The following is a 144179-nucleotide window of genomic DNA, read 5'->3' on the forward strand; positions in this document are numbered from 1 at the left end:
AGCTAATATTTTTAAAGCCAGGGTTAGTTACATATACTCTACCTCTAGGCAAAGAAGTACATTTATTTGACTACATAGTTTCTTTATGCAGCTATGAAAACAAGAGCTCTACCTCCCATCTATTTTTAGGTAAGCCAGTATGTACTTCCCTGGCAGGGCCATGTGCCTGGGAAGGAAAGCATGCTGAGAGATTGCAGAAACTTGGCTGGTTGGTCAGGGAACGCCTGGCCAAAAAAGACAGCGTTTGAACTGGGCTTTGCAGGGCTGGTAGGATTTCACTGAGGCAAGGACTGAAGGAAGAAATGCCGGGCAAAATGGCAGAGACAAGGATAACAAGAGAAAATTTAAAAGAGCAAGCTTTGGGTCAGACCACCAAAAACTGGTCTCCTCTCCTCTGCCAAATTCTGGAAACAGAAACAAACCCCACATGGCCCATACTCTCAAAGCTCCCACAGGACAACCCAGCCGGAGTGTGTCTGCATTTTCTACCTGTGGGATGCTCTGAGCAGCCGGAGGAGGAAAGCTGGGTCTGTGGCAACTGGTGGAGCTTCTCGTGTTGAGAGGACTGGAAGCACGCCCTCCCAGCCGAAGCAGCAGCATGTGCAAAGGCACCGAGATATTTTTCCTGAGGAGTTTCTTTTTTCTTATTATAGAACTATGAGAATAACAATAATAGTCACGTGGCTAACATTTATTAAGTTCTTAGCTATTTGTCAGGCACAGGTACTGAAACCTCACCAAGTCCTCAGATATCCCTCTGAAATAGGTACTGCCTCCATTTCACAGATGAGCAAGTTGAGACCCAGGGGGTTAAGGGGCTTGCCGAAAGCCACGCTGGGTGGATTTGAGCTCAGGGAGTCTGGCTTCAGAGCCCCCCCTCCTTCAAGGCCGTTTCGCCCCAGGTAACCGACATGGGGAGGTCAAGGAAATATGACATTTCATCTCACCAGTTCTAGAGTTGGAGAAGAGTTCTATTACTCAGGCCCTACAACTTATCTGGAAGGCAGTCCATCTTAAATAAGTATTGAGCATTCAAGCCTTTCTACTTGACATGCTACCCCTCTGTTCCTGGCATACTTACCTTTCTAGTTGGAAATTGTGGTGGACTGTTGCTGTCATGTTTTCTGCTCCAATCCTCCCTTCTCTTGAGAACTTCTCACCCCAGCCCCCTTCTTTTCAACCACGGGATCCCAGTGGGGACTGCATGAACTCCTTGGCCATGGTTGTTGGCCCTAGAGGTATGCCTGTCTGGGCTTGATTGAGCTAGATCTGGACAATGACAGCTGGCAAACCTAGCGGCCATCATTGGCCGTGCGTTTTCTGCCCCATAGCGAACATTGTTGTACAATGGTTCAGGGTGAAAAAAAAAAAAAAGAGCTGAGTGAAATACACTTGAGGATGACATAGAGCAGGAGTTCCCAGGGCCTTTGAATGTCTAGAGCCTGTTGTCCCTAAGGTCTAGGCACATGCCTCCTTTGCCTGTATTTAGGTTGTATAAGATAAACCTGTAAACTTCTAAAATACTCCCCTCTTGCTTAAACTAGTTGGAGTTCTGCCACTTGCAGTCAAAAAGGATCTCACTAACATGAGCATAAAGAATGAATGCACTAAAAATACCCCCCCAAAAACTCTCAGAGAACAACTTGAGAATAAGGACTGCTGTATCCCTATATGAGCACACAAATAATTACACAGCCATCCAAAAGGGTGAGATCTTGCTATTTGTGGCAACATGGACAGACCTAGTGGGGATAATGCTGAATGAAATAAGTCAGACTGAGAGAGACAATACCATATGATTCCCCCCCAAAAAAAAAAAAATTCAGACCTATAAATACAGAGAATGCATTGGTGGTTTCCAGAGGGAAGGGGGGCAGTGAAGGGGTAGGCAAATGGGTGAAGGGGAGTACTCCTACTTCCTACAGGCTTGCAGTTATGGAATGTGTAAGTCATGGGGATAGAAGGCACAGCACAGGGAATATAGTCAATGATATCATAATCGTGTAGTATGGTGACAAATGCTAGCTCCACCCATGGAAAATGTAATATAGCATATAGAGGTGGTGAGTCACTATTGTTCTGTACCTGAAACTAATGCAACTTGGGTGTCAACTCTACTCAAATAAATATTTTAAAATATATATTCTAATTATTTTATACTTTGCTATGTTTTCTAAATAAACACATATTTTTTCTAATAGCACATACATATACCTAGAGGTCAGGGAACCCCTTCTAGAAGGAATGATCAGTAACCAACAGCTGAGTTAACATCACCAAGTGACTCAACTTCGCCTACAGTTCTTGAGATCATCCCTCTTCTTTGATCCCCAAACTTCGAGGGCTAAGTGATCCTGTGTGCTTTCAAACACGGCAGCTCCTAACGGTGTCCTGCATTCTTAAGGAATCTGGAAGAGATGTACTTGAGCCGAATAGTAAACAAGATAGGACTCCGCAGTAAAGCAACTGATTTTTAAATAAATATGCCAGATAGGTGCTTTTCCTTAAAAGTCATTAGCCCAGGACTGTGAGGCTGCCAATGTGTCAGGGTAGCATTGGAACTCCATTTCGGGGTGCCTTCACAGCCTCTGAATAATCTATTATTGATATATATCTTTATCAATACTATCTTTATCATTGGAGACAAGTCTAGGCTTTTGGAGTGAGCCAAACTGTTTGGAGCCAAGGTTGTTGATTAAAGTGAGTAATCAAACTTAGAAAATCACTTGGCATCAGAAATAACATTTGAATATAAATATGAAGATAATTTTTATTTCATTATTTACAAACTGCCTCTGACAGGTGATTTTTTGCTCAGCTATGTACTGTTACAATTTTAGAACATAGCTTACCTGCAAAGGAAAATTTTTAAATCTTGTTTATATGATCTGCTTAATTAGCTTCATGAATGGGGAGAAGGAAAATCTCTTCTCCCGGAGTCCACAGCCATGAATGGGGAGAAGGAAAATCTCTTCTCCCGGAGTCCACAGCCTTACAAAAAGAGCAAGAGATGCGCCACCAAGCGTGCTTCACTGTGTTATGTCAACTTGTAAAAATAAAATGTTACTTCGGATTTTACAGAATCTTACATTTCAACTTCAACAGGACTGAATTATCTGGACTATCATCTAACACAGGAGGGATATTTATTACCCTGACGGATGAGAAGTGACAAAATCCAGAAACATTTACTTTAAATGTGATCATCTTCCTTTGAAAAACACAGCCGTTCAAACACAAACAATGTTTTTCATTTATTTCCTTTTAGAAAGTTTCCTTCCTCCGTAAGGTATTCTTCTACTTACCCTATGAAGCCAAAGAGACTACTGAGGACTCAGGAGACAAAGACGTCAAAGATTCCTTTCCCATTTTCAGAAATGTCATCACTATAGAGAACTTCCCAAATCTTCTCCATTTTACATATGTTCTGTAAAGTTATAGAACACAAGAGTTATCAAGCAATCTTTCACATTTCCCAGAAAATAAATACATCTGGTTTGGAAACTCTTGTATCAGGGAGATTGTGCAAATATTATTTGTTCCAGTTATGTCCTAAATAAATAAATAAAACCCCAGGGAAATCTTCAGACATCATTTCGAACGATACAAAGAGAAATGTGACATGCATGGCATGGAGGTTTGCTTTACTTGGACTCTTTGACTGTTTCCTGTTCTGAGCAAACAGAGAGGCTGTTTTCCCCCAAGGGTTCAGGAGGGCACACGATTTCATTTCTTCAGAAAATTGTTTCTCAGGATTTCAATCTTCTTAGCTGGAGATGACAAAACATAATATCAGAAACACTTATGCTTTTTATCTACTATATTTTCAAAGCATAAATAAAGTCTCAGTATACATTGAAGACAGGTAGATTCCAAGTCGGGGATAAATCACGGACATATTGTAAAATAGTTTTATAACATAAGAACATTTTAATTGTAAGATGGGTACGAGAAGATCAATAGAAAAAAACAAGTCTTTTCCAAGTATTTTGCGTTGTCACTCTTATTTGACTCAGATGGCACTCAATTTTCTAAATCTGAGGGTTAATGAGACAAGTAATAAAAAATTAAATTGGATTTTTAGAAATAGGGATTCAAATGGGCAGCATTCAGCTAACGCTTCTCTTTTTTCCATTTCCAGGCACAGTGGTGAGCACTATTTTGGTTTTCAACCTCATTACACTTCTATTCATAAAGCACGGTATAAAAACTTTAAACCTCAAATGTTTTAAGAATAAAACAAATCATGCATCTATGAAAAGATGAGCATAATGGCTTTTTTGGTAGCGTGTCTAGCGCACTTCTCAGCTGGCCTTGCACAACATTAGCAGGGCAATTCCCATTAACATTAATATGCTCTTAAGTTTCTACTGTTCTATCATTTAAGCAATAATTTGAGGATCAATTCAATTTCATGGGAATTTCACTATTCCAGGCAAGCTTCATGGCCTTGTGACGGAGAAACTGAATTGTGGAGGCACTTAAGGTTTCAAGATCTTTTGTGGAGTAATTTGAACACACACATGTACACACCCATACACACGTCATTAAACGAATGCCACAGATGAAACCTGTTACAAAATAAGGTAGCTTCTGAGGCATAAATGCCCATCAGCCTCCAAATTTCCTTCTCTTGACACCCAGCTCGCCTGCGGACACTGGAACCAATAAGTCATCCGGCAAATTATCAGTATTAGTCCCTTAAGAGATTTAAGAGGCACTTCAAGAATACTTGAGTCCTTATTCCGTTCTGGCTGCTGTCTTGGTTGAAGACAGTGTCCCTAGAAGTTCTCTGGTAAGACACCGATTTCTGATCTGGAGAGTTAACAGAAACTCGTTAGCAGTTCCCCCCACAGAGTAGGTGTTCAATACATACTTACTGAATTGAAATAGCACCCTTAAGATCATGTGATTTCTCCAGTTAGAATAAGCAGAAGCATCAGAGGACAGAACAAGAGTTCTGAGTGCTGGTGAGGGGCTGAGGAGAGAGCAGAAAATAAACACCCCATCTGAAAATTCAGAACTCTGATGCAACTAAATAAGGTTTAGAAAGGGACTTCATTGTGTGCTGAGCAAACTATATTCTTTATATTCGTTTCTACTGGTTACCAGAAAGTTCAGAGAAGTCATCAGGCTAGGCAGCATTTTATATGTTCATGCTCACTGAAAGTAGAAGCTTAAGGAATAGGAACATTGCAGTAAGACTGATAGATTGTCAGCTTTCTGAACCTTGACACTAATGAGCCTAAAAAATTTCAACAAGTCTCCTGATCTCTTTTTTTTTTTTTTATTGTGGTAAAGGTAAAAATTCCTGTGTTAATAGTAGTTCTTTCCAGTCAGGAAGTTAACTTGACTTTTCTTTTTTTTAACTGTGAGAACATTTTTATAAGATTTGTGATTCTTTTGTTGGTGTTTTTGTTACAAAGTTGCTTAAGTTCTGAGAGGTCTGCTTCTAACTCTATTTTTCCTTTAAATCTTGTGATTTTGGAATGAAAAGATCACTTGAACCTCTTATTGGCTCTTTATAGATAGTCCTACCCCAACCTGAGCTCAGCTTCCTAGGACAAGCCTTGAAGATGATCAGTTACATCAGCCATATAATATGCAGTAAGAAAATGCAATAGAGGGGCACCTGGGTGGCTCAGTCATTAAGCGTCTGCCTTCAGCTCAGGTCATGATCTCAGGGTCCTGGGATTGAGCCCCACATCAGGATCCTTGCTCAGCGGGAAGCCTGCTTCATCCTATCCCACTCCCCCTGCTTGTGTTCCCTCTCTCACTGTATCTCTCCATCAAATAAATAAATAAAATCTTAACAAAAAAGAAAAGAAAAGAAAATGCAATAGAGGCTCTTCTGCTCTAAGAGATATAACTATTTCGAAAAATACTTGCATTCTGCAAAACCACAGGACTTAAAGGAAAAATAGAGTTAGAAGCAGACCACTCAGAACTTAAGCAACTTTGTAACAAAAAACACCCAAAAAAGAATAACAAATCTAATAAAAATATTCTCAGTTAAAAAAAAAAAAAAGTCAAGTTAACTTCCTGACTGGGAAGAACTATTAACAAAGGAATTTTTACCTTTAAAAAAATGTACATTTTTACCACAATAAAAAAAAAAAACCAGAGAGAGAGAAGATAGCTTGACAGAGGGATAAAATGAAGGACCAAGGCTGTTGATTAGTGGAAACAAAACCAAAATACCAAAATGTCAGCAAGAACCACACAGTAAGCCCTTCTAGGACAAAACACATAGTCAACTATTCACAGCATGATATTTTCCTTAAGTGAGTTTGACTGTAGGTTCTATATTCTGTGTTCTTCCACAACTTGCTATATTCAGCTGCTGTTTGGTGACGCAAAGCATTAATGATCTGAGAAAAATCATGTCTGATTGACATGACTTCTGAGTCCTACTGACCTCACTCTCTTAAGAGCAAGTTGCATAAGAGCTAACTCCTGTTCTAGAAACATAGCACAAACCCTGCTGGTGAAGTTGTTGTCCACATGTTGACATGGTATTTTTCTGAGAAAATAGAAGGCATCAGAGTGTTCTATATCCATTACTCCTTTAACAATCTATGGGCAGAAGCCGGACCCAAACAACCTCCAAGACCTGTCCACTCTCCCATTTTAAGAATATATAATTCTGGAGGCTCAAGAGCAATTTAACTTTCTTGATGATAGGTAAATGCCGTAACTGTAGATGATATAGATGTAAATGACAATAAGTGTAGACACTAAGTGGCAGGAGACCATAGCTCAGGACCTCAAGTACAAGAGGAATTTTTCAGAGAGAGGTAATTATTTTGATATTCCAGCATTACAAGAGAGTTCAGTCAAACAAGAGGAGAGTTAATCAAGCCAGCAATCAGAAGACACCTAGTGTCTTCAACTAGTGCCCAAGGTCTATCATGGTTTTTAGATCCAGAAGATTCTCTTTATTTATAGCCCTCACAGTAGTCAACATTTTCCACCCTCTGGGATTCTTCACTTAATCAATGACTAGCAAGCTTTTCACCAAAAGAATTGACCCAGCCCTCTTTCCTTTGGGCCCTTCTCAGTGCTAAGCAGCTTGCCCTTGTAATCTGCTTTATTCAGCACAAAATATGAAATACAAAATAAAAGCAGTGGTTGACTTCCATAACTGCCTTTTGTTTTACCTTGTTGGCCCCCCTTTGCCCTATTTGAATAAGTCCTGCATCTCCTTCATATCCCATTCTTAATGAGGTTATTTACCTCGCATACCCAATGAGATTGTACCTTTTATAACAAATTCTCTTCTTGGAGATCTGTCTGAGAGGGCAACCTACTCAACTGTTAGAAGGATTAACCTTTTAACTGAGAGTGGTCTTAAGGCTGGACACAACTTTCATGCTGAGCTTTCAATTACTTAAAGATGTCACCATCGCGCACAGAAGGGTGTTTGCATTTACATATACTGGCAGATTAAAAAAAAGGCAGTCACTAACTTTGCAAAACGGCTAGTCAAGAAAAATCATTTGTTACCACATGTGTATTGCTCTTGCTTATGTGTGTTAACGAAATATATGTGTGGTAATAATGCAAACTGGGAAGTAAAGAACATCATTTCTAATGCATTGGTATTGCTGTCAATTATGTGTCCTCATGGAATACATGGAGGTCCAATCCATATAGACTCTTCAAATCTCCTTTATACCCAATAATTGTTCTTTTCTCCCAACCCAACTTTTTACCCCTTAATTGCATCTTCTTATATTGTCATCCCAGGGAGGAAACAATAACAGAGAAATGGCCAAAAGTCTAGAAATAAAATAAGAACAAGGGAAAAGCAAATAAATGGCTTGAATAATCTCATTTGGACAATAAATTTTGCTTTTCCTTCCTGGGAGGTGGTGGTAGAGGTGGAGGGGGGAGGTGGTCGGTGGTTGAAAGATAGGAACAATGGGGAAAAATTTTAAGTTACTTATTTATGCTTATACAGGTCATTGCATTTAAAGGTAATAGTAAAAAGAATTTTCATAAATCTTTTGTCAACCAAAATCCTTTCGCATTATGATATATCTCACTCTGAGGTTCTCATGAACATTATTACCTAGTTCGTTTGAATACATGTTGTACTAACCTAAAAAGGACCTGTTTATCAGAGGTATCCAAGGCACTAGGAGAACAGATCTCTTAAGTCAAAATACTGACAGGAGAAAGTAGCTGAAAGGAGAATCACCTCTTGAATGAAAACCTTCTTGTCCATCCCTCCTGCAAACGTCCCAGGAAAATCTAGCCTATTTACTAACGTTCTGAGGCTCGTGGATTATTTCAAGAGAATTCAAATATTTACTGACAATCTTACTGAGAAATCAAATATTTACTGACCAGCTGTCACATACTGAGACTAGAGCAGGGAACAAAGTATTCAGAAATTTCTGGCAACATTGTTGCTTTCTACTGGAGTTAAGGGTATAATAAACAAAGATACAAAATATACAGTGTTAGTGATAACGTTGCTATTGAGTATTAGTGATAATAGAAAACTTATAGAAAATCTTAGTGGAGGAAAAAAAGCAAGAAAGGAAAATGGAGGGATATTTTAGGGGGGTGTTGTTAGGTCAGGGGAGACAAGCCCATATTTCAGTAAAAACCTGGGGGCGGTAGTCAAGCCAAACAAAAGTATTTAGGTCATTCTTCTGTTACCTAGACGTTGGCTCATCAAGAGAAAGAGCTCTGAAGCAGGAGTATAGCTGGCATGTTGGAGGAATGCAAAGAAAGCCAGTGAGGCCAAAGAGAGTTGGGATTATAAGAACAGAAGCATCAAGCAAGGAAAAGGTGAGGGTGGCTAGTATAGGACTTTTGTAGACCATTGAAATGACTTGGGCTTTTACTCTAAATAAGATGGGGAACTATGGATCTCAGCTGTGAACCTAAGTGCCTGTTAGCAGATGAATAGATAAAGAAGATGTCATATATGTGTGTGTGTGTGTGTGTGTGTGTGTGTACACACACACACACACACACACACACACATATGCACATACAGTGGAATATTATTCAGCAACGAGGAAGAAGGAAATCCTGCCATTTGCAACAACCTGGATGAAACTCAAGGGCCTTATGCTAAGTGAAATTTCAGAGAAAGACAAATACTGTATATCTTTACATATAATGTGTAAAAGACATTATACTTTTATGTAAAGACATACATTTACAGATAATGTATGTCTTTCCATAAAAAGACAAACTCAGGGAAACAGAGTAGGGTGGGAAGTGGGGGGAAAGGGGAAATACTGGTCAAAGGGTACAAACTTGCAGTTATAAGATTAAAAGTTTGGATCTAATATACAGCATGGTGATTATTGCCAATAACAATATCATAGGGGCGCCTGCGTGGCTTAGTCAGTTCAAACGGCTGCCTTCAACTCAAATCATGATCTCAGGGTTCTGGGATCAAGCCCCACATCCGGCTCTCATCTCAGCAGGGAGCCTGCTTCCTCCTCTCTCTCTCTCTCTCTCTGCCTGCCTCTCTGCCTACTTGTGATCTCTGTCTGTCAGATAAATAAATAAAATCTTTAAAAAAAAAATAAAGGAATTAATGAGCTGTGTATGTCTATATGTGTGCATGTAAAGGTAGGTGGAGGAAATATATAAATGTGGGGGGGGTGGCTTTCATGCCACTCTACCAGCTTAGTGTGTTTTATTGAAGCTGCTAGAAGAAAAAGAAAATTATTCAAGCTTCTCAGATTCCTTCCTCATTTTTAAGTCTGTATCATTCATAAAGCATTCATTTCTCTCCTTTATTCCAAGGTAATCAAGGTCTCTATATTTTTCTGCTCAAAAATCTCATTTTTCTCTTCCTTTGGAAGTTGAACTAAAATCAACTCTTTCCTATGACTTTCACATGTGAAAATGTTCTGAGTTTGAGAATAACTGAATTATCAACTTAAATTTAAATATCTTTGTGTAATACAGTGCTTTGTTGTAGATGATTCAGATTTTTTAATTTTTTTACTTGAAAAATCAGAAATATTAAAAGTAATACACAGTCTTTATATTCAATTTGGAAAATATAAGAAAAGAAGGTAAAGAAGAAAAAGTAAGCCATGTATTATAACCCAAACAATGAAAATGTGTTTTCTTTCCAGTCTCTTTGCATTGGTATATCCTTGCATATAGTATCAGGCTACAATACTGTGCAAACTGTATTTTTTTACTTTTCTCTCAAATCATGAATATTTTCTCACATTATTAAAAATACTTCAAAAATATTTAAGTGCATTAAACACTCCCCCATCCTGCACATTTTGATAACTTTTTTTTTTCCACTAAAATAAAAATAATTCTGTGCTGAGCCTCATTTTACAATGCAGTATGTTTAGTCCTACAAAGCAATGCACAAACTTGAACACTATTCCAAAGGAGAAATGGAAGAAGAGAGAATACGGGAAGGAGTAAGGCCAGACATCCGAGCCCTCAGTCCGTGTTTGCCTGAGTACAGGGGGAAAATCTCACCACTTAAGAGTTGCGCTGTGGTCTGTAGACAGTGCAGGGTTCAAGCCTCATAATTATCAGATGTCTGTACCTTCAGGTGCTTCAGAATGGATGGTGACTGACTCCAGTCTGACAACAGCCCATGGGAAGGAAGTTACAAGAGGCCAGTGGGAAGCCACATGGAGCACCTCACTCAGTTTGGTGTAAGAATACAACTGTGCATGCATCAATTTGTAAAGCGTATAAGCTAAAAGGACTAAAGACTAAAAGGAAACCTAAGGAAGAAAAACAGTTGATGCATTACAACGATAGGATGTAATAAACAGCTTTTTAAATTTACCACTGGGCTTTAGATGTCTTATATTAAAAACCAAGGGGGGCGCCTGGTGGGGTGCAGTCGGTTAAGCAGCCAGCTCTTGGTTTCAGCTCAACTCGTGATCTCAGGGTTGTGGGGTGGAGTCCACCTGGGGCTCTGAGCGTAGCACAGAGTCTGCTTAAGACCCCACCCCTCCCCATCCCCACCCACTCTCTCTCTCTAAAATAAACAAGTCTTTAAAAAAAGGAACATTTAAAAACACAAGACAGAAAAAAAAAATCAGGTTTTGGTGGGAAAACCCTCGCTTTATGACATCAATGCAAGAGCAGGAGGTTCGGGGCGGGGCCAGGGACAACTGAACCATTAGAGGGTGGAACTATAACATGCTTAGTATCAAAACCCAGTAGGTTACCTTGTGATCCCTTACAATATCCCCATCTTATTTTCAAAATTCGATGTCACCAATGGCAAGTTTTAAGCAGTTCTCATGTCTATACGTGATCCCTGATAAAGCTCTCAGCAGTCTAAAAGCACGCAAAGTTCCATTTTTACACTTATTTTGCCACTGACATGGCATGGCTGTTTGGTAGCTGGCATGTAGCTTCTGGCCATGGGGATCATTTGAAAGGTTCTTTAATGCCCAGAGAAAAGGTACTTGAGATTCAATTGGCTTTTTTACATCATTAATCCAAATATTGCAGTAATGATAAGTAATCTCTTTGATTAGTTCGCTGTTCCTCCAGAAGAGAGCGGCAACCTGCCTGCTCTGTTGGCTCATGGTCCAACTTTGGGAAAATGAGATAAGGGCTATGGATTCTCTCCCTGGAAAACTGTGCATGCACACATACAAAATGGTGTAGGCAATTTCTGGAGGCCCATGGACCCTGTTACCACCTTTGTACAGAAAAAAACAAATGTATAAAGAAACAGTAAACCGGCTGATTGAAAAGTGTAGGGGGGTGACGAAAGAGTGGGAAGTAGAAAAGGAAGATTCTGTTCTGGGCCACACTTGGCCTAGACTTCCTGTTCTTAACTTTTCACAGCAGCTCTGTGCACTAGATATGATTTTTCTATAGCCAAGGAAACTGAGGTTCGAAGAGGTTATGGAACTTCCCCCAACGTCATAGTGTTGGAAAGTGGCAGAATACAAATGTTAGCCTGATCTCCTGCCTTTGTAAGTACAGCATATATTTCACGGAGCAATTACTGGGTCGATGTACTGCTTTCCCTTCTTGGGACTTCTTAAGAGAGAACTGAGCTATTGGCCTAAACACATCTGCTGGACTGGGAACTCCCTGAGAGTAGGGACCGCGTCTCATTCATTTTCCATCTCCTGTGCCTGGCCGGTAGAAGGCACTCATGAAAGGAGAAATGGATGTATACATTAGCATGCTGGGGCAAAAGTCCTGTGAAGATCAGCAGAAGCCATATGCAGCTGCGTGTTGCAAAAACATGAAGGTCCCCGTCATCACTAAATATTCCTCGAGATGACCACTGGGAGCAGACTTCAATAGCTTTGAAAACACACATGGTGAAACTTTTGTAAAGGAGCAGCATTTAATCCTTTTGAAAAATAAACTACCTCTAAAACACAAAATAGCTTTACCACAATCTGCCTAAAATGATCAGGTCAGCAATTAACGTCTTCTGGCAGTGAACTACTGCATCGTATAAAAACCAAACTCATGCTGAAAATAAGTGCATAAATTAGGACTATTTCTAAAGATACTTAATTTTACAAAATTCATAGTAAGAACTCCAATGCATTTTTTTTTTTGTTTTCGCAATAATTTCTCTAAGGATGAAAACTAAAGGCCCCATTTCAATGTAGTAAAGGTAATTGCAGCATTTACTGCTCGTCATGTTGATGTATGACTATGTATCAAAGGTCATCCTTCTGTACTCATACATTATCAAATTTGAAAGCGCAGTATTTGATTCTGACCAGCCTTTAAACTGCCCACAATGTATGTGAAAAATAGATGGAGGCCTACCTTGAGTTTTTGTGTTTTTTTTTTAAATGAACCCATGTTTCGGAAGCAGAGGGGTCAAGAAGCCAGTGGCAAGGTTAGATGTCAGCACTATGAATCTCATACTGTCTTAGCTTATCAATGAGGTCTAGCACAATGATCACAAGCTAAAATTGCTGTACTAATGAAGACAAAGGTCTAAAAAATTAGATAGCACAGGCCCTCTGACAGAGGGCAGTACCTTGTGGACGATAATGCCGAAATAAGGACATAAATCACTCTTTAGAGACAATAAAACCTATAATGCACAAATTGTTTACATGTGTATTGGAGCACTGCTAAAAACGGTTAAGTGTCAACTGCCGTACCTCTTGTTACTCATCTGGAACACAGCAGCCCTGAATCCAGCTTCCTCATTAAGACAAGTCATCTGCTCCCTGCTTCTCCAACTCCAAATACATAAAGCTCCTGTCTCAACATGCAATTTAGTAGTTTCGTGCCGTCCTGTCCTGAAAGGAGTGCTGGACATTCACAGTTGCTTCAAACTATTGCTTACAGTTATTTGCTTGGAGGGTAGACTGCTTGTATCTGAATCTACTAAAACTTGCTGCTCTCTCCTTTGGTGGTTGGGGTGTGAGTGGAAGGGTGGGGAGAGGTGGAGAACAGCAGGAAAGAGAGTATGCCCAGTCTTCAGTAATGATTGTGGCTGTCTTTAAATAAATAAAATACTATTTAATTTCTACTATTTCATTTCATCAAGCCTGACTACAGGAGATTACCTATTGAAAAGAAGAAGAGGGAGACAAACCATAAATGACTCTTAATCTCACAAAACAAACTGGGGGTTGCTGGGGGGAGGTGGGATTGGGAGAGGGGGAGCGGGCTATGGACATTGGGGAGGGGAGGCGAACCATAAGAGACTATGGACTCTGAAAAACAACCTGAGGGTTTTGAAGGGTCAGGGGTGGGAGGTTGGGGGAACAGGTGGTGGGTAATGGGGAGGGCACGTTTTGCATGGAGCACTGGGTGTTGTGCAAAAAGAATGAATACTGTTACGCTGAAAAAATAAATAAAATGGAAAAAAAAAAAAAAAAAAAAAAAGAAGAACAATTACACAAACACATAAAAAAAATCCACGTCTTCAAAAACCAAAAGAAAAAAAAAATGTTCTGAAATGAATCCACAACATCTACCCAACATATGTTTCAAGCATATCAATTTTATTTCAGCCTGTACTCAGTTTATAAAATTCACAGCATCCTATTTGAAATATTCATGTATTATTTGGTTGCGTGAACACTCATAATCAAAAATTCAAGTTCATTCCAAAATTTGATTCCTTTTGGTTCCTAGGAAAAAAATATTTTTAAAGAAGCAAACCACCATAATTTAATAAAATGTGTTAACTCTTGACAGGTAATGCAAACCCCTTAGCATTCTTGCTGTAGACAAGGCACAAAATGCCCATTTCATTTTTAGAAAAAAGAAATAACTTAGCTGACTATAATTCATAAAATATGTATTCGTGCACATTTTAATTACATCTGCCATGTGCAGTATAAAATACCTTTTTTTTCCATTTTATTTATTTTTTCAGCGTAACAGTATTCATTCTTTTTTGCACAACACCCAGTGCTCCATGCAAAACGTACCCTCCCCATTACCCACCACCTTTTGATATTTTTTGAGGCAAGTACTCAGCTTTAAGGTCTGAATTCCAATGGCCTATATACTGAAAGAGGAAATATTCCTAAATTGTATTTCATGTGTGTGTGTATCCAGGCTCCACCAGATACAATCTGGTTAATCCAGATACAATCTACTTAATCCAGAAAATTCCCATGTTAACATCAGATAGGAATTTTCTGGATTAAGTAATGAAAATATACAGAAATGATATTTCTGTGAAATGAAAATATACAGAACTGATGAAGTAATAAAAATATACAGAAAAACAAAAATATTTAAAAATACCCCATTCTATGGGTGAGTAAAAATATGGGGTCAGAGGGTGTGGAATGCAGACATCATCAAGAATGGGAGTTTATATCAAACCAAATTATTTTATATACAATTTAGAAACCTTGCCCAAATAATAGATTCACGTGAGTGAGAGAAGAGTTTTCGCCTGAATCCCGCCTACTGCATCAGCCCTTAGATCATTCCAGCTCAGCTCATCCAGTTACTAAACATCTATGCTGGGCACTAAGAATACAAAAACAAATGAATCCTCCCCACTCTGTGTGCTCACCATATTTCCATATGCTCAAATCTTGAGCTAGTCCTTCTCACGTTCTAGCCATAATTCCTTTACTGATAGGCATTTCAGAGAGAAGTAGCACGGAGAAACCAGGGCTGACCAAGTCGGGTCTATCACTTATTTCTACGAACCCACTCTCTAAATATACATGTAGTAGACACCGTACCAGGTGTGAGTTTTGTTTTGTGTTGTTTTGTTGGAGGAGAGCAAGAGTGAGAACATTAAAATTGAGAAACCCAGCCAGTCTTAGTGCTCACGATCAACGAGGGAGGCAGAGAATTACAAGAGATCAAGGGACAAGCTACACATGATGTAAAATGGACAAGGAGAACAAAAAGCAAGTGACTGCTTGGGAAAGCTGAGGAAGAGGTCACTGAGAAGATGATAGATAAAGCTGGGTCTTAAAGAAACGAGATGTTACAAGAAAAGCACCACGTAAACTCGGCACAGAGCATGTCTCAAAAGCATCAAATACTCCTCTGGTCACAATGTGAGGGAGAGTAGCAGAAGAAAAAGGGGATCCTTACAAGCCCCCTAATGAGTCAGCCATATACAACTGAACCTTAGAATATTTTTCTTAACTTGTGTTTTTTCTCTTTATTTAAATTCAATTAACATACGGTGTATTATTAGTTTCAGAGGTAGAATTTAGTGAGTCATCAGTTGCATATAATAACCATTGCCCTTTACATGGTGCGCTCCTAATGCCCATCACCCACTTACCCCTTTCCCTCCCCCTCCTCCCTCCACCCCCAGCTTGTGTCTTAGAAAGCTCCTACAGCAAAATCGATGCTGGATTTAAAAAAAAAAAAAAAAAGACAAAGGAAGCAATTGGAGTTTGCCTAAATTGTGAGGATCAAATTATCTGGCCCTCTCCCTACTCAGTAATTCAAATTTGAGATTTACAAAACTGCTCACACTACAAAATCTGCACTAAGACTACAGCAGTGTTTTCCTTTCTGGGTGTGTGTGTGCGCACATAACTATTCAGCAGCTAATTTATTGTGTCTTCCACATGCCAGACTCTAGGAATACATTGATAAGTAAAAATAGATATGGCCCTGCCTTCAAGGAGTTCACAGTCTAGTGTAGGAGATAAATTATGAAAGAATTTCAAGGGGAGGGTGAGTAGAGAGTCTGACAAGCATTCAACTGAGAAGACAGCCCCTAAGCAATACTTGGCATTATCACAAAAATATGAGAAATCCAAAAGAGGATTAGTCTGTTCTTCCAGCTACCAAAAGAGGAGAGGGCTCACAGACAGCAAATAGGACAGGGACTTAAAGACCCTCGGTTCTGATTCCATTTTACAACATCCATAAACTAAGTGGTCTTGGGGAATTAATTCCCACTTGACAGGATTCCACCTCCTTACATATGTGAAAGTATCTAGAGCACAGTGGCTGACCAGGATCAGGTATTCAAACAATGTTCATTTAATTCCATACTTTTTTCACCTTTCAAAATCAGACAAAGATAAAAATATTTATTTTCACAAAAATGAATGATTTTCCCCGGTTTTCCTAAGTCAAATGCCAGGGATCTGGTAAAAGTCTTTGGCAGCTGAGTATTTGGCCTGTTTTCATATAATCCTGGAATAAGAACTTTAAAAAACTAATTTATGAAGGAGATTTTTGAGAACACTTTTTAATCTCCTCCAACTGCTTCCAACTTCTACCATTACTGCTGCCAAAGAAAAAGGAGGGTATAAATATTAGAAAAAAAAAAACCTACAGAAAAATGCATAAAGCAGAAAATCTAGGTTGTAAAAGACATCAAAGAATATAGAGCTATGTAAGTGGACAGTGTTTCCTCTGAAGTCCACAAGTAGTGTAAGTTAAGCCACATAACAGGACCTCTGGAGGAGAGAGAGAATGGAAAAGTAAACAGAATAAGGCAAACCAAAGGGTACTTGGGGGGACATTTACTGTCGAATAAATTTAACAATTTTTAAAAAGACATTTTTAAATAGTATTGAAGTAGAAAATACACACTTGTTTCTGAGAAGGAAAGAAATTAAATTGAGGCAAATTAATAGTTTATGGACCAATACATTTAATGAGGCTTCTATTCTGTATTTTTAAATTTTAAATTTTTATTCTTATGTCCATATTCTAATGACTGTGTTTTGCTTTTTTTCTTTTTTTTGGTCTAAATTCAGAGCCTGAATACATTTACTTATTAGCTAGGTGGAGTTAATATATTTAGGTCTTCAATAACTTGGAAACAAGTCAAATTACAAACGGTAATATTTAGCAGATCATCAATTCACAATCATCTTTATCTTGATTCATCTTTATGTAAGTACTTGAATTATTTATAATAGCTCTTTGGGAGTCCATAAACTATATCTAAGTCTCTTCTACAATTTTTTTCCAATGAATTGAGGTTATACCATGTAATAACTTACATTATTTTCTTCTGATTTTTTAAAACAGCTGTTCTCCATGATTGTTTCAAAATAGCTATTCATAATTGCGTCAATTATCCCCATTCTTTGCTTTGACTGATTTGCACGAAAAAAAAAATAAGAAAACATATCACATTTTTACAGTAACCAAACTCCAACACCAGTATGGATTGGCAGTGTAAAGTTGGTGGTTCAATATAAAGCATCTGCATTAAGAGCTGAGATCTGAGTTTTGGCTTGGTACGGATGCTAGCTATCCCTATGACCTGTGTAAGTCATTCAGCTTTTCTGACATGCAGCATACAATATAAAATTAGAGTATCTCTCCCATTCACCTTTTCTCTCTCACACACGCACACACACAAAGCTATAACTCTCCTGACTCAATCAGGTTCTCCATAACAATACTGTGTACCTAATGCATAAAGCAAGAAAGATCAATTTCAAGAATAAAAGGTATAGGTTAACAACAATTAGCAACATTTCCAGACTTGGGGGTTCTAACTGCTATTATTTGAGTGCAATCCGGCAACTATTTATTACAACCCCCGTGTCTTTGTGAGTGGGATGATATCCCAGGCAGAGGAAGTGCAAGCAGGGGGATTAGAAAAAACTTTGCATATACAAACCACGGAACACATTAAGATAGCTATGTTAAAAGTGGGGCGGGAATGGTGGCAATAGTTGTGTTCAGAAATGCCAGAGGTAACTAGAAGTAGAATTACACAGGCTCCATAGGCCCTACCAGTCAGTTTGGACCTCATCCCAAGAACAATGAGGAATCATTGAAGGGTTTAAGAAATGCTGTAGCAGGATTCCTTTCCCAATTTTTAGAACTGGGAAAGGCTCACACTATAGTGCACAAAATAGATAGCAAGTGAGCAAGATTGGAGACAGAAACCAGTGGAGAGACAGTGTGGAGATACTGGATGCCTCAATGAGAAGGAAGTAGGTCAGTAATTAAAAGCAAGACTTCTAAAGTTATTTGTCTGCATTCAAATCACAGAATTTCCACTGACCAAACTGCTTATTCTCTCTACAGCTCGGTTTTCTCCTCTATAATCCAGAAATAAAAATCCTCATAGAGTTACGCCAAAGAGCAAATAAGGCACATGTGACAGTTAGCATGTTGCCTGGCACAGAGTAAGAATGCAAACGTTTATTATCATTATTAATGTTAATGGGATGGAGAAATGAAAAAATAACTGGAAGATGTTTTGGAGACAGAAATTGACAGTGAAGATGTAGGAAAAAGGGGAAAGGGGATGAGGGGTCAGTTCAAATACATCATATTGTTTTTTAAGTTTTGAAGGTCTGAAGGAGAAAATAGTGTTCATTTTTTAATATACTGATACATATATTTAGAAAGACATTTAGAAGGCAGGGGATTGTATCTGTCTGAAGTAAAGCAAACAGATCAAGACTGGAGATTTGAGAATCAGAGGGACGGGTGTTAATTAAATCCATGGGGTTGATGAGATCCTCCAGAGAGAGAATAAGCAAATGAAGAAATGCTGGCACTAGGAAGAAACTATGGAACACTAGTATTTAATGGATGGGTAGGGGAAGAGAAGCCTGCAAAGGACACTTGAGAGGCAGGTGCCAGAGTGTGAGAGCTCCAAAGCCAAAAGAAAAAGTGTTTCGAACCAAAGGGAGTGCTCAATAGTGTCAATACTTCCAACCAGTGAGATAAGCTAAGAACTAAGAGTTTTCACTGGATTTAGCAACTAAATTATTCATTTACATGCGTCAAGCTAGACCTGTAGATACAGCTAACAAGACAAAAAGAGCCTTGCACACACACTGTGTGTTGTGAAGATAGACAGTAAACTAGTAAACAAATAAAATACTAATATTGCGACAAGGACCATTAGTAGAGATAAAGTGACATGACAGAGAGTACTAGGCAGAGGCCAGCTTTAGATAGGGAATTCAAGAGCATCCCTCTCTGAGCAGAAAACTTTTAAGTGTAGACGTAGTGAAGGACTGGGTTTAGCATGGTCACAGAACTGGGAGAGGCCTGGAAGGTACAGCATCGCACTGGAGGAGGGATGGAGACGAAGAAGCCAGACTGTGTTTGTAAATCACGCTCAGAACACTGTGAGAAGAGTTTGAAAATATCTGTGGAGCATTTCTAAGTAGGGAAGTCAAGATCACTCTAGCTAATAGCACTTAGCAGTTTATTTTTCCTTATTTACACTAGTCCTAATAATCAGAAATAGAACATTTAACCATTCTTCAAAACCACTATTTATTACAATATCAGAATAACCTTTTCTATTTTAAAGGGTGCTATACAATTACAGCCTATTACCTGTTGCAGTGATCTCACTAATCCTTTTAACCTGCTTCCATTATCCTTTCAAAGATGTTTCTCATAATATTTGCTTGATTCTGTCGTTCAATTATATTTCTCTGAAGTACCCCTCATTTTCAAGCAATGTACACCAGAATTTGAGTGTTCTAAAACAAGAAGACTCGGGGCACGTGGGTGGCTCATCCTGCTAAGCATCCGAATCTAGATTTTGACTCAGATCATGATCTCAGGGTGGTGAGATTGAGCCTCACATCAGGCTCCGCACTCATCAGGGAATCTGCTTGAGATCCTCTCTCTTCCTCTGCCCTTCTACCCACTCCAAAAATAAATACATAAATACATAAATAAAAAAACAAGACGACTCAGCATGATGTCACTAAAATGTTTATAGGTCAATAATGTACAAAACCTGAGATCCACCTTCCCCCAAAAAGATTATAGTCAGAGATTATATTCCATAATCTCAGGTTCCTATTTCTGTCATCTATGTATTTATTTATATACATGTATATGAGAGAGAAAAGTTGATGCAGAAAACTGGCTTGATTCTGAGCAGCTAAATTATATGTCCATATTATTTTTTCATTTCCTTATTTACAAAAGGAAGAATTTATAGCCCTTCCATATTTCACAAGGATATCAATATAAAATGTTGTCATTTACTTAATTATTAATTATCAGGCAGTGAGCTAGGCATATTATATAAATTATTTTTAATCATCCATATACCCCCAAAAGTAGGTATTATACCTCCCAGTTGAAAAACAGTTGAAAAAAACAGTCTCAAAGAGGTTGGGTGACTTGCCCAAGACTGCAGAGCTAGAATTTAAACTCAGTTCTGTGATTCAAAAACTCTGATCCCTATACCATAATGCCTCAGACTATTAACAGATTGGACTCATTAAAATACCTATCAGATATAAGATATTAAATCATAAAGATGAGCTTTTAAATAATAAATGTTATTTTATTAAATGTTTAATAAACTGTATTTAGTTTATTAAACTTGGAAATATTTGCCATATATACCATTCATATATATATTTATATATATAACTACCTACCTCGATTTCTATTTTCTTAATAATGGAGAAGAAAGACAAAAGGAAGATAAAAAATGATAACCACACTGTATTTAAGGTCCTAGAATTACCATTCCGGGTGACATTTTTCCCCAGTTAATAATACATAGATTAAATCCAATGAACTATTAGTAACTAATTGCTTATTCTCAATACTTATTTATTTCTCAAAATTAGAAATTAAAAATGGCTTCAGGTTTTCCTGAATCAGAAAACCCTAATCTCTGATTAGAACCTCTAAATGCCCCTATTTCTCTGAATTGAAAAGCAATTAGTCTGAACTGAAGCATCATAATTTACTCTCAGGAGAGTCCATAGATTAATTATATTGTGAGTTCCTCCTACTAAGATTTTTTTAGGTAGCCAAGTCATCCACCAAGACACTGTCTGAAGAAGTCTAGATATTTAACAAAAAGAAACTGCTGCCAGATCATCTTTATTTTCCTTAACAAAATACACAGAAGAGCACAAAATTCACTTATATATCACCATTATTTTACAAGTATAAATAATGCTCAGAATTCAAGTACAGTCAAGTGCAGAGATATTTCCCATATGTTAATATGTAAACATAAGCTAATTATATACATCATGTGCCTTTGGCCCAGCTGCAAAATAAGAAACATCAAAAAAGAAACACTGCACTTGACTGTTCAATTGCATTCTTACTGAGAATTCGTACCAATGCCTATATAGATACAGTTATAACTTTCCTACCACTTAATGTAAATGCCTAAGTAGACATCACCCCTGCAAATCTCAAGAATTAAAATTCCATCCATTTTTGATGAATGATTAAAAATCTTAATTGAGTTTCATTCCTTAAAATAAACACCATGAGAACTTATTCATAACCAAAGTTCTTCCTATGTCAAAATGGTATTATTTATAGGTCACACACAGAGAAAACAAGAATGCTATTTTGTTTACTTTTAGAATGGAAGAAAACATCTAATACCTGGCTAAACAGTGTGGGTCTTTATACATTCCAAAGGTTCTTACTTTACTGATAACACTTGCCTTTAATTTAACACCCAGGAGCGACAACTTTGACATATTGAAATAGCCAAGCAATCTAAATTCAAATGATATCAAGCATATATCCTTACGAGGGAAAAAAAAGAAAGCACCACCTAGAAAGCAATAACTGACATCAACAAGACTATAAATATCCAGTTGAAGGCACGTGGAAGCATTTACTACATGGCCATCAAAGATTCTCCACTGAGTTCAGGATTAGGAGTAGAATCAGCTCTAGGGACTGCTGATTTGGCTTCATCCATTGAGGTGTCCTCATTTTCAGCCTCTTGTTTCTCCTCTGGTTCCTCTGTGCCAGATACTTTTTCAGTCCCTTGGTCTGTCTCCTCTGTATCTGATATTTTCTCATCTGTCTGCTCTGTACTGTTATCAAGAACATCTTGTTCTTCTACAGATTCTGAAAAGATAAAGAGTCAAGACTTTAGGATTTCCAAAGTTAAAATGCTAACTAAGATAAAAGATAAGCACACACACATGGACAAAGAAACAGGAGAATGGTCTAACATTATCCTTAAAATCTTTTAAAATACGCACTTAACTCCCTATTACATACAAGAATTGGTATGAATGAAGGAAAAAACAATTTAGAGAAAACAAACCTATAAACATACTTTTATCTAAAACCGTATATTTCCCTAAAATTTGGGAAAATTTTCACAGAATTTAGGAACCTTCCTAAAGATGCATTTAAAAGTTAAATGTCCAAATATATCAAATGAAGTCCCAACAGATTTATAAGACAACAGCCCAGTAAAACAAAGCCAATGTATTAAGGCGTTGTCTCCCTTGCACACAGACAACTCTGTAAACAGTAAATGTATACGCCTGTGTGTGTGCGTGTGCGTGTGCAGGCAGTGCCATCTCCCACACTGATTTACCTCTCTATTATCCAAAGACTGGGATGGTCTGAATCCACCTTTTCCAAAGGCATGACAAGTCTCCCCCCATCCCTCTACAACACAAATTCTCAGGATTTAAATCTCTGGGTCACAATATGCTACATACCTACAATACAAGGAAGAGAAAGGGAAGGGTCTTTTGCCTACCTCCATAGCGGAAGCTAAGTGAGGATCTTGATTCCTATCTAAAAATTTACTCCCTTTAGATTCGCCTTTGAGTTTCATTAAATTCAAATCCCTTAATAATAATAATCTTATTCAGTAAAGTCCCTTCAGTTTTTTAAAGTTTGAAGAATAAAATGAGGGAAGGAATGTCAGAAGCACGAAGATTTGGGCCTCCCAATTTCCAAGTCAAAAATAAAAATCTAGCTTTTGTTTTTATAATAAATAGTAACAAACATCCTTGCTAGGAGAAATATGGTTAAACCACATCAGCCAAACAAATAAGCAATTTTTACTACACTCCTAGAAGATCCCTTATGATATACTACAAATGTTATTACTTCAAAAAATCTGGAGGAAAAGCCAAGCTACACTAGTAAAAAGTTCAAGTTGAGTTCATTTACAGTACAGGTCAGAGTCTTGCTAAACAAAAACAGATTTGCAAAGAAATTATGTGCTATATGCACACACAGAAGTGGACATCTTACAAATTCATGGTTTTACCATTATCAGTTTAAATAGATACAAATTATCTAAATCTCACACACTCATGCCAAGCCTTTAAAAATACTAAAAAATCGGGGCACCTGGGTGGCTCAGTGGGTTAAAGCCTCTGCCTTTGGCTCAGGTCATGATCCCAGGGTCCTGGGATCGAACCCCACATCGGGCTCTCTGCTTGGCGGGGAGCCTGCTTCCTCCTCTTTCTCTCTCTCTGACTGCCTCTCTGCCTACTTGTGATCCCTATCTGTCAAATAAATAAATAAAACCTTTAAAAAAAAAAGTGTAAAAAAAAGACAATTGGAGAGCGAAGTAGCTCTTTAAAAATTTTTTTTAAAAATACTAAAAAATCATTATTACTTTAAACAGACATCTTAGACGCTAGTTTACAGAATTAATTACAACCTCCTTCCGTCTTTCATATATAAAACGAAAGGCCAAAATTCCAGGTAGGGACATCTAATTTAGTGAGGTCTTAATGTATGAAAATTCATATGATCACAAAAAAGTAGTGAGGAATGTTCACAAATCCTACTTGTGTCAAATGTCACAAAAATGCTATTTTTAAGTTGAACTGAAAATGGCATTGCAGTACCACTTGGAATCTTATAAAAATCAAGGTAGAAAAGCAGTAGGTCATTTGAGTTTTGTTATTTGAATGTTCCAGTGCACAAAGGAAAAGCAGAAAGTACAAATGAAATTCTCTGGACATATACGGATCATTTCTGCCACAAGGGCAAGCAAATTTCTTCAGTGGAAAGCTTCAGGAGTTGCCAACCATTTGTAATTCTACCCTCCCAGAATTTATGCAGGGTAGAATGGTAAGAGTCACAGTTTTCCACAACTCTCTGGCCATTGAGCAATACTTACTTGCCCAGAACTTTACAATTTGTTATATTTTAGAAAGCCTTCTGAGACAAACCAATAAAGCCATACGAAATGAAAAGAAAAAAGCTCAGAATCTGGGACTCAACTCACCAATAAATGTGTTTAGGTGAATAGAGACTCAGATAATTAGCTATATTCTGTCTGACCAAATGCCTCAGTACTGAACAGGAGAAGTACTCAAGTTCATAGATTAGTAAAACTCTGTGATGTAACTATTTTCAGAAACAGATGTATCATTGGTCAAATCCAATTAAATTAAAAAACTCTGGTTTCTTTTTTTTTTTACATTTTTTATTTATTTCTTTTTTTTTATATTCATATAATGTATTTTTATCCCCAGGTTTCTTGAGGCAGATAATACAAAAAGAAGTACTATAACACTTAAATTTTTAAATGTATAAAGATGAATTCTAAGAAATACTATGGGCTATCATAATTAGAAAATGACACACACAAAGCTTGCTTGTCAATAATTTATTGTATGTCAAAGAACATACACAAGACTAAAAACTGGTGAAATGATGCATAGGGCTTGAAAATAATGAAAAAGCCTATTAATGACTACTTTTCTACCCCCAGGTTAATTTGCAGAAAAGTCATTTTAAAAACAGTAATACTACAGAAAAACTGGTATGTGTTATGATGCCTATGAAGCAGACATCAGTCTAAAGGACACAGATATTCGATTTTTTTTCCCATTTTATTTATTTTTTTCAGCGTAACAGTATTCATTGTTTTTGCACCAGATATTCGATTTTTGGATGTCAGTTCCATTTTGTTCAAGTCATCCAAATAAGATTTAAGTGAATTAGGTGTGCAAGATTAACAGAGAATTACATGTTTAAGAACTAAACTACAGAGCTTTATAATAAGATTATTAAATGTATTCCAATAGTATTTACTTGTTTTCTATGGGAGAATATCATTTGCCTATTATAAAAACAGCTAATTTTTTCTGTGAAGTTATAGTTTAAAATAGCTTGACGGTATAAGATAACGTAACAGAAGATGTCAATATTTGGGCATAAAATAGTAAGAAAGAAACCAGCACTTGTGTTCGCACTAATTAAAGGGGCCTCTTCTCCCCCATGCAACATCAGTTTAAGACTAAAATTAAAACAAAGTTACCCGAATGACGTAATACCATCAGTAAGAAAATTTTTAAAATCAACTTTGGCATCCATCATGTCAAGAAAACAATATATCACAATGTTAAAAAACAAAAATGACCTATGGAATTTGTTCCTTTCCCCACCGCTGCCCCCTTCCCCTCTCCCCAATGTTCTAGAGAGAGAAAGCTTTTTGTACCAAATTGTTAACAACTGACTTACAGTTGTTTGGAACTGAAACTCATAAAACTGAGTATTAACTGTATAATGAATACCACTGCCTCATCTATAAACCACACACATGCAAAAACATGTATGAACATCACATTACCTTTTGGTTTTTATTCTATCTCTTAAAAAAATAATTTTCTAAGAAAATTCAAGAACGGTCTAGCAAAACAAATTCATATATTTCCTTTAAAAATAAATAATTTCCAAGGGGGAAAAAAACTATTCTATTTAGTTTATGCCTTTGAAAATCCTTCATATTTTGGTGAATTCATTTAGATTCTTACTTTTTATTCCTTTTTACAACAACATAAATTTGTCTTGCTTATGCATCAAACTTTTGCCTTGCTAAGACATCGGTACCCACTATATGTGTAGATTATAAAACTTACTCAAAGGAAAATTTGTTCAATTAAAATTGACAGTCTGTCTTTGAACTCACAGGTCTCAAGCAAAGCAGTTTTTATGTGACTTTCTGGCTTAAGGAAAATGGCCAACTTACATTAAGGAACAAAGACATGAATCTCATCTCAAAACTTAACCCAATATGGCTCAATAAATAAAATTAATTAAATAAAAACCACCTATGAGAGAATAACTCATTCTAAGCACACAGAATACTGTTTAAGAGTGATACTGTTATTTACCACTGGAGAACAAATGCATTAGATAAGAAAGAAATGTCATTATCAGGCCATAATGTAAAACTATTAGGTGAAGGTGCTTCAGCAAAGAGAATCAAAAGACCAAAATCTCTAGGTCTAAAACAAACAAGCAAAAAGATACTATAGGTATGTTTGTATCCTGACGAAGCTATACATAATTAAATATCAATAAAAGTGTAAGCTTTTTGGATCTGGTAAATACATAATTCAACAAAATTTACATTATCAAATAGTTCAATTTCCTAGAGCATCATAACAAACAATAGTAAAAACAGTACTTTCTCTTTTTCAATATAACCTAACAGTAATGATACATTGCTTAAAAGAAAGAAAAAAGCAGAAATCAGATTACCAAAATAAACTTCACCTTATATAATTTTTCCTTGCTATTTTTGGAATTTTTTATTTTTTCATTTTTATTTAAATTTAATTAGCCAGCATATAGTACATCATGAGTTTCATCATTAGTTCAATAACTCACCAGTTGCATATAATACCCAGTGCTCATAACAGTACATGCCCTCCTTAATGCCTATCACTTAATTACCACATATTTTTTATAGTATTGATTAAATGTCATAGGTTTTATTATTAGAAAATTATTTCCAATTGAATAAAAGCTATCCTTTATTAAAATAATTATATAAGATCTAGACAAATACAACTGAATAATTAAAACAATACTAACATTTTTCAAACATGGTAGCCTAAAATTACTCTACACGTATGCTAACAATGTAGAAACCTCCTATTCTAAGTATTTATCATAGTTAACAAAAAAGAATGCTACATATCAATTATTTTGGAAAGCATATTTTAGGAAAGCAAAACTGATAAAGCACTTTATTGTGGCTTAGCAGAGATTTAATACTCAGCCATAAAAAATCCAAATAACTTAAAAGTAGTTCATTACTTTGGCATACCGTATCTAGTATGCTCTTACATAAAAAGAGAATCCATAATCCTAATTTCTTGTGTTTCTTTTTTTTTTTTTGGATCTTATTTATTTATTTGACAGAGAGAGAGAGAGCACAAGTAGGCAGAGAGACAGGCAGAGGGAGAGGGAGAAGCAGGCTCTCTGCTGAGCAGGGAGCCGGATGTGGGGAGTCAATCCCAGGACCCTGGGATCATGAGGAGCTGAAGGCGGATGCTTAACTGATTAAACCACCCAAGTGTCCCTTGTGTTTCTAGAAGAAAATTACAGGAATCCAAATGAGTAATTAACGGGAGAAATTTCTTCTAGGTCTCCCTCTTTGATGAAAACTCCAATATTTCTTAAGTTGTTCTAAAGAGTGATCCAAAAGCCTTGTGTCTCATCCTAAATGCAAAATCTTCCACTAGCAGAATCAAGACAAAACTCAAAGTCTTGCATCATAGTTTTTTAAAAAGGTTGCTTCTAATGATCCAGATTATTCATATAAGCAGTTACAGAATATCTGTTGAAAATTCAGATGGAAGAGAGCTATCTTTTTGGTTTCCTCTGTGACTTCAATAACCTAATATCTACAGTTTCTGCCACTATCAAGGAGCTATTTCACTACTTTAAAAAATATAAAAATTGGGTGCCTTGGTGGCTCAGTCAGCTAAGTATCTGCCTTCAGCCCAGATCATGATCACAGGATCCTGGGATCCAGTCCCACATCGGGCTCCCTGCTCAGCAGGGATCTGCTTCTCCCTCTGTCCCACCCCCTGCTTGTGTTTGCTTTCTCTCTCTCTCTTGCAAAAATAAATAAAATCTTTAATTTTATTATATAAATTTATATTTATTTTTTATTTTTTATTTTATAAATTTATTTTATTTTTATTTTATAAATCATATAAATTTTTATATTAAATATATAATATATATTAATAATGTATTATATATAAAATATGTAATTGATAACAATACATATATAAAACTTCCCGGCATTTATATATTTATATATTTTATTATTTATTATTCATGGAAAATACATTTATTATATATTATGTAATATATATATAAAAAATACATAAATGCCAGGAAGTTTTTTTTAGAACTCAAGTTTTCACATCACGAACGCAGAAATCAGAAATCTAAGACCTTGCTTACACTGGCTGTCAGTACAGAGAGATGACTGAGATGATATGGTCTTACTTAATAGTTCAATATAATAATCATAAAGCTATGCCACCAGCGTTCAGAACAAATGCAGCTTCATCTTTCACGAGAATACTTGCTAATTACTTGGAAATGGTAACTATATAATATAATATAATATAATATAATATAATATAATATAATGGTAACTCATAGTGGTGAGACAGTAGTCTTGGAGGAAAGTTTCAATCTTCTGGAAGCGAAAGAAGTAAAAGGTTCTCAGCCTTTTTGATGAATCCAAGGAGAACTATGAAAAAGTTACTACTCCAAAGACTATTTTAGCCAAATGGAATTGTTTCTTCAGTTCCTAGCCCTACAGAGTTGTTAGACCCTGCCTCTGATTTTGTCTTCATCTATTAATATTACCTTATTAGGGCTGAGATTGAGCCAGTTAGACTTCGTTCTGGAGATTTCATATAGAAAATGAGACATCGGGGGTATTGTTCCTCCTAGATTTGATGAGAAGGAAAGGTATAGCTAGGTGCTGTTTGCTAACTATCCATCTCAATCTTAGCAGAAGATACTAAAGCATGGGACTCTTTACCAAGATTGTTACTTTGTTGGCTGTTTTCTTTGCTTCCTTCCTTCCTTCCTTCCTCCCTCCCTCCCTCCCTGTTTTCTTTTCTTCTCTTTTCTTTTCCTTTTTCTTTTTCCATCCCCTTTCCTTTCCTTTCTTCCTTCCTTCTTATTAGCTTTCAAATATTCACTTTAGCTTTTAATAAGCAAGGTTACTCATGGAAAGGACTTCAGTTTTTCCTCTAGGAATCTTCACTATGAAATTCTTTAGTTTTCTGTCCCAAGAGGCAGCAATAGCAAGGCAGGTGATTTGCATGTGACAGCATGCAGCTCAGAGCATGACTTAAGCAGAAGAAAAATTGTGATTATGTTTGGAGTTGATGTTGCAGACTTGGAGAAGGTAAAGGTATTGATTCCATGTTGAAAGTACAAGGGCTTTTTGTCATGACTATCTGTGTTCAAATTCATTTTGATATATGCTAGTAAGCCAAAAGCCAAGCCCAAATCAACACACATATTTAAGGTTCACTCTTCAAGTTAAAAAAAAAAGAAAAAAGGTTCTCAAATTTTCATACTAAACTTCTCATATCTGAAAATTCACTGTCTCATGTCATTCTCAGTTAAAGCAATTTTTTCACTACTCAGCACTTGTATAAAGAACTCAAATATATGTAAATGAGAATTCCTAGAAATTAAACGAATGAATACTGACTGCTAAATAAACTATGTGAACTAAACTTCTAATATGGATTTTTTTCTTTATCAGGCATAGCACCAAAATATCATGGCCTGAGCCATAATTTTAGCATCTTCATCATTCAGAGCTGCTCAACAAACATCTCCCCACCTAAGATTAACAGAAATAGTTGGCAATTAAGTCAGATCTTCCATCTCTTCCCCATTTTTTCATGACACTTCCTCAAGAAGTCATAAAACAGAATTACAAGACGAGTTCTAAAAACCAATGAATTCTGATAAATTTTATTTCTTTAAAATAAAGTTGTTTTACATCAAAGGTATCCATTATCAACATTAATCTTGCAGAACCCAAAAAACTGTTTCAAAGGACTACCAGTCCTATCAACATAGTTATCCAATGAATATAAGGATGACTTTCCGATTCCAAAGTTTCCTGCTTCCAGTAACCTTACCAATTCCAGTGGTAGGCACAAACCTATTTCACTAATGTTAATTATAAAGCTTATCAGAATTTTACTCTTATAAGTAGTTACATAATTCTTATAATCTGCTTCACTTAATAAATTGAAAAGATGATTCCATGAAAACATTACTAGTCAAATCTCCCAATAGTAACACGAAGATGCCACTCCAAAAACAAAGTTTACCTAGCTGTTACTAGATGCTGCTTAGCACAGTATAACCTACATTTTAAAACTGAAGCACATCAATCACACAGGAGGCTAGAGTATCAGAGCCAGAGCTGATACGTGCATGCTGCAAAATCTCATAAATTAATCCATTCTTACCTAAAAGCATTATGCTTTTATTGTTAAATAGCAAACATTATTAAGAGGTAAAACTTTTTAATTAACATATTCATACCTTCACTGATCTGGTTCTCTGATGAAATCACACTTCTTGAGGCCAAAGGACCAACTGAACTTGAGCTTTCCACTGCCTGCCTCTTCTCAAAACTAAATTCTGGAAGTCTTGGAGCCTGAGGTCTGGTTTTTCTTGCAGGATTCAAGAAAAAACAGTAGGCACATCTAAAAGCTGCACAGAAAAAAAAAAAAAAAACAACCCAAAATACATTCAAGGATTAATGAGATAATTTTCAAGATTACTTTTTTTTTTTCAAGATTACTTTTGCAAAGTAGTCTAAGAACCCTTCAAAATTATTTATCCCTTGAGAAATTACTTCTGGTTTTAATAATATGGCAGGTGCTTTCCAAAAGCTAATTTTCTTTTCTAATTATTATTAGAATTAGAATATTAATTTTAAAACAGAAAAGATCCTAAGTTACATGGCAGGTTATCTAATAGCAAAACAATCTATACTAATCTAAAATGTATTACAGAAATTCCATTTCCAGTCACTAGAATCATTAGGTATTTTAAAATCCAGAACCCTGCTCACTTGCCCAAGAAAATGTAGCATAATTAATTAAGTGCAATATTTTTTCAATAGTAGCTGCACATGAGAATCATCTGAGGTACTTAAAAAAAAAAAAAAAAGCCTGTCCCCCTCCCCTCAGACCAATTAAAATAGACCCTTTGTAGGTGGGTCCTAGGCATGATAATCTTTTTTTTTTTAATTTGACGAGAGAGAGAGAGAGAGAGAGAGATCACAAGTAGGCAGGCAAAGAGAGCGGGGGAAGCAGGCTCCCCACTGAGCTGAGAGCCCAATGCAGGGCTCAGTCCTAGGACCCTGAGATCATGACCTGAGCCAAAGGCAGAGGCTTAACCCACTGAGCCACCCAGGCATCCCTAGGCATGATAATCTTTAAAAGCACTTCAGGTGATTCTGATACACAGTGAAGTTTGAGAAAACTGACCTAGAAGTTGTACACTGTATGAGGAAAACAACTGCATTGTTTTTCCTGCTTTGTTCTGTGTTCTAAAATAAGAACAATATGCCTGAAAAATACATACAGGGATAGCACCTTAAACAATGTGACATTACATAGGAACTGGCATAGAATGAAATATTTAAGAGTAAAATATTTAAATCTAACTGCCCAATAATTCTTACCAATGTATTCAAATTCTTCTTTCAAAGCCATGCCATTATGAGAAAAACACTGCTGACATATAAGGGCATACCTATACGAAAAGGAAAAATGAACGTATCAGTTACAAATGCAAACAAAGCCCATGGAAAGGCTACTTTAGCCATCACAGCTAACTTATATTTTAGCATAGCAGAATATGTCGTAACAGTTTAGCTGTTACTTAGTAAACAATGAACAATACTCTTTAAATGTAACAGTCAAAATTTCAGCCCTTTTAAAATATAATTTATACACCAAATTAAGAACAAACTAAGCAAAGTTAAATGAATATATCCTTACTAAGTTAAAAGAAATATATCCAATGACAGAACACTTAAATTTGAGTTACTTCCTAACATATATTTCTGGGGATGACAGACCCCGAACCTGTGGCCAGATACGACTGGAAAAGAGAGAACCCCTTAGAGATTCACAATGAATGTTACTAAAACCTCTGAGAAGTCTGTATAAAGAAATGAATTTAATTTGCTTAGTCGAATCCAAAGGTTAACTTCACATATATCATGATTTCTATACCTATCCCAGTTATACGTCTTCCTCATTTTCTATTTATATACTCTCTCTGTTCTCTGTGTACACGCTTAACAAATACTTGGCCCTATCAAACAACAACTTGTCTGTTTTGAATAATATACAATTTATAATTGTATATTATATATACATATAATATATAATATGTATATATAATTTATAATACTAACATTAAATATATATAATATATATAATTTATAATACTAACATTAAATTCAGTCCTTTTATTAAAATGATAATATTCACCGTAACCTTGTCAGTATCTACTCTACTATCCCAAGTATTTTTAGAAGTCTACACTATGACAGTTGCTCTGCTCACATCATCCCTATCTTCCTCGGGTTATTATAAAAATCAAATAAGACAATAAGTGGAAAAGCATTTTGAGAACTAAAAGTGTCAAACATATGTAAATTGCCTTCATCGTTATTAAAATCATCACCATCACCAATTTCAGTACTGATATCTATAAAACTCCATTTCTTACAGTCTACCAAGTTTTAACTATTTGTTTGCTCTTCAAGCTTAAAAGTTTCATGAAATGACACAGTTTCTCTAAAAATAATGTCATACACAGTGAAAAAAATAAAATAAAATTTTTAAAATAAAAAAATAATAAAAAATAAAATGTCATACAATATTACTTGTTTTCTCTATATATTTTGCTGTATTTTATCTAGATACTTTATCTAAATTCTCACTGAAAAATTACTGAATTTGCAGGGCTATAAAATATTTTATTATGTTCTAAAATCAGGAAATAGGAGCCACAGAACTGTAGAACATCTACTGCATTCGCACACACACACACACACACACACGTCCTGACCAATAAACTTTTCCCTCATTTTTATTTACCTACCACTTTAATAAACATTACCTGTTCTGTGGACCATCACCAACTAAATATTCAACAATTCTATCCAGAGCACCTCTTTCTCGTGGGAGAATGGGCCTTGCTAAAGGCGGACCCGGAGGATGAAGACCTAGTAAATAAAGAAATATTTATGCATTTGTATAAAATACATTTAAATTTTAATTCAGTTACCAAGTACTACCCATGCTTGTCAGAACTTTTGAAAAATTTTAACAAAAGAAAAATACATCTCTTCAGAGCATTCAAGTTTTCATTAAAAATATTACACTACAAAAAAATGTTAAATTAAGTTCTAAGTCAAAACCATCAACATAAACTATTAAGAAATGAAACTATGTTGGGCTCTGTACAAATTAATTTTTTTTTATTTTATTTCTTTTCAGTGTTCCAGAATTCATTGTTTATGCACCACACCCAGTGTTCCATGCAATATGTGCCCTCCTTAATACCCACCACCAGGCTCACCCACCCGCCTCCCAAACTAACTTTTTTAAGTGCCCACACTCTTATTAAGAGGGCATTTCTTGTGAAAGTACCGGGTGGTGTATATAAGTGACGAATCACTGAATTTGATTCCTGAATTCTACTGAATTGCACTGTATGTTAACTGGCTCAGTGGGTTGGGCCGCTGCCTTCGGCTCGGGTCATGATCTCGGGGTCCTGGGATCGAGTCCCGCATCGGGCTCTCTGCTCCGTGGGGAGCCTGCTTCCCTCTCACTCTCTCTGCCTGCCTCTCTGCCTACTTGTGATCTCTCTCTGTCGAATAAATAGATAAAAAAATCTTTAAAAAAAAAAAATAAATAAAAAAATAAAAATACTCAACACCCAAAGAACAAACAATCCAATCAAGAAATGGGCAGAGGACATGAACAGACATTTCTGCAAAGAAGACATCCAGATGGCCAACAGACACATGAAAAAGTGCTCCACGTCACTCGGCATCAGGGAAATACAAATCAAAACCACAATGAGATATCACCTCACACCAGTCAGAATGGCTAAAATTAACAAGTCAGGAAATGACAGATGCTGGAGAGGATGTGGAGAAAGGGGAACCCTCCTCCACTGTTGGTGGGAATGCAAGCTGGTCCAACCACTCTGGAAAACAGCATGGAGGTTCCTCAAAATGTTGAAAATAGAACTACCCTATGACCCAGCAATTGCACTACTGGGTATTTACCCTAAAGATACAAACATAGTGATCCGAAGGGGCACATGTACCCGAATGTTTATAGCAGCAATGTCTACAATAGCCAGACTATGGAAAGAACCTAGATGTCCATCAACAGATGAATGGATCAAGAAGATGTGGTATATATACACAATGGAATACTATGCAGCCATCAAAAGAAATGAAATCTTGCCATTTGCGACGACGTGGATGGAACTAGAGCGTATCATGCTTAGTGAAATAAGTCAATCGGAGAAAGACAACTATCATATGATCTCCCTGATATGAGGACATGGAGAAGCAACATGGGGGGGTAGGGGGATAGGAGAAGAATAAATGAAACAAGATGGGATTGGGAGGGAGACAAACCATAAAGGACTCTTAATCTCACAAAACAAACTGGGGGTTGCTGGGGGGAGGTGGGATTGGGAGAGGGGGAGCGGGCTATGGACATTGGGGAGGGGAGGCGAACCATAAGAGACTATGGACTCTGAAAAACAACCTGAGGGTTTTGAAGGGTCAGGGGTGGGAGGTTGGGGGAACAGGTGGTGGGTGATGGGGAGGGCACGTTTTGCATGGAGCACTGGGTGTTGTGCAAAAAGAATGAATACTGTTACGCTGAAAAAATAAATAAATAAATAAAAAGGGAAAAAAAATAAATAAATAAAAATAATTTAAAAATAAATTAAAAATTTAAAAACATGATATACATGTATGGATAGATAAAACTAAATACATTTTTGTAGGATTATACAAGTAATAAAACATTTTAAAAGATAGATAAATAAATAAATAAATAAAATGCCCAGACTCTTAAAATCTTATGTAATAACAAATTAGAAGATTGGGAGACTTCTATTTGGGGCAATAATAGAGTCACGGGGTCAAATTTACCTTCCCACCTAAATTAACTAAAATACTGTGCAAAATATGCCATGAAACAGTTTTTAAGACACTGGGTATCAAACAATGTAGGACAAAGATCCCCAAGAGACCAAAAGAGAATAAGGAGTCCTACAACTGCTCCAGCTTGTTTTCCAGGCAACAGCGCAGGAAGAGTAAATCAGCTGAAATGTATAAGCATCCCTGAGTTTGAGGAGATAAAGCTGGAACTCTGAGGAGACCAAGGCAGGTTCACAGAAAGAGAACGAAGAGAGCAAGAACCCCAAAGGTCTACAGAGGAGCCCCAAGACTGTTCAACATCTTACTGACTGGTGCATGTGTATATTGAAACCGTCTGAGTACACAGAAAAAACTGCCCCCAAATATTAAAAGTAACAGTGTTCACATAGAGCCAAAGTGCTGCATGTTCTCACCAGCCAAAGTGGAAAACATCATAACTCACAGGTTACTGAATTATGTAGTCAGAGGACCTTTGTATAAGGACATAAAAACATCCAGCATTCAATAAGATAAAGTTCATAATGCCAGATATCAGATCAAAAATTATGAGACATGCATATAAGCAGGAAAATACAACCCACGAGAAAAATCAACCAAAAATGACCTAGAAATGACAGTTTACAGAATTAATATACAAAAATTCAGTGTGGTAGTCAAGACATGGAAAAAATTCAAAAGACCAAGACTGAACTTCTACAGATGAAAACTACAGTGTCTAGAATGAAAAATCTGCAGATGGGATGAATAGCTGTTTGGACATTATAGGGTGTGCGGAAGTAAACTTGAAGATACAGTAATAGAAACCATACATAATGAAAGACAAAGGAAAGCCTAAAAATTTTTTAAATAAATTTTCAGCAAGCTGTGGAACAACAACAAGCAGCCTAATATAGATCTAATCGGAGTCTATAAGAGGGGGGAAAGAAAACAATACTTAAAGAAGTTATACACAAAAATTTTCCAAATTTGATGAAATCTATAAACCCACAAATCCAAGAATATCAACAAACCCTAAGCACAAGAAACATAATTTTGCACCAAGGCACAGACAATCAAATTACTTAAAACCAGTGATAAAGAGAAAATCATAGCATTGTCAGAAAAAGATATATTTTATACAGAGAAACAGAGGTAAGAATGACAGATTTCTCACCAGAAAACAAGCAAACCAAGAGAGCGAAGCAAAGAAAAACTATCACTTAGAATTCTGTATTAGTAAAAATACCTTTTAAAAATGAAAGCAAGGGTGCCTCAGTGGCTCAGTGGGTTAAAGCCTCTGCCTTCAACTCAGGTCATGATCTCAAGGTCCTAGGATCAAGGCCTGCATAGGGCTCTCTGTTTAGCAGGGAGCCTGCATTCCCCTCTCTTTCTGCCTGTCTCTCTGCCTACTTGTGAACTCTGTCGGTCAAATAAGTAAATAAAATCTTTTTTAAAAAGAAAAGGAAAAAAAAATGAAAGCAAAATGAAGGCTTTTCAGCATACAAAACTGAAAGAATTCATCATTAGCAGAACTGCACTATAAAAATGTTAAAAGACAGAAAAATGACACCACACAGAAAGAGGTAGTACAAAGGAAATAACTGAAATGGTTACCATGTGGGTAAATATCCAAAACTCTTAAAAAAAATAATTGATAGCTTAAAGGAAAAATAATCATTTGTTGCAGGGTTTATTAAGTATATTGAAGTAAAATGTATGGCAACAATAGCACAAAGGCCTCTTCAAGAGAGGAGAAATGTAAGTATACTGTTGTCAGATTCTCAAACTGTTTGTGAGCTGGTATTATATTACTTGAAGATAAACTGTCGTAAGTTAAAGAAATACACTGCAAACCCGAAACGACCCACTAATATGAAAAAGCAATACAGCTAGTTAGGCAATGAAAAAAGATAAAATAGAAGATTTAAACTCAAACTCAAATATACCAATCCTGTTAAATGTACATAGTCTGAACATCCTCATTATTGAACCACAAACTGTCAGAATAAAAAAGCAAGACCTGATACATGTTGCTTACAAGAAAAAAAATTAAATACAAAGACAAAACTATGTTAAAAATAAATGACAGAGGGGCATCTGGGTGGCTCAGCTGATTGGGTGTCCAACACTTGGTTTCAGCTCAGATTGTGATCTCACGGTTGTGAGCTTGAGACCCATGGTAGGCTCCACACTCAGTGTGGAGTCTCCTTGGCATTCTCTCTCCCTCTGTCCCTCCCTCTACTCATGTTCTCCCACTCTCTCTAAAATAAATAAATCCTTTAAAAGTAATAATAAACAAATGATAGAAACTATATATAAATATACTAACACTAATCAAAAGAAATCTGGAGTATCTGTATTAATAGCAAACAAAGCAGACTTCAGAGCAAACAATACTATCAGGGATAAAAACGGTAATTTTATAATGACAAAGGAGTCATCAAGGGAGAATAATCTTAAATATATATGTGTATCATAAGAGAGCATCAAAACACATAAAGCAAAAAATTAACAGAAACTACAAAAATAGACAAATACATATCTACAGTATGTGTGTATATATGTTATATATATATATACTTGTGTATATATATACAATACTATATACATATTTATATATATGCACACACAATAGTACAGTTGGAGATTCAACAGCTTCCTCTCAATAACTGAAAGAATAAACACAGAAATCAGTAATGATATAGAAGACCTGAACAACACTATGTGCTACCAACTTATCCTGACATTTATAGCCACTCTATCCCAACAGGAACAGAATATATATATTCAAGTAAATATAAAACATTTACCAAGACAGATGATATTCTGAGACATAAAACAAGCCTCAGTACATTTAACAAGATTTAAACAATACATAGTTATGTTTTCTGACTATGACAGAATTGAATTAGAAATCGGCAACAGAAAGACATCAAGAAAATCTCCAAATAATTGGAGACTAACTGACATCCATTTAAATAACCAAGGATGCAAAGAAAAATTAAAATGGAAGTCAGAAAATATTTAATGAAAAAACAACATATCAAATTTATGATACACAGCTAAAGCAGTAGGTAGAGGAAAATTTGTAACACTAAAACATCTATAAAAGAGGATAAATCTAAAATTCATGATTCAGTTTCCACCTTAAGAAACTAAAAAGGAAGAGCAAATGAAACCCAAGATAAACAGGATTAAAGAATAATAAAGAGTAAAAATAAAATAGAAAATACAAAAATAATAGAGAAAATCTGGTTCTTTTGAGAATATCAAAACTGATAAACCTCTAGCCAGACCAATCAGGGGGGGAAAAGGGAAGATACAAAATACTAATATCAGGAATGAGAGAAATGGCATAAATCTAAATTGTTTACAAGTGTATTATAAATGATTTTATGTCAATATACTCAAAAGTTAGATGAAATAGAGAAATCCTTTCAAAGACTAGCAAATTACCACAGCTTACTCAACAAGAAATAATTATTCAACATGCTAAAATTTATAAAGAACTTTTTATATCTATGTTCCTAAGAGATATTAGTCTGTAGATTTTGTTCAATTAAATCTTTAGTTAAAAACAAATAAAAAAATAATACAACCTTCCACAAAGAAAACACCAGACCCAGATGCTTCAACCTGCAAATTCTACCAAACATTTAAGGAAAAGATAATATAAATTCTACACAAAACTTTCTGTAAAATTGAAGATGAGAGACTACCTTCTTATACCTCTGATACCCAAACCAGAAAAAAAGACATTGCAAGAGAAAAAAACTAAAACAAAAACAACTACAGACCAATATCCTTAAGGAACATTGATGTAAACATTTTTAACAAACTTTTAGTAAATCAAACCCAACAATATATACAAAAATTAAAACACCATGACTACGTTAGATTTATCGCAGGAAAGCAAGATAATCCAACATTTAAAAATCAATCAATGTGTTCACTGTATTAACAGGTGTTAAAACAAAAAATAAACTAAAACCCTATATGAGCATCTCAACAGAGACATAAAAAATGTTTGATAAAATTCACCTTCCATTACTGATAAAAATTTTCAGCTAACTAGAAATTGAAGGGTACTTCCTCAACCTGATAAAGTTATCTATGTAAAACAAAACAACAACAAAACCTACAGCTAACATCAGGCTGAATGGTGAAAAGGTAACGGCTTTCCTCCTAAGATCAGCAATAAGGAAGAAGGTCTGCTTTTCCACTTCTCCTTTTTTTTAAAGATTTTATTTATTTATTTTTAAAGATTTTATTTATTTGACAGACAGAGATCATAAGTAGGCAGAGAGGCAGGCAGAGAGAGGAGGAAGCAGGCTCCCCGCTGAGCAGAGAGCCTGATGCCAGGCTCGATCCCAGAACTCTGGGATCCTGACCTGAGCCGAAGGCAGAGGCCTTAACCCACTAAGCCACACAGGCGCCCCTTAAAGATTTTAAGTAATCCCTACACCAAATGTGGGGCTTGAACTCATAACCCCAAGATGAAGAGTGACAAGCTCCACCAACTGAGCCCGCCAGGCTCCCCTACTTTTGCCACTTCTATTCAACATTTTACCAAAGGTTCTAGCTTGTGTAATAAGCAAGAATGAGAAATAAAGGAGCCCAGATTAGAAAAGAAGAAAAATTATCTTTATTCACAATGTGATAGTCTATGGAAAATACTATAAAATCTACTAAAAACTAATAAAATTTTTAAGTTTAGCAAGATTATAGAAGACTAATATACAAAAATCAATTGTATTTCTAAGTATATTAGCAATGAATAACTGGAGACAGTAAAACAAAGCCATTTGCAATAGGCTCAAAAAATGTAAATAACTACATACACATTTAACCAAGAAAATGTGTAAAATCTATATACTGCACACTAGAAAACACTGCTAAGAAAAACTGAAGATCTAACTAAAAAGATATGTTGTCTTCATGTAATAAACTAGGCAATATCAGAAGAGACAAATGGAGAGTGGAAGAATAATCTAGTTTTAATTGATTTACATCATATAAAAACATTAACAAAAATAAAAATAAAGAGTTATGAAATGTAACTCCACAATCTTTGAAAACTGAAAAAGAACTGTTTGTAGGAGATACTCTGAACTAAGAGACAACACAGAAGGCAGCACTGAGAAGAAAGTGAGAAAATAAAATAAATAAGTGATTGCCTCTGTAAAGCAAGGCAGGATAAACAATAAGATGGGCAGCAGTGGAGGTTTACACAGAGACCTCATAGAAGACTGCAACAAAAAGAGGCCTTGTTGGATTAAGTCTTACAAGTATAAGGATACAAGGTTTTCAAAACACCTGTGACAAAACTTTAAAGCACTCAAGAATACTTTTAGAGTAGCAATACTGTATTAATATTTTAAAGGCTAATAAAAAGAGATTTGCCTTGTAAATCATCACAAACCTAAAAGTTGTTGCCATCTAAAAAAGGGCAAATGATGTCAAAATTTTAACAATTAACAAATGAAATTTAGGTTCTAGAATAAGTTCTTTGTATAACAAATCAAGAACATTTTTCAGATTTCATCAGATAAGTTGTTAGTTTACTTGTATTAACAACATTCAATCATTTACAATCAAAAAGTAAATCTGAATGCAGACATTAAGTGTCATCCCTCATTATCAAATTTTCAACTTGAATAAGTATGCCAAATGATATCTTGAAAGCATTTAAGTCAACTTCACTTTTGCTGGAATATTTAACTTCTGTATATTTAAAATGAAAATGCCCATAAAAGAATCTGTATACATAAAACAACAGACTTCATAAAAATATCTTAAATGCTGTGCAGACTAATAACTTTTAAAATAACATATCCTCATATCTATGCTATTATAGATAACAGTAATTAATACAAACATCAAGAACAATCATTATAGGAATACTGGTCATTTTCACAGTTTGGCAAAATATCAAGTACCTGCTGGTTATTAATTTTCAAACATATGGGAGCCCTGTGGTAATACACATTAAATTGATTCTCTTCCACAAATATGGCATAATGAAAAAATGAATTATTAATCTTCTCTATAAGAAATCATTTAACTCATTCATATTTTTGGCAATGCACAACTTAGGTCTTTTACATGGAAAATGAATTAAAAACTTTAGTATAGTATGTTTTATTTACATGATCATGAAATTTAGGCCATTTTTCCCTCTATAGCCCTATTCTTTATGTGCAATACAGTTTTTATTACTTTACACAAGTTGCTAAACTTTGATTTCCTTAAAACTCAGATACACAAATGTACATAATTCACGCATTGTTACACAAAAAAAGTTCTTCCATTAAGCCACTAAGAACTTCACAAATTATGGGTATCTCAAATCAATCATATAACAAGAGAAAGATAAATAGTTTTCAATCAACTTAATTTTTCTCAATTTCACAAAATTTATGGCTGCCTTAAGTGACATCATTATATGTCAAGTTTACAAGTATTTTTTCAATAACTACGTTAGAAGTTATGATTTATATACATTTCATTTGTAGTCAGCTTTAATTTGTTTATAAATTAATAGTTTTTTAGTTTTCTAAAATCTTATGCTCCTTTTCTTTGAAGGAAAGGCAGGGGGGAAAAAAACACTCTTACAGTAACATTTAGATTGTTTTTATTTTAAGTGCCCTGAATACCTGATATCAACTACTGACTAGCCTCAAAATCATTATAAATTATGTTAGTAATTAGTCATGAAATACCAAGGTAATTTAAATTAGAATTAAATATCCTAAAATAAGTAAATAATTTACTATCATATTCAAGAATCTGACATGGAAATTTATATAAAATAATGTGATCTGCTGAAGCATTAGGCTTCCATGTCCCATTACACTCCAAAAGAAAGCTGCAGGGTAATATAATCAATTACGCTCCCAAAATGCGATCTTCCCCTAGAGATCTACCTTGAAAAAAGAGATCTACATTGAAAAGAGAATCCAAAGAAATGAAATAGAAAAGGCAGCTGTTAATTTAATAGAACTTTATGCTAAAGTATCTGTCAGAAAATACTAAGGTCCGACAGCTTAATAAGAGAAAAATCGAGGAATGCCTGGGTGGCTCAGTGGGTTAAGCCTCTGCCTTCGGCTCAGGTCATGATCTCAGGGTCCTGGGATTGAGCCCGCATTGGGCTCTCTGCTCAGCAGGGAGCCTGCTTCCCCTTCTCTCTCTGCCTGCCTGTCTGCCTACTTGTGATCTCTCTCTCTCTCTCTCTGTGTCTGTCAAATAAATAAAAATCTTAAAAAAAAAAAAAAAGAAAAGAAAAAGAAAAATCTACCAGCCAATATTAACAACAATAATATTGTATACCACAATGCAGAAATAGTCTTCCTGGAATATGTTGCCATGCTTAAAAATATATGTGAAGAGCTTAGCAAAAAGCATGAATATATTCCAGAAGTGTTCTCTTCTATCCCCATTTTATATAAATCTGGAGCCATTCTAAAGCAGAATATAAAAAGATATGCTATACTGTTGACTACAGAATACTACAAAGTTTTATTGCCATTTAAACAAAGAAGCCATAACAGTTAAATGAGCTCAAGAAATAGGTTTCAGTATCACAAGGTGCCAGCTGTAAAGAGTTATGGCTAATTGAATATGGAACTCCTGCTTAATCAGATAACGGCTCTGCTATTTCCAAATGAAATGCCATTTCCATACTGCCTGAAAATGGCCCGTTTTATTGGTAACCAGAGAAAACAATATAAACTGTAAATAACATTAAGTGCTCTGTTTACCCATTCCAGGCACTGAAGTAGCAGGGGATCCAAGACGTCTTGGTAACACATTTGATGATAGGGCAGGAGTAACAGTTCTTTCTGGGGGTCCACCAGGGGCTGAACTGTCCTTTGGTGGTCCAGGAGATACTGGAACTTGTGGAGGAGGGCCCTGGCTAGAGCTTGGTGGTGTTGGAGAAAGGTTTCTCTGAGCTGCAGTTCGCTGACGAATCTCTGAGAATAAGAATTAAAAAGATCATTTTTGATTTCATATCCATAAGGGTCAATACCACAAAATGATTCATGTTTAATAAAGTTTTGTAGCACCAGAAAGCATCTGTAGGGTAAAAACTTCTCATAATAAGAAGTTTGTAAGATGTGACATTGAAAACTGACTATAACAGATTACTCTGTTTCTGATCCTACACTTCCAACTACATATATTAACACAAAAGCCTTGACCTAAGTCTATCTACAGATATCACTTTTCAAAATAAATTCAAATAAAATAAAATCATCACCCAATTATGCGTCATGCCTTTTTATGGTAAACCTTCATAATTTATGATAAAGGAAAGCAAGCTTATCAGAATTTGTGAAAACTCTGATGAAAATGGCAGCTTTCTTCAAGATAAGAAAAATGTTAACTCTAAGAAATGAGTGAATAAGTATATTCTGGAATTATGAAATAATTTATGAGGTACTTAATCTAAGCAGTCATAGAAATGCTGAAAAAGTAGTCTTTACTATTGGGTACTATTCCCAATCTCCTTTATACTATTACTGCCTTTTTGGTAATTTTTTTTTTTTTTTTTTGCCAATACATTCAGTAAAGGAAATCTTCCACTCTGTATAAACACTATCATCATAAATAAATCTTATCTTTTAGTAGCAGAAATTACAAGATTTTCTGTAACGGGAGCTGTTAAATATGCCAAATCCAGGCCCCCACCCCTTTTTTTAGTTTTATTAAAACACGACAATGCTTTTTTGTTTATATATTGCGTATAGCTGCTGTAGAAGAGCTGTAAGATTTCTTTACAAGAAATCATATGGCTGTCAGAGTCATTTACTGTATCTACTATCTGGCCCTTTACAGAAAGTTTCATGATCCCCTACTCCATAACACAAAATTCAATTCTATCATTTCCCCTCCCCACCAATACTTTACTTGAATGTTGATGGTAAGATCTCAAGAAGTGTTTACTGCTTTTTAATTCTACATATTAACTTAAATTATCACAAATCCTGAAACAGTAGGCTGAAACTAAACAAGTTAAATTTTAATTAGCATGACTAGTAAAACTGCTTATGTACAGAAGCAAAATATTTTAAATTTGGACTCCATTTGACAGTTAAAGATTTTCATGAAGAGTTCATTGCAACTAAAAGTACAGTTCTAGCATCAGGCTTCAGTTTACTACAATCTGGCAGAAAAGTTTGGTTAGAATCCTGGCTGTAGCTTACAGCATTACAAGACTTCAGATGGGCTAACTTTATTAATATCTCTTTATCTGTAAATTTGGGATAATAATATCAACTAACAGAATTGTTACAAGGATTAAATGATGTCTGTATTGATAGTTCACATTTATCAAATACATAATATTTCAGATGATGGTGTTTTCACACAAAGTATTTTCAAATGAACAGTTAGTAAGCTGTAATTACCAAGACCAACTAATCTTCCTCTGGCTCTTAATTTAGTCTCTAACCTAGCCACTAAAATAATAAATTACAAGCAGATCATCATTATATAAATGGAACTACCTTTATATCTGGCTATTTTTCATGCAGTTTATATAGAAATTTTCAGATTTTACCTGATCTAATTGTATCCTAATATCTCCTGCAAATTAGCTGGTTACTTAATTTTCTTTACTCAAAAGGAACTCATAAAAGGTGGATACACATTGGAAAAGCTATGAAATGCTGCAAAAGGTAGCAAGGGGCACCTGGCTGGCTCAGTTGGTAAAGCATGCAACTCAGTTTCAGAGTTGTGAGCTGAAGCCCCACAGTGGTGCCTAATTAAAACAAACAAAAAAAAAGTTGCAAAAGGTACTAAGATCAATTAAATTATATTAAGGGTAGGTCATTTAAATTAATTTTTTAAAAACAAGGTATCAAATACTATAAATCACTTTTTAGACAATTTTCAGGTAAAAGAGAACTCCAAAAAAATTGACATTTTTTATCCAGGTAAGTAAAACTTTAACATATATCAAACTATATTAAAAGTAATTATTATTCTTTCACTTCTTTTTTTTTTTTTAAAGATTTTATTTATTTATTTGACAGAGAGAGATCACAAGTAGACAGAGAGGCAGGCAGAGAGAGAGAGAGGGAAGCAGGCCGAGCGGAGAGCCTGATGCAGGACTCGATCCCAGGACCCTGAGATCATGACCTGAGCCGAAGGCAGTGGCTTAACCCACTGAGCCACCCAGGTGCCCCTATTCTTTCACTTCTTGAACAGAGACTTGAAACTGCTTTCTCTGAATGTGAATCTACCCTGGGAATATTAATTAAAGTACCCTTTTAACATACATCACTCATATCACTCATGAACTACTGAAAGCTGAGGTCTCTAACTAGCTAGGTTAACAAAGGACACCATATCTAGCATTCCACGAAAGAGACATGGCTTAACAATTTCTGAACCTAAATTTAGAGAGAAAAAGGAGAAAAATGATATAAAAGAGTCAGGAAAGGGAGAAAACATAGCTCCATTGTTTTCAAAGGAAAAGCACATAACAAAGAGTTACTATCAATAGGAGAAAATAGCTAGCAATACAACACCAAATCTATATTTGGTAAGGTGTTACGAAATATTCTGGTAGTCTCAATTTAAAACATCTAAGATTTATCTACTTTTAGTTATTTGCCATTCACAAAAGCTTTGTAATATAATTACTCTAAAAACTTCCTGGTATTCAACAAAGTATTATATTGGTTATAGTTAACATTTCCTGCATTTAAATGTAAAATGCCATTCCACAAAAAAGATTTACGAAGCATTTCACATCAATCTGGTAAAGTATCATAAGGAGTGTTGCGTTAGTTCAATTCTTGACTAGAGGATGTTTCAACATCCTTATCAGTGTCTGTATTTTTAAATTCAAAATGAAGCAAAGAGAATCTAAATGAGATTTAAAACTTCCACATTACAATAAACAAAAGAAAACAAAATTTAAAATAATGATAAAACGGCAACTAATGGCTCAGTCAGTTAAATTAATGATAAAACAAGATAGCTGTTAAAAAGCATAAACTCTGTCTGAAATAAATTAAAGACAAATACCATATGATCTGACTCACATGTGGAATTTAAGAAACAAAACAGATGAACATAAAGGGAGAAAAAAGAGGCAACCCATAAAACAGACTCTTAACTACAGAGAACAAACTAAGGAGAGGTGGGTGTACTGTAGGAGAGGTGGGTGGGAGGGGGTGGAGATGGGTTAAATGGGTGATGGGGATTAAGGAGAGCACTTGTAATGAGCCTGGGATGTTGTACTCTAAGTGCTGAATCACTAAATTCTACACCTGAAACTAATATTACACTGTATGTTAACTGGAACTTAAATAAAAACTTGAAACTACAAAGAAAAAAAAAAGCAGACTCTGGGATCAAGCTGTGTTGATTCAAATTTCAGCTCTACCCTGTTTATTAGATATACATGCAGCCTTTTCCAAGTTGCTGACAAAACTCAGTTCAGCTTCCTTGTACTAGCAATATTTACCACTTAATAGTCGTTACAAAGATTAAATGAGATAAGCAAAGCGAAGGGCTTAACCAAAGCATAGGTACTTAATAAGTACTTAATAAGCAAAAAACTGTAAGAAGTAGTATTCATCTAAAGGTTCCAGAGATCACAATAAATCAAAAGCCAACCAATCTATAATTTATATAAAATGTAAATATTAATGTACAAATTAAATGTTTTCCTAAACTTATGTGAACGTATTTAAATGTATAAATTCACAATTTATGCAAAAACTTAAATCTAGCTTAACTCTAGCTTGCTCTCAAATAATTCTTGAAATAAATGTTCTACAACACAAATAATTCTCTTGATTTATCAGATTTTTAAATACTGATTGTTTACATACTTATAGAGGGTTTTAGCTTCGTTTTGATATTAAGCTATAGTAAGAAGAACACCACACTATAGTTAGGAGGCCTGGATTTTCATCCTAGCTAATACCATCAGTTCCCTATCCACTCTGGGTTTCAAATTTCTTTAAAGAGTGTTGGCAAAACTACAAAGACAATCCTCTTATTTTCCCTAGCACTGGTCAAAGGTTTTCTCAACATTATGTCCAGTGCTAAGCCTCATAAGAAAAAGCATCAAGAAAAAGCTTTTGAATGATTCACATTTGCAAAAGTGGAGATTCTTAAATTTAGGGTGAATTTGGCTCTTTGTAAGTGATTATTAAATGCAGTTAAGTGAGACATGGGGATATAGCTTCAGGAGAGTTTCTATTTTAAAATTTATGAATATTCTGGTCTCTATTGTTTATATTTATATGATTCCTTTAAATAATCAAAATAATAAAGACCATGCACCTGGCATCTCTTCCTTTTGCTTTCAAAAAATTTTCTAAGGTCTATGTTGACTGTATCATCTTCTACATATCCTACTCACAATAAGCTACTTTAAATTCAGCCTCTGCCCTACTTCTCTACTTAAATTGTTTTCTCAATAGGTGGATGACTTTTTAATAACAAAATGATTCCATAACTACTTCCCTCCCATAGAGGCAAAGGAAAGGAAAGAGAGAGAGAAATGTAGAAAGAGAGAGAAAAAAAAAAACTTCTCCAACATTTCACTCCTCGACCTAACACAATCTGTTTTTTGTCCTCCTTCTTAGCTACCACAGTATCACTTACCACTGAAGGCACCACTGGTTTGGTTACCAACAAACTTATCACCATTACTGTTCCAGCTACTCTTTATCAAATCCCTGTTATCTGCCAGGAACTATAATAGGTGCTTAATGTGAGTTTATTCATGCCACCTAATATTTAGACCAACTCTTTGAAATAATTCCAACCCTCAGTTTTCAAAAGAAGAAACCAAAGCTCAGAGGCTAAGTAACTTGCCAAGTCTCAAAGTAAATAAGAAATGGAGGCAGGATACAGATCTCAGGTTTTATTACAACAGTGCCCTCAACTCTGCAACCTATCAGATTCGATGACTTCGTTTGTCTTCTACTTAACCTGACCCTTTGCAGACTATGACAGCAGATGCCATCCCTACTACACTCAACTTTCTAGACCAGTTTAGTTCTGATTTTAACTCTAATCATTCCTTCTGTCTTTTTCTTGAGTTCCTCCTTTCTCCTTCTACCCTTAAGTGTTAATGTTCCCTGGAGTTCTGCCATAGCCTTCTTACTCCGTTTTCTCTCCCTGGGCAATTTCAGTCAATCCCATGGTTTGAAGAATTATCCTCTATTATCCCAATCATTCCTAATCTGTACCTATAACCTTAACCTTTTTCCTGAGCTCCATATAAAATAATCAATTACCTATAAACCATACCACCTAGATGTCACTTGATTCAACAAAGCCAAAAGCAAATCCATTATCTTCTAAATAAACCTACTACTCCAATTCTTATGTTTCTTAGCTTGATTAAAACACTAACATCTGGGATGCCTGGGTGGCTCAGTGGATTAAAGCCTCTGCCTTCCGCTCAGGTCATGATCCCAGAGTCCTGGGATCAAGCCCCGCGTCGGGCTCCCTGCCCAGCAGGGAGCCTGCTTCCTCCTCTCTGTCTCTCTGCCTGCCGCTGTCTACTTGTGATCTCTGTCAAATAAATAAATAAAATCTTTAAAAACAAAACAAACAAACAAACAAAAAAAAACCCACTAACATCTACCCAGCTGCCAAAAACCTAGGTGATATCTGGTCCCCTCCTCCCAGTCCCCACTATCCAAATCTAGTATCATCAAATCTTGTCAATCTACTCTTAAATCTTAATTATCTTCTAAATCTTTTCTTTTTCAACTCCTTTGCCACACCTTTATGTAGTGCAGACCTTTTTCCCTTTCCTATATTAGATAATATCTTAATCAATCTCCATGTCTTCAGCCTTCCATTCTCCATATTACCAAAAAAAAAAAAAAAAAAAGTGCTCTAAAATGCAAAGCCTCCAGAGGCTTCCCATGTTGCATATAAGATAAAGTCCCAAACTCCATAATGTTGCATACAAAATACTTCATAATTATCCCTCTCTCACATAAACACCACCTCCCTTTTTCAGGCATATAGCACTATTTGCAGTCCCTCAAGATAACAACTTGTTTCTCTTTTCTTATCTTTGCATGTGAAGTAGACCTGAAGAGTCCTTTCCCAATGCACTCTCAAAGCAAATTGTTACTAAAATTTATAATGCCTTATGATTTGTACCTACCTTCATTGTGGTCCTTAGTACGTTAAGATTATGCAGGTGTGCACACTCTTTTGAACCAAGAGCTCCCAGAGGGAAAAAAAAACATCTTTGCAGCCCCAGGATTTGGCAAGTAACTAGCAAGAGTATGAGCTTAATAAACATCTATGAAATAAATTTACTTTCCCCTTGCATTTTAATATCAAATTTCCAACTGCCTATTACCCAACTTAGATGGTGTATGTAGTAGGCACAATAATGGCCTCCCAAACATGTCCACATCCTCATCCTCAGAACCTATAAATGTTATGCTACATGCAAGGGGAATTAAGACTGCAGACAGAATTAAAATTGTTAATCAGCTGAATAAGTGTTGCCTGCTACATTGAGAATTTCAGCCTAACTTGAGAGCATACAAACAAGCTACCTTCAAGCAAAAAATATGCTAATCATATATACTGCTTGCTAGCCTTTACTTTACTATTTCGTTCTTCTGCCTTTTAAATTAAGAATACATTTTGCTTGTATTATTTATAAACAAATAGTCCAATTTAAAAATGAGCAGAGGACCTGAGTAGACATTTTTCCAAAGAAGACAACAGATGGCCAACAGACACATGAAAAGAAACTCAACATCACTAATCATCAAGGAAATGAGTATCAACACTACAATGAAATATCACCTCACACTAGTTAGACTGACTAGTATCAAAAAGACAAGAAATAACAAGTGTTGGCAAGGATGTGGAAGAAAGGGAACCCTGGTAAACTGTTGGTAGGAATGTAAACTGGTGCAGTCACTGTGGAAAACAATATGGAGTTTCCTCAAAAAAATTAAAAATTAAAAGTAGAAATACCATACAACCTCCACTTCTGAGTATTTACCAGAAAAAAACAAAAACACTAATTTTCTGAAAAGTTATATGCACCCTTAGGTTCAGTGTATCATTATTTACAATAGCTAAGATATAGAAGCAACCTAAGTACCCATCGACAGACGAATGATCAAGAAGATGTGATATAGATAAACAGATACACACATACATAGACACACACATATGCATACAACAGAATATTACCCAGCCATCAAAAAGGATGAAATCTTTCCACTTGCAACAATATTCATGGGCCTAGATGGTATTATACTAAGTGAAATAAGTTAGACAGAAAAAGACAAGTTACCATATGATTTCACTTATATGCAGAATCTAAAAAAACAAATGAACAAATAACATGAAAAACAGACTCATAAATACAGAGAACAAACTGGTGGTTGTCAGAGAATGGTGGTGGGGGGACAAAATAGATGAAGGGGATTAAGAGACACAAATTTACAACTATAAAAGACCTCACTGGGGGAAAAAAGGTACACTATAGGGAATATAGTCAACAATACTGCATTAACTTTGGTGACAGATGGTAACTACACGTGGCTTAGAGAATCTTTTATAATGCACACAATTGTCAAATCACTATGTTGTACACCTAAAACTAATTTAATGTTGTATACCAATTATACTTCAAATAAAAAAAGAATATGTTTTGCTTTATAGTTCTTTATCTCAACACTTCCTTTTTTTCATTACCTTGACGATCTATTTCCACTTTAATTTGTCTCCTACCTCTTTCAACTTTAAAAACCGGCACCTTGCAATTCATCAAGGTTCCATTTGGCAAATTACTACTTTACAACATTTAAACAAAATTGGTTAATTCTAAAAAAAAAAAAAATTTCTTCCATTTCCTTCAACTCATTTATTAAGCAACCACTATGAGTAAGGCACTATCAAATGGAATGCAGAGCTGTATATAGAGGTGGCAAGCAAAGATAACACAAAATCATGAAACACCAGGTATATGCCATAGAAAAAGGAACCAACAAAGTACCAAGGAGGGTCCAAGAATGGGGAGATTAAATTCAGTGATGGGATGCAGGAAAAGTTCATGATAATGGTGGCATTTAAAAAGACACTGAAAAATGGATGGGAAGCTAAATGCCTTTGTTACTACATGTACTAAGGTACATGTAGAGTTTTAAAATATAGGTTCAAAATTCTTTGATTTGCCTCCCATCCTATGAGGGAGGGAGGATGTCTATGTCTCCTCCCTTGAATCTGTGTTCTGTTACCGTTTGACCATGAGAATATAGGGACCCCAGTTTTCTGGACTACTTTCTGTCTCTTGGGCTGCTTGCTCTTAGAGCCCAGCCACTATACTGGAGCAACTCCAAGTGACCCCATGAGAGAAGTCGATGTGGACAGGAACTAAGTGCCAGCACCAACTTGTCAGCCATGTATATAAGCCATCTTGGTAGTATATCTTCCAGGCCCAATCAGGTAGCTCCAAGAGATGTGAGGCAGAGATGAGCAATCTCAGTCAAACCTTACCAACACCACAAATTCATGAGCAAAACAAATTAAGGTTGTTCTAAGCCACTAAGTTTTGGGGTGTTTTTTATACAATAGATAACCATAACAGTATAGATATGACACTTAAGAACACCTGAAAAAAGTGAATTTACTATTTTACCAGTGTTTTCCAGACTTTCTTAATCAGACATACATCCCCCCAAACAGCAAAATATGAAGTATTATTCCCTTTGCTGTCAAGATCACATAAGATTAGTTATTCTACTTTAATCTTCCATATATGCCATGGAACACAAGTAAGTAAACTCTAAAAACCTACTTAAGGAAGTTATAATCCATTTTCTAGAGCCATTAAATTTTTCTGCAATACTTACTCTGATTTCAAATTTAGCTGTGGGGGAATACAATTGACTTTTCTTTTGTTAATTTCATTAGTAGAAAAAATGTTTCATTAGTAGAGATGCAGGGTTATATACAAAGGTAAAAAAGAATGCCTATGCAGCTTCCTTTTGAAACAAATATAGGAGAGTCTGTTAAGGATTTCTAGTCATAACCAAATCCTAGAACCTTGCCATTAGGGATAACTGCACCCTTTTCAAGTTCAAGCACCCCTCTCTGAAACCACAGTTACTTTTCCAGATTAATTCCCCTGTTATTCTTTCAACTCCAAGAGGATCTATGACGCATTAGTTATTAAAGGGGTCAGCAAACTTTTTTTGTGAAGTGTTAGATAGTAAATATTTTAGGTTTTGTGGACCATACACAGTTACTCTTGCATATTCTTCTTCTTCTTTTTTTATTTTTTTGGACACTGCAGACAAAGGGCTGATATCCAAGATCTATAAAGAACTCCTCAAACTCAACACTCAAAATACAGATAATCACGTCAAAAAATGGACAGAAGACATGAACAGACACTTCTCCAAAGAAGACATACAAATGGCTAGCAAACACATGAAAAAAGGTTCATCATCATTAGCCCTCAGGGAAATTCTAATGAAAACCACATTGAGATACTATCTTATACCAGTTAGAATGGCAAAGATTAACAAGACAGTAAACAAGAAATGTTGGAGAGGATATGGAGAAAGGGGAACCCTCTTACACTGTTAGTGGGAATGCAAATTGGTGCAGCCACTTTGGAAAACAGTGTGGAGATGCCTCAAAAAATTAAAAATAGAGCTACCCTATGACCCTGCCATTGCACTACTGGGTATTTATGCCAAAGATACAGATGTAGTGAAAAGAAGGGCCATCTGTACCCCAATGTTCATAGCAGCAATGGCCACATTAGCCAAACTGTGGAAAGAGCCGATATGCCCTACAACAGACGAATGGATAAAGAAGATGTGGTCCATATATACAATGAAATATTACTCAGTCATCAGAAAGGATGAATACCCAACTTTTGTATCAACATGGATGGGACTGGAGGAGATTATGCCGAGTGAAATAAGTCAAGCAGAGAAAGTCAATTATCATATGGTTTCACTTACTTGTGGAACATAAGGAATAACATGGAGGACATTAGGAGAAGGAAAGGAAAAATGAATTGGGGGAAATCAGAGGGGGAGAGGAACCGTAAGAGACTATGGACTCTGAAAAACAAATTGAGGGTTTTAGAGGGGAGGCAGGTGGGGGGATGGGTGAGCATGGTGGTGGGTATTAAGGACGGCATGTATTGCACGGAGAACTGGGTGGTGCATAAACAATGAGTATTGGAACACTGAAAAAATTAATTTTTTTTTAAAAAGAACACTTTAAAAATGTAAAACCAATTCCAAGGTCAAGAGCCATATAAAACAGATCTTGTAGTTTGCAGACTCCTCTATTAACACTCCCAACACCTTTGACTGTCCATCATCCTCCTCTCATGTCCTTATTTCCTTCACTCTTAGATCCCATAACACACTGTTATAGTCACTTCCTTGTGAACAATTTTACCTCCTCTGCCCCTTTATCACTTTATTTAATCCATTAAATAAAACCCCAACCCTGGTTAAGACCAACTCTCTTCCTACTTCACACCTGTATCACAGAACTAAACACAACTGGAAAACATGTACAAGCATGCTTTAAATTCATGACTGTTATCTAATTTACTCTTTCCTTCCTTTTCCTTCTTTTCCTTCTTTATAAGTAGTGGGAGCCCACTGTGGGGTTTGAATTCATGACCTTGAGATCAACACCTGAACTGAGACTGAGCCAGATGCTTAACCAAAACTGAGCCACCCAGGTGCCCCAGATTCACAACTATTAACTTTAAGTGGATATTAGTGTCCCCTGGCATTCCTACATTTTTCTAATCCATTTACTCTCACTCCACTAGAGATTTATTTTATATATTCTCTTCAGGCCCCCAATATCATCTTCCCCATTCTCACTCTCATTAAGAATACAGATAAAATCAAAAGACAATTCCCACCAGTTACCTATATCTGCCCATGTTCTCTGTCTTCACTCTTTACTACTGACAAACTATGCATGTTCCCATCAAAAGCTAACTCCCACACTTGTACACCAAATCCCATCCCTTCTTGCCTCATCCTGGACAGTTTTCCATCAACTGTGTCCACTCTCTCCATCATCAATTACTCTGTCTTCTAGGCCATTCCTAGCAGCATACAAACATGCTATTTCTTTCATGCAGCATATGTTCATCCACATACACATAATGCTTCCCTGTCCAGCTACCCACTTTTCCACTCCCTCTTATTAAAAAGAATAGCCTCTTCCGTCTCCAACTTCTCTACTCCCCTGTTTTCTTAAGCCCACTCTAATCAGGCTCTTGGCCTCATTCCTCCTCCAAAACCATTATTTTCAAGGTCACTATGGACCTCAACACTGTTAAAAACCAATGTTCAATTCTCGACTCTTAACCTAATTGGCAGTTTTTCTCACAGGTGATCTCTACCTTGAAACACTCTCTTCAGTTAGCATCCAGGACCGAACATTCTCCAGGATTTGCTCTTGCTGACCACTTCTCAGTATCTCTTTATGGTTCCTCTACATTACTCCCAACATCTTAAGGTTGGAGTGCTCCAGGGCAGCCTTGGTCCTTTTCTCTTTTTTCTCCATATTTACCATCCTTGGTAATCTCACCCAGTCTTATGGTTTTAATATCACCCACATTTTGATGATACCCAGATTTCTATCTCCAACCCAGATAATTCCTGTTTGCCAGACTTACATTCAATTGCTTCCTTAAAATATCTACTTGAATGTCTGGCATCTCAAATGTACATGTCCAAAATCAAACCCTTTTCTTCACCACATCACCCCCAACTTCCTCTCTTCCCCAAACAGTGCTCCTCTTGCAATTTCTAACATATGGGTAATTGACAACTCCATCTTCCCAGTTACTCAGGTCAAAATTCGAAGTTATCTCTGATTCCTCCTTCTCCCATGCCATATCCAATCTATCAAGAAATCTTTCGGGTTCTAACTTCAAAATATACGCAGAATCTAATTCTTAAAACCACCTTCACTGTTACTGAACCAAGGCCCAAGCCCACATCAATGCTTTCCTAGATTACTAAAATAGGTTTCCAAGTAGTCTCCCAGCTGCTACCTTTGCTCCCTTTACAGCCTCAACAGCGTAACCTTCCCTTTAAAACATAATTTAGACCATGTCAATCCTCTGCTCAAAACAAAAACCAAATTTTTTTAAAGTAACTGAAAACTGAAATTCTTACAACGGTCTACACTCCATACAGCCCTACTTGGTATGACCCTTTCTTTCCTCTCTTACTGCCCCTCCTACTAGTCTCCCCATTGTTCAATCCAGTGCAGCCATACTGGTCATGTTATTTCCAGAGCAATCTGGGCCTCCTGTCTATTTACTCTTTGCACTTGCAAATTCCTTCGTCTACAATATTCTCCCTTCAGATATCTGCATGGCGCATTCCCTCACCTCTTTCATATCTCTGATCATTTCCTCACTCCTTTCATATCTTTGGTCAATTTACCAATGTGGCCTTCCCTGACAACCCTTATTTACTTTCTTCCTTTGAGCCTGCGTCAATTCCTGGTTTTGCCTATCTACAGTGTGATGTATGGACTCATAATCAAAAATATTAAAAGCAAACTGATTAGGATTTGATTTTGTAAAACCCTCTAGGTTTCTAGAAACACTGAGGACATTTCTTTTGGAAAGAACTATGTTTTTTCTTCAACCCACCCACCTTACCCAAGGCACTCTCTATTCACCATTATTTCTTTACTTTCCTCCATCTAACATTTTATATATAAACATATATATATATATGGCTATTTCTCTCTCTCTCTCACACACACACACATACATACACACACACACACACACAGTTTTTTGTCTGTTTTGTTCCCATTATGTCCCCACAGTCTAAAATAATGCCTGGCAGAGAGCACACACTTAAGTAAACATTTACTGGAAAAACAAAAAACAAAAAACAAAAAACAAATCAGAGATTAGTACCTAGTTTATTCCTGCAGGCCAATTAAAACTTTGAAAAGAAATGTAATTTCTTACCAACCCTAAATATCTCAATTTCTTTATTCTCCAGAATCTATTCAGAAAATTATACTGGCAGATACCATTTTTTCACTAAATCCAAACTTCAGCATGGAGCCCAATACAGGGCTTGACTCATGAGCCTAAGATCAAGACCTGAGCTGAGATCTAGAGTTGGACACTTAACAGATAAAGGCACCCAGGCACCCCAAACTTCATTAGTTTTTAATCTAGTAAGGACAAAGCCTTCCCAACTCTCAGTCTATGACTCTTAAAGAACTAGAATAAATGCTAAACACTGAAGTACCAAATCATTCTGTTAAATGTAAATATGTATATATACACACATTTATCTACCTTTTATGTTCATTTATTCCTTCATATCAAATGATAACACTGATTTCCTAAGATTTAGCACCCACTAATAAAAATTAGTTGACTATACTGTCAAAGTCATGAAAAACAAGGAGAGTGTGAGAAACTAGCACAGCCAAAAAAGCCTAAGCCATGTCAACTAAAGGTAATGTGGTATCTTGGATGAGATCCTGAAACAGAAAAAGGAAATGAGATAAAAACTAAGGAAATCTAAAGAAACTATGGACTTTAAGTTAATAATAGTAATCAATATTGGTTCATTAATTTTAGTAAATGTACTATTTAATGTAAGATGTTATGGAAAAACTTGGTACAAGGGTATATAGGACTTCTTTGTACTACCTTTGTAATTTTTCTGTAAATCTAAAAATATTCTAAAAGATTAAGTTTATTAAAAAGGAGGAGATGGGCAGGTTTATTTTGTCTGTAAATATCACACTCCTTCTAGTGCTAAACCTAAGCAACTCAAAGAATACTATTCTCAAATATTATAATCAATCTCAATATAATATATATCATTAGCACTAAGTGATAAAAAATAAAAGACACCTTATACACATGAATCACTGTTCTCGTTCAGCAATCATGCAAGAGAACTAGTAAAAAATATATATGTATTTATTTTACTAGCTCTCTTGCATATATGGATATGTATACACAAACATTGACATTTAGTACTTTTCCCCCCTTTTTATTTCAGTTCAGAAACAGGTAAAAGATAAGAAAGGGAGTAAAAGAGAAGAAGAGAAGAGAAAGAGGAGAAGGAAGGAAAAGAATGAATGAGTGAATAATGGTTCAAGCAAAGACATAAATATTTGGCTAAATTCACAGGAACACAGAAATTAAACATAAATAAAAGGTATGACTGTCACCTACAAAATAATAGGAGCCTAAAAGAGATCTGAAAAGCTTAAACAACAAAACTCAATTATAATTCTCAAAAAGTAGAATGAAGTTGAGATATAATTTAGAATTTTTTAAATAAGGAAAAAATTCTATACACCAATTAATTACTTCAGACCTGGAAGAACTACTAGTCATACTAGAATAGGACACTCTAGAAGAAATATTTTTTAAAGAAAAAAAAAAAAAAAGCTTATAAGCTTAAGGTCAAAAACCTTATTATATTCATCTCTGTATTCTCCATGGTGTTTTCACTTAAGATTATTTAAAACGTTCTTTTAAATAAACAATTCATTTATATTATAGCTAAGGGTTAATTCTCCCTAAAAGGATATCCAAAAGCAGTGCCACAGGAATCAAGAGCAGAGAGACCCGCAATGGTTTTTCCATAACTACAATATGACATCAGAAGGAAAAACTGTATTTGGGTTTCCAAAGCTTCTAAGGAAAAATGAATTTAATTCTTCAAGGAAATCATGTTGCCTAAATATTAATAAATACTTATGAATGTCAGTAAAGAGGTCATATGTCTTTTTTAATGAGAGAAAACAGATTTTTTAAGTAATAGCAACAGCTTTCTGCAAAAATCACATTTTAAAAATCCATTTCCTAAAGCTATTTAAAAAGTATTTTTGAAAAGTTAGTGCCAGTTATACAAAATACTTTAAAAAATTATAGAAACCTGGCCTATAGACCAAACACTCTTTGAAATTACTAGACGGTATAAATTACAGAAAAATTTAAATGGATTATGAAGGCAGCAGTTTCAGTGTAAATATCTAATTTATTTTAATCATATGTAAACTTTTACATTCATCAAAACATCAGGCTTTTATTTCTATAAACCAAATCCTACTTATAGAAAACGGGAGTGGGTGAGATTCTTCCCATATAGCTCAGCCAATCAGAAAACCTAAAACTCTTATGGCTCATTTAGAACCCATGGTCTTTGTGGACATTTATAAAAGAAGTGACTTCTCCAAGTTCTAAATGTCATCCTAACATTATAAACCAAGCTACAATTCTGATGATTTATAAGAACAGAAGTTTACATTTTTAAAAATAATATATTCTATATTTCAACAAGTCTTATAAGCTCTATTATTACGTCTAGAGAAAAGAACAAAGAGGAAAGCCAACGCAAACTCAAAAATATCTTTTCACATGTCAGTCTTAGAATTACTTCATGTAGCCACTTAAAATAATGACTTTTTAACTTTTACATAATATTCAATGATATTAAAATGATGGTTTCACTAATAATCTGATAACTTCAAAAAGCGAGTTAATATTACTATATAGCACTAATTCTAATTCTTTCTAAATTATTAGAAATTCTAAATTCTAAATTATTTTACTATCTTCCTAAATAAAAGTGTTTAGAATAAACTTCAAGCCTGACAAAAATCTTCATTAAATTCCTCAAAAATAAATCATAAAAATAGAAGAATTTTTTTTAAGATGTATTTATTTGAGAGAGAAAGAGAAAACAAGAGCATGGAGGGGAGCGGCAGAAAGATAGGGAGAGAGAAACTTAAGCAGACTCCAAGCTGAGTGCAGAGCCTGATACAGGGCTCAATACACAACCCTGAGATCATGACCTGAGCCAAAACCAAGAGTCAGATGTTTAACCAACTGAGCCACTAAGGTGCCCCTGTGAGGATTTTCATAAGGTATGCTAAGAGGTTCTCATTTGAAAGGGGAAAAAAAACCTTACAAAATACTGGTGAAATTATTTAAATTTCAAAAACTTAAAACCAATTACATATTTATCTCAACAGATAACATTTTTACTCAACATATTCCTAAAAGATCAAAATGAAATAAATTTATTGCCACCCACTCCAAGTCATAACCTGTATTACCAAATATAAATTAACATAAAAGCATTCTACGTAAGTTTCTACACACCTCTATCACACTTTTGAACTCACTTGGATAAATATGGATCTTTCCAACAGCAGCAGCAGTTTCTACAAAGTTATTTACCTTGTCCAGGTCTTGCAGTTACAGCTGCTCCAGTAGATGGCGGCTCAAGCTCCTGTCAATTACAATAATGTTATTACAGTGACCTACTACAATGCACTATTTATAATAAATTAGAGTGATATAAAAACCTTACCTTTGTTTTCTTTGAGTCTGGATCAAACCTTTCAAGAATTAATTTAGCCGTTTTGTAAGTTTCTTTTTCCATGACTTCTTCAAGCTACGAACAAAAATTTCCGTAAATTGTCACACTTTAAAACATACACACGACTTACTTTTATAAGTCCTATTCCAAAAGTGTTCAAGTACAATGCTTAAAATAAACAGCATACAATATATTCAGATAGCATCAAAGACTTCCTACAGTCAAATAATTAAAATCTACATTTTAAAATGGCTTCTAACCTCTAATATGTTACTTGTATTTAACAGCTTTACTGCAAGGAAATACCAAATACTGCTAATTGTTTACATATAATGAGGAGAATAATTACATGCACCAACTTCAATAATGGAATGTGCAAAAATCTATCAGCCATCATTATTGGAAGTTATTAGACATGACAAGCAAATGACAGGCAATTCCTCAGATTTATTTCCTCATAGCACTTAATGCTATTAATTTAAAGAAGGTCGTTAGCCAAGAGCTTTACAAAATAAAATCTCTGTGCCAATTAACTGCTGTCAGCATCGATTTTAGATTATTTATTAGCAGAAGCAATTAGCTTGCTGCAAATGCTGTGAAAACTCACTAACTGGGAGAACAGCCATGGAATTTGCTCAAATGACTTTAAGAGCTGAAACTCCCCCTTTTTTACTTAGATTCAAACAACTTTAGAGGGGAAAAAAACCACAGTAAGAATTTAAGTAAAAATTTTACTGAGTTCTATCCACACACTAGGGGCTGTAATTAAAACAGTTCATTATTACAGCATTTTATTTACAATACACTCAAGTCAGTCAGGATTTAATTTAAAAAGCAATAACTAGTAAAGTATCATTTTAGCAGTTATGGCCCAGTATCAGAAAAAGTTTAATTTTAGTATAAGAGAGTTGTATTATGACAAATAGCTAATGTGTAGAAGAAAATGCTTTGTAAAAATTGGAATGGGACCTTTTCCTTCTCAGTGACCAAGGACAGCCACTTAGATTCATTAAATGTCACATTTATTCAAAAGGTCATTTATTTTAGAATACAACACAGAGCACATTTACCAAGTTTAAAATACAGTTAAAAATATGCTACCCAACAGTAGTTAATGGGGTCCTTATTAAAAATTCAATTCAACATTTAAGAAGCTAAGTGCTTAGATGAATGATTTAACCTTGGTTTAGTGAAAATAAAACATTTTCCTAATTATTTCAAAATTATGATAAATTCTCAAAACAATCAAGTTTAATGTTCTAATGTAAAGGAAATGTAAAGAAAACTTCAGAGTTGAGAAAAACTGGTAATCAAGATTAAAAAAAAAAGGATATATCATATATCCCTAAATCTACAAAGTCTACAAGGAATCTACATGGAATATCAACAAACTAAATCCAATTAATTTTTAATGTTTTAGACCAATGTTGTGGCAATAGAACTTTATGTAATGATAGAAATGGCTTATATCTTCACAATGCAGTAACCACTAAGCCATATATGACAAATGTTGCTTGTGCAACTGAGGAATGGAATTGTAGTTTTATTCCATTTTAAACAATGTAAATTTAAAAGATACATGGGGCTTTTGGCCACTGATGTGGACCACACAGATATAAATGAAGATGACTGCTAGGCTTAAAAAGAATAAATGAAACAAGATGGGATTGGGAGGGAGACAAACCATAAATGACTCTTAATCTCACAAAACAAACTGGGGGTTGCTGCGGGGAGGTGGGATTGGGGGAGGGGGAGCGGGCTATGGACATTGGGGAGGGGAAGCGAACCATAAGAGACTATGGACTCTGAAAAACAACCTGAGGGTTTTGAAGGGTCAGGGGTGGGAGGTTGGGGCAACCTGAGGGTTTTGAAGGGTCAGGGGTGGGAGGTTGGGGGAACAGGTGGTGGGTAATGGAGAGGGCATGTTTTGCATGGAGCACTGGGTGCTGAAAAAATAAATAAAATGAGAAAAAAAAAAAAAAAAAAGATTAGGTAACACTGTGCTTTTTAAAACAATACACAAAACTCAAAACCAAAATGCAACTTCAACAAATGACTGCAACACTTGGTACATTGTTCAGCAAGTATTCATTTTTATGTCTATGTTCATGTAACGTATCTTCAATAGTCATTTTTTAAAGCACTAAAAGATGTAAAACTATTCTCCTTTTCTTTAGCACCTCTAGCAAAATTTTTTCACATAATTGCTTAATTAACACATGTATTCATACAACATTTTAGGTGAATAACTTGGTTTTTTTTTTAAGATTTTTTTTTTTTAATTTATTTGACAGAGAGAGATCACAAGTAGACAGAGAGGCAGGCAGAGAGAGAGAGAGGGAAGCAGGCTCGCTGCTGAGCAGAGAGTCCGATGCGGGACTCGATCCCAGGACCCTGAGATCATGACCTGAGCCAAAGGCAGCGGCTTAACCCACTGAGCCATCCAGGCACCCCGGTGAATAACTTGTTTTAAACAGAGACATTCAGATTAGTGTAAAAAACATAAATCTTAAACTCCGAAGTCAGAAAAAATCTGGGTTCAAAGCACATCTCCATTCTTAATTACATAGAAAGATTCTGAGCAATTCCACTGGCCTCAGTTTCTCTTTTTGAAAGGCAGATACACTAATATTTTCTTCATAGCACTGTTAGGCACTTTAAATATAATAATGTATGAGAAAGAGTTTCTAACAGTACCTAACACAAAAACACATAATCATTAGTGATACCCTGATTATACAGAATGGGTCTGAAAACAGCAGTGTTTCCAATATGCAACATATTCATCCCAGGATTCAGGAATGAAAATTAGATTCTCAAAACTCCCTAAAATATAAGTTGCATTGTGTTTTTCATAACATATTTTTAAATTTTTTAAATTGTTCTTCTGTGATAAATTATACTAAAAGTTTCAGGGCTTTTTATTTAAAAAAGAAAATAAACGTAGTTTATTATTTTGACAAGATTATGTATTTCAATAACATGTAAAAATTATTTCTACCTGATATAGACATTTCATCATAGATAACACTAAAAGAAGGGAACATGAATACAAATGTCAGAAAATAATTTTTAATTTTAAAAGGTAATCCTACAAATATTTAATATGTAAATTATCATTCTTGAAATAAAATTTTAAAACAGAGCATCAATTGCTCTATCCAATATTCTTGATCTTTGCTTTGTGCCAAATATTCTAGATATAGAAAAATTTCTTTTGTTACGTACTCGTCAAATTATTAGAAGTGTGCCCCAAACCATCTTCAACACACAGCATTAGGGTATATGTTGCATTATTTAAACTCATCTTTTTTACAATGATGAAAATACTGTCTGCTTATCCTGATTTTGGTTATACTGCTGAAATCAATACTGTTTTTACTAGTTCAGATTTTACATCATTTTCTGATTTCACACATAATAATAGTCACATCTTTTCTCTCTGCATTTTTTCTGTTAAAGTATTTACAAAGATCTGTAGCCTACAATGAATATTCAAATACTGGAAAATGGCAGCAAAAATTATTGGGTAATATAAAAATACAGCATTTGAAACTTCTAGTGAGGTCAACAGCCCTACACAGAATTACATGCTGAACTTGCTAATTTAAGTACTTCTTTTGCTTTTAAAATTTATTTCATAGAATGTCATTCATAGGATTGTACATAAAATATATCATGTGTATAAGCTTATTATTACTTATGTAAGAATAACTCACCATTAACAAGAAATGGGGCCCATAAAACATAACATGGCCACAAAAGCAAATCTGACTGATTAATTAGACCGTAAGACCTCTCTACTGCATGCTCCTGTCCTGTTCCCACAAATGTCCATATTAACCTATAGCTCAGCATGTCAGCATTTCTTGTTCTTTTTTTTTTTTTTTTTAAGATTTTATTTATTTATTTGACAGACAGAGACCACAAGTAGGCAGACAGAGAGGCAGGCAGAGATAGAGAGGAGGAAGCAGGCTCCCTGCGGAGCAGAGATCCCCATGTGAGGCTTGATCCCAGGACCCTGGGATCATGACCTGAGCTGAAGGCAGAGGCTATAACTGAGCCACCGAGGCGCCCCTCTTGCTCTTTCTTTCAACTGGCAGTAGCGGATTTCTTTGAAGCAGTAACATTTGTAGTTAATTGTTAGGCTATAATACTCAGAATTATAACACTTCCTCCTATGTTCCTAATTTCTCAACTGATTTTTCTCAAAATTCAGAAAAACACAAATTTCCTGAGAAATGCCAGAAAGGAATTACCACATAGAAATACTATTCTTGAGGGGCACCAGGGTACCTCAGTCAGTTGAGCTCAGTAGGTCGACTCTTGGTTTTCACTCAGGTCATGATGTCAGGGTCATGAGATTCAGCCCTGCCGCTGGAGCCTGCTTAGAGATTCTTCCCTTCCCTCTCCCTCCCGCTCTGTTCATCTCCCACCCCCCACCTCCCTTGTGAGCTGGCCCAGGCTTTCTCTCTCTGAAATAAATAAAATCTAAAAAAAAAAAAAAAAAAAAGGGAAAAAAGAAATACTATTCTTGGAAAAGTATAGTATTTTCATGAACACACTTAAATTTTGACTCATGTTCTGATGGATCTTGATTTGGAACTGTGTTGATGGAATGTTCATGATGCAAAGGGATTATCTATTAAGCTAATTTTTTTTTTCAAAAGCTGAATTTTTTTTGAATAGCAAAATGTACACATCTAGACTTGGGAGTTTTTTAGATAATTAGAGATTAATTTTTAGTTTTATTTCAATAAGTAAATACTTACATTAAGGTCTTAGATTTTAGATCATTGTCAAGATACTAATTTTCCTAATTTAACTTTTTAATCAATTACTAATTCATGTTCATTCTTAAAATTACACTTACACAAATTATGTATTATTTTACAAATCTATTCAGAATAAAGAGATGCATCCCTAAGGAAACCACCTTTAATAAAATGTCAAGTAGTAAATATAATTGGTTTTCATTTTGTTATTGAAGGAGGAGGGATAGGGGCTGAATATTTTTGGACTGATAGTTATTTTCCTACAGGCATTTTAATAATAAAAGTATTTTCAAAGCTAATGTAGAGTTTAAACTTAAACATCCATGAACAAGACCAATTTTTTTTTTCACTGTTTCCCTTTTTATTTATTTTTTTTTCAGCGTAACAGTATTCATTCTTTTTGCACAACACCCAGTGCTCCATGCAAAACGTGCCCTCCCCATCACCCACCACCTGTTCCCCCAACCTCCCACCCCTGACCCTTCAAAACCCTCAGGTTGTTTTTCAGAGTCCATAGTCTCTTATGGTTCGCCTCCCCTCCCCAATGTCCATAGCCCGCTCCCCCTCTCCCAATCCCACCTCCCCCCAGCAACCCCCAGTTTGTTTTGTGAGATTAAGAGTCATTTATGGTTTGTCTCCCTCCCAATCCCATCTTGTTTCATTTATTCTTCTCCTATCCCCCTACCCCCCCATGTTGCTTCTCCATGTCCTCATATCAGGGAGATCATATGATAGTTGTCTTTCTCCGATTGACTTATTTCACTAAGCATGATACGCTCTAGTTCCATCCACGTCGTCGCAAATGGCAAGATTTCATTTCTTTTGATGGCTGCATAGTATTCCATTGTGTATATATACCACATCTTCTTGATCCATTCATCTGTTGATGGACATCTAGGTTCTTTCCATAGTCTGGCTATTGTAGACATTGCTGCTATAAACATTCGGGTACACGTGCCCCTTCGGATCACTATGTTTGTATCTTTAGGGTAAATACCCAGTAGTGCAATAACAAGACCAATTTTGATTACATTTAGCTTTTGTTCAAAAGTAGTGCCCCTTCTTTTTCCTCTCATTACCAGCACAAAGATCAGCACGCACTGTGCTTCTTACTAACTCACCCTTAACACCTATTGTTCTAAACAAAGTAAGTATAAAGCAACTCAAACAAAGCAGTTCTGTTAAGGGCTTGAGTATAAAGTCCAGGGGTGAAGTTTCCAGTAGTAACCGTCATAACCAACAATAGTCAAGTCAATGCAAATTGTTCCCTAATTAATAAAATGAGTTGGAACAGCCAACTTATTTTTCTTAAATTATACTGCAAGAAATATGGCATACTAAACTATTCTGTAATATTGACGCCTCTTGAACCATTTAAATATAGACAACTCTTGGCCCTGAAGTGAATTTTCCAACTGTGAGGCCTAGATGAAACAGCTTTATGTTGTCCTTCCTTCGACAGCTATTAAAGAAGTAAATAGCTTAGCTTGTCTTTTCAGTTTTCCAAGTCTGCTCTGTTACTCTTTTTTGCCCAATCACCTGTTTTCCAAGATTCTGCTTTCTGGTCATGGGACAGCACTGATATTGGATCAACTTCTCTTCACTTAAATTTCTTTTTAAATTTTTTTTTTCCTTTTTTATCTTCCTTATATTTTCTATTTTAAGAAAAATTTCTCCATTTTGGTACAAGTAGGGCTTAACTCTGATCACCTCTATCAGCCCTTCTTTTTAAGCAAACCAAACTAATCATATCACAATTTCTATATTACCGAGAACTATCAGTATTTCCTCACTTTGAATTTATGGCTGTTACATAATGCATGGAATTAAAGAAATATAATAAGATATAACGGAATATTTCTATGTTTCAGGACCATTAAAAATGTCCTGCAATGTTGGTAAATAATTCGCAGAACACTGAAGAAGCTCAAACAAATAAGAAATCCTTTCACAATTAAAGTTCTTTATTTTTCAAGCACTTAAACTCTCAAGACCAGTGTCTTTTATTACCAATTCACAAAACAATTTTTTTTTAAGTAAGCTCTAGGCCCAATGTGGGGGTTGAACTCACAACCTCAAGATCAAGAGCTGCATGTTCTATCAACCAAGCCAGCCCAGCGCCCTCACAGAACAATTTTTACACTAATCTGAACTTTCATAATTTTTATTAGTTTCATAATTGTTACTTACTACATGTTACACTAAAATACAATGATCATATGCATCTGATTAAATTTCATTAAGTTTCTACATAACAAGCCACTGTTATCAATTATCATTTTCATACTTCAAAAATAATTATATAAAAAGGCATATGTAAATTCAAGTCAAACACCAAGTTCAATTCACTTATTAGAGGGTATGATAATAACCTATAAATAGCTAGGGCCCTTCTTCTCTTATGCTTGGCCGCCTTTCCAAACATCCGAAGGACACAGTTAACTAGCCCCACAAGAGATACCTATGTGATCAGAGCTGCTGATAGAAAATGAAAGAAAAAAAATTCTTTCTTTCCTCCTTTCTTCAGCCTTTTCATGTTAAATTTGACTTTTACAACCAATCTTCTTGATCCCCTCTCTTCTAGTCTTACCTAGCCTTATTCTGTCCAGAAAACCTGAGAAGTGACTTATGTAGATGTTTGATCCTTTTTTAACCCTAATTATCAATCTGGATACCCACCTTTTTACCCCTCTGCCTCATTTAACCTTCCAATGATTCATTTACTTGCTTCTCAGCTTACAACTGCATAGATTCTCAGACTCAAAAAAAAGTCCACATAACTACTTTTTCCTGTCAATCATAATTAATTAGCAAAAATATTCATAATTTAGCTTCATCATTAAAATGCTATCCATACTTGTTACTTGGATGGTCATAATGTATAACACATAAACACTGTTTATTCAGTTCTTAGTGTATTTGTTTTACATAAATTTTAAATAAGTTAACTTACTATTTTTTTCTTCTGGGATTTTAAATCATCCAATGCTTCATCTAGAAAACAAGATTTAAATCAAAGCTAAATCAGATATTAAGATACTTAGATATCTTAAAAACAGTATGCCAAATTATATATATTGAGCAAACAAGGAAACTGTCTTATTTTGGAATTTCTCACTGATGTGTACAGATAAAAATTATCTCAATCTTCACACATATATATTTCATACTGTTGCCTATATATTACAAAGCTAAGTAGGGAAAAATTGACTTTACATAGAATAAAATACCTTTCAAAATTTAAAAAGACCTAAACATTTTATCAAATAGAATTTAAGTAATTAATAATTTTAATTATTTTTACAAATAAAATTATTATTTCTTCATTAAAGTTCCAGGATAGCAAACATCTGAATACCCAAATCAAAGTATGCTATTTATGTAAAATTCCAAAGACAAACTTATACAAAGATTTTACTATAATTTTTCAATATTTTAGTTTTTAATGTGTTAGCCAACTTAATACTAAAGGGGGAAAAAAGTCTGCTAACATGTGTAAAGAGAATAGTCATCTATAGTTAGAGAAGAGCAATGAGATATTTATTCCTTAATTCAGACGTCAGAAAATTTTTTCCATAAAAGGCCAGACAGTAAATATTGGGATTATGGGCCAAAAGGCAAAATCAAATAAGTACTTTTAAAGCAAAAGAATGAACAAATTTCCATAAATCTTTACTGACAAAATTCAAATGTAATAATAATTAAGTTCAATTTTTTGTAACATAGGTCTATCATTGAAAAGAATAAAATTATTTTCTTTTGGGGGTCTAGATAATATTTCACTTAAATGAGGTTCAAAGTTGCAGTTTCCTATCATCAAAACCGATTGCAAATATTAATGCATTAATGTTGATCTGTCATGAGATTTCACACATTTGACTTTTGAAAATGTTTTTTCACACATATAGGTACTGCTAAATACTGAAATCAATCGACAAGCACATGATTTTAACTGAGGATATTCATTGTTTGGAAAGCATTTATAGAATTCTTTAATTCTTCTATATTTGCCTTTTCTTATCATTACATTGGAAATTAATCACTTCCAATTGAAAATAAGTGGAAGCCCCTCAATTGTACAGTTAAATAGATTGTGCAATATGGAAACTTCATTTGCACTTCTTGAAGTCTGAAAATCACTGCTGGATCGCTTCTCTTTTGGCTAAGATCAAGTGTGAAAAACTGCTAGAACTATCGTTTGGGCTCCGATCACATACTTGATGCAAATTTCTGGGGGAATAGAGATCATGCTTCTTGTTTTAACTTTCACAGTCTTTTTAAAAAATTACTTTGTGTTATTACAATGATATTTGTTTCCGAAATGACTTTATAGCGTTTAGGTTTTGCACATAAGGACTGTTTTGTCTTGCAATCTCAGGTTGAATTCCTTAAGAACCATTATCAACTCTGCAGCAAAAGCTAATTTTCCAAAGCCAGTCAGCATTCAATCACAGTGGTTGAAAGTGATTCTTTGCATGCAGAAATATTACACTCTAGGCCCTGAGCTCAAAATATCACAATAAAACTTTACCACTGCTGAACCATCAAACTGCTGTGGGGCTGGGCAGGTTATAATAGTCAGCTTCTATTTCTGATTAAAGTTCACATAATTGACAATGGTTAAGCTCATGAGAGTAAATGAAGTTCCCATTGACACTACTAATTTAATAACACACGGTAGATTCAATTATGCTTGGCAAAGTACCCGCTGTCACATAACACAATGAATAACCACAAAATTAAAACACCTTACAATTTCACAAGTTTGTACATTAATCCAAATAAGCCTTTTTCTGCTTCCCACATTCTTTTAGTATAGTTGACACACAATGCTACATTAGTTTCAGATATACAACTTTGTGATTTGACAAGTTTATACATTATGCTATGTTCACAAGTGTAGCTACCATATGTCCTGTTACATCACTATTACAGTATCACTGACTATTTCTTATGCGGTGGCTTTTATTCCCATGACCTACTCACTCCATAACTTGAGGCCTATATCTCCCTCCCCCCTTTACCATTTTACTCAATCTCCCACTACCCTCTCCTCTGTCAATCATCAATTTATTCTCTGTATTTACAGGTCTGATTCTGCTTTTTATTTTTGTTTTTTTTAAGATTCCATTTATGGGTAGAATCATATGTTATCTTTCTCAGTCTGACTTATTTCACTTTGCATAATACTCTCTAGGTCTATCCATGTTGTCTCAAATGGCAGTCTCATCTTTTTTATGGTCTGTAATATTCCACAGTGTACATTTTATTTATATACACACCACATTTCCTTATCCATTTGTCTATCGATAGGCACTTTGGTTACTTCTGTGATTATTGTAAACAGTGCTGCAATAAACATAGGGATGCATATTATCTTTTCAAGTCGGTGTTTTCATTTTTTCTGGGTAAATACCCACTAGTTGAATTATTGGATCATATGGTATTTCTATTTTTAATTTTTTGAGAAATTTCCAAACTATTCTCCACAATGGCTGTACCAATTTACCTCCCCACCAACAGTGCACAAGGGTTTCTTTTTCCCCATATCCTCACTGATATTTGTTTCTTATCTTTTTGAATTTAGCCTTTCTAACAGGTGTGAGATGGTATCTCATTGTAGTTTTGATTGGTACTTCCCTGTTGATTGATGATGTTGAGTATCTTTTCATGCGTCTGCTGGCCATGTGTGTATCTTCTTTGGAAATATTTTACCACCAATATTTATAACACATCTTAGCAGATTCCACTTCAGGTTGGACTGAACTGGTGTTTTTTCAACTTTGAAAATATTCTGTCCTGCAGTTGTTTTATAGAGATTTTATGTAGAAGTTAATTCAATAACTTCAAGCTCAAAATTGATTCCTCAAATAAACTACAATTGAGCAATATCAGAGCCAAGGAAGATCACTTGGAATCATTTGCCATGTTTTTAAATTAACTATCTTGCTTCCAATATTCTCAGTTCTTCAAGCAATTGTTCATGCCAAAAGGCTACTTACTAACTACGCAAGTATACCTTCTCTGAACACATTTTGTTCAGCTGCTGCAATCAAACACAATTCAATTAATTCACCATTGGTAAATAAATGGCTTTCCCTGCTTCACTAATAAGCCACCCAGAAACTTACTGGATTGAAGCTCCATTTTCACTTTTAATTTTTATGAAGAAATTCAGCTATGATGAGATATTCCATTTTAAATGTTTTACTTTTTCTGACCATTACTTTTCTGTGAGTTGGGAGTATCATGAGTACTTAATATGGAAACGTCAATGTTTATTTGTATTCTTTTAGCACAGTCCACTATGCCTTAAAAATGCAACATTTAAAGTCCAATCTTTTCTTTTATTGTTTTTACATGTTGAGTATGCATTGATAATTTAAAAAAAATAAAATTGTCACAATACATACAGCACATGAAATGTCAAGTTATAAATGTGTCATTTATTGTACATGTTGTACATGTTGAGATGAGAGCACCACATACAGTTTGCTACAAGTACTTAACTCTGCCACTGTAGGATGAAAGCAGCTACAGACAACATTTAAACGAATGGGCAGCGTTTTGGTCCAGTAAAAACAGAAATCTGAATTTCATATAAATGTAATGTCACAAAATATTCTTTTGAATTTTTTCAATGATTTGAAAATGTAAAAATCATTCTTTTCTTTAGGATTTTATTTGTTTGAAAGAGAGCACAAGCAGGAGAAGGGGCAGAGAGAGAAGCAGGCTCCTTGGGGAGGAGGAAGCCTGATGCAGGGCTCAATCCCAGGACCCTGAGCCAAAGGCAGCCACTTAACCAACTGAGCCACCCAGGCGCCCCTAAAAGGCATTCTTAAGTCATGACCTGTACAAGGTAGTGGGCAGGACTTGGCCCACAGGCTACAGTTTGCCAACCCTTAATCTATACTATATTCAAAGCATAAAACAAAGGAAATAAAACTAATACAGAACAAAAAACAAGGACATAATCAATAGCTTCAGGCTGACTTGATGCTAAAAAAATATATTTGTAGGACAGTAAGATAATCTTTTCTGTAGTCTATTTTAAATGTACATGTAATACCTATTCAAATGAATTAGTAGATTTTTTTAAATAAAAGGGTCCTTGAAGTAAATTTTTAAAGCAACCCCTTTATATAATTATGTGCCTGATGTGACTATTTGTAAGTTAAAACATTCAAACATTTAATTTCCTTAGAAAAGTGTTTCCAAGCACTCTTTTAAAGTAAGTTTTCTTATATTTTCTACTATTTTGTTAGTTCTATGAGGTCAGAGAGCATATTTGTTTTAAACTTATTCCTGACCTCCTGTTATCTACCAAATATCAAATATCACTGGAAACAACACCATATGCTTATTTTCCTTAATATGATAGTATCAGTATTTTTTAAAACCACAGCAAACATAATATTTAATGATAAAAATTAAAAGCTTTTCCACTGAGAATCGGAAACTAGACAAGGAATCTGCTATTCCCACTTCAATTCACTATTATACTGAGTCCTAACCCATTAAATAAGACAAGAAAAATTAAAAAAAAAAGAAAAAGAAAAAAGAATAAGGAACAGAAAAGAAAAATCAGCACCATCAGTCCATATGTATATTAACACTTTGCAATTTTTATATATTTTGGCATATAGTTTCACTTAAGGCTCATAATAATCCATCCTAAACATTTTATGTTTATGATGATGATAATATAGGTTTCCACTTTACAAATTAGGAAACTGATATTCAGAGAATTAAAACTTATCTGTAGGACAAAAAGATAGTCAATGTGGCTGGAGCAAAGCAAAAAAAATAGAGTAGAAAAGAGATGAAGTTAGAGAATGGGCATAAGCCAGAAAGTAGGATAAAATAATTCAGATTTACTCTAGTTGCCATGGGAAATGAATAGAGAATTTGAAACAGAAAAGACACAACTAAATATACCTCAAAAATAGACTAGTTAGGAAGCCACTCCTAGTATAAGTAGGAGATGATGATCACCTGAATTAGAACAGTAGTAATAGTAAGCAGGTTAGAAGTGGTCAGATCTGAAATAATGTTGGAGGTAGAGATGACAGGACTTTGAAGGGGAGAGAGAAACTCATGGTAGATTAAAGGGAATATGAAGTCAGGACAGGGTTTTCCCCCAGCTGTTTATATGGAAGGGAGATTATATACCAAGAGAGACAACCAAATAGAAATAGCTAATACAAAAGAGGATAACGGCAGGAAGAGATAATAACTGCAAGAACAAAATTCTTGAGATGGCCAGAATATCCAAAATCCAAAGCATAAATGGAGAGCTTAGCCATAGATGGAATCATGGTCAGTCTTCCAGACTACCACAGAAGGATGACAACACACTGAGTAACAGATGGAGCTAACTTGATATATTTGGTGGTGGAGGTAGCTCTCATCTGTTTATATCTATTTTCTCCATAAAGTGAGACTAACACATGAGAGTGACCAGGTAGATTTTTGTGGGGTTTTGCTTGTTTGTGAATTTTGAATTTTTATTTGGTTGGTTGATTGGTTGGTTTTATCTTTTTTTTTTTTTCTTAAAGATTTTATTTAGTTATTTGACACAGAGAGAGAGAGATCACAAGTAGGCAGAGAGGCAGGCAGAGAGACAGGAGGAAGTAGCTCCCTGCTGAGCAGACAGCCCCATGCAGGGGCTCGATCCCAGGACCCTGAGATCATGACCTGAGCTGAAGGCTGAGCCACCCAGGCGCCCCGATTGGTTGGTTTTATTTTGGTTTGGTTTTTATTTGCAGGAAGGCAGGTATTAGTTATTTGAAGAGAAATACCATCTCAAAAAATACTCTTTAAGAGAAAAAAGTGAATTTTCTAAGAAACTATGAAATAGGACTGTGCAACAGTAGTGAGTATACATTTAATATTTACAATATAGATTTAAAATAAGTCTGGTCAGGGGCACCTAGGTGGCTCAGTCAGTTAAGCATCTGCCTTTGGCTCTGGTCATGATCCCAGGGTCCTGGAATTGAGCCCCACATCAGGATCCCTGATCAGCAGGGAATCTGCTTCTCCCTCTCCCGTTGCTCCTCCACAGCCCCCCAACTCATGTTCTCTCTCTCAAATAAATAAATAATCTTTTAAAAAAAGTAAGTCTGGTCAGTATGCTGTATGATTTTCCTCTAATAAATTTAGCTTTTCTGATGCAGGGACAGATCAAGCTTATGAAAGTTTTAACCAGGATAGAGTCTTGCCAGTCATAGATTAAGCATGTAATTGTATTTAAAGAAGGTACAGTTTTTGCCAGACAAGCAGGATGCAAAAGAGGAGCAAAGGAATCAAGGGTATCTGCAAGGAATGGTCACTGGGCTAGCCCAGTGAGCCTAAACCAGGTTGGAGAGAAGCCATAACTCAGGGGGGCAGTTTGAAAGTCATATATCTGTATGAACCTTATTCGGATCTTGAATTAAACAAACAAAATGTGTTTAATATTTTGTGATATTAAGAATTCCTTTTCAGGTAGGATAATGTATTATATTACATTAATGATAATGTACTATATAATGTATTTTTTTAAAAGCCTGTCATGGATAGATATAACTAGGATATACTTCAAAATAATACAGTAGGTAGATAAGTAGATAGAGTTAAAAATTAAACAAGACTGACCATGAGTTGATGGTTGCTTATGTTGTGTGATAGGTATATGAGGACTTATTATACTATTTACCCTACTTTTGAATATGTAATCTTGTATATGAAATTTTCCACAATGAAAAGTTAACAAGAAAAGAATAAGGAAGTCACATATAAAGTTCATTTAAATAAAATTTATATACATTTGTTAAATTCTAACTCATACTTTTAAGACCTGAAAATCTTTAAAATCTATACATACACAGAATACAGAAGGAAATATTATCACAATTTGCATATTTCCATAAAAACAAAAGTCTAGGAGCTATGAGGTTAAAGAGAATGGTACAATTAATAGAACAAATCAAAAGATGTCTAAGTATATTCTACTCTATAATAATGTAAATTTTGCATAAAGATTAACAAATAATTTCTTTCAATTTAAGAGATGAATTAATGAAATCATTTTGTGCAAAAAAATTCTAAATGAACAAGACAAAATAACACAAAGAGAGAATCCTCTTGATTATTCAAAATGCTTGATAACAAACCTTCAATATTTACAAGATTTTCATTGCAATACACCATTTCACAACCTACCATTCAGTTACAAACTATCAGAAAGTGTTTTTTTAAATGTATTTATAAGAATTTAGAAATTAAACTTACTATTTCTTTCTGTTCTCTTGGAAAAGAAGAAAATAAGCACTGTTCTTATGCTCCAGATGCTACAGAGGAAGCAAAATTCAGAAACAAAAACCATTATTAAGATAAGTGAATTAGAAGACATATAAAATGAAAACAAACACACATTTCTACTCAGTACAGTGCTTCCCTTTATATTTTGAAAATCAGAAAGTACTCCTTTCTTTCAGAGACATCAGAGGTCTACATCTGCTTTCAAAAGAGTTCTCAACCTAAAATCCACCCTTCTGAAGGTTTCCCAGAACTATGAAATTGCCATTGTGTGCATGGCTTTATTTCTCTGGAGAGACCACTGTGCTCATCACTCTGTAAGGAGTCTATGAAACCTTCCCCCAAAAAAACAAATTATACAGTTCCCTCTAAGTAAGCATCAACTCCAAAAATCTGTCTATTCCCATACATTGAGGGAAAAGCATTTTACAAATCCAGCACATTGTATAAATGTAAGTTGCGGGGCACCTGGGTGGCTCCGTGGGTTAAAGCCTCTGCCTTCAGCTCAGGTCATGATCCCAGTGTCCTGGGATCGAGCCCCGCATCGGGCTCTCTGCTTGGCAAGGAGCCTGCTTCCTCCTCTCTCTCTGCCTGCCTCTCTGCCTACCTGTAATCTCTGTCTGTCAAATAAATGAATAAAAAATCTCTTAATAAATAAATAAATGTACGTTGCTACTACTTCCCTATTATTTAACATCGGAAGGATCTTCCCTACTAAATAAAATAAGCTATCTAGAAGGAAAAAAGCCTGCCTTCAACTAAGTACTTGGTAAGTAAACTTAGCTAAACACCACCTTTTAAATATTTTATGAGGAGAATTCTCTGGGCCTTATATTAGTAAAACATCAAATGATATTAAAAGTAAATTAAAGAATGATCCTAATCACAAATTTGTTAAGGTCATCTCTTAAATTCAATGTAACTATAGCAAAATATCTCTTTCTCCAAAGAACATGGCAGAACATATACAAACATCGTTCATAATTTCATAAAAGCAATACATTGTAGGAGTGCCTTGGTGGCACTAAATTCATATCTTTCAATAATTACTCTGAATGTAAATGGACTTAATGCTCTAATCAAAAGACACAGGGTATCGGATTAAAAAAAATAAGAGCCATCAATATACTGCTTACATGAAACGCACTTTAGACCCACACACCTCCAGATTGAAAACGACAGGGTAGAGAACCATTTATCATGTTAATGGACATCAAAAGAAAGCTGGAGTAGTCATCCTTGTATCACTATTATTTTTTTAACTATTATTTTAAAGCAAAGAATGTAAAAAGAGATGATTATATTTATTATATCATAATAAATGGGTCTATCCAACAAGAAGATCTAACAATTATAAATATTTATGCCCCTAATTTGGGAGCAGCCAAATATATAAAGCAATTAATAACAAAATTAAAGAAACTCATTGATAATAATACAATAATAGTAGGGAACTTTAAATTTCCCACTCACAGCAATAGACAGATCATCCAAGCAGAAGATCAACAAGTAAACAAACAAGGGCTTTGAATGACACATTGGACCAGATGGACTTCACAGATATATTCATAACATTACATCCTAAAGCAGCAGAATACACATTCTTCTCAAATGCAGAGGGAACAGTCTCCAAAACAGACCACACATTACGTCACAAATCAAGTCTCAACCAGTACAAAAAGACAGAGATCATATGTCATGGATATTTTCAGACCACAATGCTATAAAACTTGAGCCACAAGAAAAAATTTGAAAGGGAAGTTAAATAAAATCCTACTAAAGAATGAGTGGGCCAACCAGGAAATTAAAGAAGAATTTTAAAAATTCATGGAAACAAATGAAAATGAAAACACAACAGTTCAAAATTTCTGGGATGCAGCTAAGGCAGGAAGAGGGAAATATATAGCAATACAAGCTTTCCTCAAGAAACAAATCTCAAATACACAACTTACCCTTACACCTAAAGGAACTTGAAAAAGAGCAGCAAATAAAGCTTAAATCCAGCAGAAGAGAAATAATAAAGATTATAGCAGAAATCAATGATACAGAAATTTAAAAATAAAAAACAGTAGAACAGATCAGTGAAACTAAACTGAACAGATCAGTGATCTTTGGAAGAATTTAATAAGATCGATAAATTACTAGCCAGACTTATCAAAAAGAAAAGAGAAACACTGAAGAAATACAATTACAAGAGAATATTATGAGCAATTATATGCCAATAAATTAGATAATCTGGAAAAAAATGGATAAATTCTTAGAAATATATAAACTACCAAAACTGAGAGGAGAAAAAATAGAAAACCTGAAAAGATCCATAACCAGCAAAGAAACTGAACTAGTTAAAAATATATATATATATCCCCAACAAAAAAAAGTCCAGGGCCAAATGGTTTCCCAAGGAAATTCTACCAAACATTTAAAGAAGAATTAATACCTATTCTTCTGAAACTGTTCCAAAAAATAGAAATGGAAGGACAACTTCCAAACTCATTCTATGAGGCCAGCAATACCTTAATCCCAAAACCAGACAAAGACCCCACTAAAAAGGAGAATTACAAACCAATATCCCTGAGGAACATGGCTGTAAAAATTCTCACCAAGATACTAGCTAATAGGATCCAACAGTATACTGAAATGATTATACACCACAACCAAGTGGAGTTTATTCCTGGGCTGCAGGAGTGGTTCAAATCATCCTCAAATCAATCAACGTGACACACTACATTAATAAAAGGACAAGAACCATATGTTCTTCTCAATAGATGTAGAAAAAGCATCTGTCAAAATACAGCATCTTTTCTTGATAAAAAAAAACTCTCTGTCATGTAGGGATAGTATCCTAAAAGCCATATACAAAAGACCCCAGCAAATATCATCCTGAACAGGGAAAACAGAGAGAGGGCTTTTCCCCTAAGGTTAGGAATACAACAGGGATGCCCACTCTCACCACTGTTGTTTAACATAATACTGGAAGTCCCAGCCTCAACAATCAGACAACAAAAAGAAATAAAAGGCATCCAAATTGGCAAAGCAGTCAAACTTTCACTCTTTGCAGATGATATGATATTCTATGTAGAAAACCCAAAGAACTCCATCTACCCAGAAACTGTTAGAACTGATACAGAAATTCAGCAAAGTTGCAGGATATAAAATCAATCCACAGGAGTCAGTTGCATTTCTATACATCGCAATAAAGCAGAAGAAAGAGAATTCAAGGAATTGTTCCCATTTACATTGTACCAAAAACCGTAAGATACCTAGGAATAAACCTAACCAAAGAGGCAAAGGATCTGTGTTCTGAGAATTATAGAACACTTATGAAAGAAACTGAGGAAGACACAAAGAAATGGAAAAACGTTCCATGTTCATGGACTGGAAGAAAAAATATTGTTAAAATGTCTGTTACCCAAAGCAATCTACACATTCAATGCAATCCCTATCAAAATACCACTGACATATTTCACAGACCTGGAACAAATAATTCTAAAATTTGTATGGAACCAGAGAAGACCCCAGATAGCCAAAGGAATGTTGAAAGAGAAAAACCAAAGCTTGTGGCCTCACAGTGCCGGACTTCAAGCTCTATTACAAAGTTGTAGTGAAGACACTATGGTATTGGCACAAAAACAGACATACAGATCAATGGGATAGAATAGAGAACCCAGAAATGGACCTTCAACTCTATGGTCAACTAACCTTTAGCAAAGCAGGGAATATCCAATGGAAAAAGGACAGTCTCTTCAACAAATGGTATTTGGAAAATTGAATAGCCACATATAGAAGAATGAAACTGGACCACTTTGCTACACCATACACAAAAATAAACTCAAAATGGATGAAAGACCTAAATACAAGACAGAAATCCACCAAAATCCTAAAAGAGAACACAGGTAGTAACCTCTTTGACCTCAGCCACAGCAACTTCTTGCTGGAGAGGTCTCCCAAGGCAAGCGGAAACAAAGGCTAACAAGAACTATTGGGACTTCATCAAGATAAAAAGCTTTTGCACAGCAAAGGAAATAGTCAACAAAACCAAAAGATAACCAACAGAATGGGAGAAGATATTTGCAAATGTCTTATCAGATAAAGGGCTGGTATACAAAATACATAAATAACTTATCAAACTCAACACCCAAAAAACAAAAAAAACCCAGTCAAGAAATGGGCAGAAGACATGAACAGACATTTCTTCAAAGACATACAAATGACTAATAGACACATGAAAAAATGCTCAACATCACTCAGCATCAGGGACACACAAATCAAAACCACAATGAGCTACCACCTGACACTGGTTAGAATGGCTAAAATTAACAACTCAGGAAATGACAGATGTTGGGAAGAATGTGGGGAAAGGGGAACCCTCTTACACTGCTGGTAGGAATGCAAACTGAAGCAGTCACTCTGAAAAACGGTATGGAGGTTTCTCAAAAAATTAAAAATAGAACTACAGCAATTGCACTACTAGATATTTATCCAAAGGATACAAAAATAGTTATCAGAAGGGGGACATGCATCCCAGTGTTTACAGCAGCAATGTCCACAAGAGCCAAACTATGGAAAGAGATATATATAATATTTATACTATGTATAAATATATATTTTATATAATGCAATATTACATTATATTATATATATTTATTTATAATATTCATATATTTATACATAAATATATATTTATACATAATGCAATATCACTCAGCCATAAAAAAGAATGAAACCTTGCCTTTTGCTACAACATCAATAGAATTAGAGGGTATTATGCTTAGAGAAGTCAGTCAGTCCGAGAAAGACAAATACCATATGAGTTCACTCATATGCAGAATTTAAGAAATAAAACAGATGGACACAGGGGAAGAGAAGGGAAAATAAGATGAAAACAGAGAGGCAGACAAACCATAAGGGATTCTTAACTCTAGGAAACAAACTGAGGGTTGCTGGGGGGGAGGCTGGTGGAGGGATGGGGTAATTGAGTGATGGGCATTAAGTAGGGCACTTGATGTAAAAGAGCAATGGTTATTATATGCAACTGATGAATCACTAAATTCTACCCTTGAAACTAATAAAATATACTATATGTTAACTAAATTGAATTTAAATAAATAATTTTTAAAATTTAAAAAAAAAAAAATCTCTTTCCTTCTGCCCCTCCAGTCCTGCCTCTGACGCAGTTGCGCTGTCTCCCTCTCTAGAGAGGAGGGAGAAAGGAAGGAAGGAAGGAAGGAAGGCAGGCAGGCAGGCAGGCAGGCAGGCAGGCAGGCAGGCAGACATTGAATCTGAATTCATGTTATTTCTTCACTCTAAAATACATTATTGCTATTCTTGGGAGTTAGCTTGCAAGTCACCAGTGACCCCTGTCTCCTGGTATTTACACCTTTGTGTAATCCTCTTACCAGTGTTGGTCTGTGTAACCAATAGAATATGGCAGAAGTAATAGTATGTCACTTCAAGATTAGGTTATAAAGGACTGCAGCTTCCATGTTAGGCCCCTTCTTCCACTCACCATCTTTCTCTCTCTCTTCTCTTCTGAGAGAAGCCAACTCGTATGCCATGAGGACATTCGGGGAACTCTATGGAAAGGCCCATGTGGCAAAAAAACAGAAGTCTGTGGCAAAGAGCCAGTGAAGAGATGAGGCCTGCCAAAAACTACATGTATGAGCTTAGAAGTAAATTCTCCAGCCTTAGTTAAGCCTTCAGGTAATTGTAGCTCCAGCCAACAGCTTAACTGAAATTTGTAAATGAATAAAGACCCTGAGCTAGAACCACCTAACTAAGTTTCTCAGGAAATGTGTGAGAGATAATAAACATTTGTTTTTTTAAGTTACTAAGTTCTGGAACAACTAATTATAGCAATAGATAACCAAAATATGCTTTTTATGTTGTGGTCACTCGTTTTCATGACTCAGACAACTACCTAAGCATTAAAAAAGACACTGAGCACTGTCCTTATCAAGGGAAGGGAGAGAAGAGTTTAGACATACTGCTCATAAAGCTCAAAGATGCTACAACAGGAAACTCTCATACTATTTCTCCACTACAAACCCACTGAAATAGTGGCAGCACAGAGATGATATAGGGGGAAAAAATGTACAGGAAAACGGAGAACATGGGAAGGAATTGCAGAGAGAGTGACTAGAATTCCGTAGGAAATCAGTAAATTTTCTTTGATATTTTTTAGAAGCATATATACTTTTCAAAGTGTAAAAACTACAAGAATTGAAATATACTCCCTTACTTCAAAATAAAACACAGTAATCCCCTTTGCAGACAACAGGTTCTCCTTTTGGTTTTTATCAGAATTGCTGCTGGAGAAAATGAGCTATCAAACAACACACATTTCTTTCAAGACTTGAGCGGCAGAACATATGTAGTGCATTCATCTTTAAGGCTAAATTAAAAGAAATTCTTTTGTATTTTTAAATCAAAGTTTAGAGGGGGATAGGTACTTCAGAAATCCGTCTTAGTTATTCCAATAAAGGTTTTTGCTTTCCTAATAGTTAAATGTAATTTATGAAAATAGAGCAACATGTTTTGTGAAGATATTAAAGATACTATTACTGATTCCTACTTTGACAACAGTGGTAAAATTTCTACTTCCCTCTTCTCTTCTTAGAAATATTCTAGGGGTGCCTGGGTGGCTCAGTGGGTTAAAGCCTCTGCCTTCGACTCAGGTCATGATCCCAGGGTCCTGGGATTGAGCCCCACATCGGGCTCTCTGCTCAGCAGGAAGCCTGCTCTCTTCCTCTCTCTCTCTGCCTGCCGCTCTGCCTACTTGTGATCTTTGTCTGTCAAATAAATAAAATCTTAAAAAAAAAAAAAAAGAAAGAAAGAAATGCTCTAAACAGAGTACCCTGGGTGGCTCAGTTGGTTAAGCATCTGCCTTCAGCTCAGGTCATGATCCTGGGATCCAGCCCTGAATCAGGCTCCCTGCTCAGTAAGAAGTCTGCTTCTGCCTCTGCCTTTCCCCCCACCACTGGCTTGTGCTCTTTTGCTGACTCTATTTCTCTAATAAATGAAAGAAAGAAAGAAAGAATGAGAGAATGAAAAAGAAAGAAAGAAAGAGAGAGAAAGACTCTAAACAAGAAGGAGATCAAAAACAAAAACAAATTCCTGTCTGGTAAAATAAAATATAGCTAAAACCCAACTCTCAAAATATGTGGACAGTCTCCTAAAAGTAATGGAGATCATGGAGATCGAGAGTGCAAACAGAGAAGGAAAACTTCTTATCTCACAAGGAGGTAGCAAGATAAACTTCTCAAAGCATAAAGTCTAAAGCCAATATTTATAATAAGAATAAGACATATATGTTATAGGCAGAAACTCCTCAGAAACAAAACAGAAAAGACAGAGCTTAAAGAGAAACCATTCAGAAATACCCTGTTTACAAAGAACACTGTTTCTATGGCAGCAGGAGAGAATAGAGGTTTTGTATTAAGAAAAAAAATACACAGTTGCCTAACTCTATTGGGTGGGGAAAGATAAAAGCTGAACAAACTAGCACATTATATCTTGGATCATAAAAAAAATTCTAGATAGCCTGGAAAGTGGAAAGACATACCACCATACTCACAAAAACCTCCTACAAATAACTAGGCAAAAGTAAAGTAAACAAACAAACAAAAAAGTAAAGTAAACATACCACATAGAGATTTATTTTTAGGTTAAAAAAAAAGGCAAAATAGAAAATTATGTTTCAAAACCTAGACCAACATCTTTCCTCTCAATAAATGTAAATGAGTTAAACTCAGCAGAGCAAAAGACTTTCAGACTGGATCATAAAAATAAAACCCCATCTAAAACTAAGAGTTTTTGGAAGTTGAAGAAAATAAAACCATTGGCAAAAGTATACAAGGCAAATACCAACAAAACAACAGTTGTATCTTAATACCTCACGAGGTTGAATTCAAGACCCTCCTCCCCCCCACCTCGCTGAAAAAAGAAAGCTTTAAACCTAGAAAAAGAAAGTGATTTCATAGTGCTAAAAAATGATGCAGTTCCTTTCCAACAAACAGTGCTGGAGCAACTGAGCACCCATGAAAGAAAAAAAATAAAAGAATCTCAACATGAACCTCACACCTTATATAAAAATGAACTCAAAATGACTTACAAATTTAAATGTAAAATATTAGAAGAAAGAAACCATAGGAAAAAAACAAAGAAGAAAATCTTCAGAGCCTATAGTTAGGGAAGGGTTCTTGACATCAAAAGCACAACCCATAAAAGGGAAAATTAATAAATTTTGCTCACAAAAGCCCTAGTAAAAGAATAAAAAGACAAACTACAGACTGGGGAAAAAAAATTTGCAAACTATATACCCAACAAATAACTTGTATCTACAATATATAAAGAACTCTCAAAATTCAACAGGAAAAAGACTAATAAGCCAATTAGAAAATTAGAAGACACAAACAGACATGAACAGAAGAGGAGATATAAATGGCAAATAAATACATGAAAAGAGGTTCAAGATCATTAGTCCTTAGGGAAATGTAAATTAAAGCCACAATGAAATATCACTACATACCTATCAGAACGATCAAAATACTAGTGAAATACTAAATGCTGGCAAAGATGCACAGAAACTAGATCTTTTATATGCAACCAGCGGAAATGTAAAATGGTACATCTACTCTGAAAAAAAGTTTAGCAGTTTCTTTAAAAACTAAACAGGTACTTACCATGTGCCCTAGAAATTACATTCTTGGGATATATACCACAAAGAAATGAAAACTTATGTTCAAATGCCTACATACAAATGTTCACAGAAGTCTTATTTATAATAGCCAAAAACTGAAAACTATCCAAATGTCCTTCAACAAGTATACAGTTAAACAAACCGTGGTATGTAATTATCATGGAATACTACTCAGCAATAAAAAGAAACTATTAATACACTTAACATTTTGAATGGATCTCAAGAATATGCAAAATGAAAGAAGCCAGTTTCAAAAGATTCTATGCAATGTGACCTCATTTTATAATTTTTTTTTAAGATTTTTTTATTTATTTGACACACAGAGAGAGAAATCACAAGTAGGCAGAGAGGCAGGCAGAGAGAGAGGGGGAAGCAGGCTCTCCACTGAGCAGAGAACCCAACACGGGGCTCGATCCCAGGACCCTGAGATCATGACCCGAGCCGAAGGCAGAGGCTTAACCCACTGAGCCACTCAGGCATCTTCATTTTATAATTCTTGAAAAAACAAAATTACAGAGATTATAAAACAGATTAGTGGGTGGAAGGGTTAAGAATGGGGCAGGTGGAGGAGGGTTGGTATGACTACAGAGATAGCAAAAAGGAGCTCTGTGGTATGTATGCATGTATGTTTGTATGTTATTCATTTATTTATGTAATCTCTACACCCAACGTGGGGCTTGAACTCATGACCCTGAGATCAAGAGCCACATGCTCCACGAACTGAGCCAGCCAGGCACTTCAAGTCCTGGGGTTTTAGAATAGTTCTGAATCTGAATTGTGGGGTAGTGACAAGAAGCTACAGATGTGATAAAAATTACACAGAAATAAAACACACACACACACACACACACATACACAAAAGTACATGTAAAACTGGTAAACTCTGATAGACTCTGTGAACTGAACCAACATCAGTTTCCTAGTAGTGGTATTTTACTACTCATGTAAGATCTTACCACTGGGGCAGGCTGGGTGAAGGATGCAAAGGACCTGCTTGTACATTTTTTGGGGTTTTTTTTGCAACTTCATGTGAATCTATAATTATTTCAAAATAAAAAGGTTTCTTTTAAAGGAACATTTATAAAATAAAACTGAACAGAGAGGTTGAAATATATTACTAGAATACGGAAGAACTATACAACATAATAAGATAGTATTCATTGATATTATTAAGCTCTATGTACCTGGGGGAAAAAATATATATCTTCAAGTGTTTGTGAAAGGCAACAATTGACCAAATAGCACACGATCAAAAAAAATTCAATGAATTCAAAGAAATATAAATATATTAAACAATATGCTCTGAAAGCAATACAATAAAACTAGAAACAGTAACTAAACCAGAAACCAAACATACAAACACACATTTGTCACCTGGAAAAAATGCTTAAATTCTAAATATTAAATTTAAAATATCATGATATCTAGAATATAATCAAAGTAAATCACTACATATCAAAACATGTGGAATAAAATTAAGCTGTGATCAGAAACTATCATGGCCTCAAATACACATATAATTTATTTATTGTTAGTAAATAAGAAAGAATGAAAATAAATGTATGATGTACATAATTTAAGTTCAGAAATAAAATAAGCCTAAGAGGTAAAAAAGAATAAAAAGAAATAATTTCTTAAAAGCTGGTTCTTTGAGAGAAAAGAGATACATATACAACTAAGAAAAATAATCACAAAAGAGAAAATGTACAAATATACATAATAAGAAACAAAAAAGAAGCAATAATCACAGATACAAAAAAAATTTTTAACTTTTTTTTTTTTTTAAGTAGGCTCCATGCCCAGCACAGAGGCCAATGCAGGGCTTGAACTCATGACCCTGAGATCAAGACCTGAGGTGAGATCAAGAGTCAGAAGCTAACCAACTGAGTCACTCAGGCGCCCTATAAAAAAAAAAAAAAACAAAATTTAAATTACTGACAGTGATGACTACTACTATTTCAACACTCTACAGAAATACATTTCAAAACTAGAATGAGTGGGCGCCTGGATGGTAGTCAGTTGACCATTCAACTTTTGATTTCTGCTCCGGTAGTGATCTCAGGCTCATGATCTCAGGACTGTGGGATGAGCCCCACATCAGGCTTCAGGCTCAGTTGTGGGATCTACTTCAGATTCTCCCTCTGCCCCTTCTGCTCATGAGCACCCGCGCATATCTTTAAAACTATAGAATGAGTAATTACATATATTTTTAACAAAACTAACCTTGGAAGAGGCAGAAAACCAAAAAGATTAACTACTATTGAATTTTAAAAGTTGTTAAAGACCTACACGCCATAAAAAACCCCAAGCTCAGAATACTACCAAACTTACAAAGCACAGATGCCAGTTCTATTTAAACTAATCTACAGTATTAAAAAATAAAAACTTTTAATGTTTATATAAAATGATTACAACTATGAAAGTAGAAATTTTCCTGGAATTCAGGATTTCAATCTTTGAATTCAATATTTAATATAATCTATCATGTTAAGGGATATAAGATGAAAAAAAATCAAATTATTTCCATAGACAATGAGATAGCATTTAACAAAATTCAACAATATTTCTTGATGTAAAAGAAAATTAAATACGAATAGAAAATTCCTTAACATGATAAAATGTTCCAGTGCAAAAGTCAAAATAATTCCCATGATAATGGGAAACATCAGAAGCATTCCCAAGGAACAAATTCAGAATGTTCACTATTTTCTTAATAACTTAACATTGTCCTGAAGATACTGGCCAACAAAATTAGCCAAAAGAAAAAAAAAATCAGACAAAAAAATATGAAAGGTGGTAAAATTATTGCTGTCCACAAATGTCTAAATACTCATGAACTTTTTTTTTAAGATTATTTATTTATTAGAGAGAGCAAGAGCGAGAGCACAAGTGATGTGCAGAGGGAGAGGGAGAAGCAGACTCCCAGATAGCTAGGCAAGGAGCCGACACAACACTTGATCCCAGGACCCTGACGTCATGAACTAAGCCAATGGCAGACACTTAACTGAATGAGCCACCCAGATGCCCCAATAACTATAAACTAAAAAAAATCAACTAAAAAAAATCAACTGAAAAACTTATTAGAAACAAGATGGGGGTGTCTGGATGGCTCAGTTGGTTGGGCACCTGCCTCGGTTCAGGTCATGATCCCAGAGTCCTGGGATCCAGCCCCACATTGGGCTCCCAGCTCAGTGGGAACCCTGCTTTTGCTGTCAAATAAATAAAATCTTGAAAAAAAATACAAAACAAAATTTATTTTTTTTTCAAAACAAAATTTTAAAAAACAAGATGATTCTTGTAGTTGAATACAGAATTAATATGGAAAATCAGTAAGTTCAAATATACAATCAGTTCTAGAATATACTAAAAACTCTCCCTTAACCTATTTCATCAAATCATCCCAGTTGTTCTTTTCTGAATGAAACTGATACTATTCGAAACATTAGTACAGTATGAATTTCTGTTATATATAATCTAGTGACATGCACTATCAAATTACAAAGGTATACTAACAGGAAATACTTGGAACCTCAATATAACAAAATCACATTTTAATTATGGTAAATATTTTAAATCCCTAATATTTAGTGTTTTACTGTACTAAAATTAAAAATGGTAGATGTTAAAATATAGCAGAATATCTAAAATTCAATCAACATAATCACACCTTCCTCACTTGTACTAAAGGATTAACATTCCATAAACCTCCACCCAAAACATGAAGGTTTTTCATCAACCTTCAAATATGAAGCACTTTCCAACAAACTTAGGTGCTGTCTTTCTAACAACCACATCACCCCCATCCAATTTACTGTTTCTAGAGGAGATTTAGCTATATATAAAGCTAAAAATGAAAAGATATACATGTGTCAATATTTGTAACTATGTTGACTATTTTGTCAGTTTATTTAACTACCAAAGGCTTTAGCAAGAATTACCTTCACATTCAGACAAACTAGTAACAATGATTTATTCCTTATAAGGAATAAGGCAGGAATCAAGCTTTTTTTTCTTTAATTGACTTTAATTTACATATATATATATATATATATATATATATATATCTCAACACCATTTTCCCCCAATGATTTGAAATGTCATTCTATCATATATAAAAACCATATAGATCATACCATAATATATACATATTATATACAAAAATTCCTTTGAGAATTTATTTCTGGATTCTTTTGTCTCTTTGGTCTATGGAAAACTTCTAATTAATTCATACACTATTTATTTATGCACTGTGCCAAACTTTTAATTAATTTACACACTATTTATACTCTATAGCAAACTCTTAATTAATGAAGTTTTATAATGTATTTAATGCCTGGCAGACCTCTGCTCCTTATGCCGCTCCTTTTTTAGAATTTTCAGGACTATTTTTATGTGTTTATTTTTCCATTAAAAAGTATGGAGGGGCACCTGGGTGGCTTACTCGGGTGAGCGTCCAACTCTTGGATTTCAGCTCAGGTCAGGATCTCAAGGTTCTGAGATTGAGCCCCTCATTGGGTTCCAATGAGTCAGCAGGGAGTCTGCTTGAGATTCTCTCTCTCTCCCATCTCCCTCTGCCCCTCCCCCCTTCTCTCTCAAATATTAAGTAAATCTTTTTTTAAAAGTATGGAAAAAGTGTGCCAGATTTTTGAAGTACTGTTGGTATTTTTAATATGAACACATATTTTTAGATTAATCTAGGGAGAACTGATCTCAAAATAATACTATATCTCCCATCCAAGAATAGGATCTGTCTCTTAATTATGTCTCAGTACATAATTCTTTCAGTATAGAATTCTATTAAGTGAATAACTCAATATTCAAATATCTACCAACATTGCAAAAGTGATGGCTTGCAAAATGATTTCTTACCTACCAAAACCTTAGTAAATATTCTCCTTGAGTAAATAACAAAGAGATGTTCACAGATACCTTCTCCTTTAAGAGCCAACTTTGGTTGATGACAGATACTTTGTATTCTTATTAGAGTGCCATGAAAGAAATGTTTAACTTTCCTCAAAAGGCTTGTCAAATTATGCCTGTCAACTCTTCTAGATGCATTGAGAAAATAGATTTTGCCAGTTAGTTCTGAGGGGGGCAGAAAGGAGGCATGAAAAGCTGTGTAAGATCAAAGCCCTATCCTCAAATGGCCTTCAATTCAAGTAGGAAGACAAACAAAAAGAAAACATAAAAAACAGGGATAAGACAATCTTCCTCAGTTTCTTTGCTGAACTTTTTCTTTCCCTAACTCCATTTATTTTTTTTTAAAGATTTTATTTATTTATAGACAGAAATCACAAGTTGGCAGAGAGGCAGAGAGAGAGAGGGGGAAGCAGGCTCCCTGCTGAGCAGAGAGCCCGATATGGGGCTCCATCCCAGGACCCTGAGACCAGGACCCGAGCCGAAGGCAGAGGCTTTAACCCACTGAGCCACCCAGGCGCCCCTCCCTAACTCCATTTAAAGAGGAATTTAGAAAAACAAACAAACAAAACAGAAGGAAAATAGGGTTAAATCCTCTGGGAAGGTCAATGTTTTATGCCAATAAGCCTCTATAATGATCTTATAGAGAATGAAATTTCTAGGAAGTTACATTCTGTAAGAATAAAGTATCCAGGAGTAAAGTCTAAGGTTGCTTGTAGAGTTAGGTTAAGAGACAAAGCTTAATGGCTGTTCACTCTTAGAAAATGAACCAATTCCCACAGTAATGCATACTTGCCAGCATAATCAAGAAATACAAAACTTATAGACCGATATCTAGTAATGAGATTGAAGCAGTGATCAAAAACCTCCCAAAAAACAAGAGCCCAAGACCTGACGGATTCCCTGGGGAATTCTACCAAACCTTCAAAGAAGAAATAACACCAATTCTCCTGAAGCTGTTCCAAAAACTTGAAGCAGAAGGAAAACTTCTAGACTCTTTTTATGAAGCCAGCATTACCCTGATCCCCAAACCAGGCAAAGACCCTACCAAAAAGGAGAATTTCAGACCAATATCACTGATGACTATGGATGCAAAGATTCTCAACAAGATCCTAGCAAACAGGATCCAGCAGCACATTCAAAAGATTATCCACCATGACCAGGTGGGATTCATCCCTGGGTTGCAAGGTTGGTTCAACATTCGCAAATCAATCAATGTGAAAGAACAAATCAATAAGAGAAGAGAGAAGAACCACATGGTCCTCTCAATTGATGCAGAAAAAGCATTTGACAAAATCTAGCATCCATTCCTGATGAAAACGCTTCAAAGTATAGGGATAGAGGGAACATTCCTGAACTTCATAAAATCTATCTATGAAAGACCCACAGCAAATATCATCCTCAATGGGAAAAAGCTTGCAGCCTTCCCGTTGAGATCAGGAACACGACAAGGATGCCCACTCTCACCACTCTTGTTCAACATAGTATTAGAAGTTCTAGCAACGGCAATCAGACAACAAAGAGAAATAAAAGGTATCCAAATTGGCAAGGAAGAAGTCAAACTCTCTCTCTTCGCAGATGTCATGATTCTTTATATGGAAAACCCCAAAGACTCCACCCCCAAACTACTAGAACTCATACAGCAATTCAGTAACGTGGCAGGATACAAAGTCAATGTACAGAAATCAGTGGCTTTCTTATACACTAACAATGAAAATACAGAAAGGGAAATTAGAGAATCGATTCCATTTACTATAGCACCAAGAACCATAAGATACCTGGGAATAAACCTAACTAAAGAGGTAAAGGACCTGTACTCGAGGAACTACAGAACACTCATGAAAGAAATTCAAGAAGACACAAAAAGATGGAAGACCGTTCCATGCTCTTGGATTGGAAGAATAAACATTGTTAAAATGTCTATACTGCCTAGAGCAATCTATACTTTTAATGCCATTCCGATCAAAATTCCACCAGTATTTTTCAAAGAGCTGGAGCAAATAATCCTAAAATTTGTATGGAATCAGAAGAGACCCCGAATTGCTAAGGAAATGTTGAAAAACAAAAACAAAACTGGCGGCATCACGTTACCCGATTTCAAGCTTTACTACAAAGCTGTGATCACCAAGACAGCGTGGTACTGGCATAAAAACAGACACATAGACCAGTGGAATAGAGTGGAGAGCCCAGATATGGACCCTCAACTCTATGGTCAAATAATCTTCGACAAAACAGGAAAAAATATTCAATGGAAAAAAGACAGTCTCTTCAATAAATGGTGCTGGGAAAACTGGACAGCGATATGTAGAAGAATGAAACTCGACCATTCTCTTACACCGTACACAAAGATAAACTCGAAATGGATAAAAGACCTCAACGTGAGACAGGAATCTATCAGAATCCTAGAGGAGGACATAGGCAGTAACCTCTTCGATATCAGCCACAGCAACTTCTTTCAAGATATGTCTCCAAAGGCCAAGGAAACAAAAGCGAAAATGAACTTTTGGGACTTCATCAAGATCAAAAGTTTCTGCACAGCAAAGGAAACAGTCAACAAAACAAAAAGGCAACCCACGGAATGGGAGAAGATATTTGCAAATGACAGTACAGACAAAAGGTTGATATCCAGGATCTATAAAGAACTTCTCAAACTCAACACACACAAAACAGATAATCATATCGAAAAATGGGCAGAAGATATGAACAGACACTTCTCCAACGAAGACATACAAATGGCTATCAGACACATGAAAAAATGTTCATCATCACTAGCCATCAGGGAGATTCAAATTAAAACAACATTGAGATACCACCTGACACCAGTTAGAATGGCCAAAATTAGCAAGACAGGAAACAACGTGTGTTGGAGAGGATGTGGAGAAAGGGGAACCCTCTTACACTGTTGGTGGGATTGCAAGTTAGTGCAGCCACTTTGGAGAACAGTGTGGAGACTCCTGAAGAAATTAAGAATAGAGCTTCCCTATGACCCTGCAATTGCACTGCTGGGTATTTACCCCAAAGATACAGATGTAGTGAAAAGAAGGGCCATCTGTACCCCAGTGTTTATTGCAGCAATGGCTACGGTCGCCAAACTGTGGAAAGAACCAAGATGCCCTTCAACGGATGAATGGATAAGGAAGATGTGGTACATATACACAATGGAGTATTATGCCTCCATTAGAAAGGATGAATACCCAACTTTTGTAGCAACATGGACAGGACTGGAAGAAATTATGCTGAGCGAAATAAGTCAAGCAGAGAGAGTCAAGTATCATATGGTCTCACTTATTTGTGGAGCATAACAAATAACATGGAGGACATGGGGAGATGGAGAGGAGAGGGAGTTGAGGGAAACTGGAAGGGGAGATGAACCATGAGAGACTATGGACTCTGAAAAACAACCAGAGGGTTTTGAAGGGGCGGGGGGGGGGGGGGGAGATTGAGGAACCAGGTGGTGGGTAATAGGGAGGGCACATACTGCATGGAGCACTGGGTGTGATGCCAAAACAATGAACACTGTTATGCTGTAAATAAACAAATAAAGGAATTAAAAAAAAAATACAAAACTTAAACTATAATCCAAACCTTCCCTCACCATGGACCATACCCTTAATGACTCTTATGAAATAGGTTCAGCATTTAGATTATAATTTATTTCAGTAATAGTTGAAATATATTGAAATAGCTAAAATATATTTCAATATGTTGAAATATACTAAAGTAGTTGACCAGAGATGTAAGTTAATTATTGAAACTAAAAGGCAAAAAAATAATAGGTTGGAATCATACCAAGTTCCTCCATATGAAGGAAAGAAGATACAGTAAAAATCAAAGTATCTTATACAGAATATTGATATTCTATAACAAGAGATAACTTGAAGATAGTTATGATTATGTAATATATGCTCAGTCCTGAATCTATGGCTTCTCTGTCCAGTAAAAGCATTTGGGAAATCTGGAATGCAGAAGTAACAGTCACTTTTTGCAGTTATCAGGTAGATTTCTAAGCTTTATAATCAGCGTTGACAGTGTTAAGTAAAACACTACATTTTACTGCTCTTTCTGCTACCACTTCTTTAAGTAAACCCTGGTCTAGCCCACAAAATTTTTGTTTCCAAAGGAAAAAAGTCCAGGAATAAGCTAAGGCTACAGATCACACAAAAGAAAATGTCCTGTGGTAAGTCTTCTTTCTACATACCACAACATCTACTTTCTCATTGTTGTATTTTATTTCATGCTGTTTTGATTGTCATCAATCAGGAGGACAATTCTATTCTTTGTTTGATGACTGGCCTATGCTTCCAAAAGTGAAGAGCTCAGTGAAACAGAAGCTGCAGCAGTTGAGAACCAGGTCACAAATGTGAATGAGACAAAGTGAGAAATGGTTCTGAAGCTTAACAAACCAAGAAATACTAGATGCAGGTGATGCAGAACAGGGAGGACACAGTAAGGATAATAGAGCCTCAAACTCAAAATAGGAGAAAGATCCAACTGAAGAAATAATAAACATTTTTAAAGAAATTTATGTGTATGTATGTGTGTATAAATATTCACTATTTGCAGGAAGGACTCTAGGTCCAAAAACTCCCTTTACTAAGGGAATGTTGATATGTGTAAAGTAATAAAAGAAAAATGTCTGCAAAGAAAGAAAAAATAAAGAACAATGTCTTACCTTAAAAAAAAAAAAGAAATTATGTTTCTCTACTTTTAAAAACAATTAGTATATGATTTACTTGCCCAAAAGTCTTCTGCAGCATACCAGATCCAGTAGATCAGTTTGTGAAGAGCCATTAGAATTAGCACAGTAAAGTTCCCTGTAAGACATTCTTTTGCAACTAGATAAAAATATTTCATAATCAAAAAATCAACTTTGGGGGCACCTAGGGGGCTCAGTGGGTTAAAGCCTCTGCCTTCAGCTCAGGTCATGGTCTCAGGGTCCTGGGATGGAGCCCTGCGTCAGTCTCTCTGCTCAGCAGGGAACCTGCTTCTTCCTCCCTCTGCCTGCCTCTCTGACTACTTGTAATCTCTGTCTATCAAATAAATAAATAAAATCTTTTTTAAAAAGTCAATTTTGATATGGAAATGGAGGTCAAGTGAGGTTTTTTCCTAAGTTTTTAAAGATGCTTCAGTCAAGTAAATACCACATTTATTCCCTTTCTAAATTTTTCTCCCCTCTTTTTGTAAAACACTAGCAATGAACAAGGAAAAGGGGCTCAGCATTATAAAACCTACTGCCACGCCCGGGATAAGAAGCATTCCAAAAAACTCCAAAAGAGAAAACAAACGGCAGAGATTTTATTTAGTAATATGCATGCACTCAATTTTTGGCTCTTTTATCTACATACAAAGCTAAAATTTTGTGATCTCCAGTTCCAATTTGAAAATATGCCCTGTACTAAAGATTAAACAAATAAAAAAAATTTTTACTACAGCAGTCCCAAAGAAAGATCAGACACCTGCCAAATGTCAAATCAAAAAACCTGAATATCACCCAATTCCTTCTTTTCCCCTACCTTCCATTTCCTCTTACCAAGTTGTCTCAGTTGTATTTCTGAAATACTGGCATCTCTTTCACCTCCACTGCGACTGAGATGTCAAATCCATCTTTACCTTTAAACTCCTATAACAGCATCCTAGCTGATCTCCCTGTTTCTGCCCTTGTCCTCCTCCACTCGGTCTCCACAGGCAATACACATGATCCTCTTAACTTAAATCTCATCATGCCATTCTTCCACTAAAACCATTACAAGCTTCCCATTTCACCCAAAATCAAATACAAACTCCTAGGCCATGACCCTCCCATGATCCAGATATTTTGATTCTGCAAGCACACCTCATTTCACTCTTTCTCTCCAACACACATTCCATATATACGGATCTTTCTGACCCTCAGATAAGTCACGCTCTCTCCTACCTCATGAATAGCCTTTGTATTTTCATTTTCTCTTCCTATAAAGACCTTCCCTCAACTCTTGGCTTTCTGTTTTTGTTTTTGTTTTTAGGATTTGAAGAACACATTGATGTAAGAAATTCAAACAATACCAAAAAACGATATGGAAAGAAACAACTACTAAGAACAACCATCCAAAGAGAATTTCCATTAATACTTTGAGGATAATCCGTTCTTCCATCTCTCTATGGATTCATATGCTATTTATACTGTATATATAAATAATCTTCCATAAATTCCAACTCTTTCCAAGCTGGTTCTTTCTCGTACATTAATTCTCAACTCAAATACCACCTTCTCAAAAGAGGGACTGTTCCTCTCTATATCACCCTGTTTATTTTCTTCACTGCACTTCTTTGTTTACTTGTCTCTCATTTTTTAATCTGTTCAATCCCCCATAGAATGTAAGCTCCATGAAGGCAGAGATCTTGTCACTACTTTCTCAATCATGAAGGTCTAGCCCAAGACTGAACACACCGCAGGTGCCCAATATTTACCGAATGAATAGACGGTGACTCTGTTTAACATTAATAAGCTGCCAAATTGTAAATTAATACCTCCCATTCAAATTTATCTCCTGAGCTTCATACTCATACTTAATCATTCCACTTGGCAGCTCCCTCTAAATAGAAACAGGTATTTTAGTCTCAGTGAGCAAACCTGTTCTTCCTCATAGGAGTCCCTATTTAGATGGTATTCCTTATTTAGACAAATGACACTACCACCAAACAAATTTCCCAAGCCATACATGTAAATTCTATCCTTGATGCAATTATTCCCCCTCACCTCACACCCACTGATCACCAAGAGCCTCTCCATACTACCTCAATTCTACCTCCTAAGACTCTTCAATACTCATTCAAGTCTCATTCAGCTCATCTGCTTCTCTTCCACTCTCCTGCCTCCACTCAATAGCAAATCACTGTCACTCATTTTTCCCCAGACAACCGCTAACACCTAACTTGCTGCTTTAGAACCATTCTTATTCCCCTCTAATGGTGTAGCCTCAATAGTATTTTCAAAATAACAGTATGATCACATCATATTCCTTCATAAAAATCTTCAATGGCTTCCCATTACTCTTAGCTTAAGTCTCAAAATCCTTATCATGCATTGTAAGGCCCACAAAAAATACTCCTTGCCTAACCACCCAGACTTTCCCTATAAACCAGTCTTTGGCCTTCTTTCAATTCTTTAAACCTACCATTCTCTATTCCCCTCATGGCTTTCATATATGCTGTTCCTTCCACCTAAAAGATTATCCACCAAGTCACACCACCCTTGCAACACATAATCATCCTTTGGGTCTCAAACTCAAAGGCTACTTCCTCAGGGAGGCTGTGGTAGGCATAAATCTAAAGCTATCTCTCTTCCTCCCCAAGATTTCCATCCTCTGTTATACAATCAAACAGTAATCTAGGTATTGCTGTGAAAGGACTTCCCAAATATAATTATTACTCAGCTGATTATAAGCAACAGAGATTATCCTGGATTATCCTGATGGGTCTAATATAATCAGTTAAACCCTGAAAGGCAGAGCTTTCTCTGGGCTGAGGACAGAATTGGAAGTCAGAGAGATGAGGCACAAGTCAGCAAGCAACCTGACTAAACCTGGAAGATTCTCCCCCCAAAAGATTCCACATAAGATCCCAGTCCAGGGGCGCCTGGGTGGCTCAGTGGATTAAGCCGCTGCCTTCGGCTCAGGTCATGATCTCAGGGTCCTGGGATCGAGTCCCACATCGGGCTCTCTGCTGAGCAGGGAGCCTGCTTCCTCCTCTCTCTCTCTCTCACTCTCTGCCTGCCTCTCTGCCTACGTGTGATCTCTTTCTGTCAAATAAATAAATAAAATCTTTAAAAAAAAAAAAAAAAAAAAAAAAAAATCCCAGTCCAACTGATTGACTACCTTGATTTAGGCCTGCAAGACTTTAAGCAGAGACCCCAGTCAAACCACCTGGACTTCTGATCTACACAAAGTGTGATACAACAGATGGGTGCGCTCTAAGCTGCTAAACTTGTGGGAACAACAGAAAATGAATACAAAGACTTCCCTGGCCCCCACCTCCACCACAAATAGTGTTAGAGCCTCTGTTAAATATTCCCATAGCATGTGACACTTCTCTTTCATAATATGCATCATACTTATTACTTAATTTAATGTATGCTGCCTAAGATCTAGATTCAGAGATTTTGCATTTTTGTATACCATACACCGTTATATTCCCACACCTACAAAATTGCTATTTATGTTTACAGAGTGAATGAACCAATTTCTTATTCATCTGTCTCTCCAAAGTCTCATCATGACACACCTTTGGTAAAATGATACTTTATAAAATATTGCTATAAGGGTCAGTTGCTTTATAGCAGTGACTGAAAAGAGAGGAAAGAGATGGGATGATTGGAATATATTCAGAATCACTGGGGCAATTGTTGTTTGTTTGTTTTGTTTGTTTGTTTTACAAACCCTCCCTCACTTACAACTACCCACAATCTGAAATGCCCACTCCTTGCCCTATATCCCTGGGGGGCATGACCATCTATTAGAGAATTACAAAAGATTCCCATATAGAGCCATTATTACTAACGTCACTGAGTCATATTCCTCAGTTATGCTGAATTGTAAATTAAGGTTTAACACACACAGTTGGTTTACTTTTTTAAAGAAATGCTTTGCAAAAGGAAAAAAAAGCAAGTCTACTCAATCTGAAACATTACTATTTCACAATAAAGAGAGACTGAATACATTTTAACCGGTCAAAAAGAGGAAAAGTCAACTGAAAGAACAATTAACTTACATCAATGGAAAAGCAAAAAACGGAAGTGTCATGGCAAGTCTTGCTGTAAATTCATCAGGAAGATACCACAAATATACAATTAAACATGTAAACAGATAAAGAATTGAAGAGTAGAGAATTAATCTTCCAACCCATAATTTTTGTAATCTCTGATTTTTTTCCCTAAATTCTTCCAATGCTTGAATTTCCTGTTAAGAGAAATTGTTCTATATTATTGAATTGAATCTCAAATTTCATAAAGAAATCAAAATATTAACAAAAAATTTTTAAATGATAGATTATATATGAAGAACTCTGAAAGTCAATGAAATATATCTTAATATTTTAAAAAAGACATAATATGAAAGATAAAATTAGAAATAAAGTTAAAAACATATGAAAATGCTTATTCTGACAAGTCACTATTTTACTTTATTTTATTTTATTTTTTAAAGATTTTATTTATTTATTTGGCAGAGAGAAAGAGAACACAGGAGAGGGAGTTGGGGAGGGAGAAGCAGGCTTCCCACCAAGCAGGGAGGCTGATGTGGGGCTCAATCCCAGGACCCTGGGACCATGACCTGAACCGAAGGCAGATGCTTAAGAACTGAGCCACTCAGGCACCCTGACAAGTCACTATTTTAAATGCAAAATTAAGGGATGCCTTAGTGGCTCAGTAGGTTAAGCATCTGCCTTTGGCAGATGGGGAGCCTGCCACCCGCTCTGCTTATGCTCAATCTCACTTTCTTTCTCTCTGACAAATAAATAAAATCTTTAAAAATAAATTTTCTAAAAAATTAAGATACTATTTTTGACCTACCAAATTAGCAAAGATCAAGCATGAAATTGACACCAATAAATAGTACTTCTTAAACAATAATTCTTCCTGTATAAGGTCTTAAAAAATGTCTAGAAATTAATTAATCAATTAATTTTAAAAGTCTGGCTATGAAAAGATTTAATTAAAATTAAAACACTGACCCATACTAGATTCTTTCAATCTATTCATCACTCTCAATATTCCTAAGCAATAGTCACTTTTGATAATGAAGTTTATGAAGTTTTCGGACTGATAAAACTGTTGCAGACTATCTTATAATCTACTTTATCCCATCTCCAACACTGTTTTACACCATTCTATACATCTAATTTCATACTAACAGGTTCTAGTGATACAGACTTCTTAAGTCACTGAGAGACTTCTGATTTTTTTTTTTTTTAGATAATATAGCATTAAAGTTCTCAGGCTTACTCTATATCATCTCTAAATTCCCAAGCCAGATCCAGTCTCCAAAATAATATACTTATACTAAAATAATATTTATGCAATACCCAAGATTAATTAAAACACCCCAGAGCCAAAAAAACATACCTTATCTATATTTTCCAGAACTTCCACAGTTGAAGGTTTTGTCTGTTATAAAAACAGATATAAGACATTAAAATTTGTTACTGCAAACTTAGAAACACTTTGACTTATAAAATCATAAAAGAACATTTTAATTCAAAAATAAGTTTTTTCAAATTTCAAGTAATATGTATTCTTGTTTATTAATGAGATTTAGATTTAAATAAAATTATAATTATAAACAGAACTACAGAAGGTTACAGAAGTATGCATTTTCCTACTTGGGTTTTTGGTCCTCAAGGTACTTTCAACTCCAACAGTTCAATTTCTACCATTCTTTTTTATTTTTTAATTTCTACCATTCCTAATCCCAACAGAGCATGCTTTTATAGAGAAAGTTCTCCTCCAAGAAAAATTTTCTTAGATATGATTATTCAAAAGAAATCATATATTTAAAAGGTCCAGACTAAAAATGGTCTGATCTACTATTGCTAAAAGTTCACTTAGGCTCTGAAAGTCAAAATCAATAGGTTACCTTCATTCTGAATTCCTAAAGTATTTTTCTGAAGATCAGATTTTTAAAAGACATCTAAGAATACTTCATTATGGCACAGTTTGCTAAAAATATTTTTTATGCACTCACAATAAAAACCAGCCAAAATATCTCATACAAAATGTCTCATACAATACCAATTATATACACTCAATAACATAAGAGGGCAGTGGATACCAATTCATTATAGTTCCCATAAGAGTTTTTAACATTAGGTTGAACCATAGGACATTGCTTTTTTTATAAGTCAAAACAGTTGAATATTGTTCATTTCCTATGGTTCAACCTAACAAAGACAAAGGAAAGGTAGACAAATTTGATCCTCAAGCAGAACTGTAATAGAGTTTTAAAGGGAGGAGCAGAGAGTCAATAGAATAATCAATCCAAAACAAAGCATTTCCGTAACAGTCCAAAAATTAGTCTACCAAGTATTGCTAGACTCCTTATGGTAAAAAGGAGTAAAAAATAAGCAAAGTAATTTCTCTGAGACTACATAATCCTCTCTCATATTAGAAAAGAACATTTATTAATATATTTTATATTTTATAGCACTAAATAGGAGATACTTCCTCTAAAGCCTTAACCAATAAAATCAAACTGCATTTCAAATTTTCTTTAACTTTAATTCCTAAAAGTATACTTAGTATGACAGCAAATACATAATAAACAAAAGATATAGCCCATAAAAACATTAAGTATTATACAGCTACAACTATAATTTCAAATAGTTCAACAGTAATAATAACTTCAACTATTTTTCAAATAAGATTGAAATGTAGGCAATATAAAAAAACAAGAAAATATAACCATTTGCATGTGAATGCATAAATAAATTTAAATAATCCATAAGTCAAAGTGAAATAATTATGTTAAACAGTCATTAAGATATCTATATAGCAACTAGAACTATTAAAGTCCAAATATACAACTAATTCATCAGGGAAGAAAATTAAATAGAATTAGGGATAATATCAAGCTCTACTCAAGGTTATAGCACAAAGGAGACTTTACAAGTAGGTTTATGTGATACTTTATATTAGACTAAGAATTGGATGTAAAGAAAACTTACCCTCCATCGAGAAAATAATCCACCCATCTTTTATATGTAGAAGATGAGCACAGTGATAAATATCAATTGTCCAAAGGAATTCACAACTAGAAATAAAGCAAGTATTTAAAAAGTTTTTAAGTTAAACACACACTATACCCACTATAAAATTTAGATGTTGCAATACTGCCTAAAAATACTATACAATATTAATTTATTTGAACTCCATTTATGTGGAAGTTTAGTTCAGTTAGTCTTGGGATAGAATCTACCCTTCAAGAAATCCCTTCTTCCATGCCAGGACACATTTAAAAGTGAAAATACAGCTGAAAAGGCTGTTAAAAGGCAAGGCATTTTAGGAGTGTATATTCATACCACTTTGCGACTTGCTGTTCTTTAAAGTAGGTCCCCTAATGTTGTAAGAAAAGTTTTACCATACTACTTTCATTCTACATGCTTAGATACAACGTTTCCATCATTCAGCTGTCTCCCAACTAAAGTAGTTACTCAGAATTAGGGGAATCTTACAATGTTTACAATAATATTATTTTACAAGTAATAACAGAAAGCCCGTGGATTTTGAGTAAGAAAATAAAGATTACAAGACTACTAGTGAGCTTAAGCAAATCATTTAATGCTTTTGAGCTTTTTCTTTTCTGTAAATTAGACTTAATATACCAGCACTTCTCACAGGATAGCCTTCATTATTACCATTTTACAGATAAGAAAATTAAATGAAAAGACATTCAGTGATTGGCCCAATACCTCAGAAGAAACAGGATTCAAAGCTACTATCTTCAGGGACACCTGAGGGGCTCAATGGGTTGAGCATCCGACTCTCTATTTCAGCCTGGGTCATGATCTCAGGGTGTGAGATGGAGCTCTGAGTTGGGCTCTGTGCTGGTTATGGAGCCTGCCTGGACATCTGTCTCTTCCTCTCCCTCTGTCATTCTCTCTCTAATTTAAAAAAAAAAAAAAAAAAAAAAGGGCAGACAAACAAAAAACCACACAAACTACCCTATCTTCAGACTTCCAGTCTGTTCACTACTGTTCCAATACTCAAATAAACATTTCTCTCTGCAATTGTGTCTAAGTTGGGGCACCTGAGTGGTTCAGTTGGTTAGGTGTCTGCCTTCAGTTGAGGTCATAATCCCAGAGTCCTGGGATTGAGGCCCACATTGGGCTTCCTGCTCTGTGGGAGCCTGCTTCTCCGTCTCCCTGCCACTCCCCCTACTTGTACTCTCTCTCTCTGTCAAATAAATAAATAAAATCTTAAAAAAAAAAAAAATTGTATCTAAGTCCCTAAAGCCAGTTGACCTTCATGTCAGCTAGCTGTGTATCTATGTCCTTCTTGTAATCATTTTTTTATGACTCTCAAATGTATTACAATGTTACCATGTGGATGAAAATGTATCAGCCATCTTAGATTCTAAATCTACTTACCAGCCCATAATTATGGATCTTTTTTATTCTTTTATATAAAAAAGTATACTTTCAAATTTACATATTTTTACCAGAAACAGTTACATACTGTCAGTGTATAAAACTACTTCATTCCACACACAAAAGGAGTTATATCATAATTCTCACATTTTTTTAAGACCATTAGTGTAATAAAAAATGATGCCAGTACCAAGGAAATACATTCACTCTCCAACACCCTTTATAGATTAGAATTAGCATAAGGCATACCAATCTTGGACTTTCTTGGTTAGAGAAATAACAAAGATCCTAATTACAAATACTTTCATTTTACAAAGTTATTTCTAAGACCAGAAATAGCTATAAACTGTCCTAAAAATTTTTGGTGTTTATAAACGAATGTTACAAGTCACATTTAAATTGCAACCTAAGAGCTATTAATCCTTCAATATTAACTCAGTATTCAAATTTCTAAAATGCAGTGGTAGGAAATCCAGAAACTTTAATGAACAGAAGTATAAATCTCTCAGTTAAAACATTAAGTAGATCTTAAAACCTTCTTAAGATGCTAAAAATACTCACCAAGAAAGGTGACTGGTTTGGGGGCGATTTATATGAACCATTGAACTTGATACTTTCAAAGTATATAGTATTTGGGAACTAACTGTATGGTAACTAGCACAATGTTGTATACATAACTGACCTACACATTTTGGTTTATAACAGTTATATGTCTCCGAGTTAAGTTTATACATATTAAAAATCGGAATTTTTAATATTTAAAGGTAATAACAGGGATGCCTGGCCGGTTTAGTCGATAGAGCATGGGACTCTTGATCTTGGGGTCATGGGTTCAAGCCCATCTTGGGGGTACAGTTCACTAAAAACTAAATAAATACTTTTTTAAAACAACATTTAAAAAAAGTAATGACAACAGTAAAGATACCAGTTAAATATTTGATAAATACTTTATCTCTGGTATGGCCTAAAACAAATGCTTTACATGAATTTTATTATTCAGATACTATTATCATCCCATTTTATAAATGTCAGAAACTGAGGCTAGGGAAGTGAAGAAATTTGTTTCCAAAAATATTAAGTAGCATAGCCAGACACAGGATTTTAGTTGTGGCTTTTTATGAAGCAAATAGTTACTCCCAATAACACAAAATCAAAATTTAAGTTTGCTATGTATAAATTAGATTGGAATATTTATCTATCAAATACATGAAAGCACCTCTGACATTCTCAAATCGCTGGTAAACAGAGCTACTGAAGTGGAAAGTAAGTTATAAACACAAGAGACAGTGTTGGTACAGTGTATCATGTGGCCTAATTCCTCATTTGATTAAATCTGAATGCTTAAATCTGCATGGAAGAGAAGCTAAATGATTTGCCAAATCATTTTGGCAGCTAGCACCAGCAAGAGGCAGAATTGGTACTGAAAGTCTGCAAGTACTGCCTTTACTTGTTTACTGCACATCACTTTTTAAGTGTAATATGAAACATATGCATAATATTGCAATTAATACCAACCTTGACATCAATTATTTGCTTGGAGAATTGTTTTGATGTTAATAACTCAAACTATGGCTTAGCCTTCACGATCCCTGAAGCAGAGTATTATGCTTTAAAATTTGTCCTCTAAAACAACATTAGGGTAAATAGTCATTAAATGCCTATCCATGCTTTCAGGATCATAATCAAAGAATGAGTTAACCCTCATTGTTCCAGCAATTTTCCTAAAATTCCAAATTCCACTATTTACTAAAGAAGCTGATTTGCTATAATACTCATGTAATGGTAGTACTTTCCAACAGATATGAAACATAACACTCAGTCTTTCTATATAGCTTTAATTTCATACTTCTATTTTCAAACACTTTTTCCCTCCTTGCCACACAAACATCTTACCTCCAATTCCTGTGGCCCATTACTTACTATGAAACCTTGGGCAAATAAGTTACTTAACCTCTCAGTTACTCAGTATCTTCAGGAAAAGAGGGATAGTTAAGGACCCTCTTAAATGTTGAAAGGCTGAAATGATGACATAATGCATTTGAAAGTATTTACAGCAGTGCCCAACATATAACTAATTTCTCAAAACAAATTGTTTTTACTGCTGTGGTCATTGCCATTTCCTAGTCCATCTCTTCCAACACATCCTAGTCCATCTCTTCCAACACATGCAAGATATATGGGAAGCAAATAACTAGCATTTCTTTCTGAAGCATAAATCAATGTTTGCCCTTGAGTGGACAGATTGCTCAGTCTCAAGTGCCTTATCCCCAAGAACTCTTACACGAATATGTAGTCTCTTTCCACTCTGATATCACAATGGCATCTGACATGACCTTAAGAACTGGATACATCTAATGTGCTTTTCAATAAATAATAATGCCCACTATATTATTTCAATGTTTCCTATTAACTGATATTCACACTCAGGTTTGGGTGTCAGAATTTAAAATCTTGGGTCATGCTGTTCTTAAATTTTCAGCTCACTTCAAGTTATATTAAAATAATGGAGGGGCACCTGGGTGGCACAGTTGGTTGAGCATCTGACTCTTGGTTTGGCTGGGGTTGTGATCTCAAGGTTGTGAAATCGAGCCCTGTGTGGGGCTCTGTGCTCAGTGCAGAGTCTGCTTAAGATTCTCTCTCCCTCTGCTCCTCACCTCCCCCCGCCACACCCCACTCTCTCTCTAAAGTAAATAAGTCTTTAAAAAAACTAAAATAATGGGAGTAAAAAAAGTCTGGATCAAAATATGGCTCAGATGCATACAAACAATGTGATCTTGGGTAAATTAAACTCTCTAACCTCAGTTTCTACATTTACATAGTGGCGAAAATACCTACACTTCACGGAAGTGTTGTGTGAATAAAATGAAATTAAAAGTCACTTGGCACAGTGTCCAACAAGTAGTGAGCACATAATAAATTTTAGCCATTATTATCATTATTATCAGGAAGCACATGTAGTACAGACAATACTCCTCACACAGACACCTTTCTAACTTCTTATAAAGTACCTATTTTGGGGGCACGTGGATGGCTCAATCACTAAGTGTCTGCCTTCAGCTCAGGTCATGATCCCAGAGTCCTGGGATAGAGCCCCAGGTCAGGCTCCCTGCTCAGCGGGAAGCCTGCTTCTCCCTCTCCCACTCCCCCTGCCTGTGTTCCCTCTCTCTCTATCAAATAAATAAGATCTTTTTTTAAAAGTACCTATTTTCATAATTTTAAAATTGGAAAAATAAATTATAGTTTGTATTTTAACTGAAAATTGTATTCATGTGCTCTAGTATAAAAAAAAACAATATACTCTGCATACTCTTCCATTAAAACAGCAAAAAAAGTTAACTTTTATGTTTATCAAGTTCCAAACCTAAGTGCAAAGCACTCAGTCACCATGAACAGTGCCTCTCTATTGTACTATTCGATTTAAGATTAAAAGTGATTTGTTCTAGAACTCTTTCAATTATTCTAACTGAAAAGGCAATTCTGAAATATCCTAAACCACCATATTTATTGATCAAAAATAAAATTACTGAAAAGAAGTACACCTCTAAAAGCACTTTTATTATATACTGATTAATTCTGGTCTTCATGGTAAGTTGATGTCCATTCTGAACTAAACACTACCAAAAATGCCTATTTAAGTAGAAAGATCTTTATATTAAATCATGTCTAGCTGATAGCCATATAACTTCCTAGATTCTCTATCAAGTTAAAAACATACAAACACCATAAATTTATTAACAGCGGTGAGCTAATCTTAACAGGTGACAGAGAAACTTAACATTCTAATTTTAAATGCACCACTCTTGTTTTTAAAAACGTGTTCAAAATCAACTTCCTCCTGAAATGGAACTATGGGGGCTGCTGAGAACAAGAGATTATCACTCCCTGCCATTCCCTGCCAGTTTGAACACATGCCTGGAGCCAAGCATACACATGCACACACACTGCTGTTAACAGGGTCAGTTATGTTCATGGTGACACCCAGGCCAAAGAGATAGGAGAAAACAATTGACATAAACCAGACGCCAAATAGGAAAAGCAGAACGTGGAAAACTCCGTGAGTCACGGGTTTTATTACCATGAGGGCACCATCAGCAAAAGTGAGTTCACTAATACCAACTCTCTCAATCGTCATACACAATATTAAAGAATTAAACTATTAAAAGATTTTTATTTTTGGTAATCTCTACACCCAATGCGGTCCGAACTCACACCCCCCCCCCCCACACACACCAATTAAGAGTCCCATACTCCACCAACCGAGCCAGCCATCAATTAAACTACTGGTGTCGTTCGGATCTGCTCTTCTCCTAGGGACGTGCCTGTGACCCCTACGCAACCTCGCCCTTTCCTCCACCCCTTACACCGCCCACCTTCCCTCAAATAAGGACAACTGCAGTAGACAGGCTCCTCTAAGCACCACGTAATCCACGCCCACATGGCTGGGCCGAGCAGCATGACACTGACAGTTTTCCGTCTCTCCCGACCGGTCCAATTCGTGGCGCCTCCGCACAACTCAGACAAAAAGAGATGGACGAAACACTCCAAGCGACCGCTTAGGGTTGAACCTTCTGACCCTTCGTCTCTACATAGGTGGGCCAAAGAGCCGATGCTCAGCTCAACCTATTCACCCCCCGGACTCTCTGAGAACAAGGCTGGAAAACTACCTCCCCTTTGCGGGAGGTGGGGGCGGGTGGTGGCCAAAAGGGTTCTCTATTACTCCAGAGTCACCCCTGGCATTTTGCTGGGAAATCAAGGGGAGCAGGAGGCGACGCTGGTCAGCGCGCAGCCCGGCGGGAGTCGGACTAGCAGCCGCCGCAGAGCTCTCAGGCCACTCGGAATGGGGCGGGGGGCGCCTGGGAGAGGCAAGCAGGGAAACCGGAGCTATCTCCCAGAGAAGAGCTCAGCGCGCTTCCCCTCTGCCGAGCCCTCCCAAGTGCCCTCATTTTGAACGTTTTACCTGCAAGAAGCGGGCAAAGCCCGGCGCTTGCGTCCGTGTCTGCCAGCTTCGGCGGCCACCGCGCAGCCTGCCTCCGGAGCAGGCAGCAGCCGCCACCGACAGACCGATGGGCCAGGCCAACTCCTTCCCATCAAACCCCGCGCTCCCGCCGCCGGCCAATCGGCGCCACGGCCGGCGCGCGCCACTCCCCGGTCACGTGACTGTAACCGGGGCGGGCAGTTGCGGCGGGCCAGTCGGGCGGTTGGCCGAAAGGCGCTTGTCCCTCGGGCTTCCGCGGCTAAGTGGGGTGCACATCGTCGCGTCTCAGGGGTGTACTGCCATTTTTAATGAGTCTTACCACTACTGTTACTTCTTTTCCTCTGCCTCCTCATATTCTTTGCAAGCCTGTTCTCCCAACTCTCACTAGAGAAAGAACCCCGAAACTGATCCTGGTGGTCCTAGACCGCCGAGAGAGAGACGAGTGGGGTTGAGGGTGGAGGTGGGTGCGTCTGGCAAGGGCTCCTCCTTAAAGGATCCCACGATCAGCTGTCATGCCGCCGGCCGCAGAGCAAGTTAATACTACCACACAGCTTAGAAGAGGCCCGTTCCCAAACAAAAACGATGGAGAAAATTCAGCCTAGACTCCAGAAGTGCTTGAGGCTTTAATCACTCGTGGACGCAAAAAGGGCCATTTGATGACAGGACGCTTACCTCACCCGTGTGTGGTAAGCTTCAAATGCCAGACGATGATGATTTCAGACCCTTGGATAACATAAGCCGTGTTTTCTATCCTAAAACTCTGAACTCAAGACTACGTCCTTCACGGGTCGTGATACGTGGGCCCACGAATAAACCACCCAGGCTGCATTCACTCCAGATTTGAAACATTGGCTAGGGCGCGTTCGATTCCCTAGTCACCTGGAAGTGAAAAGTCTAAACAAAAGATCTTGAACCACACAAGGTAAACAGTGGAGAAGGGTTGAAAAGCAAGCAAAAGCTTTGGTCACGTTTTACCTCTGGGACATGTTTTAACCCTTTGTGTCAACATTTTTCATGGGGTTTTTCTATTTTATTTACCTACATGTTTTTAAATGTTCCATAGTTTTTGAAGAGTGGCATTGTTTTAATGTGCTACATGTAAACTTTAACAAAGCAACCAGGTAAGGTAAAGTAAGAAATTGAGCATAGGATCTAATTGGTAAGAATAATATATTATACTGGAAGCTACCAGATAATTCACTGTGGAGTTGTTTGTCCTCACTGTAAAATCTTTAGTTACAGCTTTGTAAGCTTGAAAGGATGAAGGGAGGGGGGGACCAAAGTTTACTTCTTGTGCACTCTGGGTCAGGTATTTTACAAATCTAGAAGAAAATAGAAAAACATTTCATCTATTTTGATATGAAAATTTAACCATTTCATTTTTCATCCTTTGCTGTTTCAAAGCATATTTTTAAAAGGCCTGTGCAGTTAATGCAAATATATCTCCTCACCTCAGGAATATCCTTTCCTGAGAGAACAGGGAAGAAATATTTTCTACTTGCTAGTGACTTGTTCTCTAGTTTTTAACTGAGCCATCAAGGTCTGTTGTAAAGGGGGAAAGAAACAGGATGGGGGAAACAAGAACTAGCCAGGTGCCAGATATCCCAAAAACCTAATCCTGAGACAAAATTCCTAGGTAATCGCTCTGGAAGAGGAGAGACTAGTCCTGGGAAGGGGAGGGTGAGATGTATTGAATCAGTAGCATTTTTAATCAAACAACTTTTTAGGTATCATTTTTCAAATGGGGAAATTGAATAGAAATATGTATATTGTTGAAAGTAACACTATACGTCTGCCTCCTTTATATTAAGCAGTTTGTCAGGCAGTGAGGGAAGACCAAATACTTATTGGGGACAAAATCCTGTGTTAAGTGTAAGGATACAGAGATAAATAACAGAGCTGCCCTAAAACAGCTAACACTAGTGAGAGAAACCTTCAAGAAAACAAACCAAAAAATACAGGGTAAATAAGTACTATGATAGAGGCAAATGTTCAAGAGAGTGAAAAAATTATAAAGCAGCAGCAGCCAGAGGGGATAAGGGAAAACCAATGAAGGTGGTGCTTCAGCTGAGTCCAGATATTAAAGAATTATTCCCTACTAATCCTAAAACTGTCCTGGGATAGATTCTAAGAAAGTAAAATCAGGAAAACACCAGAGGGGGGACCCAGGGGCTCAGTCGTTAGGCATCTGCCTTGGATTCAGGTCGTGGTCCGAGGGTCCCGGGATGGAGCCCTGCATCAGGCTCCCTTCTCAGCGGGAAGCCTGCTTCTCCCTCTCCCATTCCCCCGCTTGTGTTCCCTCTCTTGCTGTGTCTCTGTCTGTTAAATAACAAAATATTTTTTTAAAAAAAGGAAAACACCAGAGAAGATGAGAAAGGAAACTACTCTAGTTAAAGGAATGCTAAAAGGTCTAATTCAACAAATAAGTAAACCACACTTATTTAAAGGAATAAATGAAAATTGCAAGACAGAGGTGCTATGAGAGCTTATAAGAGGGTCATTCATTGAACTGGTCAGAAACATTAGGGAAAAATTCCTTGAGAAGTCATACTGGAATGGAGATCTGAAGGATGAGATACTGAAAAAAGAAAAGGAAACAAAGAACATCATGTCTAAAGACCTTTCATCAGGGAAGAACACTGCAGTCTGAGAGACAGAAAGCCCAATGCTGCTAGCACAGAGAATCACAGAGTGTTACAGTATGAAGCTAGACACCAGACCTTGCCGACCATACTGAGACAGTTCGTCTTTTTCTTGAGAAACAGAGAAGGGAATTAACCTGAACAGATTTGTGTTTTGAAAAGCTCATTCCAACTGCAATGTGGGAATATGAACAGAGCCAATTAGGGTCAGTGGGTGGTAGGTAGTGTTGGTGGTATTTCCAATGGATTGGGGTGGGAACAAGGAGATAAAGACAAGTGAAGAAAGTGGAACAATTTAGGAAGTAAAATAGGAGATTTGAAGATGGAATTAGATATGGTGGGTGATGTGGAAATACTGGGGTTAGGAGCAAATGGTCAAGAAAGAATTCTTGAGGGGTGCTTGGGTGGCTCAGTTCTTAAAGTGTCTGCCTTCAGCTCGGGTTGTGATCCCAGGGTCCTGGGATTGAGCCCTGCTTCGGCTCCCTGCTTGGCAGGAAGCCTGCTTCACCCTCTCCCAGTCTCCCTGTGTGTTCTCGCTGTGTCCTGTCAAAATCTTTTTTAAAAAAAAAGAATTCTTAAGACATCTTTGGTGCAAAAAGGTGGTTTTATTAAAGCACGGGGACAGGACCCATGGTCAGAAAGAGCTGGTGGGAGGTCATGAGGAGTAGCTGATTACAAACTTTCAAGTTGGGAGGGAGTTAGGGGCAGTACAAGCCGTCAAGGTATTTTGAAAATAAGGTTTCCAGGACCCTGAAAGGGCTAGCTGTTGTTAGGAAAAGGTCATTTATTACTGTTATAACTCACTCATGAGACCCTTCAGATGAGTATCAGTGGGGCCTTATGCTTGGAGTATGATTGCTAATATGTATGTTGAGGGGTAGAATAAAGGAAGTTTCCAAAGGAATCTCTGTATGTTAAAAGTATATATACTCATAGGATCCTGGGGGGTCAGGCTAAGATTGCCTTTTGCCCTTAGCAAAGTGTCAACATCAAGGCAGCTGAGCTCCTAAAGGAAGGTTACTCTGCCTGTTTCAAGGACTTGCCAATGGGCTGTAAGTAGTACAGAAATTTAATTCTTCTGCTTTTGTTACCCACATCAGTGAGGTGGACTGGGGATTCTTTTTTTATTTTAATTTTTTTATTATGCTATATTAGTCATCATACAGTATGTCATTAGTTTTTTATGTATTTTTCCCAGATTATTTACATATAATACCCAGTGTTCCATGCAATACGTCCCCTCCTTAATACCCATACCCAGGCCAACCCATGACCCCATCCCCTCCCCTCTAAAACCCTCAGTTTGTTTCTCAGAGTCCACAGTATTTTCTGGTTCATTTCCCCCTCTGATTTCCCCCCTTTCACTTTTCCCTTCCATTCTCCTAATGTCCTCCATGCTATTCCTTATGTTCCACAGTAAGTGAAACCATATGATAATTGACTTTCTCTGCTTGACTTATTTCACTCAGCATAATCTCCTCCAGTCCCATCCATGTTGATGCAAAAGTTGGATACATCCTTTCTGATGGCTGGTCCATTGTGTATATGGACCACTTCTTCTTTATCCATTTGTCTGTTGAAGGGCATCTCGGCTCTTTCCACAGTTTGGCTATTGTGGATATTGCTGCTATAAACATTGGGGTACATATGGCCCTTGTTTTCACTACATCTGTATCTTTGGGGTAAATACCCAGTAGAACAATTGCTGGGTCATAGGGTAGCTCTGTTTTTAATTTTTTTAAGGAACCTCCCCACTGTTTTCTAAAGTGGCTGCACCAACTTGCCTTTCCACCAACAGTATAAGAGGGTTCCCCTTTGTTAATTTTAGCCATTCTGACTGGTATAAGATGGTATCTCAGTGTGGTTTTAATTTGAATTTCCTTGATGTCTACAGCCATACCATACTGAATGTGCCCGATCTCGTCTGATCTCAGGAGCTAAGCAGGGTTGAGCCTGGTTAGTACTTGGATAGACTGGGGGTTAAAGGAGAGGAAGGAGTCTGAGATGATGGGATCTCTGCTAGGCATGGTGGGTTGATAATAATGTTATCACTGAGATATGGGAAACACTGGAAGAGAGTTGAGTTTGAGGGAAGATGGTGATTTCGGTTTGAACTTGTTTAGTTTAAGATGTTTTTGTGACTTCAAGGAGAGATATGACATGTAAATAGATCTACTGTCCAGCACTGAGAAGTCTGGGCTAGAGGAAAAATATATTTATTTTACAGTTTGGAATCTTTCCTTTTCAACAAGGTACTTATTTTTTCAAAATGTAAAATAAATAAATAAATATATATATATATATATTTATATATATAAATAAATAAACATTTTGTTTGTAAATACACTGTGGAAAACAAAAGGTAGAAGTCTTTAAAGCTGTTTCCCAGAATCCTCTGTGAATCACCTGGGCCTTAGTTAAAAAAACAAATTCTCAGGCCCCTTCCCTGGAGATTCTAATTCTACATGTCTGGTATGGAGCCAGAAATTTGGATTTTTAACAAGTGTCTCTGGTGACTCTTCTTATCAGGAAGTTTCTCTGGGCAATGGTAGTCGGTGCCAGAGGCCACCTACATAAGAGTTATCAAGGCACTTAATAAAATGAAGACTCTTGGGGCACCTGGGGACTCAGTCAGTTAAGCATCTGCCTTCGGCTCAGGTCATGATCCCAGGGTCCTAGGATCAAGCTTCGCATCAGGTTCCCTGCTGAGCAGCGAGTTGGCTTCTCCCTCTCCCGCTCCCCCTGCTTGTGTTCCCTCCCTCTCTATGTCTCTTCCTGTCAAATAAACAAATAAAATCTAAAAAAATAATAAATAAAATTAAATTTAAAAAGACTCTTGGGCCTGAGGTAGAAGGGATGAGAGGAATGAAAAGAGCGAGATTAAACTACAGTACTATGGGTCTAAGATCTCACCCTCTGTCTCTGACAGAGATGTCCTAGGCTCTCCCACCAGGCAGTTCAGAGAGAAGGTGGATTCTTCGCTGGGTGACGCATATGCAGACAGCAGGCAGCCCTTGCAGGCTGCTGTGATAAAGGTTTTCCTGCTCTTAGCCCAGGCTTCCTGCCGTGGATACCAAAATGGCACTCCACTAACTCTGATGCTGTTTCTCTCTCTCTCTCTCTTTTAGATTTTAGAGGTGCCTGGGAGGCTCAGTCTATTAAGCGTCTGCCTTCGGCTCAAGTCATGATCCCAGGGTCCTGGGATGGAGATGGAACCCCCACATCAGGCTCCCTGTCAGCAGAGTCTGCTTGTCCCGCTCCCTCTGCCCCTCACCCCCACTCAGGCATTTTCTCTTTCTCTCAAATAAATGAAATCTGTTTATTTATAATAATTTATAGTTATTATTTATTTGAGAGAGAGCAAGTCGGGGGAAGGGCAGAGGGAGAGAGAGAATCTCAAACAGACTATGAGCTGAGCAGGGGGCCCGACGCAAGGCTCCATCTCACGACCCAGAGATCATGACCTGAGTCAAAATCAAGAGTCAGATGTTCAACCAACTGAGCCACCCAGGCGCCACACTGCTCTCTTTCTCCATCATTCCCACCTAGCCTCATCCTTCCCCATCTTGCCCCACCCCCAATCTTTTTCAGAGTTACACTGCATATATTCCTCCCAGTTCAGGGGTTTTTTAAGCTAATCTGGACAGAACTAGAAGGAAAATAGGGTCAAATGCTATGTTTCACTCTTGTCAAAGATTTTTTTATCCTTGAGGAACCTACTTCAGAAGTGTTTCTGTTTTTAAAGACTAAATTGTTTGTACTCTCTGTAGTCTTACTATAACAACTCTAAGTCTCTATGAGGCACTGTAGATGCTTCTAACCAGAAGAATCAGGAAGTGTGGGGAAGAAAGAAGATTGGATATTTTTTGTGACGGAAATTTGGCAAACAAGGAAAAGTTCATAAAAGAGAAGTGTACTACTTGAAGACTATAACCCAAACACTCACGTGACCCCACAGGGTCAAAAAGCAAAACACTACCAATACCCCGTAAGGGCCCAGTGTACCTCTTCCCTTATAACCCCCAAATGCCCAGAGATAACCACTCTCATGATTATTAGCATATTTACTTTCTTGCTTTTCTTCACATCCTTTCTACCTAATTACTTTTTTTTAAGATTTTTATTTACTTGACAGAGAGAGAGAGAGATCACAAGTAGGCAGAGAGGCAGGCAGGGGGCAAAGGGGGGAAGCAGGCTCCCCGCTGAGCAGAGAGCCCAATTCGGGGCCTGATCCCAGGACCCTGAGATCATGACCTGAGCTAAAGGCAGAGGCTTAACCCACTGAGCCACCCAGGCGCCCCCCCTAATTACTCATTCTTAAAAATAGAGCTTATTCTTGTTTTTGAACTCCTGTGTAAATAGAATCAAAGAGTATTTCTCATGTCTTGAATTGTTTTGGTCAAGGTTATGTCTTGTTTCACCCAAGTACACATATCTATTAGTTCTTTTTTTTTTTTTTCTGTAGGTTACTATATTACATGGAAATACCATAATTTACTCATCTATTCTACTTTTGATGGGTTTAGGCTATTTCCAGCTTTGGGCTATTATAAGCAATGCTGGGGTGTGTGGGGTGTGTGTGTGTGTGTGTGTGTGTGTGTGTGTGTGTTTTTATCCTGGAACATAAAAACACAGATTTCTATAGAATCTTTACCTTGGTATGGAATTCCTGATTCATAGGGCAGCTTTTCAAGGCTATGCTAAATAAATTTTACCAGTTTATATAACCAACAGTGACAATAAAACATTTCTTTTGCTCCCTCTCCTCAACACTTGAATTGTCCAACATTTTAATTTTTTTTTTTTTTTGGCTTTTAAAGAAGACTGAGAAATTTTATTCCCAGAACAAGGAAGAAAAGATGATGAAGAAAGGAATAAACAAAAAAAAAAAATTCCTCTATAAAACACCATGACGAAAGGAACATAAGCACATTTTTTGCAAATTTTTACAATTTTACAAATTTTCATAAGGTTATTGTTTTGTAGTTTGGAGAACCCAAGTGGGATTTTTCTTCTATACAGATGGTTAACAACAACAATAAAACTGTGATGAAGAGAAACATATAACAAGGTGTCAGTCTCCATACCAGCTGGTCCTATTTTATCAATATAATTCAACATTTTAATTTTTGCCAATGGAATGGAAGTGTAATACCTACTTATTGTGCTACTGGTTTGCATTTCCCTTACTTTAATGAAGAATAGCTTCTTTTTATATAAGCACTGGCCCATTTCTCAGGTGTTTTCCCATTTTTATATTGGGCTATTTGTCTTATTGATTTCTATTAATTGATTACATAATATGGAAATAAGTCTTTGGTTGATTACATGTGTTACAAATTTTTTTTTCCATTCTGATGTAACTTTTCACTCTCTTAATGTCTTTTGATGAAAAATTCTTAGTGGAATCAAATTTATCACTCTTTTCCTTTATGAGCAGTGGTGCCTGTATCCTGTTTAAGAGATCTTTTCCTACTCTAAGGTCATTAAGATAGTCTCTTCTATTGTCTTCTAAAATTGTGTTGTTTTGCTTTTCAAATTTAGTTCTAAGCAGGCCTACAGTTAACTTTTTTATTAATGGTGAAAGGCAGCACCTTTTGTCTCCCTACCCCTACCCACAACCTCAATGTGGAAAATTAAACCAGCACCACTTACTGACAGGTGGTCCTCTGTACCTTACCCTGCAGTGCTATGTTGGTCATAAACCAAGTAAGTAATTATATATGTGTGGATTTGTTTCTGACCTTGATATTCTGTTCCATGAGGTATATTTTCCTTTTAATATATTCCTGGATTTGGTGCGCTAATATTTTGTTTAAGATCTGGGAGGCTCTCATATTTTGTCTAAGGACTGAAGAAAGAGGAAAAACTGAAGATAAAGACAGAGGAAAAGAATTGTTGCTGTGAGACACAAACCAATAGATGAGAAAGAATGAGTTTGATCTGTAATTTTTCACTCTGGTAATGTCCTTCTTTGGGTTTGACCATAAAAGTTATACTAATTAGCCTCATAAAATGAATTGGGAGATATATATTTTTTCCCTTCAAATGTCATTTTTATTAATTTATCCTTTTTATCTTTGGAATCATATTATCAAGAACCCCCCCATCTCATTTTGATTTTTATAAAACTTTCATTAGTTGTGTGTATTAATTTCAGGAGCAATAATGTCTTTCCACATGAGCCTTTCCATCCTGGTATATTGCGTAACTCTGTATTTGTTCAGGTGTCTTTATACATTCTCCAAAAAACTTGTCATTTTCATCATATAGGTCTCATACTTTATAGTAGGCAGAATTCCAGATATCCCTCCAAGATTACCATCCCCTGGTTAGTCAGTAAAACACTAATCCAGGTACTGCTGTGAAAGACATTTATGGATATAATTAAAGTTATAAATTATCCTGAATAGTGGCGCCTGGCTGCCTCAGTTGGTAGAGCATCTGACTCTTGGTCTCTTGAGTCTTAACTTCAAGCCCCACATTGGGTGTAGAGATCACTCAAAAAAAAACTTATCCTGAATAATCTAGATGGGCCCAATTTAACCACTTGAGCCCTTGCAAAGAGAAATTTCTCTAGCTGGAAGTCAGTCCGTGAGTTTTGGCAGAAGAGGAAAGCGAAGTCAAAAGATGAGGTAGAAGAAGAGGTCAGAGATTCAGAGCATAAGAAGGACTTGACCCATTGTGGTTAACTTTGCAAATGGAGGAAACAGAGCATGAACCAAGGAACGTAGGCAGGTTCTGGCATCTGAGAATGTCTCCTGGCTGACAGCTGGCAAGCAAACTGAAACTCAGTCGTACAACTGCATGGAAGTGAATTCTGTCAACAACCTAAATGAACCTAGAAACAAATCCTCCCTTGAGTCTCCAGAAAGGTACACAACTTGCTGATACCTTGATTTCAACCTGGTAAAACACAAAGCAGAGAGCCAGCTGAGTCACTAGATTTCTGACTTACAGAACTGTGAGAGATTAAATGAATGTTTAGAGGCTAGAGTTGTGTTAATGTTTTATGGCATCAAAAGAAAGCTAATTCACACCTTTCTTTTTTAAATTTTTTATTATTATGTTCAATTAGCCTTTGGAGACATGTCTTGAAAGAAGCAAGAGAATCAAGCAAAAATGGACTTCTGGGACCTCATCAGGATAAAAAGCTTTTGCACAGCAAAGGAAACAGTCAACAAAACTAAGAGGCAACCCACGGGATGGGAGAAGATATTTGCAAATGACAGTACAGATAAAGGGCTGGTATCCAAGATCTGTAAAGAACTTCTCAAACTCAATGCCCAAAAAACAAATAATCCAGTCAATAAATGGGCAGAAGACATGAAAAGACATTTCTCCAAAGAAGACATCCAAATGGCCAAAAGGCACATGAAAAAATGCTCCACATCACCTGGCATCAGGGAAATCAAAACCACAATAATATACCATCTCACGCCAGTTGGAATGGCTGAAATTAACAAGACAGGAAACAACGTGTGTTGGTGAGGATGCAGAGAAAAGGGAACCCTCTTACACTGTTGCTGGGAATGCAAGCTGGTACAGCCACTCTGGGAAACAGTATGGAGTTTCCTCAAGATGTTAAAAATAGAGCTACTCTACCACCCAACAATTGCACTACTAGGTATTTACCCCAAAGATACAGATGGAGTGAAAAAAAAGGGCCACATGCACCCCAGTGTTCAGAGCAGCAATGTCCACGATAGCCAAACTATGGAAGGAGCCAAGATGTCCTTCAACAGATGAATAGATAAAGAACATGTGGTTCATATATACAATGGAATATTACTCAGCCGTCAGAAAGGATGAATACCCACCATTTGCATCGACATGGATGTAACAGGAGGGGATTATGCTTAGTAAAATAAGTCGAGCAGAGAAAGACAATTATATTGTTTCAGTCATATGTGGAACATAAGGAATAGCGTGGAGGACATTAGGAGAAGGAAGGGAAAACTGAAGGAGGGAAAATTAGAGGGGAAGATGAACCATGAGAGACTATGGACTCTGGGAAAGAAACTGAGGGTGTCAGAGGGGAAGGTGGTGGGGGATGGGCGAGCCCAGTGATGGGTATTAAGGAGGGCATGTATTGCAATGAGCACTGGGTGTTATACACAAACAATGAATCATGGAATGCTATGTTAAAAACTAATGAAGAAACTAGTTTTTAACTAACTAAAAACATAGTTTTTAACTATGTTAAAAACTAATGAAGAGTACTTCATTAGTACTCTAATGGTGGCTAACATAATATAATTTAAAAAATCGCTGTGGCCAATACACACCTTTCTAATTAAGCAAAATATTTTCAGTGGCTCATCAAGTAAGCCTTGATGATGATAACAGGAAGGTCTGTGGCTGGCGATTGTTGCACCTTTTAGAATCCAGACTAAAAATGCCCAAGAGAGAGGTAGTCCTGGAAGCTACTCTCAGCTACCTCCTGAAGGTGGGCTTGAGGGACAAGATAAGTAGTACCTCGGAGCAGTGGGACAAGAAGTTGGGGAAAGCACAGCACCAAGAGCCAAAAACTTGGGGTACCGCAGAATGAACAGTGCAGGTCCTCAACATATGCTCACTTCAAGGTGGGACTTGTGCATCACAATTTTCTAAGTAAATGTGTGCTAAGTGTGGTTCCTACGTTCCAATAAAAAACTGAGGAAATAGAGCCTAGACTGGTGTGAAATAACTCTGAAAATATCTGTATATTTTGATATTGACATCAAGTCGAATAGTAAAGATTCCTACTCTCATCGTTAATACATAATCTCAGAGCCATTTGTTCTGAAAGATAAGATTTAAAACTAGAACCCAAGGTATCCCGGCATGTAGACAATGCTATGTGAGTTCAATCTAGTTATTGAAAAAGAGAGCAGCATTTTCTTCTTACAATGGAAAAAAATTTCTTTTGCTTATTCTGGAACAAAATATATATAAACTAAGGTTAAAATAAATTCTTGTCTTGGTGCCCAGTGATTCCAAAATGTGGCATTCTAATGCTACCTAAAACTTAATGATACACATTGTCACGTGTACCTGGTGAAACTTGAGTCTTCATTCTTCTGCATTTAAAGCTTAAACATAAAACGAAGATGTAACGTTAGCTAATTTATACTGGGATTTATTGTTAATAGGAGTTACAAGAGTACATGGTGTTTTACAAAGCATAAAATATTGAAAGACAAATTTTCTGCCCTCGGGAGCTTAGTAAAACATGTGTAGGCAGTAGCTAACAGGAATTAAGTCATGATGATTTACAAAGTGACCACCAATGGAAAACTGGATATAGAAAAAAATGTCTTATTAAAAGAGAGAACTGGAAAATGCCAGGGATTTGGGGGCGGGGGAGGGGGTGGTGGAAGTGGTGGAGATGGCAAAACCTGAAGGAAGAATGGAAAAGAGATGAGAGAAATGAAAAAGAAAGTTCTAAGAAATGAAAGAGGGGAAAAAATGAAGATGGAAGAAAAGACTTGCAGCTGTAAGACATGAACCAATACATGAGAAAGAACGTAGGACTGATTTCCTTGACGAATCTCTGAAATTAGACAACTGGCAATCCTAACTATACAATTCGTTTTTTATAAAACTTAAGAGCTGGGGCACCTGGGTGGCTCAGTGGGTTAAGCTTCTGCATTCGGCTCAGGTCACGGCCTCAGGGTCCTGGAATGGAGCCCAGCATCAGACTCTCTGCTCAACAGGGAGCCTGCTTCCCCCCTCTCCCTCTGCCTCTCTCTCTCTGTCTGCCTCTCTGCCTGCCGCTCTGCCTACTCATGACCTTTCTCTCTGTCAAATACATAAATAAATAAAATCTTTAAAAAAAATAAAACTTAAGAGCTAATTTTCCCAAACAGTAGATACCAAACCCAACCTCTTGTTCAAGCTGTATTATTCCACTTCTAACAGATAGAATATACAAATAAAATTCCATGCAGATCTGAAAGCAGCTGAATTGTGAACAACTTAAAAAGTTTGAGGAGGGGCACCTGGGTGGCTCAGTTGGTTAAGTGTCTGCGTTTGGCTCAGGCCATGACCCCAGGGTTCCTGGATTGCTCCTCTCTCTCTTTCAAATAAATAAACAAAATCTTTAAACCTGAAGAGTACTGTTCTTGAGTTTAGAGTTTCTTTATATTTTCCATGTATTAAACCCTTAAAAGATATATAATGCACACTTTCTCCCATTCTATGGGTTGTTTTCCCACTCCTTTGATATTGTCTTCTAAGAGTTTCATCATTTTAACCCTCCAGTTCTTTGATCTATTCTGAGTTATTTTTGAATGTACTAAAAGTGAGGGTCGAAGGAAGCACTTCTTTAGCCTGATAGAGATTTATAAAATACTTAAAACCCCCTATAAAAAAAACCTCTAAACGGCAGGATTCTAAAAGATTCCAGATTGGTGAACAGTGGAGGTGTTGGGAGGGTGGCCGGCCTGGAGAGGGCATGGTAGTTCTGTGCCATCCCGTCCACCCCATACTTTGCCCTATGCATCTCTCCCATTGGGCTGGCTTTGAGTTGTATTCTTTATAATAAACTAGTATTAGAAAGCAAACTGTTTTCCTTAGTTCTATGAGGATGTGAAAGAAGAAGTATTACTCTCACATTCTCTGGCCCACAGGGATCCCCTTCCCTGGTCTTTTGGACAAGAAGGATTTCTGTGAGTTTAGCTGTATGAATGCCCCAGCTCTGCCAGAGGCCCACCCTTGGCTTAAGACCATGAGCAAAAAGAGGGAAAAAATGGGAAACTCACCCCCATACAGCTCACTTCTCCAGGTTTTGACTCTCTTCCCCAATCTGTCTGCTTTTCTTTCCTTTTCAAAGTCCTCAAATCGTTGGTTTTTGTCCTTTGTCTAAAGAGAGATTTTAGTTGTAATCATTAGAGGGTTAGGGTCTAGTAGGCCTTCTCCATCTTGGCCATAAAAGTTGAACCTGCACACTTTTTAATTGTCTCTCCATGTAACAATGATTTTGTAATATTTTCTTTTTTTAAAAAAGCTTTTATTTATTTGACAGAGAAAGAGGCAGGGAGCACAAGCGGGGGAGCAGCAGGCAGAGGGATAGGGAGAAGCAGACTCCCCGCTGAACAGAGATCCTGACATGGGGCTGGATCCCAGGACCCTGGGATCATGAACTGAGCTGAAGCCCGATGTTTAACTGACTGAGCCACTCAGGTGCCCCTGTAATATCATTTTCTATAAAAAGAAAGATGATTCAGTCTTCTGGTTGATTAAAAACTTTTTTGCATTATAGACAGTTCAGGCAAATATTTCAGCTTTGTGTTAATATAAATTTTTAGAATGGCTGTCAAATGTAGAGAAAGTGCTATCAGATTATTTATTAGCTTTCCTAGAATGTGCTATAAGATGTCTGGGACTTTCAAGTGTTCTTGTGCACTAATTAATCAGAAATATTCTTTTAATCAATGAAACTTACTACCCATCCTTGATGTCCTTGTTCTAATGGCATGAGTTTTACATTACTTTATTTTATTTTATTTTTTCAGTGTTCCAAGATTCATTGTTTATGCATCACACCCAGTTTTATATTATTTTTTTCAGAGTAACAATTTTGAGTCAAATCAACAAGAACTTTAAATCCTTTTTCAATGTGTTCATATAGTTCCCTCCTCTCATTAGTTGGATTATCAGACAATCCTAGAGTCTTTTCAATACTTCTCTTTGAAATTTATCTCTTCCTTCTAGTGAATTCCTGCATTTGGTGATGATCTGAAATCTTTTTTGTTATTTGTCAGAATAATTTTATTGATTGTGTACCATTTTTACATCTGTTTTATATTCCACTAATTTTTATCTGAAATTATTTTTAGTTCTTTATGAATAGATTTAAAGATAAGAAAATATGGTGCCCTTCTGGGATGCCTGGATGGTGCAGTCGATTAAGAAACTGACTCTTGCTTTCAGCTCAGGTCATGATCTCAGGGTTGTGAGATTGAGCCTCTGTCAGGCTCCACACTCAGCATTCAGTCTTTTTAAGAGTCTCTCTTCCTCTGGCCCTCTCCTCCAGGTGCCCTCTCTCTCCCTCTCCCTCTCTCTAAAATAAATAAAATTTTTTAAAAATGACAACTTTTTTTTTTTTTTTTAAGAGTGTGAACAGGGGAAGAGTAGAGAGAGAGGGACAAGCAGATGCTGTGCTGAGTATGGAGCCAGACGTGGGGCTCGATCTCACAACCCTGATATCATGACCTGAGCTGAAAGCAAGAGTCTCATGCTTAATGGACTGAGTCCCTCAGGCGCCCCAGGTGACTCAACTTCTTAAATGTCTCGTGAAAACATTTCAAAGTATCCTTCTGAATCACGATTAAAATTAGGTATTTTATTTTTGTCAACTTTTTGAGTAAGTTTTTTGCTTTTTTTTCTGTTGAGGTTTTTCTTCCCAATCTTTGAGAAATATGTTTTAGAGTGCATGAAATGTCTTTGGCCTGTGTTGCAAGGCTTGAAAAGCTTTATAATGGACAACTCACTATATTATAGACTTTTTTTTTTTAAGATTTTATTTGACAGAATGAGAGACAGAGCGCAAGCAGGGAGAGCAGCAGACAGAGGGAGAGGGAGAAGTAGGTTCCCCGCTGAGCAGGGACCCCGGATGTGAGGCTCCATCCCAGGACTCAGGGATCATGACCCAAGCCAAAGGCAGACGCTTAACCAACTGAGCCACCCAGGCGCCCCTACATAGCCTTTTTTTTTTTTTAAATCCAAGTTGATATGTGTATGTAAAATACTCCATTGATGAGAGGAAGCTGAGAGGCAAATGGCTGTTGTAAATGCCAATGTGGTTAACAACTGTGGAGGCAGATTTTTCTCTTACAGATTAAAGGAATGAGCTACACATGGTGAACATCCTGCACACTTATTAATATCTTTAAAGAGCGCTAGGAGCCCTTTTCCTCACCTTCACAGCAGCCGTGTTGCTGGACAACACGGCATGGGTGTTTTCAACTGCAGGTTACTGTTGTCAGAAAGTTATTTCCCATTGTTGGATAAGCCACAGGCAGGTTTTCAGTTGGTAAAAACGTTTAAAGCTATACACCAAGTTTTCAGTCACAGCAGTAGAGAACAATAATGGCCAACTAATCAGTGTTGGACACATCAACGGACTCCACACCAATGGAGCAGTATCTGGCGTCTGGTTTATTTGTTAACACTTTCAGTATGTGTATGTTTTCCTATTACCTCTAGTCATCTTGTGTTGTCTAGAATAACCACAGCTTTTGAGGACTTTCAATATATTCATTGTGTCTGAAAACCCATCCAGTGTAAGTGAAGTCTGTCTGGCTGAAAATAATTTACCAACAAAACAACATGTATGACCTTTCCCTGCCTTAGAAGAGACTCTCAAGAGTATAACAATTAAAATATTTTTAAATATCATTCTGAGAAACATCTCTTTGTCCGTTTTATATTGTTTGATTCTATATAAATATTATCAGAATCACAATTTTGTAGGGAAAAAAGTCTTGAATTAAAGTATGGGGGGGGGGCGCCTGTGTGGTTCAGTGGGTTAAAGCCCCTGCCTTCGGCTCAGGTCATGATCTCAGGGTCCTGGGATCGAGCTCCTCGTCAGGCTCTCTGCTCAGCAGGGAGACTGCTTCCCTCCCTCTCTCTCTGCCTGCCTCTCTGCCTCCTTGGGATCTCTGTCTGTCAAATGAATAAATAAAATCTTAAAAAAAAAAAAGTAAAGTATTGGATGACATTACTTTTTGTAACAGGCCATAATGAAAGACCACAGTCCTTATTAAAGTCAATGAATCATAGGATAGCTCTATTTTTAACTTTTTGAGGAAACTCCATGCTGTTTTCCAGAGTAGCTGCACCAGTTTGCATTCTGACAGCAGTGCAAGAAGGTTCCCCTTTCCCTACATCGTCTCCAGCACCTATTGTTTTTAGCGTTAATGAACTTGGCCAATGTGAAGTGGTATCACATTGTAGTTTTGATTTGCATTTCCTTGATGATGGCTGAGGTTGAGCATATTTTCATGTATCTGTTGGCCATCTGTATGTCTTCTTCAGCAAAATGTCTATTCACTGGAAAACAGTATGGAGGTTCCTCAAAAAGTTAAAAATAGAACTACCTTATGATCCAGCAATTGGACTGCTATGTATTTACCCAAAGAATACAAAAGTTCTAATTCAAAGTGATACATGCACCCTCATATTTACAGCAGCATTATCTACAATAGTCCAACTATGCAAACAGTCCAAGTGTCCATTGACTGTTGAATGGATAAAGAAGATGTATACATGTACAATGGGATACTCAGCCATTAAAAAAAAGGATGAACTTTGGGGCACCTGGGTGGCTCAATAGGTTAAATGTCTGACTCTTGTTGTGGGCTCACATCATGATCCTCAGGGTCATGGGATGGAGCCCCAGGGCAGGCTCTGTGCTTGGTGTGGAACCTGCTTAAAATTCTCTCTCTAGTTCCATCCATATTGATGCAGATAATGGGTATTCATCCTTTCTGATGGCTAAGTAATATTCCATTGTATATATGTATCACATCTTCTTTATCCATTCATCTGCTGAAGGACATCTTGGCTTCTTCCACAGTTTGGCTATTGTGGCCATTGCTGCTATGAACATTGGGGTGCATGTGCCCTTTTTTTTCACTACCCGTGTATCTTTGGGAAAAATACTAAGTGAAATAAGTCAAGCAGAGAAAGATAATTAACACATGATTTCACTCATATGTGGAACATAAGGAATAGCACAGAGGACGACAGGAAAAGAGAGGGAAAATTCTCTATTAGAAGAAATCAAAGAGGGAGACAAAACATGAGAGACTCTGGACTCTGGGAAACAAACTGAGGGTTACAGAAGGGAAAGGGGTGGAGATGGGGTAACCGGGTGGTGGGTATTAAGGAGGGTACGTGTTGTGGTGAGCACTGAGTGTTATACACAACTAGTGAATCATTGAACACTACATCAGAAACTAATGATGTACTCACTATTTGTTGGCTAATTGAACAGAATTCTAAATAAATAAATAAATTCTCTCTCTCCCTCTCCCTCTGCTCCACACCCCTACACTCACACGCATGCTCTCTCTCTTTCTCTTTAAAAAATAACATTTTAAAAGAATGAAATCATGTCATTTGCAATGACATGGATGGAGCTAGAAAGTATTATGCTAAGCAAAATAAGTCAGTCAGAGAAAGACAAATACCATATGATTTCATTCATATGTGGAATTTAAGAAACAAAAAAAGGGAGGAAAAAAGATAGAAAGAGGCAAACCAAGAAACAGACTCTTAACCGTACAGAACAAATTGATGGTTACCAAGGGGGAGGTGGGTGGGGGATGGGTGAAGTATGTGATGGGGATGAAGGAGAACAATGGTTGTGATGAGGCTGAGCTGTTGTATGGAAGTGCTGAATCACTGTATTGTAAACCTAAAACTAATACCATACTGTATCTTAACTAACTGGAGTTTAAATAAAAGCTTTAAAAAAAAAATTCTTCCAAAATATTGGCAAGGAAATTAAGTCATCAGCCTGAAGCTGCTGCCAACCTTTGTTGACTACACAATTCTGTTTTTCCTTTACTATTTTCTATTTCTTCTGCTTTTTTCATTTCCTCTTTGGAAGTGTCCTGATTCTCATAATCTTTAACTCTTCTGTTCTAATTTTCATAATCTGTATTTTCCTGGCCCTCATGAATGCTTTCTTTCCTGCACAATTTTGACAGTTTTCATGAAAATCCCAGTGTAATAAGATAGTTTTTGATGTTTTGAGGCTTTTGTGAAACTTCCATTTAAATCTTTAGCTTCCGGGTGCCTGGGTGGCTCAGTGGGTTAAAGCCTCTGCCTTCGGCTCAGGTCATGATCCCAGAGTCCTGGGATTGAGCCCCGCATTGGGCTCTCTGCTCAGCAGGGAGCCTGCTTCCTCCTCTCTCTCTCTGCCTGCCTCTCTGCCTACTTGTACTCTCTGTCTGTCAAATAAATAAATAAAATATTATTAAAAAAAATAGGGGCACCTGGGTGGCTCAGTGGTTTAAGCCGCTGCCTTCGGCTCGGGTCGTGATCTCAGGGTCCTGGGATCGAGTCCCACATCGGGCTCTCTGCTTGGCAGGGAGCCTGCTTCCCTCTCACTCTCTGCCTGCCTCTCTGCCTACTTGTGATCTCTCTCTGTCAAATAAATAAATAAAATCTTAAAAAAAAAATAAATCTTTAGCTTCCAAAAACTTTCTTCCAGATAAATTTGAATGTTAGAATAACTAATTCTTTAAAAAACAAAAAAACAAAAAACTTGTTAAAACCCTGAAGTTAAAACATGGGAAGGAGCAAGACAAATGCATTTTTAAATTTGTTACTATATTGTGATGAGCTGGAAAATGTGTAGCCTATCACTCCTATTACATACATTGGTTTCTTGATAGTATGTGCAGGAGTTTTGTCACTGGAACACTTGTGTGCTCTGTCTGTCTCACTGTATTAATGTTAGCTTCCCATGACTACTCTCCTAAACCACAAGATTTTGTCAGGCTAAGATAAACCAGTTAGGCTAAGAGAACTTGTAATACATTGGGATGCAGAAAATGCACAGAATGCTTGTTATTTTAGTATAACATATTTGTTGTACCCTAAAAACAGAGGAATTTTGGTAAACTATTTTGCACAGTTCCCATCAAAAAAAGTGTGAATTATGTATAATTGCGTATGCTGCATTATCAAGTATATTTTTTATAGGAAAAAAACTTTTAATTTCACTAGATGTTAATGAGAGTTCAATCCTCCACTTACAATTTTACTCATCTGATGACTGAAAGAATTTTCCACAGACTAGTTTCTGGCTCCATACATTGCAAATGTTGTGTCTGCTCCACTAACGATTTATTCCCTACCCAGATCCCACTCATTTTGTGATAGCCTTTGGCCTTGCACCTTCATACCACCATGCCAAGTGCATCAGAATGGGTAATGGGAATATGCCTAGAAGTTATTCTTACCCTGAGAAGTCTAGCCACAGGAGTGGCTATAAATTATGTAAATACATCCCTTTAAACCCCAAAATCATATCTCCAACTATCCCTGACCTGCATCCCCAAAATGCCTGAGCAATTCCAAAGCCACCTAACACAAGGGGAAATGCGATGGAGGGAAAGCCAGAAGGGAAAGATACGGCAATCTTCCCGGACTGACCTTAAATATCTTACTTGGGCAAATCTAGCAGACAGCATATGATCTTGTGAATACATCATTACAGTCCCTGTCCAGAAGCTTTGTAAGAGTTTCTTCCAAGGAGTCATGACATCAGCCTCCCCAGCTTCATGGTACATCTGCCCATGGACATGACTTCCAGGCAGTAGCCACAATTTCCACCACTGCCTGTGCTGTCTTATCCCTTTTTCTGCTCCTGGCAAATCCCTATCCTTCTTTCAGGGCTTGATTCAAATGTCAATAATTCCCCGATAAAGAACCTTGTGCATTGCAAAGAAATGGGGCTCTGGTAAAAGACAGATCTAGTTTTCAGTCTTAGCTAGGTCACATGTTGTTTGTGTGTCACAAGCAAATTACTGACTCCTTTGAGCCTCTCCTTCATCTATAAAATACGGATAAGAAAATATACCTTGCTGACTTTGTAAAAAAAATTTTAAATTAGCATTTTATCAATTCTATCAAGTGATAGAAAATTCTACCAATTTCTTTCTTATTTTAATTTCTTCCCATAGAATATTGGGAACATGGGGAAAATGGTGCTTAAAAGAAGGTTTAAATTACTTATTTCTCTTCCGACAGCACTTTGTGATGTGGGGGACATCAGGACAGGAAGTACGATGAAGTAACTGAGGTATTTGCCTCAGGTCCAAAATTTAGAGAGGTGTCAAAGGACTCAGTAATCAATATAAATAATAATCTAATTCAATAGTTTAAAAACATCAGTGCAAAAGAATTAATGATGAATAAAATATCAAAATTGTAAATAAGGACAGGATCAGTATTACTGATTTTTCCCTTTGCTGTAGGCTCCAGCATGGCTCACTGGTCATCAAAACTTGAAGCAAGCAAAGAAAGAGAAAAGTACTTGATGAAACACTTTGGAATATTATTTCTCTTTATAATGTTCATAGCAAATTTAAAGTATTCTCATTACATTCAGTTGTCTTTATAGATGCCATCTTTCAACACCCCTAATATTAATTTTTCTAGCATTAAAGCTTGACCCTCCACAATAGGTGAATATGAACAAAGTGCCTTTGTCCTATCTCAGAAATATTGTTCGTACTATTGAGAAGTAACTTACTGTTTTGGAAATCTTTCAGTAATTTCTGCTGAGCTGACATCACTGGAGAATGAGCTACTCCACGTTTTTCATACACTGAAGCTGTTTAAATTTCGCACTCAAGCTCTGACAGAATGGCTCTTTCAGAGCGCTTCAGAGACTTTATGCTTCCCTTAGGGATTCTACCTATATATCAGTAAGTTGTTCTTATTTTCCATCCAAATCATTTAGTCAAATTTGTTTATGACCATTCCTCTGAGATGGTGGAGTAAAATACTTCAAATATTCTACTTGAGATGTGATCTGTAATCTGTACTCTCGTACACTGTTAGTGGAAGTATAAATTGGCGGTTGCTTAAGGTCAATTTGAAAACAACTACCAAACTTGAAATATGTATAATATATATTAATTTTATAGTTAAAATAATTTTTTAAAGAAGTAGCTTCTTCCAGGTGAATGAATACAGAGTCCCTGCCTTCAAGAACCTCATACTTTAAGGGTGAAGGAGAAAAGGGCATACATAGGGCATATTTTACATATATACATGGGCATATTTTTAAATTGTTGTGAGGTGTGTTTCCATATTTTAAATATTAATTATAATCTATCAGTATAACCACACAAAAAGTAGGAACAGAGTCTAAAAAATTTTGGAATTGCCTTAATTCTACATTTTTTAAATTGAAGATAATTTTGTATTCAAAAGAATAAATGAATTGTTATGCTATTCACAGTATTTCCCTTTTTTATCCATTTTGTTTATTTTTTTAACGTTTTAATTAAGTCATCTCTACACCCAATATGGGGCTTGAACTCAGAGCCCTGAGATAGAGTCACACACTCCTCCAACTGAGCCAGCCAGCACCCCATTTTGTTTATTTTTAGAATGCATAATACATGCATACGATACAAAATTCAAAGGTTGCAAAAACGCTGAGAGAAAAATTAAGTCTCTCTCTCACCTTGGCCTCGGGATGCAGTGTTCGCCTTCCTGGAGGCAAACACTGTTGGCAGTTCTTGGGTAGCTTTTCAGATATATTTTATGAATATATGGATATATTTATTTCTCTTTTTTATTTCTTGCACACAGAGTAGTTTATTCTATAGATGATACTGCATATATCTTAAGAATCAATTCTCAGCAGTCTTATTGGCTGCATTCAACTGAAAGAATGTATCATTCTTCATCTTGTCTTCAATGAAGGAACAATTAGGTTGTTTCTGATCTCGTATGACTACAAACAACACAGCAGTCCAAAACCTTGTGTATGCACCATATCTTTGTGTGTCAGTATACATCTGTAAAAGATATGTGTAACTTATCCTTTCAATAGCTATTTCCCATTACCCTTCATGGAGAGTGCACTAAATCACATTCCTCACCCTAGACAACGCAATGTATGGTCACATTTTTATTTTCGACAGTGTGATCGGTTTTTAAAAATGGTATCTCATCGTAGTTTTGCATTTTTCTAATTATAAGGTAGGTTGAACATCACTTCATGTGTTTCAGAGCAACATTTACTTTCAAGATTCATTACATAAAAAGGAGTCAGTATTTCCTTCTAAATTTGATTAGATTTTCCCCCCTCAGTGAAAAAACCTCCCATTGAATTGTAACTTACTATGGTCTACGATTTAACTAACTAAACTAACTAACTAAATCGGTCAAGCAATCACTACAGCATCTTAGAATATAAAAGCAGGGTTTTCCACTTTTTCTGGAAGAATTCAAAAGTTTATATTTGGACTTATAACAAACATGGAAAGTTCCACTGAAATTGTCTATTAGTAAAGTTGGAAATCCCCACAATATATATATACATCCTTCATCTCTTATTTATTTATTTTTTAATATTTTATTTATTTATTTGACAGAGATACAGCAAAAGAGGGAATATAAGCAGGGGGAGTGGGAGAGGGAGAAGCAGGCTTCCCACAGAGCAGAGAGCCCAATGAGGGGCTCGCTCCCAGGACCCTGGGATCACAGCCTGAGCTGAAGGCAGACACTTAACGACTGAGCCACCAAGGCACCCCTCATCTTTTTTTAAGATTTTGTTTATTCATTTCAGAGAGACAGAGACGGAGAAAGCAAGCATGAGTGGGGGGAGGGGCAGAGGGAGAAGCAGACTCCCTGCTTGAGCAGAGAGCTTGGTGCAGAGCTGGATCTCAGGTCCCTGGGATCATGACCTGAGCTGAAGGCAGACGCTTAACCAACTGAGCCACCTTGGTGCCCCTATATCATTCGTTTTAATTGTCTTTTTTATGATTCAGTGTCAAAATGCAAAAAATATATACCCTAATTGAAAAAAAGTTTTCCTTTAAAACAATAGCTTCCATATTATTCAGTAACAAAAATGCAAACTTCTAAGACTAAGAAAATTTTTCCTAATAAAAGTTTGTCTTTAGGGACTTTCTAACGTGATTATTGATGAGTAATATAAATATAGTATAAGTTTTAATGCAGAACTCATAAATAGAATTGTTGCTAGTGTTCCAAGACCCATGTAAATAAGTACTGTAAATGGATATTACAATAGTGTTACTCTCTGTTCTGTGTCATTTCAAAGTCAACATTAAATCATTGCCTTTCCATCATTGCTATAAAAGTGAATTTTATTAAATAAAACCATGCACTTGAAATGTGTCAAAATCTTGGGACTTTTCCAGTTTGTATTGATTATATGGAAATTCCTTAGTATCTTAGAGTTCTATGTACAAAAGATACTTTTTAATATTGTTATTTTAGAAAATTAGTCTTTCTACTCCCTACAACCCACTCCACCCCATCAGCTTCACGAGGAGAAATAACTCTCTCAAGTTATAGATGGGAGATGCCTATTCATCAGTCTGGCCGGTCACTGAGTGAAAGATGTCACCGCCAGATCCCCTGATGCCCTGTAGAGTGGCACAGACTTCTGGAATTGAAAGGGAGCTAGATCAAGGAGTCATTTAATCCAGACCTCTCTCTTCCTGCAAGGCTCTGTCTGAAATGTCTAAGACAGATGGTTTGTCCTTAAAATTCACCAGGGACAGAGATTCTACAATATTACTCTGGAGCCTTTTCTAATGTTTAATCACTATTTCTGTCAAGTCAGTTTAAGCTCTTCTCTGCTAGTTTTTCCTCTGCAGACATGGAAAACAGTTGGTCGGCAACCTCTTTCTAATCACCTTTCCAGTGCGAAAAGACACTTTCCAAGGTGCCCTTCAGCTTTGTTTTTTCAAGGTTATATCATTTATCTTCTATCCATTTTAATATATCAATATTTTATCTCATTAATCATTTGGATTACTTTTCATTAAACCCTTTCTGTTTGTTCTATAACACTCCTAACTTAGTATTATAGCAAGCTCTTTAATTGAACTGTGCTTTTATAAATTTTAATTATTGTAGGTAGTACAAGGTAACATACAAGGTAACCACAATTTCATTTGTCCCCTAAATAAGTATTTATTAAGTATTTTTTTGTCAGCAAGAAAAAGATAAGCAAATCTCCTATTCTCTTACAATGTTACAATATATGCATTCTAATAGAAGAAATCAAGAATAATTTAAAAATGGATCTATAATATAATGTTATGATAAGAATAAAGTCTCTTGTAGTAATTAGAAAAAGACCAGACTACTGTGCTAGAGACCCAACAATAACTAAGTGGGTTTGAAAAAGAGATTTACTTCTTACCTAACATTCCAGTGTGACTGCTTTGGATCATCAAGAAGTTCTGCTCTGTGAAGTCATTGAGAGACCCCAGTCCTTCTATCACGTTGCACCATCAAGACTTAGGTCATTGTCCTTAGCTTTATAGTATAAAAGTTGAGTCACTCTGAGTTCCAGCCAACAGGGAGGAGAAGGACAGGATGGATGGAACTATCTTGGGCCCAGAAGTGGAGCCCATCACTTCCCTTCTGTGCGTTGATGAGAGCACAGTTGCAGGACCACACTTGACAAAGGACACTGGGAAATGTAGCCTAACCATGTACCCAGGAAGAAGAAAATAGATGTTAGGGGCAAACACTATCAGGGTTTCTCCCCAATATCTTCAGATCCTTTAATTTTTTTTCAGATTTTATTTATTTATTCAAAGAGAAAGCACAAGCAGAATGAGGGACAGACAGAGAAGCAGAATCCCTGTTGAGCAGGGACCTCAATGCAGGACTCGATCCCGGGACCCCAGGATCATGACCTGAGCCAAAGGCAGCTGCTTAACTGACTGAGCCACCCAGGCACCCTTCAGATCCCTTTTTACCTCTTTCTTTTTGCTTCCAGCAGCAAACAATGGGCTGTTTGGGGAAAAATGCCCTGGGGAAACAGGATCTCATCGTGCCAACACTGGAAAGTGCCTAGGAATTTACTCCCCACCCCCATTCTACTTCACCCAAGGAGGACTGATGGTTGCAGGAGTATGAAAGATCCCTCCAGTCAGGACAATTCTGAGGCATGACTTCCTCCCAAAGTTCCCATGCAGGCACATGGTGAAGCTACCCTGTACAGGAGTTGTCCTAAGACTCATTTTTGCTTGACTATCTTTTCTGTGCTGCTTTCCACATCCCTTTACTGCTTTCCCCCAGGAGTACTTTCTTAGTAAATCACTTGCGTAGGAATCCTCACCTAATGGCCTGCTTCTAAGAAATCTGATCTAAGACACAAGGTAAAGTGTTAAAGGTGCTGGATTATTTTTAGTGGCTTCACACCTAAGATCAAAAGGAGTATTTGGTCAAGTGTGAATGACTTAGCTCATAGCTATCATTACTACTATGGAAAAAAAAAAAACAAACTAAAATGTGTATTTTTGTTGTTTGTTAGGGTCACATTCATATATATGTACATATATATAGATTTTGTGATGTGAATTTCTACAAACTGTTCAAAAAGTGAATGCATTTGGGGGCACTTGGGTGGCTCAGTCTGTTCAGCATCCAAATCTTGATAACAGCTCAGGTCTTAATTTCAGGGTCATGAGTTCAAGCCCCGTGCTGGGCTCCACACTGGTTGTGGATTCTACTTAAAAAATAAAAACAAAAAACAAAAAGTGAACACGTTTATATCTTATTCTACATTATCAAAGGAATCTTCATAAAAACACTCCTCTAATTGTATCTTTGAACATAAAGGGAATCCATTTAGGTGAATGGAGGGAAGGGGCAGCAAATGTGCTCAGTGATACTCAGCCCTGGGTAACCCATCAGAGACTTAGAGTATTTCAGAATACAAGAGGCCATGGATTCTAAATTAACTAAAATGCTGAAAAGTAACATCTTTCTGGGGGCCAGATATATCACAAATAATTGTTTTGGACAAGGGTACCACGGGAATTCAGAGGGAGAGAGGACTTCAGAAGGAACAACTGATTTAGCTTTGACTCTACTAATCGTAACCATCTACGATTCTCTTTTATGATCCTAATTAATAAATTAACACAGAAGTTTATGTAACAGTAATTTTACAATAATATTGAAGTAGGGATATTAGACTTATTTGTGTATTAGAGAATTGCTAGATTTTGTTATGAGTGACTCAGTAAGATAGAATTTTTAAAAATAGGTTTCTGATTTATCATATCAAAATCAAAATCAAAATTAATGAATATTTACAGAACAATTTATAATAAATTTAAAATAATAAAACCTTTACCACTTAAAGCACATGGTACAAGTATTATTATTTATTACTCTGTAAATTATAGAAAATGGATAATTCATATTTTTGTCCCAATAAAAGGCAAAGTATATCCAGTAGAATACAACTGATTATTGTTCCCTATATATATCAGTCTTGCATCTGTTTATAAATGTTATAGCTTTCCATATTGTCCACATGTATATAGTTCTTTGAGTTCTCCTTATAACATTCTATTGGCTCCCTCATTAATTAATGCATTAAGTAAAATACTTGATATGGGTTCATTTTAGATTTGTATAAGTTGGGTTTTACCTTCTTTTAGAAATATCGTTTAGGGGCGCCTAGGTGGCTTAGTGGGTTAAGCCTCTGCCTTCGGCTCAGGTCATGGTCTCAGAGTCCTGGGATTGAGTGGGTTAAGCCTCTGCCTTTGACTCAGGTCATGGTCTCAGGGCCCTGGGATTGAGTCCCGCATCTGCTCAGCAGGGAGCCTGCTTTCCCCTCTCTCTCTGCCTGCCTCTCTGCCTCCTTGTAATCTCTGTCTGTCAAATAAATAAATAAAATCTTAAAAAAAAAAAGAAAGAAAGAAAGAAAGAAAGAAATATCCTTTAAGAGCACCTGGGTAGCTCAGTTGGTTAAGTGTCTAACTCTCGGTTTCAGCTCAGGTCATGATCTCAGGTCATAGTCTCAAGTTCCTCAGATAGAGCCCCACACTGGGCTCTGCGCTGGGTGGGGAGTCCGCTTTTCCCCTCCCCCCCCTCCCAGCCCCTCCTCCCGCTCAAGTGTGTTCTCTCTCTCTCTCTTTAAAATAAATAATCTTTAAAAGAAATAGAAATATCCCTCAACATCTTAATAATACCTTAAAAACATCTTTAATAGCGCTAATGGTTCACTCTATCTACACAAACATATATTGAGGACAAGCTTCATGGAGAGTGTCGTGCTGTGCTGCGCATAATAAACAAGTATGGGAACTGACTATCTTCCTAACACTTCCTCACAGAATTCTACCAGTCAAGCTGCAAGGAGATTAGCAAAAGAAGTATTCATACGTATTTTGTTTTTTATTGTTATTATTGGTTCCTGTAACCACAGAGTACTAACACTACATTGTATCATTAGGACCCCCACCCCAGTTTCCTGGGATTCACGTACTAGGGAAATATTTTACACAGACCATCCATGGGAATTTCTCAAAACGTCCTCGTTTTCAGTTAAAGTCATTCTTTTCTGTTTCTTTCGTTGTGGTTATTTTTGTTCTATTTTATGTGATCCATAACAGAAAAATTACTCAACATTGGAAAAGAAGATAGTTCAAGCATTGGGATTTCAACTCCATACATGTTTCAAAGAGTGCAAAAGGTTGTGTTTCAGGAGGGTACTAAAATTACTTATGATTTTTTTTTTTCCGAACAAATGCCAAGAACTGTATCTGCTAATAAGTTTTACCCAGCTTGGAAACCAAACTCAGCCACGTAGTAGGAGAAGGCCAGATATAGGACAATAAATATTTCTGGCATAGTTTCAAAGCTACATAATGCCAGACATAGACATGTAAAAGTAATGGCAAGAACTACAAAGATTATAAAAGAAATAAAGTCACAGTTCGTAATTCATATGATTATGTTCAATAGCAGGCTTAGACAGCTTTTCACATAATAAGATCCACATGTAAAAGCATCAGCTTATTTTACTCAGAAAAAGATAACAAATACTAAAATGGCTTTTAAAAATAAAATTTTGTTGAGAGCTTGTAAATGTATTTTTGCAAGCTAAAGGAGAGTAGCCTAAATTGGTTTTTTTTTGTTTGTTTCTATTTAGATACCCAACTTCCACTTCCCTTTTGTCACACAGAAAAATTAAGCCAAAAAGGAAAATGCGGTCTCAAAGACTGGACCACCTTTTAAATATTGTCACTGTAATCAGTATATTAAAACTGGAGTTTAGAGAAAACACCGTTCCCCTAAAATTAAATAAATTATTCATTGCATTTAGAGAAAGGATGAAGGAAATATAGTTGTCAGATGTCAAACCTTAATTTGACAACTGGGTACAGATTATGGGGATCAAAACCAAAGTGACTAAAATAGTCCAAAACAATCCCGTTGCACCCTCCAGGGCAAGATGAAGACTATCTAAGGCTGGTTTTTGGTGCAGGTCTTCTAGCAAATACGTTGTGCTACTTGGATTATTTTCTTTTAGACCCAGAAAAATCAAACTCAGTTGGGTTTGTAGCGGGGTTGGTTTCCAGAGATAAAAGAAGCCCAATTTTGTGTTTTCCTTCTGTTTAATTTATAGATTAGAAGTGGTTGGCCATCAGGGTGGGCTAATGAAAAGCAAGACTAGGGGAAATGCTAGTGAAAGAAGAATGGAAGAAACCGTAGAATCTGAGATAAACTGTCAGTCCCTTAGGCAAGATAAGCCAGAACACCCCAGTGCCAAGAACAACTAGCTCAGGTTTCAGTTCTCAGTCACAAGCAACTGTGAATTGAGGTTTACTTTTTAAAAAGGAATTTTACCAGGATAGAAAAGAGTAATTTAGTAGGTGAACCAAAAATTGTCACATTTTAAGATTTTATATTCAATGCAATAAAAATAGGTTGGTTAGTACCGCAGGTCTCTATTGTATTGAATTTCAATTTTGTTGTCTAAAATATAAGAAAAATGCTTTTGTTTCTTTTCAACCCAGTAAAAAGGTATAACGTGGGATAAGTTATGTGGCAGATAAGAACAAGATAAGAATCTATCAACGATAATAAAAGAAAAAATAATTTTCTGCAAACACATTAGTTCCAAGTTTTGCCTGAAATTTTTAAATACCTCTCTAACAACACAGTATTTATGCCGGATACACGTGTAAGACATCGGCGGGGATATACAATTTCACCTAGAAATGGGTGAAAATGTTTGTTACAAAAAGACATTTTCGGACTGCGTTCTATCTCCATTCATACATGGATCCCTTTAATGGATGTGGAGAGTTTTGATTTAGAACTTTTAATAGGCTCGTTTACATTTTGCAAATCTCTACCTTTGAAATAAAAATGCAGTGACCCACCCATCTGCAGACAATTAAGACCAGCAGCCAAGTATAAAAGGGTGGAGAACTTTTAATGGGTGTTTATAGATTGGAAGCACCGACCCCCTTTTAAATGAAAGAGGCCTAAGAAGAAATAGTAAGTGTTAAGGATAACCATGAAATTCATTTAACCCCCCAAGCAGAAGATCTGTTATCAAAGAATTGGCAGGAGCTTTGCCTTCCAACTTAAGGTTCTTAGCTCAAGTACTTAGCAAAAGTACCCAGAAAAGAAATATCTTATTTAGAAGTGTCTCGATTATAAATTCTTAGCTGCTTTAAGGTCAAAACACAAGCCTACAGGAAGACCAACAGTAAGGTATGTGATATAAAAACAAATATTTCCATAAAATCTTTGCCCTAGCAAAAAGAGAAATTCTTAGTAGGTTCAAGGTGGGAATTTAGGGAATAGTATTTTTTTACAGGAAATACTGGTTAGGCGTTTTATATAGGGGGTTCTGCATTTGTGAAAGGATAATTTGCTCTAAAATATGTGGGCAACCAGCCTAAATTCTCTAATTGAGTAGTTTGCTCATAACCCCAGGCCATTAGGTGAATGTAAACTGTTACAGGCTTAGTAAGAAAATAGTCCCATTAGGATTTTTGTATTTGTATGTGGTTGTGGGTTAGACTAACTGTTTCCAAAATCGTGGATTAATGAAAGGCTCTTTTTTCTGAGTTTGCAAATACCAGCTTTGAAATGCTCAAACTCAACTCAAGGCAAAGATTCCTTTTTTCTGCCGCTGCTTGTTGTTGTTGTTGTTGTTGTTGTGTGTGTGTGTGTGTTTACAGTTAAAAAAAATTTACAAATCTCAGCTATAAGTTCCATTGTTAGTTATCTCAGGAAAATTAGAGGTACTTAATTGACTGGTTGTTAATAAAGGAAAACAGCCATATTTTCTTTGATACTGTCATTCAAATACGTTGCTCAGGTCCCAAAATGCCCCTCAATCACTGCCAAGAAACTTGACACGCAGAAAATGGGTATGACTTTTCGAAATAAAGACCAGTACAGAAATTCAGGAAATGTGTCTGTATATTTCATTTGGTACTTGTTCGGCCCATAAGCTCGTATTTGTGTGAAAAAGAAGACAATTTTATGTGCTGCTTCTTGCGTCCAATCTTGGGCTCCTCTCTCCTAATGGATCTCTTCAGCTAAAGTCTTTTTTCTTTCCATTTCGCCAAGTCCTGATATCCTGCTATCATCATACTACCATGTTATCATCACATTGTTTCTTACAAAGTGTAGTTTACTGATATGTCCTAGAGCAGGGGAAGGAAGGAATCCAAAATAGACTGTGCTATTTCTTCAAATCAGTAACTGTAAAATCAAAAGAAACTGAGTCAGAGGAGGAAAATCTCTGACCAAAAATAGCAGATAAAATGTAATAGACATATTCAAAATTAAGATAATTCATGTGTCTTTTGCCTGTCCCCATTTCCCTACTGAAATTGGCTCTACTACTAATAAGGTTGTGGGTGCTAATATATCAAGTTTTCTTTTAAAAATTGAATTACACAAGCATTTTTCTTAGCAATGAAATAAATAACGAAATCACAGTTAGAGCCCAACACCAATCTCTTACGCCACCTGGGGCAGTCGTTGGCATTTTCATAAGCTGTTTAACTTTTTACTCTGTCAGGTTTCCTTTTTTCCATGTTAAAATTTCCTATTTCAAAACATAAAAGTATGGCAATAGCATAAATTTATATTCGCCTAAATAAATTAGTTGAAAAATCAGAATAATATATGGAAGGAAATTTGTTTTAAAAATATATTTTAAAGAAGATACTGCAGCAGAATTGTTCTGAAATGACCTGTGAGAAGTGAGAAATTAAACTCGTATACACAGGACTATGTGGGGGAAAAATGGGATTTCAAGAGGGCCTTGCTCTACTGTGAAGTTATGTCTAAATTGCATGCCTTCAAAGACTGTACTACAGATTTCCAGAATAGTTCATGAGTTTTGAGTAGCTTTCTTAAAAACTTTCTGTAAGATATAACAAAGAGATTGTATTTATTATCTTCTTTGGATTGAGATTGAAGCTATAATACTTGAATAACAAATTTTGGACAAGTTGAGAGATGAGATTTGCTCAAAGGACTGACAATAAAGAAAATACAAATGGATCCTGGGAACAACCAAATGAAGAAAAAGAATTTATCTTCGAAATTCTTCCCTTAATTCCTTCCTGTCAAAAATAATAATACTATAGAAAGGAAAGACAGTGATTCGACAGATTCTGTCACATACCACTTTTTTTTAGGATTTTTTTTTAAGTAATCTCTACTTAACATGGGGCTTGAACTTACAACCCCAAGATTAAGAGTTGCACGCTCTGCTGACTGAGCCAGCCAGGCGCCCCTCACGTACCACTTTACCAATATTTTTAATACCAGCATAACTATGAATTGTGTTAAAAGCAAAAATGAAGATAGACATTTTTGTGGAGAACAATCCCACTTGAATTGACCAAAAGATACAGTAAAATGTCATTTATAGTGGAGACCTAACAGAGAAAGAAAAATCCATAAGTATAAACATAAACTCAGAATCTACCTCCTCGGCTTCAAAAGGATTCTAGATGACCTCTCAGAAGAGATACAGGTAGAACTTTTTTTAAATATTTTATTTATTTATTTGACAGAGAGAGACACAGCGAGGGAGGGAACACAAGCAGGGGGAGCGGGAAAGGGAGAAGCAGGCTTCTCGCTGAGCAGGGAGCCCGATATGGGGACCTGAGCCCAAGACAGATGCTTAACAACTGAGCCACGCAGGCGCCCGTAGGTGGAATTTTTAAAGAATAAATGTCCCATCTCTCTCAGTTTCATCTGGCACTTACAATACCTTTAATAAACATTTTTTAGATGAACGAGAAAGAAAGAAGAAAAACAAGGCCATTCTGACACAGTATCTATTCTGCGAGAAAGAAAATACTCTGTCTAAATATTTGCTCTTTTGAGTTTACTAAAATATGGTTTAAAACAGGTTTCTGGTAGGTAACTGCTGCAGTTGGGTGAGAGGATTTCATTACAGCGTTCTCTCTCTTTGGTAGGTGTTTGATATTTTCCATCATCAACATTAAAAAATGAAAAAGTGGGCTCCTTAAATTTTAGAGATCAGATACATCGGCATTTGCAAAATTCGTATTTAGTAATCAAAACTTGGGTGTTATTGTGGAATTTCTTCTCTAGGGAAGATTTGTCGGGGGAAGGAATAACAGCGTGGCGTGTGCTCAGCCTAGTGACAATGAGACAAGAAGGCAGAACGAGGCGGAAAGGGAAGCCAGAAGGGAGGGGCAAGGCTGCCCTTTTAAGTATGGTGGCTATTTTAACATTACAAGACGGTTCTGATGTTTCACCACCTCATTAACCTACGTGTCATTCTGAAGTATTTTGCCATGCTCTGATGATTAGAGACTCACTAGCTAACAACACAACATTTTAAATGCAAGCTCTTCCCTGGAGTCATGGTGAATTAATTTTCAATTAGTTTTCATTAACGAACTTCATTTTTATGGGTCTAATTGCTGTCCCAGCTTCCAGAAATTCAGTAAGCACTTTGGTGGGGTGGGAGAGGGACAGTATGGAGTCAGGAATATCCTGGGTCCTTTCCACAAGACCTTGCTTCAGTCATTGTCCAAGACAAACAGGCAAACAAAAATTAGGTCTAAATGGTAAATCATACATGGACCAAGAGAACCCATGAATCTTTTCTGGGGTCTTCAGAGGTAAGATGTATTGCTATGCTGCATTTGAGGGTTTTTGTACCCCGAAACCAGACTGGAGAAGGGAAAAGATCGCATGGAAGTAGAAAAAAAGCTCTGGGCGCACCACTCTTTCTTTTGCCTTGGGTTCCTCTAGTGGACAAGGTTTATCCAGATTGTCCAGATCCAGACAATACGAGGCCATAACGGCTGGCAAATAATTACAAATAAATGTAATGCAGGACAAACTTCATAATAAACTAATGTCCTTGGGTTGTTAATGAAGGACGAGGAGGCTGGGTAACATGCCCACTATCCAAAATCCTAGGAGCTTCTCAGGAAAAGTGAGATGCTCTTGTGCCAAAAGACAATAAGGTTTCTATGCTCTTTCCATTTCCATTTTAAAAACCTGCAGCTGAGAGCCGTGAGATACTCACCAACCACCGCCTGAGATTTTGCCTTTACAAAATTTAAGAAACATTTTTCTTCCTCACGATTTTTCCATGAAAAACTAAGTTTGTTGAGAGCTTAATCCTTCGCTGTTTGCTCATGGAGAGGCACATATTTTAAGGTACACGGTGATTTTAGGATTATAAAAAGTTATTTAATTCCATCTTGTCCCTCTGACTCAAAAATAAATAAAACTTGGAGCCCCTCGCTGGCTCAGTCAGTAGAACATGCCACTCTCGATCTCGGGGTTGTGAGTTCAAGCCCCACATTGGGTGTAGAAATTACTTAAAAAATAAAATCTTTAAAAACCAACAAATAAATAAAGCTGAGTTCTTAGTTGATGGTGTTGATTCTTCCCTTCACAAAGAAATGATTATTTCAGCTTGCTTTCAGTAGGTATTTATTGAATGCTGATTTATTTGTAATACTGAGATCTTCAAGAATATATCTTAAAAAAAAGATAAAACAAAAGCAAAAAACCAGAAGGTGAGTCCTGTTCTGGTGAAGTCATAAAGTAGTTGAATGATGAAAGAGGAGCGTGAAAATATGGAACAGTGACAAAACAGATCAATAAGTACAAAACAATGCAGTAGAAATTATAAGGGGAAGTGCCCACGGCATGTAAAATGAAGCAAATTATCATGGCCATGAAACTTAGCTGATGTTTTATTGTCTTTATTTCCTTTCTTCATCAGAAGCAGTTTCTCTGTATTGCTGTTCATGTGAAAACAAACTCAGATTTCACTTCTTCTCAAATGAGTGGTATCAGGGCGTCTGGCTGGTTTAGTCAGCGGAACAAGCGATTCTTTTTTTTTTTCTTTTTAAAGATTTTTATTTATTTATTTGACAGAGAGAGATCATAAGTAGGCAGAGAGGCAGACAGAGAGAGTGAGAGGGAAGCAGGCTCCCTGCTGAGCAGAGAGCCCGATGTGGGACTCGATCCCAGGACTCCGAGATCATGACCTGAGCTGAAGGCAGCAGCTTAAACCACTGAGCCACCCAGGCGCCCCGGAACAAGCGATTCTTGATCTCGGGGTTGTAAGTTCGAGCCCCACGTTGGGTGTAGAGATTACTTTAAAAAAAAATAAGATAAACTAAAACAAAATCTAAAATATTAAAAATTAAAAAAATAAATGAGTGGCGTCTTCTAGACAGAAGCATTTCCTGGCATTCAGTTCTCTGCCTACGGAAAGGTATAAAAATAAAATTGGGGATCTTGCATGATGATGTAAAGACAATGACTTCCACAAAAGGCTGCAGAAACCAGAAATGTGAAATTCTTAACTACGTAAGTGACTTTTAAAGATCTGGAACTTCACAGTGCAAATTAGAATCCAGTCTGTAAAAATAGAAAAAGAATGATCTTTTTTTTTTTAAATAAAACTGAATTCATCATGTGCAGGAACAAAACAAACCCTCCAAAGAAATAAGTGGCCATTAGTTAATGTGATGAATTAAGGACAATTCGTCAAAGCATTTAGAGATGTTTCATCTTTAAGAAATACTGCCTCACTGCTGACGTATTTCAGGTCTGGAGTTTGATGCTGGTGTAGTAGAAAGAGCTCAGAGTTTACAATTCGACAGACCGGAATTAATTCTATTTCTGATGTTAGGAACAGATGCTTGCGTGAGTTTCTTAACTTCTCTGAGCCTCGGTTTTATTATTGGTCAAGTACAAGTAGTAATAATGCCTAAGTTAGAAGGATTTTTCTGAGGTTTCATTGGGATGACTCATATAAAATGTTTTGCGCATGGTAAGCACTCAAGGGAACTATTGCTGTGATAGAGACTCGAGTAAACATTTGGAAGCCAGAAAGGCTCTAGGAGGATAAGGAGTTACCTTAAATGTTATCCCAGTGGAGAACATAAAATATTTTTATTGAAAACCACTTAGAAATCGGGATACATTATCAATGAGAATGATGTGACTGTCATCAGTCAGGCTTCCTGGTGACCAATTCAGCGCACTGATGACATGCCCTTGGTTTCCAAATATCTCAACTTCTGGCACAAAACTCAAATATTTAATATTAACTTGCCTTCATAATTCCACAGAAACACCAGATTATTGGGTTCTACCTATTGGGTTCTACCTAACTCTCTACCTATCTACCTACCTACCTACCTACCCGCCTAACTCTCCTACCTAAACTCTTCTGAGTTAAAAAAAAAAAAAAAAATCAATAATATACTTGTCCTGTGTCTTCCTGTAAATAAAACATAAGTGGATCTATCCAGTGTGATTAGGTCAGTTGGGAAAATAAACTTCCCCATAGCCATGCACCTGTTTTGTACATGCTCTAACATGGCAAATGTCAACTCCCTTTAAAGAACCACTGGGAAATTAGACTCCAAGTATTTTCCTAAACTCAAAATAATAATGCATTTTGTCACATGATCCATGTTTTTCCAAAACATTAAAGGATTTTTTGGGAGTCTCTCATTTTAGTCATAATGTTTTTATAAGGTGGATGATTTTTATGACTTTCATTTTTTTTTAAGACATAACTGGATCATCGTAACTGGAAGTCAAACAGTATTACCATAAAAAGACAATGAGAGAGGGGCGCCTGGGTGGCTCAGTGGGTTGGGGCCTCTGCCTTCTGCTGAGGTCATGATCCCGGAGTCCTGGGATCAGGCCCCGCATCAGGCTCTCTGCTCTGTGAGGAGCCTGCTGCCCCCTATCTCTCTGCCTACTTGTGACCTCTCTCTCTGTCAAATAAATAAATAAAATCTTTAAAAAAAAAAAAAAAGACAATGAGAGAGAATCGAGTAAAACTGTAATTCTGACTCTGCAAGATACTGTTAAAAAAATAAACCATCTTACCTGGGGTAAAAGAATAGAATGTTCTTGCCCCCCATCTTAGCCTTGGAATATGTTAACTATTTCGTTTTTGTTTTGGGGGAAGAGTAAGACATGTACTACAGAGTTTCAAAAATTTTAAGGTTCAAAAGAATATGCTCCCCACACTGATGTCCAAATTAAACTTGGAGCGCAGATGATAAATTTAATATTACAGTGATTTTACCTGATATATAGACGACAGGCAGTGGATAGATCGAATTTAATTCTGACTTAATAATGTAGTATATATTATATTCTACATTGCATTTTATATTATACTATCAGTTAATAATATAGCATATGAAATCAGAAGTAAATTAAGAAATAGAACATAAGTTACTGCAAGTCGTTTGTGACTTTGAGTTTTGAAGAAAATATGTAATGTAAAATTCTCTATTGTGCTTTAAAAAGACCATTAGGAAAAGTTATGAAAACCATTTCACTAAGAGTGCTATTTATATAAAGTCGGAGAACCGAAGAAAATACCGTGAGCTCCTACCCAGCCAGACCCAAATAACCAGAATTCTTTGTCGTCATAGACAGAAATTACTTATGTTTCTGTAAATGGCCCGACGACGCTACAGGACGCAAGTTCCTTCGGAAGCACAAAGCAATACAACTGTCGGACTTAGTCTTGATACCAAAGTCACCTTATTGTATCCAATTTCCTTAAAATGTATGATTCGGAATGAAAAGTTTTGTATGTGTGACAATTGTTCTGTTACCCAGAATATTAAATTAATCATAATATTTCACTCTCCTCAACTTCTTTAAAAAGAGTAGTTTCCTTTAAATTTCACATGGAACTAAGAGGACATGTAGCAAGAAGGTAAGACGATCTTTACCTATACAGAGCTATGACTAAGACCTCCGTCTCTCCTCATTCTTGACTGCATTGTTACTAATATTGTCTTAGTATACTGAGCCACTTTATTCTTTCGTTGTTCCTAATTAATATAATTCATATTATCAGACATTCAGATGTTTCTTAATAGATTTTTTATTCCAAAACACAATAGCTTAAATGCATACAAATATGTTTCACGTGACTAAAGCGCAGCTATTAAGATATTTTCTACAAGGAAAAATACTTGAAGTAAACGCAAGTAATTGTGCCGAGATATCATAAATGCACATTGGACATTTATGGCACTCAGTTTTATGTTAACAATTTAATACCATTTACTGTTTTTTAAACATAATTTCTTCAGAGCTAGTTACCTGCCTTTTTTACACCCATTTTAATAATTATGCATTGTACCTGGTTT

General features: G+C 36.2%; 1 protein-coding gene and 1 pseudogene across 3 annotated transcripts; one reads left to right on the plus strand and one right to left on the minus strand.

Annotated features, from left to right (window-relative positions):
• Positions 1 to 20102: 20102 nt before the first annotated feature.
• Positions 20103 to 106449, minus strand: LNPK (lunapark, ER junction formation factor). 3 transcript variants are annotated; one of them, XM_046019750.1, is made up of 13 exons: positions 106319 to 106449; positions 99937 to 100025; positions 98342 to 98385; positions 96991 to 97178; positions 74604 to 74662; positions 67285 to 67325; positions 59548 to 59631; positions 59415 to 59466; positions 42916 to 43128; positions 33106 to 33211; positions 31655 to 31725; positions 30505 to 30675; positions 20103 to 22251 (listed from the first exon to the last, which is right to left on the minus strand). In XM_046019750.1, the coding sequence occupies exons 1-13, from the start codon at positions 106447 to 106449 to the stop codon at positions 22016 to 22018; spliced, it is 1485 nt and encodes a 494-aa protein (XP_045875706.1). In that variant the 3' UTR covers positions 20103 to 22015. The 3 variants fall into 3 exon arrangements, with proteins under 3 accessions (XP_045875706.1, XP_045875704.1, XP_045875705.1); XM_046019748.1 differs by having other exon boundaries at positions 98342 to 98383; positions 99940 to 100025; positions 106319 to 106431; XM_046019749.1 differs by having other exon boundaries at positions 98342 to 98383; positions 99940 to 100025; positions 106323 to 106420.
• Positions 106450 to 143475: 37026 nt separating this feature from the next.
• LOC123950426 overlaps positions 143476 to 144179 on the plus strand; it is an 11292-nt pseudogene continuing 10588 nt past the window's right edge.

The sequence above is a fragment of the Meles meles genome, chromosome 9, assembly GCF_922984935.1.
Source record: "Meles meles chromosome 9, mMelMel3.1 paternal haplotype, whole genome shotgun sequence".
NCBI classification, from domain to species: Eukaryota; Metazoa; Chordata; class Mammalia; order Carnivora; family Mustelidae; genus Meles; species Meles meles.

What these genes read in the sequence shown, in the direction of transcription:
- LNPK (XM_046019750.1), bottom strand. Translation starts at nt 106,449, where the DNA reads ATGGGAAGGAGTTGGCCTGGCCCATCGGTCTGTCGGTGGCGGCTGCTG. An exon ending in TACTTCAGTGCCTGGAATGG is followed by an intron (nt 33,212 to 42,915) that starts GTAAACAGAGCA and finishes TTTATTTACTAG; the next exon opens with GTCTTCATCCTCCGGGTCCG. An exon ending in AGAAGAATTTGAATACATTG is followed by an intron (nt 30,676 to 31,654) that starts GTAAGAATTATT and finishes TTTTCTGTGCAG; the next exon opens with CTTTTAGATGTGCCTACTGT.